Source organism: Mytilus edulis, chromosome 14 (genome assembly GCF_963676685.1).
Source record: "Mytilus edulis chromosome 14, xbMytEdul2.2, whole genome shotgun sequence".
Taxonomy (NCBI): domain Eukaryota; kingdom Metazoa; phylum Mollusca; class Bivalvia; order Mytilida; family Mytilidae; genus Mytilus; species Mytilus edulis.
Genome location: NC_092357.1, coordinates 48,839,257 through 48,969,544, shown reverse-complemented (window position 1 = coordinate 48,969,544; position 130,288 = coordinate 48,839,257). Strand labels below are relative to the sequence as shown.

At 32.2% G+C, this 130,288-nt stretch overlaps 8 protein-coding genes across 11 annotated transcripts; 7 read left to right on the top strand and 1 right to left on the bottom strand.

The window, feature by feature from the left end:
* Nucleotides 1-13,873: 13,873 nt before the first annotated feature.
* On the top strand, nt 13,874-57,506 carry LOC139504283 (uncharacterized). Its single transcript, XM_071294348.1, has 6 exons — nt 13,874-14,070; nt 24,779-25,724; nt 26,252-26,281; nt 26,505-28,919; nt 43,488-43,728; nt 57,050-57,506. The coding sequence occupies exons 2-6, from the start codon at nt 24,797-24,799 to the stop codon at nt 57,504-57,506; spliced, it is 4,071 nt and encodes a 1,356-aa protein (XP_071150449.1). The 5' UTR covers nt 13,874-14,070; nt 24,779-24,796.
* Nucleotides 17,619-24,399, top strand: LOC139502706 (uncharacterized). 2 transcript variants are annotated; one of them, XM_071292270.1, is made up of 4 exons: nt 17,619-18,066; nt 18,804-21,194; nt 21,590-21,749; nt 22,141-24,399. In XM_071292270.1, the coding sequence occupies exons 2-4, from the start codon at nt 20,186-20,188 to the stop codon at nt 22,469-22,471; spliced, it is 1,500 nt and encodes a 499-aa protein (XP_071148371.1). In that variant the 5' UTR covers nt 17,619-18,066; nt 18,804-20,185; the 3' UTR covers nt 22,472-24,399. The 2 variants fall into 2 exon arrangements, with proteins under 2 accessions (XP_071148371.1, XP_071148369.1); XM_071292268.1 differs by having other exon boundaries at nt 17,619-21,194.
* Nucleotides 57,507-59,491: 1,985 nt separating the features above from the next.
* Nucleotides 59,492-60,085, top strand: LOC139504282 (uncharacterized). Its single transcript, XM_071294347.1, has one exon. It carries the CDS (start codon nt 59,492-59,494, stop codon nt 60,083-60,085), a length of 594 nt encoding a protein of 197 aa, XP_071150448.1.
* A 15,038-nt stretch (nt 60,086-75,123) lies between these two features.
* On the top strand, nt 75,124-75,834 carry LOC139504281 (putative ankyrin repeat protein RF_0580). The gene has a single exon (XM_071294346.1). It carries the CDS (start codon nt 75,124-75,126, stop codon nt 75,832-75,834), a length of 711 nt encoding a protein of 236 aa, XP_071150447.1.
* A 79-nt stretch (nt 75,835-75,913) lies between these two features.
* On the top strand, nt 75,914-77,761 carry LOC139504278 (uncharacterized). The gene has a single exon (XM_071294345.1). It carries the CDS (start codon nt 75,914-75,916, stop codon nt 77,759-77,761), a length of 1,848 nt encoding a protein of 615 aa, XP_071150446.1.
* Nucleotides 77,762-89,959: 12,198 nt separating this feature from the next.
* On the top strand, nt 89,960-95,258 carry LOC139503138 (uncharacterized). 2 transcript variants are annotated; one of them, XM_071292868.1, is made up of 3 exons: nt 89,960-90,022; nt 90,907-90,982; nt 91,831-95,258. In XM_071292868.1, exon 3 carries the CDS (start codon nt 92,005-92,007, stop codon nt 94,732-94,734), a length of 2,730 nt encoding a protein of 909 aa, XP_071148969.1. In that variant the 5' UTR covers nt 89,960-90,022; nt 90,907-90,982; nt 91,831-92,004; the 3' UTR covers nt 94,735-95,258. The 2 variants fall into 2 exon arrangements, with proteins under 2 accessions (XP_071148969.1, XP_071148970.1); XM_071292869.1 differs by having other exon boundaries at nt 89,966-90,022; nt 90,907-90,972.
* A 7,313-nt stretch (nt 95,259-102,571) lies between these two features.
* On the top strand, nt 102,572-108,506 carry LOC139503137 (uncharacterized). 2 transcript variants are annotated; one of them, XM_071292867.1, is made up of 2 exons: nt 102,572-102,847; nt 105,531-108,506. In XM_071292867.1, exon 2 carries the CDS (start codon nt 105,691-105,693, stop codon nt 108,379-108,381), a length of 2,691 nt encoding a protein of 896 aa, XP_071148968.1. In that variant the 5' UTR covers nt 102,572-102,847; nt 105,531-105,690; the 3' UTR covers nt 108,382-108,506. The 2 variants fall into 2 exon arrangements, with proteins under 2 accessions (XP_071148968.1, XP_071148967.1); XM_071292866.1 differs by lacking the exon at nt 102,572-102,847 and adding an exon at nt 102,971-103,087.
* Nucleotides 108,507-109,780: 1,274 nt separating this feature from the next.
* LOC139503136 (uncharacterized) lies at nt 109,781-122,465 on the bottom strand. Its single transcript, XM_071292864.1, has 5 exons — nt 121,986-122,465; nt 116,955-117,089; nt 115,771-115,906; nt 114,201-114,404; nt 109,781-110,588 (listed from the first exon to the last, which is right to left on the bottom strand). Exons 1-5 carry the CDS (start codon nt 122,426-122,428, stop codon nt 110,367-110,369), a joined length of 1,140 nt encoding a protein of 379 aa, XP_071148965.1. The 5' UTR covers nt 122,429-122,465; the 3' UTR covers nt 109,781-110,366.
* Between the last annotated feature and the right edge of the window lie 7,823 nt (nt 122,466-130,288).

Sequence of the window (130,288 nt, the reverse complement as noted above, 5' to 3'; positions counted from 1 at the left end):
AACGTTTAATACAAATATACGATGCAATGGGCCACTATACCTTACTCGCCATTTCAGAATTGAATGCATTCTAGGATATAGTATATTTTCAAGAGCTTGCACAAAGACGTTGTAGAAATAACCCATACGAATTATAACTAAATGGTTCACATCTTAAAAATGCATGACATATATGCGACTGACAGCAAACTAACAGCAATCAGTCAATTAACAACAAACTTCTTTTTCTCTGCTTCATAGGTTTCATATTACTGTTTTGAATCTAAAGTTTACTAAAAATTTGTTTGTAAATTTTGAAAATTTTGTTCTATTGACAGAACAATTTGTCCTTCTGCCATTTTGACATAATAATCAGAAATTTACTACTAGAATAAAAAATACAGACTTAGTACATATTTGACATAGTTTCACTAAAAAGAACACACCATACATGACATACAAACCTTCCCAGCAGGTTTTTGGAAAATAAATTAATTCTTACGATCATTAGTTATTTTCTTTGCAAGATATTGTGTTTTTGAGTTTTGTCATATGCATCACCATGATATCCTTCTTCAAATTGCATGAAACTGAATAGGCAATTTGTTGAATTTTGTTTCATAATTTCAGTCATATTAAAAATTGACTAGGTATTTTAAGTCATTTTGTATAATGCCTGTCAAGATTAGGCATTTTATTAATTGCCTGAAAATTCAGTCATTTTACAAAATGCCTGTAACATACATATAACATATTTCTGTATGTATCTGATCCAACTTAAGAGTCTGTAATTCAGTTATTGTCGTCGGTAGCTCTCTGTCAAAATTGAGTTTCGTTTTGTTTTTACATACACCATGACGTTGATTTACTCGTTTGAATAGTTTGCCATTTATATGTATGATGTATGAAATCTATAAATATCTTCGATAATTTTACAGACGCCAACATACTCGTGGTAATCGTTATTGAATATCCATTTCCCAGATGACATCGGGAATGTTCCAATTTGTAGTAATTTCACCCCCACCCAAACTAAAAATCTTCATATTTTACAGGTATTCCAAGATTACTAATCATCCAGTTATTCCTGCAATGTAAATCGCAGTCTGATAAATATTATAAAACCTGTAAATTAATTGCATCCTGTTCAAATTTGTAATCGTTTAACAATTAAGTTGATGTGTTTGTTGAAAACGATTTGTCAGAAATTTAAATTTTCTTTCGTGTCTCAAGGCATATACGATGAAATTTGATGGATTCAATAAACTAAGTACGTTACACTAAAAATACAGTATTCTGCATAAAATGAAAATTATAAGTCAGGATTATTCATGTTATTGTTTCACAAAAAAACAAAAAAAAAAACAAAAAAAAACCACATGAAAAAGTGTGATTGATGATCATGATGCTAGCTATTTAAAGTCAGTATTGCTATATTTAACTCGTTTGCACTTTTCATCTCATATGTTGTATAGCATAGATAGAGAGGAGACGTCTGATTGTGTATATCAAATAATTTGTTAACAACGGGATATGTATTCAATACTAAAAAGAGTATTTTACAGCTACGTACTACAATTTTGTAACATAACCGTAACACATGGTATGTAATATCCATCACTTCTTTGTAGTCAAATTCATTACAATGTTAAGTATGACGACCATGATGCCGATTTTGTTTAGTACGACGAACTTGTTGCCGGCTTTGTTTAGTAGGACGACCATGATACCGGCTTTGCAGATTACTGATAACATGTCATCAAACACCCTTTCAAATAGCATGGAACTTTTATCGAGTCTAGGTCATCGAAAACAAAGGATGAATCACAAAAGGACCAATTTAATATTACCATTGACAGTCATAACTATGACAAAACAATCAATAGACTCGCTAGGCGAAATGATAGAATTCGGAAAAGAACCAAAAAGGAACGGAAACCCAAACGAAAGCAAATGAGACGTAAAAAAACATAACGTTTTAATAAGGTATGACTGTTCCCTATACATTGGGTTACCTATGTTATGATTGTTTTGGCATTAGAGATTATATGTGTTAATAGTTTTATAGTGTATGTGTTCTTACAAAAGCAAAATATATCTCTGGTAACTGTGTTGCTTATATTTTTAGCAGTTTCCGATGCCATTACTGCTGTTATCATGTCAGTGCTTAACTTGTACGTTTTTATAAATGCGAAAAGTAATTTTGATTTTAAAGAAGATAATTATCAAAAATACCAGGATTATAATTTTATACGCCAGACGCGCGTTTCGTCTACATAAGACTCATCACTGACGCTCAGATCAAAATAGTTAAAAAGCCAAACAAATACAAAGTTGAAGAGCATTGAGGACCCAAAATTCCAAAAAGTTGTGCCAAATACGGCTAAGGTAATCTACTTCTGGGGAAAGAAAATCCTTAGTTTTTCGAAAAATTCAAAGTTTTGTAAACAGAAAATTTATAAAAATGACCATATAATTGATATTCATGTCAACACCGAAGTGCTGACTACTGGTCTGGTGATACCCTCGGGGACGAAACGTCCACCAGCAGTGGCATCGACCCAGTGGTGTAAATAGTTATCAAAAGTACCAGGATTATAATTGTATACGCCAGACGCGCGTTTCGTCTACATAAGACTCATCAGTGACGCTCAGATCAAAATAGTTAAAAAGCCAAACAAATACAAAGTTGAAGAGCATTGAGGACCCAAAATTCCAAAAAGTTGTGCCAAATACGGCTAAGGTAATCTACTTCTGGGGTAAGAACATCCTTAGTTTTTCGAAAAATTCAAAGTTTTGTAAACAGAAAATTTATAAAATGACCATATAGTGTTACTAACTGCTACATTGTGCCTGCAAAAAACCATCGTGTTCATGTGTCCATTTACAAACAGATTTAATACACGGAAGTCAATGAGCATATCATGTTTAATTATTGTGGTATCTATCATTTTATATATTCCGGAAGCCATTTTTAGATATGGAATATTTGGCAAAAAAAGAAACGGATATTGTATTAATACAGATAAAAACTTAGAACGGTTTACCTCAAAGTTGAATGAATGGTCCTGGTGGATAATTTTTGTTATACATGTATATGTACTAATGCTTACTTCGGTATTGATATCTACAATTTACATTTGCTTCAAGCTTACATGTCTCAGGCGTAATTTGCCATGGAAAGATACAACAGTTACCCAACGAAAACATCGAAGGTCTGCCTTATTAGTGATTTTAATATGTGCCGTGTTTATTCTTTCGGAAATAATGAATGTAGTTGTCATCATACATGATGTGTCGATTAGTTTCTTACTGACTAAAGACGTAAGAAATTTCTTCAGACGATGTACAGCTTTTAGCCTTGGAATTGGTTTTACTATGAACTTCATTGTTTATCTTCTGATCAGTGAGCAAATACGAAATCAAGTTTCTAAAAGTTTTCGGATACCTTTAAATCGATGTACATTGAAAAGTGACTAGACAATCTGCTGTTGAGCACGAAAATGCGATTTAATGTGTCCTCGAAATAAAGCATTAAAGTGTTCATATGAAAGATTTTGTGAAGTGACCTGTTGATATTATTTGATAGCGATGTATTTTCATCAAGTATTTCTGTTCGTTGTAAGAGTCCTTCTTTCAAATATTTTTCAACATTGAAATGATCATATGATATTCTTGACAAAGATAGAAAACATAAGACCGGCAATGTTTCTGTGAATCCTCTTCTGAAATCGTAGTAGTGTAAAGTTTTTTTCCTCAAGAATTAAAAACATGCAAACTAATGTCTGCTATAAATTCAAAAGTGCTTTGCTGACTAAATGTATGTTAACAGTGTATATGTACATGTTTATAGTGTGTTGTATGTTGTGATGTTACAATATTGTTTCAGATAAGGGTGAAGGTTGGTACCTATTAAAACGCTTAAATCCGCTGCAATTGTTTGCATCTGTTCTAAGTCAGAAATTGGATGTTTTGTAGTGTCGTTTGTTATATCTTTTTATATCTATGTTAGATGCTTCATCTACTGTTAAGGATGGGTGAACATTTCCAAGAGAAATCATCGATGGACAAGATTTTTTAAAACATGAGTAACAATACAAACACTCAATGATTCGTGGTTCTCGAAAATAACACCAAATCATAGGTTGAAAAGTTGGCACATAGAATCTACAACATGTGCCGAATCTAGATTCCCTTATATGTGATGCTGCTTAACAAAACTATACTTCTGATCGTGTTTAAACACGTTTACAGGTAATTAACGCATCAGAGTTGTTTACACCGTCACGTGAATTATGTTTACTTGACTTCTGATACTATGGAAATCAGCTTAAACAAGAGGGGCGATTGTTATCAGAGGGGCATTCAAACTCAAAAATAAAAATGACAACGTCATGGTTACAAAAGAAAACAGACAAACAGACAAATAGTACACAAACACAAGATAGAAAAACAAAGACTTAGCAATACGAACCTCATCAAAATGACAAAATGACATTAAAATGACGTATGTCCAAGACAAATATATAAAACCCTTCATTTACCCTTCTTTATACCCATGTGTTTTGTATTCAGTATATGACTTTAGTGTCTAGACAGTCACACAATTAAAATGGTTTCGTTATGTAATATGTGTGGTACAAAAGTCCACAGGTATGTCTAACTCTTTACAAAATTTCTGATTGTTTTGTTCAGACATCGTTTTCAATATAATTGTATTTGATGCGACTGGCATACAAGTAAGAGGTTTAGCTAGGTATAAAACCAGGTTAAATCTTCCATTTTCTACATAGTAAAATGCCTGTACCAACTCATGAATATGACATTTGCTGTCCATTCGTTTGATGTATTTTATCATTTGATTTTGCCATTTGATTTGGGACTTTTCGTTTTGAATTTTCCTCGGAGTTCAGATTTTTTTGTGATTATAGTTTATACTTACCAATATTGAAGAGCATGTTATTTATTTTGTATTCCTATGTTTGTGTGATTATATTTTTATGGCCCTTCAACAAAGTTGTCGGGGTCATATAGTTTTACGCTTGTCCGTCATTCCGTCATTTTGTCATTCCGACATTCTGTCATTTCGTCATTCTGCAAAAAAAACTTTATCTGGACTTTTTTCTTAATGCCCTCAAATATTGAGTTGTTTTCGAGTTAACCATGATGACATACAGATCAGGATTAAGTTTCGTCCAGCTCCGCTGATTTAAATTAAAGGTTTTAGACTTTTGTTTTTTTTTTGAAAATCACGGTTATACAGACTTTTTTTTATACGCCTTTAGATTTTGCGCTGATTTGTTTATATGTGAGACTACAATGGTGAGTTACAGATCAAGTTTATGGTTTGTCCGCTATGCTGATTTTCGTGTCGTTTCAACGTGTCTTTTTAGATCTGCAGTACATCCACTTGCTGTTTGTTGATAGTTTGAAATTTAATTACTCATTGCTCAAGGAAATTTTTCCTCAAACTGGTATTGGTCCTGAGAGCTGGATATTATCCATGCATGTTTGTGTTCACATGACTGTGTTGTTTAAATTGCAGGTTTTTCAACTTTTTGAGACGGAACCATTCCTGTCGTTCCGACACATCTAGTTTTTACATTTTTCTTTATTCTTTTGTTTATACTGTAAGTTACAGCCCTTGGATGGTGTAAACTTCCCAAAAAACATATATGGTGTAATGGTGTATGGCATATGGTACAATGATGCAATGGTGTAAGGTTTATGGTGCTATGGTGATTGTGTAACGTGCGATCGGGAATGGTGTTAATGATGGTGTACGACATTTCATTGGTTGAAAACGAAGTTCTTTTTTTCGAATTGTAAACATAAACAATAATGATAATCTTAATATTTGAAATTTAATTGCATTATGGGTAATTTCGGATTATGTAGATATAATGGGAAATGGTGTATGGTGTAATGTGTAAGGTGTATGGGGCAAAGGTATAACGTTTAAGGTGTAATGGTACAAGATGCATGGTGTAATGGTGTATGGTGTATGGTGTAATGGTGTAATGGTGTATGGTGTATGGTGTTGGTGGCAAGTTTACACCATCCAAGGACTGTATCAACAGTTTATAGAGCATCAGGGGAGGGGAAACCTTTAATTCGAATTATCTGATTGTCATATAAGGATTAACGAGTCTTCGGTGAGTATATTGTTACTATTTGAATAGGAAAGATAGTTTATATCAACTGATTTCGAGTTTCAACAATTGTGGTACATTTATTTCACTTAAATATGGTCACACTCTCAATGTGTTAAATAAAAAAAATTTTGATCTAGTCTTTTTCACATGCTAGTAAAACGCCATATGTCCTTTTCTGGTGTCAAACTTCAACATCAGTCATTACTGTAGACTTTATTTACATGTACTCTTCAGAATGTCATAATCCTGACTTGGTACAGGCTTTTTCTTAAGTATTAAATGTTGGATTAAACCTGGTTTTATATCTATCCGAACTTCTCACTTGTATGATAGTCGAATAATATTCAATCAGTAAGTCTGTTCTTAACGTTAAAGGTTAGCAGCACTAAGTTTGCATATGGGTGTGATGGAAACTATGACTATTTTAATTCCCTAAGTAGTCGAATGATAAACAGAATCTTGTCGGAATTATTCAAGAATGCAGCATGCCTCAATTGATGATGGCATTATACAATTAATCAATTAATAATCCACGAAGACTGAATTGCTTCTGGAAACCGAACAAATGTTATCAAGAAATAGTTACTTTTTCAATTATTTCAAATTTCCAAATGGATTAACCATACTTGATGTACTATAAGACGCATGTCTTTTGGCACAATACCAGGCTTATAATTTAATACGTCAGACGTGCATTTCGTCTACATTAGACTCATCAGTGACGCTCAGATAAAAATAGTTTAAACGTTAAACAAGTATAAAGTTGAAGAGCATGCGCATTGAGAACCCAAAATTCCAAAAAGTATTTATTCTCCTTATCGAACAGGAATATTTTGATATCTATTGTTCAAGCAAACTACATATTTGTCATTCTAAAATTACTTATAAGCAAACATGTTATGTCACGATAAGAATAATACACATAAGGAAAACGGTTCATTTTGAATGTACATGTAAGTCGTATTTAAAACAGTTGCTGAAATTAAAAGCAGATTATAGAATATCACATTTTGAAAATGATTTAGAAATAGAATGAAATTCAAAACAGTGTGGCTGTGGCCATTGATTGACACATTAAATTCATCCATTGACTGGGACAATTTACGTGAACGTTTGTCTGTAACGACCACTGTTCATGACGTACGTACGATAGACATTTAAACTGTGGGGTTACCAAAGGTTTCTTAACGCCTTTAATTATAAAATAATTCGAAAAAATAATCAGAAATAACCTTTATGTTTTGATTTATATAATTGATATAAATCAAAACATCGTGTTATTTCTGATTTATTTTTCGAATTACTTTATTAAGGTGTTGAGAACCTTTGGTGACCCCATAGTTTAAGTGTCTTTAAAAAGTACATAGTGAGCAGTGGTCGTTACATACAAACGTTCACCTAAATTGTCCCAGTCAATGGATGAATTTAATGTGTCAATCAATGGCCACAGCCACACTGTTTTGAATTTCATTCTAATGAAAAATCTTGATTCTTATTCAAATAAATGTATAAATGTTGTAGAATATTGAATACTACATTTTTGGTAATAGTTTAGAGATAAGTATTAGAGTACATAAGACGCCTATTTCCAGTATAAGAATTAAATTCCAAGAACTTTCAAAGCGGATGTAATTGTAACGGCTGACAAAGCTGCCAACAACGTGGTTGTGGTCTGCCGTAAATGCTACACCGACATTCTTAAAATTGAAATTTTAAATTCACCTAGCATTCAAGTACGTGCGCTGAACAGAGAGCATTATAGTAAACAAACATATAACCACATCACAGCTTAAGGCTTCTTCTGAACATTTGAAAGTCCCTTCAATGTATTGGTTACCTAAACTACACAAAGAAACCAGTAAGATATCGTTTCATCTCAGCCTTCAGTAAGTGTTCAACAACTAATATCTCAGTGCATGCTTTTGACAAATTCCTTAACTAATAACAAAGAGCTTATCATAAACTATTATAATAAAATATATGAAAATAGTGGAATTAACTATTTCTGGAGTGTACAATTTATTTTGGATGTTCTAGATAAATTACGTATTTATGATGGTACTTTTGATACGGTTGACAGTTTTGAATTTTCTACTCTTTACACTACACGTCCACACACTCTTATCAATCATAAGTTTTCGTATTTAATCAAATGGTCGTTTGGTTATTTATTTGAGGTGTAATGAGACGATTGAAGATGTTAATTTTCTTCTTGATAGTATTGATGTACTTTTCAGCAACACAGTCTTTCGACAGGTTAAAGGTATTCCAATGGGCACTTATTGTACCCCTTTAATAGCAGACTTGTTTTTTTACGGTAATGAATCACGGTTTATGACCAAACTCAGTAAAGACCCGTCTTAATTGCATTTGATTGAAAAATTCAACAACCCTTACCGTTAACTTTATGATATTTTTCGTAAAATAATCAAGAACTTTATCAATATACTGCCGAAATTTACCCAAATCAACTTACTTTAAATAAATCAAATTTAAACGGTTACAACTGTCCTTTCCTAGATTTAGATATTTTGGTTTTACACGGAAAACTCCACACTAAAATTTACGACAAAAGGGAGGATTTTTCGTTTCCTATGGTTAATTTCCCCTTTTTGGATGGTGATTTTCCTTTGGTACGGGATTTATAATTCACAACTCGTTCGCTATGCTCGTGTCTGTGGGGACGTTTTAGATTCTGGTAAATTATTAAGCCAGTGATTTCTTTATCCCAAATTACTTAAACCTTCACTAAATTCTTCCATAAATATAAAGATTTGGTTTTGAAGTTTTGTTGTATCTGTAGAAAACTAATTTCAAACGGGATAGCACATCCTCATTTTACGGAAATGTTGTTGACTGTGTCCAGAAATTTACAAACGATCCTGGATACTTATAATCGTTTAAATAAACTTATTCTAAAAGATTATCAAGTCAACACTGTAATTAGATCATTGAATAGTGTTTTTATTAAAGGGGATATTTTACCACAAGGAGCCGCATCACAAAAGGATGTTCGGGGTATGCTAATTTACGGTAAAGATAATCCCTCTTCGTACCCTGAAAATTTAACCACATATGTGAAAGTTTCATAGTTTCGAAACGAGCTAGCATACATATCCAAGTTTATCATATGGAGTATGCAACAGGATAAAACGTTACCATTACCGCCTATGTAAAACCAATTAAAGATGTCATTTTCCGTGACGTTCATCGCATGCAAGCAACTTCGTGCATTTCCGGAAACTTGTTTGTAAACGGCTGCGTTTATCGAGTCTTTTAAAAACGACAACAAAAGGTTGAACACCGGAAGTGATTTAAGACTTTCACATAATGGTTGAGGAGCATCTGAATTAACATTTAACATGTTTTAAAATATATATCAAATTTTAAGTCCAACTCTAGACAGGTTCCGGCCCCAAGAGCTTCAAGTATAAATACAATTATAAAGAAAAATTATGCACTTTTTTCGGAAGAAAGTTGATAATTATCTTAGCCGTATTTGGCACAACCTTTTGGAATTTTGGGCCATCAAAACTCTTCAACTTTGTATTTGTTTGGCTTTATAACTATTTTGATCTGAGCGTCATTGATGAGTCTTATGTTCACGAAACGCGCGTCTGGCGTATTGAATTATAATCCTGGTACCTTTGATGACTATTAACTTGATAATTGGTGCAACACAGCAAAAGATAAATAAAATGCTTTTAATATCAAGAAAAACAATAAATAATAGTTAAGGAATTTGAATTTTGTTGTCTGTCAACTATTTTCTAAAAGTTTAAAGAAAAACAAATTATAATAGTTCTTGTTTGATATCTTCTGCTGAAGCCTGTGTCACTTAGGCTGATATCATGACCTAGGGCCGATAACGGGTGTGATATGAAAGAAAAAAAAACCCATGTATAATCATTATACGTCATTTATCGTTTTTTTCATGTTTTCAGAAATAGATTATTATGTTAAATTATTATGTATAGGGGGTGTTAGATGTGTACTGATTGATAATTTAGTTAGATGCATGTTTTTTTTGTTTGTTTATTAGTTGTTAGTGGCTTTGAACTAGGTATCAGTAACTGCAAGTACTCTCAGATTAGTACTTAGTGTTTTTGTTGTTGTGGGGATATACAAGTACACGGCCACGACCACTCTGTGTTTTTGTAAGATGTATATTCTATTTGTATTTTTCTGATGAGTTAAGTCTCTTTCTACTGATTTTTATAGTTCGTTCGTATGTTGTACTGTTACATCACTGTCCCGAGTTAGGAGGATCCCGATAACATGTTTAAATCCGCCACATTCTGTAAAATATATGAAAATAGTGGAATTAACTATTTCTGGAGTGTACAATTTATTTTGGATGTTCTAGATAAATTACGTATTTATGATGGTACTTTTGATACGGTTGACAGTTTTGACTCTTCTACTCTTTACACTACACGTCCACACACTCTTATCAATCATAAGTTTTCGTATTTAATCAAATGGTCGTTTGGTTATTTATTTGAGGTGTAATGAGACGATTGAAGATGTTAATTTTCTTCTTGATAGTATTGATGTACTTTTCAGCAACACAGTCTTTCGACAGGTTGAAGGTATTCCAATGGGCACTTATTGTACCCCTTTAATAGCAGACTTGTTTTTGTACGGTAATGAATCACGGTTTATGACCAAACTCAGTAAAGACCCGTCTTAATTGCATTTGATTGAAAAATTCAACAACCCTTACCGTTAACTTTATGATATTTTTCGTAAAATAATCAAGAACTTTATCAATATACTGCCGAAATTTACCCAAATCAACTTACTTTAAATAAATCAAATTTAAACGATTACAACTGTCCTTTCCTAGATTTAGATATTTTCGTTTTACACGGAAAACTCCACACTAAAATTTACGACAAAAGGGAGGATTTTTCGTTTCCTATGGTTAATTTCCCCTTTTTGGATGGTGATTTTCCTTTGGTACGGGATTTATAATTCACAACTCGTTCGCTATGCTCGTGTCTGTGGGGACGTTTTAGATTCTGGTAAATTATTAAGCCAGTGATTTCTTTATCCCAAATTACTTAAACCTTCACTAAATTCTTCCATAAATATAAAGATTTGGTTTTGAAGTTTTGTTGTATCTGTAGAAAACTAATTTCAAACGGGATAGCACATCCTCATTTTACGGAAATGTTGTTGACTGTGTCCAGAAATTTACAAACGATCCTGGATACTTATAATCGTTTAAATAAACTTATTCTAAAAGATTATCAAGTCAACACTGTAATTAGATCATTGAATAGTGTTTTTATTAAAGGGGATATTTTACCACAAGGAGCCGCATCACAAAAGGATGTTCGGGGTATGCTAATTTACGGTAAAGATAATCCCTCTTCGTACCCCGAAAATTTAACCACATATGTGAAAGTTTCATAGTTTCGAAACGAGCTAGCATACATATCCAAGTTTATCATATGGAGTATGCAACAGGATAAAACGTTACCATTACCGCCTATGTAAAACCAATTAAAGATGTCATTTTCCGTGACGTTCATCGCATGCAAGCAACTTCGTGCATTTCTGGAAACTTGTTTGTAAACGGCTGCGTTTATCGAGTCTTTTAAAAACGACAACAAAAGGTTGAACACCGGAAGTGATTTAAGACTTTCACATAATGGTTGAGGAGCATCTGAATTAACATTTAACATGTTTTAAAATATATATCAAATTTTAAGTCCAACTCTAGACAGGTTCCGGCCCCAAGAGCTTCAAGTATAAATACAATTATAAAGAAAAATTATGCACCTTTTTCGGAAGAAAGTTGATAATTATCTTAGCCGTATTTGGCACAACCTTTTTGAATTTTGGGCCCTCAAAACTCTTCAACTTTGTATTTGTTTGGCTTTATAACTATTTTGATCTGAGCGTCATTGATGAGTCTTATGTTCACGAAACGCGCGTCTGGCGTATTGAATTATAATCCTGGTACCTTTGATGACTATTAACTTGATAATTGGTGCAACACAGCAAAAGATAAATAAAATGCTTTTAATATCAAGAAAAACAATAAATAATAGTTAAGGAATTTGAATTTTGTTGTCTGTGAACTATTTTCTAAAAGTTTAAAGAAAAACAAATTGTAATAGTTCTTGTTTGATATCTTCTGCTGAAGCCTGTGTCACTTAGGCTGATATCATGACCTAGGACCGATAACGGGTGTGATATGAAAGAAAAAAAAAACCCATGTATAATCATTATACGTCATTTATCGTTTTTTTCATGTTTTCAGAAATAGATTATTATGTTAAATTATTATGTATAGGGGGTGTTAGATGTGTATTGATTGATAATTTAGTTAGATGCATGTTTTTGTTTGTTTGTTTATTAGTTGTTAGTGGCTTTGAACTAGATATCAGTAACTGCAAGTACTCTCAGATAAGTACTTAGTGTTTTTGTTGTTGTGGGGATATGCAAGTACACGGCCACGACCACTCTGTGTTTTTGTAAGATGTATATTCTATTTGTATTTTTCTGATGAGTTAAGTCTCTTTCTACTGATTTTTATAGTTCGTTCGTATGTTGTACTGTTACATCACTGTCCCGAGTTAGGAGGATCCCGATAACATGTTTAAATCCGCCACATTCTGTATGTATTTGTCCCAAATCAGGAGTCTGTTATTCAGTGGTTGTTGTTTTTTGGTGTGTAGCACATTTGTTTTTTCGTTTATTTTTTGTACATAGATAAGACCGTTAGCTTTTTCGTATGAATTGTTTTACATTTGTCATTTCGGGGCCTTTAAAAGCTGAATATGCGATAAGGGCTTTGTTCATTGTTGAAGAGCGTACGGTGAAATATAGTTGTTAATTTCTGTGTCATTTGTGCCGTTGTGGATAGTTGTCTCATTGGCAATCATACCACATTTACTTTTTTTATATACCAATTGAATAGTTTATAGATTTCTTTTATATTTTCCAAAATATTTGTCATTTGATCCAAAATGATTAGGCTTGAACTCAATGATTATGTTTTATTGGCAATGTATGCAAATGTGCAATAAAGAGGTTTAGGTAGTTGTTAAATTGTAGCAATGGCTATTATATCTCTGTGCATACCAAGTCATGAATAATACAGTTGTTATTCATTCGTTTGATGTGTTTGCGTTTTTAATTTAGCTTTTTGATTACGGACTTTTACGGTTTAGTATTTTCCTAGCATTTCGGTATTTTTGTTATTTTACTTTTTTGTGGTTTTGAGCTTTTGAGTTTGCCATTTGAAAATGAATCTTTAAATTTGAAATTTCCTTGGAGTTTGGTATTTTTGTCAATTTAATTTGTTCGTCAAAATTTGACCTAGTGTAGGGATACATATACATTTGTAATTAGATGTAGGCAATAAGTGTAGCGACAGAGTAATCGATCCTTATTCACGGTGCCGAACCCGGAGAAAGTGTTGACATGCTGAAAGCATAGTATAATTTTATTTAAAAATAACTTGTTCAATAATTTAGTCCATTTTAAAAAATGATATGAAAAATATCTCTAGTAGGAAAATAAAGGATATGGGGTATCCATCCATGACACAAAACTAATTTTAGTTCTAACCCCGGACCCTCGCCCCCCTTTTCACCCCTTGGTTTTCAACTGAAACTTTATATAGCAGATATTGTATAATGAGATTGTCAACATGATTGAATAAGTAATTTAAACCTAAAATTTAAGAACGTCGTAATTACATCTTGTGTTGAATTGAAACTATGAAACTACCGGGAAGTAACGTTCCGCTTCATTGACACCCATTGTTAGTAGCTAGTTAGAGCATATTTACAGTGGGATTTAAGCCAAATTTCAATTTTTTTTTAATTTACATTGACAAAGATCGTAACTAACTTGAAGCTAGTATTCATTTGAAATAGATTTAAAAAGCGTAAGGAGTAACTAGCGCCTCAGTTTAGTAAGTATAGTTATTTAGATATGAACAAAAATAACAGATTTTTGTCGATATAAATAACATGAATAATGACCTTACTTAAAAATGAAGACTTTATTTTCTGTTTGTAAAATTTATACATGTTATAACTTCATAAAAAAAAAGATTAATTCTGAAATGAATGCAAATCATTTTGGAATTTTTTTTATATTATTTCATGTAATTTTTTTTTAGTAGGGGCAATAAGGCCCTTATTTGGCCCAAAAATTACTGCAAATTTAAAAGTTATCATACATATTCTTAAATTACTGAAAACTTGACTCAGGTATAAGGTACAAAGAAAAACAAAACAAATTTGGCATCGAACAAGTTACCATGGTAACAAATCATGACTTAATTTGCATATTATGTAAAATTTCTTGATTTGCCTTGTTTTTTCATCAAATTTAAAGTATATTTTAGATTGAAAAAGTATGTGCGCACCCAAGAAACAACTTTATATTTGGTGAGATTATGCCAATAGTTATAATAAAACTTCTGTTAAATTATTTTATTGTTTCTTGGCTGCGCAGGATGTTTCCTCAACGGAAATAAAGATAGAAGACTGCATAAATTCTGTATTTTTTCATCGTTTTTGTGAAAACAGTACATATTATGACGTAATTGTGATGTCATCAGATAAAAATATTTATGTTTGTCATTTATATTTCTTGAACCGATGGATTTTTAAACAGTATGTGCCAATTTAAAATGGTTATCAAACATTTTATATTCTTGGGCCAAAACTAGGCCTTAATGCCCCTACTCCTTTGACCTAGTAGAGAATCAACGTCCAAATAATCCAATAACTATATGTAAGAACGTATCAACCCTTTACTGTTCGAAATGTAGCGACAGAGTTATTATTCTTTAAAGCTAGTGGGCGGAACCCGTACTATTGGCAGACATATTTTACAGCAAAGTAGAATTTCATTAAAAATAAGATGGACAGTTATTTGGTCCTTGTAAAAAATCAAATGATATAGAAAATATCTCTACTCTATAACTTTTAACACCAGTTCGACTATAAGAGAACATTTCTAAATGCAAAAGTCAATTCATTAGAAATGGCAACCAGGCAAATATTTAGATATAAAAGGTGAAATGGTATGATGAGATTGTTAACGTGATTGCATAAGTAATTTAAACAGAAAATTCAAAAAAGTTTTGGGACTTAAAATAAACTACAAGGAAGTATAGATCCGCTTCAGTGACACCCATTGTTAGTAACTACAACATACTCTATCTATAGGGATATTCAGCAAATCACATCGCCAGGTGACTGTGTTAACTGAATCAATGCAAGTATTAAAATAGATTTCTGAAAACGAAATGAGTAATAAGATCCCTATTTAGTATGTATAGTTATATAGAATTAAAAAAAAAGATGTCTTAAAAATAAAAGTCAAGATGTAGATTTTATTTTCTGTTTGTAAAATTTGCAATTTGTTTTAAAAAAGATCAATCCTAAACCGACACATTTAAAACGTCGTAAATAAATTTTAACGGACTTCTTCAGCGACACCCATTGTTAGTATTGACGTTATAGACAATGCATATTTTAATGTCTTTCTTGAAGTATGACGCAACGAGAGTGTCATGATTGGACAAATGAAAAACCGACCGTAGTGAGGTCTTTCTGTTGGCAATCCTGACACCCCAATGGGTTATACGACAAGAAAACCTTAAAATATGCATTTTCTTACTTATATACCGTCAATTAATATTATTTTCTGTAAATATTTGCAGTATTTCAATCATATTTTACCGTGTTCAGGTTTTAATACATCATTCGGCTCATTTATAATGTGTAATACTCACTAACTAATTTAGATATATACACTTTAGTCCAGTAATGATAGCATATTTACTGTTACATATAACTGCACAAAACAAGACACAAACGAACTGTTACGTTGCAATTACAATACAAGTTACTGTGAAAGTACTTAAGGTATTTCATCAACGTTGTTTATGAAAGAGAGATCCTGCGTTTTTTGTTCATCTCAAGACATTTTCATCGCATAAAAGCGGATTGTTTTACAGGTGTCAGACAACCAATTCAAAAACCCTATCAATTCATTTTTCCAATTTTCACACTTCTACATATAGAATTCAAAGTTGTGTAAACAGGAAATTTATAAAAATTACCATAAAAAAATAGGGGAATACTTTATGCATCCATAGAGATTTTTCTATCTTTTAAACGGGTCACACTGACTAAATGGACCATAATGTTAATTTTCTTTGTTTGTACATTAGTAAAAGGTATTTGTGTGGTATGGTGTATTGTTCAATATTCAAGTTAATTCTTGTTATCCTTTTTATGCGCTCTATCACCTTTATAAATTGACGATGCGTACAATACTTGTTCTTCACTAGCAAAATGCAACGAAATATATCAATGTTCTTTCAGTTTTAAAATGAATGAGTTAGGTTGCCGTATATTAAAATGATCATTTTTCATAAACTTTACAATTGTGAGGGTCTAGGTTGAGATTACAGAAACTAGAAAAATGGATCTGACTAATATAGAAATTAATACCCCCATGTCTATACCCTCAGTAATCGTAATACAAATGCATTGTTAGAAAATTTAAATGTGTTATGTTACCAGGTAATTGAACTTTACGATCGCAAATTCCTTTATGGTCTAAATATGATCAACGTAATTCATTCTCGATATGCACACGGCTCACAGTTCTTTACCTATTTGTTAAGTAACATATGTGTCTTATTTGTCATTTTCATATGGTTTTGAACGTTATATTTGATAATTATATCCCTCGCACACACAGGAAACAGATGGATCTGTTTACAGATGTTTGTTCCTGTGTTTCAAAATAACAAGCTTTTTAAAAGACAGTGTTAAATTGATAGTATGAAAAGTAAGATAACAAAAATACTGAACTCTGAGGAAAATTCAAAACGGAAAGTCCCAAATCAAAAAGCAAAATCAAATGATAAAACACATCAAACGAATGGACAACAACTTTCATATTCCTGACTTGGTAGAGGCATTCTCAAATGTAGAAAATGGTGGATTGACCAACCTGGTTTTATAGCGCAAAACCTCTCACTAGCATGACGGAAAATAAAAAAAAAAACAGAAAAAAGTTATACGTCTGACTGTGTTCTTGGTTGGTTTGTAAAAAAAAATATGTTTTTCCTAAATTTAAATCACAGTTCGTTAGATTTTTTTGTAATTAACATTGACGAACTCATATATGTATACATTCAAGGGGTTAGGATATATTTAGTGTATAGATCAAGGCCATAGAAACCCATATTTTCAATATGATAAATTAACTCCTTGTTCTTGTGTTTGCTCCGGAAACACAACTTTCGGAGACAAGTAATGGAAGTAGAACCAAGTGCGTCTGATAGAATGCATAACTTAAATTCAAATTCCGGAGCTCTACAATTAGTATTTATATGTTTGTCAATGTCGAATGTATAAAATCCTTTTTGTTTTACAAGTACTCTGTAGCAATTATTTTTCGTCAATAAGTTCTGTTTATTTATGTTAGTGAGGCCCATCCACGAAAAATCTAAATATTTACCTGGAATTTGGGAGCGGTATTTTTAAAGTGAACTTCTACTCATTGTATTTTTTTCAAACTTTTATCGATTTTTAAAAAAAAATACATTTGTCTTATACATTATTTATTCTTTTTGTCTGCAAAATTTCATAAATATTGATAAAAAAGTAAAAAAGTTATGAGGTGATGAAGTTGCAGATGCAGAGCATCCCGGTTATCGATCGATTAGCGTCTCGTCGATTACGGTTTAATTATAGATTAATCTATATTAATCCTAAGTGGGTGTTTACGCTTTTGTTTTAAAACGATAATTTTCATTGGTGTTGTGCAGCGAGGCTTTTGCATTTCGACCAATGAAAACGGGTTTAACGGGAAGAACGCGGTATCAGGATTGTTTGGGATGTCGCACCAGAAAATTCTATTATGGGGTTCAGAGCTGGTAAGTTTTTTGTGATTTGCCCTTTTACAACAGACAGCACATCTTAGTGCGTTCACAGATAAAAGTAATTATTATTCCCGAAGAAAATGATATATAACATTACAAGATTGGACAAAAATTGAAGTTGCACGAATCAATTTAGTCGCGAGGTTGTCAGTGAATTTTCCGAAAATGGAAACCGGAAGTTGACAATCGCATTGAAAATTTATAATCGACTTTGCATATTTCGCTCTATTTTGACACACAAGGTTACATAGTTCAGCCACAAGTACCCCCATGAGCTACGATTTCAATCAATAAATGTTTGTTCTTTGAAAATCATTAAAGTTTGAAATCATGGAGGAAAAGGGGGAGGTTCAGGTTTACTTGAAAGTGACAGTGGCTGAATAAAAAAAACAATGAACTATCTTAACCTAGTAAACAATTAACTAGTGCATACAAATGATCAATCTTCAGCCATCCAGTTCAGAAAATATATTAAAATGTTTAATCTACCTACCCTACAAATTTTTTTCAAGTGAAATACATGTAGGAAACAATATTTATTTTTGCCAGACTGTACATGTCGAAGCGTACATGAACGGTACTGACATGTTCATTCCATTACATCACATCCGACATGTGTATTTTCAATGAAAGATTATGATTTATTTATCCCAGAATATCAATCTCTCCTGAAAAATAATATAGCATGCAGTTTTTATGACTATTCTTTATTTTTATCTATTTTCTTTCAGTTTACTCTCATCTGGTTTTCACCGTAACAAGCCTTTCACTTGAAGACTCTGAGGATCCGATTCCCAACTGGCCAATTAAGCTTCCAGAAAATTTATATGACCTCAGTAACACTGCATCAGACGGCTCATTCCATTACTTCTCAAATCTAACTACTGGACAATTCATATGTTTAATACATACAGCAAAGAATTTTGAAATTTATAATTTAAAAGTTAAGAAAGGAAGTTCCTCATTTGACAAATGGATTGACATTGCAACCGTTTGGCTATCTCACTTTACGAAAACATCATTGAATGCAAAAGCTATATGGGCGCTCTTTAACAGAAGACAAAAAAAATTTAAGGAATTGCAAAAGTGCTTCAATGCCAGAAATGATTCAAAAGTTAAAGAAAAACTTATACGTTTTCTTAATGACAAACTTATTCTGCCGGGAGAAAAGAAAGAATCATTTCAAAATGAAATAACTAATGCCACAACAGATCTAGACACATCTTCTACCTGTGCAAACATTAATGTGACGTACAATGATAGTGTTGATTATGCAAGAATTGTTAAAAGAAACAAACAGTTAGCAAAGAATTTATCAAAACAGTCAACAATTTTAAAGTCGAATAGTGCCAAATTAAATTCAATTAAGATGGAAAACAATAATTTGAAAACTGAACTTAGCAAAAAGAAAAAAAGGTTAAGTGGAGTTGGCAAGGATGTAATTTCTCAAATTAATAGATTAAAAAAAAAAGAGCCAAGATCTTTCAAAAAAATCAAAAGAGCTGAAGTCATTGAAATTGAGATCTACCCATCAACAGAAGCAGTTAATGACAATGAAAAAAGAGATTGGCCATTTATCAAATGTTGTGAGCGAATCACTTGATCTTGCGGATGAAAAGGAAAATAAAACATCAGAAGTTGAGCAAAAATTGTATTCGGTTAATAAACTTTTAAAAAGTACTAAAAAGAAAGTCCAAAGGAGAAATCGTAATATATCGGGACTGAAGTCTAAACTGCACGAAGCATATGGAAAATTTGAAACAGACACAGAATCAATGCAACTGTACTACAATGGTATAGTTGAAAACCTCAAAAATCAAAATCAGCTTAATAGTGAAATGCAAAAAATGAAAATTGAAGAAATGAAAAATTCAGAAACACAATCTGGTGGGAAATATAAAGGAGAGGTCAGGTTATTATATTATGATCTTCTAACCAAAGGTGTTTCTGCAAATACAATCCAGTCGGTTGTGCGTACTGTATTGGAAAATATGACGGAATATGACACTACAAAGCTTAAATTACCTAGTCGATCAACTGCGCAACGTATGGTTTCCGAGGCAGGGGAGTTGGTAAAAATCAGAACTGCTTATGAACTGTCTAAAGAAAAACCATGCTGTGTCATCAGTCTGACGGAACAACAAAAAATCTTATACACTGGGGTGCACATGCAGTAAAGCTCTTACCAAATGACGATCCAAATAATCCTAAATTTTTTACTTTAACTGTAAGTCCAGTAAGTTCAGGAAAAGCTGATGATACTGTTAAGCAACTACAAGATCAGTTAGAGGAATTAAGTGAATTAGCAAATAAATTAGGGTTAGACAATGATGAGAATAGTTTTTCAATATCCCGTATTGGTGCCAGAATGTCTGATCGGGCTGCAAACGAAAAACGTGTTTCCAAACTGATTATGGAAAAAAAGGACAATGGAAATCTGTATACATTTACCTGTGCTGCTCACAAAATTAACAACATGGCATCAGCTATGACCGATGCAAGTGCAAATGTTCTTTATGTGATAGACAAAAAGATGAGAGGGATGCATGGTGCTAAAAAACACATCTATGAATGTAATAAACTCCTTTGTGAACATGCAAGAAAAGAGTACGGTCTAGGTGTAGATTTTAAGGCCTATACTTTGTGTAATGACCAGAACTCGGGTTCCGATTTGTTTCGACCAATTGTAGGAAGTAGATATTTAATATTTTTACAAAATGCAATACCAACACTTTCTGCTCGAGAAATTGTTTTAATGTACTTGGAAGACATAAAAGATGCTAAAGAAACCCCTGGACTTAACCGTTTAGAGTACTCAGTACAGCAAGGTTATTTAAATACAACTACAGTGACCGAGGAAATAGCCTTTGCCCTAATGTACTTCTATGTTTGTTCACCTTTAATGCAGAAAGCAAAATCTACAAAGTCTCCTTTAGAGATGAATGGTTTTTATGAAATGACAATAGCGAAATTACAGGAATGGAGTGTTGATCCAAGCGGACTTATAAATGGAGATGACTTGTTGTGGGAAAACGCAAAAGGACCACAAGTTTACATCCCGTATATGACAGAAATTCACAAGATGACATCAGAAAATAGCATCCTTATTGATACATTGAAAGGTATGTAAACCAAAATAAAAGTTAAAATATTCATGTAATAACAGTTTGTAGCTTACTGGTCCTTGGGGTAAATATTGCAAAAAGAGCTTTCAATTTGTACAATATTATTAATGAGTGTACCACATTATATATGTATGTATGTACATGTATTAATTAGGCCATTAGTTTTCTCATATAGCTTTTATAGCTAACTATTCAGGATAATAAGGTATGGACTTTGCTCATTGTTGAAGCCCGTCAGTGACCTATAATTGACAATTACACCATACAATGTATCTTAATTTTTAGATTTAACTGTGTACATATGCACATGACACAGCCACATAATGAATATTAAATGTACTTTTTGAATTTTTAATAAACTACCACAAAATTATTTAAAATGTCTATTACAGTGATGGCAAAAGCTGGGAAAGATAAACTTCATGATCATGCAGTTGAACACCTACCTGGTGGAGAGTATGCACAGCCAACCCAAGATATGATTATGGCAGCACGAACTGTTGGTGAAGCAACAAATGACCGAATCGAGAGTATGTTTGGAATGTTGGACAGGTATATACATGTATATGGTTTTTGAATTTTGAGTTAAACATATGCATGATATAAATATTTGAAAAGTGAGAAAAAAAAGAGAAAAAAAACAAGAAACACAAACAATGTAAATGAACATATACAATATCTAAATCTAGTGATTATATATATGTTAGTCCTAAAATTATAACACACATAAAACTAAACCAAAATAATAAATGAGCAACCTGGACACCACTTGAACCAGGAGTATGGACTGGTGAACTGGTATTTTAAAACATCGGCTAAGTCGTTTTATTACGTGTCAAGTAGTAAACAAAATTCAACCATTCATATCTTAACTGGTTTTATATGATAATATGTGAAATTTGATTGTCAAGAACACACTGTTTAAAAATGTTTATTTTTTCAGGCAAATGAAACTAGCTCCATCTTCAAACCCAGTGAATGTTAACAGTCTTATATCTGCAAAGCAAGATAAACCTGTACAGTGGTTAAAGACTTCAAAGCTCTCTATTCAGAATGTTTGTGAAATAGCAATGACGAAAGCCTCACAAAAACGTAAAAACGAAGGAACACGAATAGAACAAATCAAAAAGCGATTTCTTAAAAATAGAGAGGAAAGAGCACAAAAAATAGCTAAACGAAGGAAGATAAGACAGGAACGAAAACGTAGACTTGATGAAAGTCTGAAAGAAGCTAAGCTTCACCTGTGCCGTAAAAAAAAGCTGTTAAAAACATGAACAAGACACAACTGTTAAAGCAGGTTAAATTATGGAGAGCTTTAGCCGAGGTTCAGCATGTGAATTCTAATGATGTTTTGAAATATTTCAATAAACTAAGTCCTACGGAACAGGTTCTTCACCTCAAAACAATCATTGGAGCTAACAAACAATTAGTAATACAGGAATGGGAATCCTCTGATGAAGAAACTTTGTCAAATGTAAAAGGAGCTCAAAAAGGACTCTTTCAAGAAAATGATGAGTGGAGTTCTTCAGATGAAGAAACATTGGATATGGCATGTGCTCTAGTTCATTTGTAACTGTTTTATTGTAATAGCTTAACTTTTTCATACTCCCACTTAAAGTTTGTTATATTTTATGTGTGCCAAAGAACCAATTGCAAATACTTGAGTTTTTATTGTTTATTTATTCCAGTGCCAATCTATTTTATGTGTAAATCAGTGTTTAGTATGCTCCGTCCAAGCACTTTTATTTTTACATACATGTATTGTCATATATATGCAGATGTATTGAATTTTATTTTTTGATTCATGAAATTGAACGTTCAACATTAGATTTTGATGAATAGCTTTGCAATGTTTATTTTTTAGCAAAGTTATCATTTAATCATTGATTTTTTAAATGTAAAATCTAGTCCAAATGTAAAATCTAGTCTACTGTACATGTATGTGTAGTAGTGGTTATATTTTGATGTCAATGACACCGTGCATTTTATTTTTTAATATTTATATTCATGATGTTTTTTATTTGTGCTTTTATTATTCCCCGCCACATAGTGGGGTTATATTTTGTGATACCCTCCGAAAAAAAAATTGCAGTTTTGTGTCCATCTGTCTGTTCATGCATCCGTCCCCCAGTGGTTTTCAGAGAAAATAACTTTACAAAAGATGAATGATTTATTTTGAAACTCTGTATAAATGTTAAGTACAATAAATAGCAATCAAAGTTAAATTTTAAGCTTAATCAAGTTATGTCATATTTTTACTTTTTGCCACCCCCCCTTTTTTCAACCAATACATCATGTACATGGCAGGGTATCACTAAATGTTTTATTTATGCAATATTTCTTTACATTTAATTAGAAATTATTATTCATATGTAACTCAGGTTTAAAAGAAATATATATTTATATAATTTGTATTGTGAAAAGAAAACTTTAACATATTTTTGAAATTTGAAGAATTCCGAGAGAATAAATGATCTCCCCTTTTTAAGAAATTTTCATTCATTTATTTATTGAAAAGGAATTGATGAGCTATAGAGTAATACAAACTATCATATCAATGCTTTCATTTAAAAAAGTGATTAATAAAATTGCAATCGAATCAAGATATAAAATATTTTTTTGAAATTTTTTGTTCAGTCCGTAGTTAATTCAAGGTAAAGATATTTCAAACTCTTTGCAAATTTTTTCTGAACTTTATGTTTTATTGTAGCTTCTATTTCAAATAATAAGTAGAAGTAATTATCATTAATATTTAATATTGCTTCTCTGAATTTAGAGGTGTAGAATTTCAGAAAAAAATAAAATGCAAAAGTTGCTATTGTTTTCATACAAATTTTGTAATATTTATTACCTCCCTTTGATATTATCAAAATTTTATTTTTGCTAATTTAGATAAGATACAGTTACTGAAATGATTTTTATAGTAAGATTCTGTCATTTGGTGTTAAATATGACATTATTTTAACAATAATGTCTTATATTTCATTGAAATAAAAAAAATTGATATGGACACATGAACTTAGTTTTTTTTAATACTTTGATATTTGTTTTTCTCACATATATAGAACCATGTATCTTCCTTCTTTTAATACTCACTTGCATAATGTATTTTGTTTAATCACTTTGCTTATATTTGTATATAAAACTGTTATTTGGTGTATGATTGCTGTTTTACTTTTTTGTTGAATAAAGTTTTAAAATGGACATTTTTCACTTTTTGGCTAATTGAAAATAGACGAAAATCGCCTCCGAAGCTAATTTAAAACATTCATATCTTTAAAAGTATTAAAGATATCACCAGGAAATTTTGCAGAGTTGTTCTGTGCATGCTTGCCTCTCAGATATTCAATTTGAGCTGCAAGTTATAATAAATAAAAATGTGGTATGGTTATGAAGTATGACATCAAGCGGCTTTCAACAAATGCGCATGGGCCTCACTATTTATGTAAATTAAAACCTGAATTTGTCAACAATAAACATGTCTTTGTGACAACATTCAAGATTTTTATTCAGACAAAACACTTATTTCTAAGATTCAATTGTGCACTCATTTACATATATATGTACTTTTGGTATTGCAGATAGATTCAAAATTGGAAATGGAAAGAGAAGAAAGGAACAATTTTTACCGATTTATTACATGTTCAACAGAAATATCAACAGAATCTGTAGGTTATGTTTTCCTTGACTATCTAACTAGGACAAGCCAAACTTTCGAGGATTTCATTAATAATAACTTCCATACACTTTACCATCTATGCTATCAACGGAGGTGTTGTCAATGTTCGAAGGTCTATCTACCTATACGTAGAGGTATTCTTCATGAATCACAACTCGACATATTGCTTGATTCTTACTCTGCAAAATGTCTTTGCCACAAATTTGGAACAAGATTACCAAAGTTCTGCTGCAGCAAGGCACGTTCAGGAGTTACAGTTCAAAGTTTGGATTTGACACTTATGAATTGTTTGATTGTCAACTGTTGTAGTGGTTTATTCTGGGAAAGTTGTTTCAATGGTGGGACACTTGAGAACTTCTTGAATCAGAATAAACATGATATTTACCATCTTTGGAAGAACAATACCCCTTGCTGTCAATGTTTTACCGGTTATATTTATCCTTGTGACAGAGAAATGATTTCATTATCAAACTGGAATTTCTTATTTTCCGCAAAGGGAAATCCTTGTTCGTCACATAACATCATCCCTTCTTCCAGCCTTTGTTGTTGTGTTTCAGCAACACCTGGGATAACAATATTCCAAATTGATCAGCAAGTAGAAATCGTACTATTAAGACATCTATCATTTCTGAAAAAATGCCTTGAACAACTTGTAGAATTTAGAAACAAGTATTTACACATCCATAATTGTTGCATACCAAACTCTGATTTCAATCAAAATTGGTTAAAAATGAAGACTGCTATCTACGACTGCATCTGCTATGGAATTAAAGATAAAACAAAAGCAGAGATTTTGAGGAAGAATCAAACTGAAAAAATAGAGAAAATATTTACCCTGGAATTTGATGGTATGTTTTTTATATTCTTCTACTCCTACTAAAACTTCCACTATATTACTACTACTGCAACAACAACACATACAACTGTCACTTCTATTAAGAAAATGCTATAGAAAAAAAGAGAAAAGTTGTGAGGGAAAGATTTATACTGAATGTCATATTTAAATGTTTAAGATGTTACATGATATGTTGTTTCTAGGTGCTTTCACTTGTTATAAAACGTATACAATCACATAATACAAAATTATGATTTCTGAATAGAATTATAAACATTATTTGCAAAGTGAATAATCATGACATCACAATGACATAATTACAAAATAAAATACTAAATTTTGGTATTTGTATAGACTGCATATTTTTTGTGCATCAAATGGTTATGATAATTACTTAGTTAATAATTTAGGTGCAAATATCGACCTTCTATTGCCCTACTCTTATATTGGTATATCTAATAAAACAATTTTACAACAAAAACATCAATAATTCTTACTTTTCGTGCTCATTTATTTATCAAAGACACTTTAATTTTATAGATGTGGGTATGAGAAGAAACAAGAACAAAGGTATTTTATTTTTTGTTTTGTATTTGCTCGTCAAATCTTTAAAAATACTGTCCGTTGTAACAATGTTTGTTTTGGTGTTTTTTTTTTTTTATTTTGGCAGCCAGTTATTGACTCATGTAGCTTTCAATGTTAATAAACAATAATTAGAATTAGTTAAAATTTAAATCTTTTGTTATCTTAATAACTGTTTTCCTGTTATATCATTACAGTTTTATATTTACAGAAAAGTTGAAAAATGAAATATCACTTCAAACCAATACGTTTGTTGAAACTAAAGGTGCCAAAGAAGCAAAGAAAATTTTAGAAACCCACAATATTGTGTTCTTGACTGGTCACGCTGGATCGGGAAAATCAAGAATTGCCTTAGAGTTACTGAGATATTTTCATGAAATGAGGCAGACGTTTCCTATAAAACTAACGAATTTTGAAGAATTTTCCTCTTTAGTTTCAACTGATTTTAAGTGTTGTGTACTATTAGAGGACATTTTTGGGAGAACAAACTACGTATTCAACGATAACACCGACGCAAGTATATTAAATGATATTAAGGTGTGTACACGCGGTGGTAATGTTAAAGTCATAATAACCATTCGAAGTTTCATACTATCTTCTTGTGGACAAATTCTGCAAAGTAATGGACTCTGGTTTCCTATGTTCACTGTTGATCTGTCAACAAAATTTATGTTAAATAAAGTTGAACGAAAAGCTATACTAACTTCGTATCAGTGCATAAGTGAAGGACTATCAGGTGAGAACATTTTTCTTGATAAAAGAGACACAGATGAAATAGTTGAATTTGATAGCGTTCAAGGCTTCCCAGAGAATTGTAGATTGTTTTTTACTAATGAGAATTATAGTTCTCTTGGTGTAAATTTCTTCAAGCATCCTACCGAGTCACTTTTGCAAGAAATTGAAACCCTTAGAACATGTAGAAAATACAGATCGGAATATTTGCATATTGATAATAAATCAACCTGCAAAATAAGGTATGTTACCATGGTGTATTGCCTTTTAAATGACGACAAGTTGGAAACATTCAAAGTTGATATGGACAAAGTAAACGCAATAATGAAGTCTGTATATGGAGAAAGCGAGACTTCCATTTCCACACATGATGTCATTGACGCGGCAAATGAATTAATTTCATTGTATTTACTATATAATGATGATACCTACACGTTTCAGCACAGAATTATATCGGAATCTGTACTGATATCATACAGTGGCTGTGATATGTTGGGCGTAATGAAGTCTTTTAGTGCCTCATTCATCGCAGAAATAGTAAAACCTGAAACTTACTTTAAAAAACCCGGAGAAGTGGTATTGAAGATACCAGTAAAATATTACAAAAACTTGATAAATCTTTTTGCAAATTTAATGATACAAAAAACTGATTTCGTTTTCATTCAATGTACTCTAGCCAAAAGTGAAATGGTAAAAGATTTACAATTTCTTGAAATGTTCAAAGCAGAGATGCTAGATAATAGTTTGGAAATTAGTTCCAGAACGGCATGCTATGATTTTCTAGGATTTGTTGTTCTTAATCTGTCAAAATATGGCAGTACGCAAGTTATTGAACTGCTTTGGGACTTTCTCATATCCGAGTGTAGTACAAATGCTTCTCTTATGTCATCCATGGTAGCTGTGTTTAATCAATTGGATATTGACAGATACATAAATACGTTATACTTCATGTTTAAACATAGCAATATGCAATTTAAGAAAAAATGGTTATGTTTAGCTATTAGACGAGCACGAGAATCATTTTTCCTTTTCAATTATATGAATAAATTGTTTTCACTTGAGACAACGGAAATCGATTTTGATGAAGTTGAATGTTTCAACATTTTGTTAAGTATTGCTTGTCGGGCAAATAATATAGAACTTGTTACATGGCTTTTTCGACGTATACTCAGTGAGAAAAAATTTGAAATAATTTTCAATAACGGAGATAAACACGGGAGTAACATTCCAAATGGTTGTAAATTATTCAACGTTGAACAGGTGTTATGTGAAGCTTGTAGTAATGAGGACGATGATATAAAATTACCACAATATTTAATGGAAGTGTTGCCTTCAAATGACTTTCTGCTGCAAAACGTTTTTGATGCCGCACTTAGATCTGAAAATATAAATATAATGAAATATTTGATATCCAATGATATATCTTTGTCACTAGACTTGAAGAACGCTTTGGACTTTTCGTTTCAAATCGGCTCCATTTGTCTGGCAGAAATGTTGATGTGTTCAAGAAGATTTGAACCTATAGACTTCGAAAGAGCCGTTCTTCAGGCTTGTTTATATGATAACATTTATATTATTGATTGGTTTGGAAAAACTATTTTGAAAGACATTAAACATTTCGATAAAGATTATGATACTCCGTTATTGAAAATATTAGGATGGTCATACAATCTTTTTAAGACTGATTTTGAGGTGCTTCTTGAGAAAGCCTGCAATATTGGTGTTCATGGACTGAAGATTTTGCAACTAGCACCGCTACAAAAGCATATTAATGTGAAATCGTTTTCGATTGTGTCCACATATGAAGACACTTTACTTAAAAGTCAGTTTATGGCGATGTGTAAATCACAAAATATTGACTTTCAATATATATTCAGTAGTTCTTTAGAAAACGGTAAAGTGTTTCGTATGCTTAAAGAATTGCTTAATATCCGTTCATTTGAAAACATATTGAATGTAAGCTTTACTACGCAGATGTTTAAGACAGCGATTATAAATGAAAATTTGGATTTAATCAAAGCCATAATTGAGGTGATTAATGAATCAAAATATCTTAGTGTATTACCGGAATGTCTTCAACTTGCAGTCGAACACAGCCCATTTTATACACATATTATTGATTTCTTTCTTACTACATTTAAACACGAACAACTGAACTGTTCAAAAGCATTTAAAACTGCCTGCGAATTAGGACGACAGTGCAAAGTCGCAATTTTCCTTAAAAAAGTTAGAATCATTGACCTAGATTGCTCATTCGAGTTTTTATTGTCTCTAGCAAAATGTCAAAAAGATTTGAAAGCAGATTTGCCGAGAGATATGCGTGGATTAAGTTACATATTTGAAGATATTGTGCAGCATTGCTTTTGTGGAGAAACCGTGGGAAGAGAAAATTATGATGATTTTTTGGATTTCAGAAAATGTAACAAAAGTATTATTGCTTTTCCAATTAAAGATAAACAAATAATTCCAGGCAAGGAAAATATCAAATTGGTTTTTTTAAAACAGAAAGGATCATTAGTAGATATGTTGAAAGTAGAAACAAGCCGAGATGAATCAGAGTTCATAGAAATATTGCATGACACTCGTTATTTAGTGCACATTCTCACAGAACGTAGTAGTTTACAGGAATTAAAAATACATTATATTCAGACGGCTTTTGAAAAATATGAAAATAACCCTTGTCTCCAAAACGCCAGGAACAAATTCAAATCGTTTTAATATAACAAGGTGACAAAAGGATGATACTTAAAAAGGATTATCTGACATGACTTGTTTTGTCACGTTTTAAAACAAATTATGCCGCAAAATATTTGTACCTTTATTTATGTTGCATGGTAGCTTTTATACTATTCATTTACATAACATTGAGAACATACTTATTTGCAGAATTTTTTTAAGCATCGTTTAAGTTTCTAAGTTAACATATCGATATTAAAAATTTCAATAACCAAAATATGCAAAAATTTAATGGATAGTGTAATTGTGATAGCAAAAATGGAGGCTTCATTGTGTCCGTGGAGCTTGGAATAACAGTTGAAAGATGTTCAAACGCATGATTAATATTCATAAAAACGAGGCACCTTATTCACCATTTAAAAGAGAAAAGCTATAAATCAGTGTATAATAATTGAATTAAGCACTATTTGTTTTAAAAATACGAGTAAAAGAAAATCCATTTAGTCATTTATGTTAGAAATCTTGGTGTACGATCTATAATGCAGAGTGCATCGAGATGTTCCAGTGTTTAAAAGTAAATATATGAATGTTTGTCTTTAAACAAAAAAATATACCGAATATATCGATTAGGAAGAAGATACATATAGGCAACAGTAGTTTGTCTATTTTCAAATGTAACAAATCGATTACAGGCAAATCATGATATAAAACAAACAAATGAGGAAGTTGCACAATCTTAAAGAAGCAAGGCCGGATGCGCCGACAGATATGCACCACCCGCCATGTAATCCACTATTAGCTTAAAACGTCACAATTGAGAACAATACAAAAGGGGTAAAAATTACAGATTACACGAGTAATTTGGTATTTATATGCCAATGATAGTGCAATCATGTCGCGAACGAGTAGAGACACACATATGTATCATATCCATTAAGACACAGCACATATCCTAGTTTACAAGCGACTTTCTATTTAATAATTAAGGTATGACAATAGATATAGGAAGATGTGGTATGAGTGCCAATGAGACAACTCTCCATCAAAATAACAATTTATAAAAGTAAACCATGACAAGCTTGAGAGAGTTATTACTATTATGTATATGCACAGGCAAATTTTACATTGCCTGCACTAATATATTGATATTAATACAGATACTTCAAAGTGCCCAACGAACTATCACCTGAAAAAAATCAAGCTATCACTTAAGAATGATTTCAAAGTTATATTTACGGATTTTATCGCTAATGTTTTTAAACTCTAGTAATGAAAAACATCGACAGTAATTCAATCTATCATGTACAGTATAATACTAATAAAAGTATACCGATTAGTCATTGTAACCTTAAAGAATTTGAACGTTATACACAAGTCATCTTATATCTAAACTGCTTAAAGTTCATTATTCAGGCTTTTTACTTATCATTTACAAACATTTAACAATTATTTTACTTATATCATACATATCAGAACGTACCGTTTTCTGCATAATATGCTTATCCATATTTTTTTTTGTATTTTATGTAATTAAAAATAATTGATTTTTTTAAGCGTTTACTGTCAATATTATTTAAAATTGTATTAATGGGATACAGATCCCGGTGCCGAAGGATATTTGTATTTGTGCAAAGAAAGGAAACAGTAGTATCCCGCTGTTCGAAATTCCTAAATTGATTGAGAAAAAACAAATCCGGGTTACACACTAAAGAAAACTAAAACACATCAAACATAAGAGGAGAACAACGACACAACATAAACACTGAAATGCAACACACAAAGAAACGAACTATAAGATAACAATGGTCGTTTGCCTGACTTGGTACAGGACATTTTAAGGACAAAAAGGCTGGTTGAACCTAGTTTTGTGGTTAGCCAAACTTTCTGCTGTTAGGGCAATGTTAAATTAAACATCAAAATGACAATATTACATGACATGACTACAATACAAATAAATGAAAGAACATACAAGACAGAGAAACATACGAAAAAACAATACAATAGATCATATAACTTTACAAGCCAGACACGCGCCTCGTCCATACAAGACCTATTAGCGACACCCAGGGGTCAAACCAGCAAATAAAGCCTAACAGAGATAAACGCATTGGTGACCGAAACCCTCAAAAATTGTGCCAAACATGGACAAGGTTATCTGCCTGGGATAAGAAATTCTTTACTATTTAGAATAATACATACTTTTGCAAACAGTATATTTATAAAAACGACTATATATATTAAGAGCGAAATGGTGACTAACTACATAATAAAAATGTATAGGTATAACAACTTAAATCAGCGCATAAAAGCAAGTGCAAAAAGTTGGAACCGTTTAATAAAGATTTGTTAGATAGGATATTTGTGGCCGACACGGACATTGAAAATTTGTACCAGTTTCTCCTTTTTGTAGTGTTTTCTATAGTTCCAACCTTTATGACTCTATGCAGAGTTATATACATACAAAACCATCAAATTCTTTTCTTGGTTTGGAAACAGGATGAATCCTACTCTAATCCCGAGAGTGAGAGGCACAAAAATGATTGACCTTCCCTCCTTTATTTATGGTTACCATTCGGTAATTAAATAATAGCTCTCTTAAATTATGTTACATCAAAACAGTCAGATTTTCATATTACGCAAACAGTTAAATAGTGGTATTAACAGGGATATATATTTCAGATACATATGTAAATAAATTTGTTGGCGTGAGATTTGCAATGAATATTATTGAGATGAGAAAGGTTTATTTGTCATTAAAAAGTATTCCCTATCCACAAAACATTGAAGAGAATCTGCAAAGTCGTTGTCGATGAACGCGCATACCATGTTACTGGCTTTCACAGTAAGCAAACTCCCCCGAAGATCAAAGGATAAATCAATAGGCATATTACAAACTTTAGTTTACGTTCGACCACATAAGGAAGTTAATTCCAATGCGGCTTGTGAGTAAAATTTGATGAGACTGTCGTACAAGTGAGAGGTTTAGCACTATAAAACCAGGTTCAATCTACCATTTTCTACATTTGAAAATGCCTTTACCAAGTCAGGAATATAACAGTTGTTGTACATTCGTTTGATGTGTTCTGTCACTTCATTTTTCCATGTGATTAGGGACTTTCCGATTAAAATTTCCTCGGAGTTCAGTATTTTTCCGATTTTACTTTATACTTCCTACGCGTTAAAGATTCATTACATGAACTTTTTTGATGAGTCTTGTTGTCACGCATTTTCAAATAAATAATGATGGATTCTTCAGCAGTTGTTAAAATAAAGATGGACCAACTTTGCAGATGTTACTTATAGAATTAAGAAATAATTAACGGAAGTAATATATTTGTTTGACATTTACACACGGCACAGGCCATGTGTTAATGTCCAACAAATCTATTACTTCCATGAATTATTTCGATTTTAATACGACAAAACTGTAATTTAAAAACTGAATCGAAATTTAGATTGCAGTGGGTATTGCTGTTCTAATTTAGATCCTGTAAAACAAATGCTACAAATTTCAAATAAATCTGAGTCTTGCTTGAATTATTTCTTAAATAACCAGTAGAAAAAAAATGTATTCAATCCTTATAATTTTTAACCAAACATTTTTTTCGTCGGCTATTTTTTACTGTCAAACCCACAGCTGACATGTCTTAACTAATGAGTGCGCCACCATGCTGACTTGCTAAAATCCACAAATGTGCAAATAATGCAATAAAAACTTAATTTTAATACAATATTATCCGAATTAAGGGCGTATACTTAACGGAAAACCTTCGATTCGAGAGTCTTTATTCGTATGACGTCATGTAACTGTAGCATTTAATTTTGTTATTTTATTTGATACATTTTTAAAGCTCTTGTACATTAATTCTTTTAATTATGCATAAGAATAGGAATACTAGGTTCTGTTGTTTCTTTTTTTTTAACACAACGAAATCGACATAGTGTTTGCACATAGGTTACGACACATGTGAATTAACATGGCAGTTAAAAGTAACAGCCATCAATATGTAATCTCTTGATATATCGAGAATTTCATCGCGCTGTTGTTTACAAAGCAGAAGAAGCAGGTCATGTTAGAAGTTCGTATTAAACACATAATGTGCACGTGGCTGCCAAACAATAAACCAAAATCCTGTTAATCCAACAAAATCTCTTCTGCTCTCTATTCTATAGTGTATTTTGTTGATGCTCTTGCTTAATTTTTTTTCTTCAATAGTTTATTTATTGAAAAATATGAACATTTGATGTGTACTTGTTTTCAATTTTAGCTTTCTAATAGTTTAAACAGGAGTGCTTAGCTTTTGTTTGAAGTTTAAAATTCTGGTCTTATACAATATACAAATAAGAAGGTCTTTTGATGAATTGCATGATTCTGTTATGTTGATGTCTGTTTGGCAGGGTTCATCTGACTATGACCTCATATTCATGGTTCATCAGTCAGCATTTTGATGCTTCTAGTAACTGCAATAATTCAAATATATTATGTGTATTGAATGGTTGTAAGATGTTAATTTCTATCTGGTAGGGTAAAAGTGACCGTAACCTTTGTTTGGCTCATTGGTCGTGTTAATTGTTCGTGTAAATGTTGTTTCCAATATATTCTTGGCACTTGGTCAATTATATTTGGTGTATGATATGATTGTTAGGTGATCAATCTGGGCAGGATTTATCTGATTTTTACATTATTGTCATGGTTCATTGGTCAACATGAAATGCATGAATTAACTACAATAAGCTGTCAGTCAATTATATTGATACATGATGGGATAGTTGTTAGGTGTCCGTTTTGCAGGATTCCTTGATATGAATATACAGTGTGTTTCTCTTTTGGTGCTTATCGGTGAGAACTTCACTTGAAATGTAGATGCAATTGGTTTTCCTGCTATTACAAAAGCAGGTCCTATAACGTTTTGCAACACCATTTTGCACTAAATAACATTGTTTATATATTCAGAAAAAAATCAAATTATGACGTCATTTATGTTGTTAATAATATTCAGTTAGGAGCTTTGATGTGGTTGATAATGTTCCAACTGTCAATCAAAACCAAACCAATGGATGCCAAAAACCACAAACTACCGTTCGACCTTCAACAATGATAACAAAACATAGATACCGTATTCCAAAATAATAAATAAATCATCTTTGATAGGAACAAAAAGTCAATCCATTCAAGTAACAGTTTATAAAAGTAAACAGTTATAGGTCAAGGTACGGCATTCAACACGGAGCCTTGGCTCACACCGAACAGCAAGCTATAAAGGACGCCAAAAATTAATAGTGTAAAACCATTCAAACGGGAAAACAAACGATTTAATCTATATAAAAACGAAAAACGAGAAACACTTATGAACATCATAAACAGACTACAACCACTGGACATCAGATTCCTGACCTAAGATAGGTGCAAACATTTGCAGCATGATTAAACGTTTCAATGGTTCCAAACCTTCTCCCTTTTCTGAAACAGTAGTATAACATCACAACATAGAAAGACACACTATAACATATCAATTGGCAGGCTTAACTCAATACATGTTTGTGAGTACATATATATAGTCTCTCTGACAAGTCTGATTGACAAAGGTTTTGAAGGTAAAGTCTACCCCCAAATTCCAAAAAAAACATTTTGTCAATAAGAAATTTCAGCTTGCTGATTACTTGGTCCTCTATGAAGCATGATTTAGGGTTGTGTTCACTATAAACAAAATAGTTGATTTTATGGGGAATATAGTGGTATACAAGGTAGAAAAAAAACCTGTTGCTGATTATGATAAGATGCTTTCTATAAAAATCTTACTCGATTACATATATAGATTTGGATGTCCTTCTTTTAACAGATACCTAAATGATAGTGAAATATTCAACATTAGCGGTCAATGATACACCTCTCGACCTCAGTATGTCTTTAGCGTCAAACACAACTTCTTTGGAACCAATAAACAATATTCAGAAAATTGTGCTAAAAGCATGATATAATTTATTAGTACTGGTCCATTATATATCAAACACTACAATATATTGAAATTAAAGGTTATGATATTGTATAAATGATACATGAAGCAAATTCAATGAACATTGTGTTACTGTGTTATAATTAAATCACCTTTTGCATAGACGTTGTCAGATACATATAAAATAAATTGATTATTGTCATTGTATGTATATGCGACGTCCCAATTTTTCAGCGACACAAAATATGAGAGGAAATATTGTCAATCTTACTTTCGTTAGGAAAATCTAGCATAAAACTTTCTAAGAAGGAAAAAAAACAAAAAAGGTACGATAATCAGTTTATCTGGTATTCTGGATGTAGATATAGCAAAATATCAGCCGTTCGATACAATTGGAAGTTTTTCGTTTGTTCTCTGCTTTTACCGAAGAATTTTTTTTATTGTGGAATGCGGATGATAATAAACAGTATCAATGCAGAAAACTCGATATATATATATTCGTCTTTGGTATAACATTTACCGATATAAATATATATTTTGTGTGTCTACAAATCCTTTATTATAAGATTTTCCTCTGGTGTACATATATAGTACATTTACCATTGTTACTCATCACAATTATGAAAGCTTTGAACAATGAAATGTAATCCTGATAATAACAAACGTCAAAATTTACAGTCCTAATTGACATCTTTACAACAACAAAAACTCTGCGGCGATGTATAAAGATTAACACAAAGACGGAAGCATAAAACAGACGACAGGGACCAAAAGATATAGCAAACGCTCTCAGAAGTCGTATGGGTTAAAAAAAACCAGAACGCCATTTCCGAGTTAATGTATGCAATGCACGAAAGGCACATTTGCAGTGCATTTATCTATGTAAATGGGTATGGCTAGGCAATATATGATTTGCAACATTTATAGCAAATTACACTTTTAAAAGGCTGAATATTGACTAATAAAACTGTTGGCTTCATGACAAAAATACAATAATTAAATAATGATGTTTATAAGTTTACTTATAATACAGATTTAATAAAAGTTTAAATTCCGTATTTGTTCTCGAGACCCTCTGCTTCCGTATTCTTAATCTTGTACGTGTTTGTGACCTTTTCACTGTGTAACGTCACTATCATACTTCACGTTTAAAAAGATTTAACGTTCGATAAGGAAACTTACTCAAACCCTACCACATACCCCTACATTCGCCTTTTTCTTTTTTGGATGATTGTTCTGCTGTTGCTTTTTAATTTTTTTCATGCTTATGGTAAGCGGTGATCGAGCAGACGTGGGAAACAGATTCAGCAAGAGGATTAATTTGATTTTTTGATTTTTGGGTTATTTCTTTTTATTGCCTAATTAGACCAAATAACAACAGCCAAGTAAATGTTTACACCTTTCGGAAGGTTATCATACGTTTTGTGTAGTACATAATCGACCTTAGTCTGTATCAATTCAGATGAGAGATGTTTCCGGTTTGGAATTAAACTTTTGGATTTTTATTTTCTATAAAGTTCTTAAATATAAAAAAGAAGATGTGGTATGATTGCCATTGAGACAACTATCCACAAAAGACCAAAATGACACAGAAATTAACAACTATAGGTCACCGTTAAAGTTTAGATTTTCAACTGCTAAAAATTAGAGTAAATCACATCTAGAAATATACTTGAAAAGCAAATCTGTAGCTTTGACCATGGTTCATTTAATTGATAATTCTGAATACCAGATGGTTTTTCAAAATCAGGATTTTCTTATTTCGAAGTATATATCTCTATGTTTTCTCAAAAAAAGAAATAACAAAACTTTTGTAAAGAATTTAGTCTACCATAATGCTTTTTTTTTATAGTTTTAATAAGTTTATCACAATGCTATCTATAATCACTTTAAATCACATTTCACCTCTCAAAAGCAATGAATTGATTTGGAAGGTGTCAAATATAAAAAAAACACACTTGTATGTTTCATCTTTGAATATTTTTGCATTGGTTTTCAATTACTATAATGGTATATGAAAATAAATGCAAATAAAAAACAATATTATTTTTTGTATGTTTCCAAAATAGATCTGTAATAGTTATTGGAGTAGATGTTTCGGGTTAAGGTAAGATGAAGAAAATCATTGGTTTTAACAAGGGTTTTTATAATATATGCTATACAATCCTAGGTTTTACAACAGTTCAAATCTTTATTTTTTTTTATCATTTTACTTGACATTGATTTGTTTTTAATTTTCCTATTTTCTATAAGGAATGAATAAAACAGTATGTAGGTACCTATTATTCCTGAAATTTGTAGTAGTATAAAGCACTATCGGATGATAGCAGAAGGTCACCAACAGGTCTTCAGTGCAACGATAAATTCCCGCACCCGGATGCGTCCTTCAGCTGGCCCCTAAACAAATATATACTAGTTCAGTGAAAATGAACGCCATACTAAACTCCAAATTGTACACAAGAAACTAAAAGTTAACATAATACAAGACTAACAAAGGCCAGAGGCTCCTGACTCGGGAGAAGGCGCAAAAATGCGGCGGGGTTAAACATGTTTATGAGATCTCAACCCTCCCCTATACCTCTAGCCAATGCAGAAAAGTAAACTCATAACAATACGCACATTAAAATTCAGTTCAAGAGAAGTCCGAGTCTGATGTCAGAAGATGTAACCAAAAAAAATAAACAGAATGACAATAATACATAAATAACATCAGACTACTAGCAGTTAACTGACATGCCAGCTCCAGACTTCAATTAAACTGATTGAAAAATTATGTCTTCATCATATGAATATCAGGCACAATCCTCCCCGTGAGGGGTTTAATATCATACCATCATAACATATATGAGAAGAACATAACCCGTGTCATGCCAACAACTGGTTTATTAATAATAAATGTGTTTAGTTCCGATGCAAAGATTCTATAAGTGAATCAATATTAACGCCAAAATATGCAATCTTTAATGACCTGACAACGGTATCGTAACTATATCCCTTCTTAATAAGTCTATTTAAAGGTTTTGTTAGCTTCTGAGGTGAATATTGACATTTTTGTGCTTTATAAAGAATATTTCCATAAAATATTGGATGTGAAATACCTGAACATATTAGAAGTCTGCATGTTGAGCTATATTTACGAATGATGTCCTTATACCGATGATAAAATTTAGTAAATGTTTTGACTAGTTTGTGATATCGAAAACCCTGAAGTAATAATTTTTCAGTAATACATAAATTTCTCTCGGTAAAATCTAAACCATTGTTACATACACGAGCGAATCGTACAAGTTAAGATATATAAACACCGTAAAATGGTGACAAGGGAACGTCTCCATCTAAAAAAGGATAATTAACGATAGGAAATGAGAAATCATCTCTTTTATCATAAATTTTAGTATTCAGCTTTCCGTTAATGATATATATATCAAGATCGAGGAAAGGACAGTGGCCATTGTTAGTATTAGACTGAATTTTTCTTTCAAGATGTCGTCATGTTGCTGTCTCATTGACAAATGTCCGACATCAAAACTAATTAATTTAATTAACTATCTGCTCATTACCATTGGGAGATTCTTCTGGATATAGTTTTAGGTGTTGATATATACTTAAACAATTGAAAGGGTCAATAATCTAAAAATAGAATCATATTCAAAACAGTGTAGCTGTGGCCATTGATTGACGACCTCAATTTATCCCATTGACTGGGGCAGATTAGGTGAACGTTGGTCTGTAACAACCGCTGCTCACTATGTACTTGTGAAAGGCACTTAAACTGTGGGGTCACAAAAGGTTCTCAACACCTAAATATAGAAATTAGAAAAACTAATCAGGAATAATACGATGTTTTGATTTATATCAATAATATAAATCAAAACATAAAGTTATTCCTGATTAATTTTTCGAATTATTTTAATATTAAAGGCGTTAAAAACCTTTGGTGACCCCACAGTTTAAAATCTATAATAAGTAAGTAGTGAGCAGTTGTCGTTACGGACACACGTTCACCTAATCTGCCCCAGTCAATGGGATAATTTAAGGTTGTCAATCAATGGCCACAGCTACACTGTTTTGAATATGATTCTAAATGTAAGCGATAGTTTGCTTGAAGAACAGCAGTTTGGATATCGGTAAAATTAGGATTTATTTTTAAGGAAAAAAAATTCAAGGTGCGACCTTTCCAATATATGGTTTGTTATCCTTTATCTGAAGTACTCGCATTCGTATAACAAAAGTGTTTTTTCCAATTAGAAGCTCTTCAAACAGTTGGAGTTTACAAGCAATTGAGATATTAGGAGTACGCCCCATGCTTATTTTCATCATACTGCTACATTTATTTTTCTGTAGGTGTAAATTGATCGTTATAGAATTTCTGTTTATGGAAAAATATATACGTAAAGAAAGATTACTATTTTATAATTTGTAATTAATATAGAACTAGTATACATAATTGTTTAGAGGCCAGCTAAAGCCCGCCTACAGAGGCGGGATTTTCTCGCTGTGTCGGGGAAAGTGGACTATCTCGTCTAATTCTCTGTTTTAACGCTGTAGGTTATGCAAAACATTTGATTACTGTGCCTTATATAAAAAATTAAACAGCCTTAAATGCAAACGAATGACAAATAAATTAATATAAAATAAATGACAGAACTTTATCATCAAACACAAGAATATAGTTTCTTTTCTTAAATCTTATCATGCATTTTTAAATAATTGCTTTCAGAAAAAAATGTTAACACTGAAATATTTTTCGTACCACAATTGTTGATTGCTTGTTCTTGCTTGACTTAAAGGCTATATTTATGTTTATCAAATGTTATGTCAATTAATTATTTGGTAATGAAAATCAATCACCATGCAAAACTTTGTTTTATAACTTATTTAGTGAATTAATAAAAAGTTTAGTCCCCTTTGTAAATATTATTGTCATACTTAATATCTTCATATGTTGTGATACATATATTTATTAAAGTTACAGGTCACATGATGTTGTAACGGTCAAGTGATTGTTTAATTAAAACACGTGTGTGTGTTTATATCAAACACATAGTGTGTGTTTACGTTCCATTTCATTGGATGGCATATACCCGTAGTGCCGGTTTTACGGGTATATGCCCTAATGATTTTCGTGAAAAGCGTGATTAAGTATTACTTAAGGTGTTAGTTTGAGAAAATAAAGTTATTCGAAGTTTGCCTATAGTTCAAAGTAGCAGCATTCGTTATTATGGTATCTCTGACTCCGAGAAACTTCATTTATCGCCTGATGGTAGTTCTGCACATCTTACTGGTAATAAAGACCTGATGGATACATTATCGCTGTTTAAAACATATCTTGACGGGAAGTTCGATACTCTTTATAAAGACTTGACCGTTGGCAATGAGAACTTTAAACTTGCAACCAAACTCAAGCCGGAAGTTTCAGTTAAGCGCATTCGTTCTGCAGAATGCCGTGCCATTATGAGTATCAAGGAAAAGAAAAGACCTCATCCTTATTGAACCGCTGCTGTTACTGTTTCTGCTCCTCCTGCTCCAAAGCCAAATCAACATAATGTTCGACAAAACAACAGCCGCCCCTTTGGACCAGCAGACGGAGGGAATCCTCATCTCATGACATCTGTTTCAACTGCAACAAGCTTGGTCACTGGCGAATTCAATGCCCCCTTTTCAGTTCAAAATCAGATGAAATCAATCTTTACAGACAGTTTGAACTGTTTCTGTCACATGCAAAATATTTTGACAATATTGATATTTCATCTGTTGCAAAAGGGGTAAAATATAGCTTACGCAAGCATATGAGACAATATCTGAAAAAGTCTAATTTCCATGTCCCTCACTTCACCAGCAATTATTTTTTTATTCAACCATCTTTTTTGAAAATTTTAAGTTTCAGTATAAACTAAATTATATAATGCACCAACTCCTGTCAATTAAAAACTCATTCTTATATTTCTTCCAATAAAATATTGTAATTTAAATGTTCACCCCCCCCCCCTAAAATCATGTTGTCCCCTGTGTTTTTTTGAAAACTAAATCATTCAAATAATATCCAAATTAATTAAGCAGGCGTCCGATTCTCACATATATTATATATTATTTAATAAACTTGCCCCTAATTTGTCTTTTTATATTATAACTATAGCATGTAATAAAATTTTGCAAATTTTAAGAGAAAACAAATTTGTCCCCAGGGGTGATTACCACTAGTTTTTTTTTATCTGTGGAAACGTTTACAAGACCAAGAGTTATTTTACCATTATGTATTGTGAAGAGCATCATTCCCTGCATGTTTTAGTACAAAGAAATAGTTGGAAAGGCGGCCAGGTTTGAAAATTCAAGCCCATCCAAGGTAAGAATTTATAGAAAAATACTTATTGGTGTTCTATCCTGTTATAGCCTTTTTTTTACACTTTCTGAGAATATTTTTAAGTGTGCACCACAACATTAAGTGTGTTTTTATATCATCTTTTTAAAAGTTATATGTCACAGGAAATACACTTACATTTAATGTGATAAAAAGGACAAAAACTATCGCGTAATTCCTTTCTGTTACGTTCTGTCATGTTACCTGATCGAAAGTAACAGCATAACCATCATCAGTAACAGGAAGGATGTTCAAGACAATTTCACTGAAGAATCGAACAGTTAATCTACTATATGCCAACCATTTCATTTAATATAAGTTATCACCACCATATCAAATAAATTTCAAAATAATATACAGTATATTGAATAAAAAAATAGGTTTTTTGCTTTTGATAACAGCAGAAAACATTGTGCAATTCTAGTATAGTAGATAGTAACAGAAAGGAATTTATTTTAGAATTTTTCATTACCTAGGCAGATTTTTCATCTTGCAAATACAGTTTCAAAGGATAAATGACATTGTTTGCTGTTATCTTCCAATTGTGACCAATCTAAAATGATTTATTTTTCTTAAACTTTAAAATAAAGCAAAAAAATCCTTTCTGTTACCAACCCTGTCCTGTTACCGTTGTCCTGTTACTCAAGATTCTTTCATGTTACCGACATATCTGACTATATTTAATTATATTTCTAAACCTTTTGTATTGCAAATGCTAAAATCAATAATTGGCATTTGATAAACTATTGCAGGATATACTAGTAAACCACAAATAGTGTCTTAAACTTATTCCTTATTCCCATTAGAAACTTTTTAAAATTGATTCACTTTGGTAACAGGAAAGAACTGGATTTTTTTTTGTATCATTTTTTAAATTGCCATTGTTTCCTTATTAAACAATTATTTGAATTACAGACAACAGTTCCTAGATCCCCAATGTGTGTTCTTCGATTTGTGCTATTAAAATACCGGTATAAAGAATTCTTTTTGGTTTTTTCTTATTGCCAAAACTAGACTTTTTCAGATATTGTCTTATATACAATTTTGGAAAAATATGAATTTGTTATAAATACTATCAAACATGGTTACGTTATTCCTTTTTTTGCAGACTCCTACATCTATGTCATTTAAGAATAAAATATCTGCTAATGTACATTCTAAATTTGTAAATGAAGCAATTTCAGAATTACTTGATATCAAATGTGTAATTGAAACTCCATTTCAACCATTTGTTGTAAATCCGCTTAGTGGTGCGGTTCAAAGTTCGGACAAAAAACGTCTGATTTTGGATCTAAGTGAACTGAATGTTTTTATTAAAAAGAAAGAATAAAATTTGAAGACTGGAAGGTGGCAAAAGATTGCTATCAATTTAAGTTTGATTTTAAGTCTGGTTATTTTCATTATGACGTATGTACTAAACAACAAACAACATATTTAGGATTTTGCTGGAACAATACATTTTACTATTTTACAGTGTTAACCTTTGGTTTATTATCTGCTCCATATCTATTCACTAAATCTTTACGTCCAATCGTAAAATATTGGCGAGAAAATGGCGTAGATATTGTACTTTACTCAGATGATGGACTTGGAATGGGTAGAAATAAACAAGAAGCTTCCGAATGTTCATCTTTTGTGAAAACGTCTTTGTTAGAAGCAGGTTTTTTAATTAACATGGACAATTCTATTTTTGAACCAGTCCAATGTTTAGAGTGGTAAGGTTTAGTTTGGAATTCGTCTGATTTTTCAATTAGATAGACGGATTGAAAATACCATAACATCAGTGGTTGATGTTTTAAATAACTTTCCTAATTTCACAGCACGTAAGTTGGCTCAGGTAACGGGAAAGATAATTTCTATGTGTCCAGTCATGGGTAACATAACTAGTTTAATGACCCGTTATTTACACTGGGCTATTGAAAACAGAGTAAAGTGGGATTTAAAGTTAATATTGGAATGTCCTGATTGTGTATTCAATGAGCTCACATGTTGGCTGAATAACATTCAAAGATTGAATAGAAAACATTTAGCAGGTTATTCTTTTCCTCACGTGGTTGTATATTCTGATGCCAGTAATGTAGCTGCTGGTGCTTACTCGAAAGATATCGACTCTAATATTTTAAATCAGATGTGGACTTTACAAGAGTCCTTACAAAGTTCTACATGGAGAGAACTTCAAGCTATTTTGTTGGCATTAATGTCGTTTAAAAATCGTTTAAAAAATAAATGTGTTACATGGCATACTAATAATAACAAATTACTATGTTTTCATTGTTCAGAAAGGAAGTGCAAAAGTACATTTACAAGAGATAGCTATTAATATTTTCAAGTTGTGTTCTGAATTCAATATAACGTTCGATGTTGTTTGGATCCCGAGATCTGAAAATACTAAAGCTGATTAAAAAATGATTGATATAGAAGACTGGGGAACAAACATAGAATTTTTTTAATTTGTAGATGATATGTGGGGTCCACATACTGTGGACAGGTTTGCGAGTAATCTAAATAAAAAAATACCAAGGTTTAATTCTAAATTCTGGAATCCAGATGTTGAAGCAGTTGATGCGTTCACGTAAAATTGGAATAATGAAGTTAATTGAATTGTTCCTCCAATTTCTGTTGTTTGTAGAGCAATTAGACATTTGATTTTATGTAAAGCTAGAGGCACTTTGATAGTTCCAAAGTGGCCTTCCTCGTCATTTTGGACAATGATTTTTTCAAAGAGGTTCACATTTGCAACCATATGTAATTGATGTTATAGAGTTTCAACCAAATCGTAACATTTTTATTCATGGTATGCATATTAAGTCCTTGTTGAGATCTTCTGAATTCGTTTCTAGTGTGTTAGCTATAAGATTGAACGCTGAGTTCACTTAAGAATTTACGACAAGGCTGTTGAGCAAGGTCGCAAAGTAAAGACAAGGCCAATATATTGGCAAGGTCGTATGTTGATGACAAGGCCAAATTTAATAGGCAAGGTCTCACTTACATGGCCAGTGAGGAAAATAGTAGTATAGTAGATTATATTTCTATTTCATATGCACGTTTTTCAGATATTTTTCATGTGGATTATGGAAATCCTTGCCTAAGCCAGTCGAACAAGATTTGTTATCTTTATCTAATTGCCTACTTGAGTTCTGTCTGCGTTCGAAGGCCGAGAATACCAAAAGAAAAAATTCATATGCATTTAACAATTTCTGTTAGTGGTGTAATAACTATTCTTATGTTAAACCTTTACCAGCTTCAGATTTTTATGTTTCATTGTAGTTAATACACCTATCAAAGAAATTTAATTCGTATGCTAAGGTTGAAGAGGCATATTATTCCATAAGCTGGGCTCATAAACTAGCTGGCTATCCAAATCCGTGTTATTCACAGTTGTGTATATCGGTTAAGGAAGGAGCTCATAGAAAGATTGGACATTATTATTGTAAATAAAAAAGAACCAATTACGCCAGATATTTTAAAGAAAATTGTTATTAAATATGGTCAAGAATGTAACAATCTTATAGAAATTAGAATTTGTTGTATGTATCTTATTAGTTATGCAGGGTTTCTAAGATTTTCTGAAATGGTAAAATTAAAAAGATCTGATTTAAAATTTTCTGACACACATGTATCATTGCTTATTCAGAAAAGCAAAACTGATCATTATAGAGAAGGCACACAGGTTTTAATTGCTAGAACAGTTACACAAACATGTCCTGTTAGTATGTTGGAGAAATATTTATTATTATCAAATATTGTCGCATCATCTTCAAATTATATATTTAGATCCATGTATTTATGTAAAAAAATCTAAGTCTTATAAACTGAGAGGTCTTAAACCTTTATCATATACTAGAGTAAGAGAAATTATATTATCAGCTCTTACAGTGTCTAAAAGTTTTGGAATATAATTTTCATAAATATACTATATATACATGTATATGTATTATTCTCTTTTCAGATCTACTTGGCTTTTTTTGTCTTTCGAAAGGCTGCTACAGCTGTAGGCACACTATCCTATTTATGTGTTGTTTTATTTATTTAATAATGTATATTCGTTTGAGCTGGCGAATTAGAATATAAATATATTTATTGAAGTTATAGGTCACATGACGTTGTAACGGTCAAGTGATTGTTTACTATAAACACGTGTGTGTGTTTATATCAAGCACATGGTGTGTGTTAACGTTCAATTTGATTGGATGGCATATACCCGTAGTGCCGGTTTTACGGGTATATACCCTAATGATTTTCATGAAAAGCATGATTAAGAATTACTTAAGGGGTTAGTTTGAGAAAATAAAGTTATTCGAATAAAATTGAGAAAGGAAATGGTGAATATGTCAAAGCGACAACCACCCGACCATAGAGCAAACAACAGCCGAAGGCAACCAATGGGTCTTCAATGTAGCGAGAATTCCCGCACCCGTAGGTGTCCTTCAGCTGGCCCCTAAAATATGCATAATAGTACAGTGATAATGGACGTCATACTAAACTCCGAATTATACACAAGAAACTAAAATTTAAAATCATACAAGACTAACAAAGGCCAGAGGCTCCTGACTTGGGACAGGCGCAAAATTGCGGCGGGGTTAAACATGTTTATGAGATCTCAACCCTCCCCCTATACCTCTAGCCAATGTAGAAAAGTAAAAGAATAACAATACGCACATTAAAATTCAGTTCAAGAGAAGTCCGAGTCTGATATCAAAAGATGTAACAAAAGAAAATAAATAAAATGACAATAATACATAAATAACAACAGACTACTAGCAGTTAACTGACATGCCAGCTCCAGACCTCAATTAAACTGATTGAAAGATTATGTCTTCATCATATGAATATCAGGTACAATCCCTCCCGTTAGGGGTTTAGTATCATACTATCATAAAATATATGAGAAGAACATAACCCGTGTCATGCCAACAACTGTTTTTTTAGAAATAAATGTGTTTAGTTCCGATGCAAAGACCCTATCAGTGAATCAATGTTAAAGCCAAAATATGCAATCTTTAATGACCTGACAACAGTATCGTAACTATATCCCCTTTTGATAAGTCTATTTAAAGGTTTTGTTAGTTTCTGAGGAGAATACTGACATTTTTGTGCTTTATAAAGAATATTTCCATAAAATTTTGGATGTGAAATACCTGAACGTATAAGATGTCTGCATGTTGAGTTATATTTACGAATTATTTCCTTATACCGGTGATAAAATTTAGTAAATGTTTTGACCAGTTTGTGATATCGAAAACCCTGGTGTAATAATTTTTCAGTAATACATAAATTTCTCTCGCTAAAATCTAATACATTGTTACATACACGAGCGAATCGTACAAGTTGAGATATATAAACACCATAAGATGGTGACAAGGGAACGTCACCATCTAAAAATGGATAATTAACAATAGGAAATGAAAAATCATCTCTTTTATCATAAATTTTTGTATTAAGCTTCCCGTTTATGATATAGATATCAAGATCGAGGAAAGGGCAGTGGTCATTGTTATCATTAGCTTTATTTAAAGTAAGTTCTACAGGATAAATTTCTTTAGTATACATACTGAAGTCGTCATTATTTAGAGCCAATATATCATCCAAATATCTAAAAGTATTGTTAAATTTTTGTATCAAATGTTGTTTTGATGGGTCTTTGCTAATTTTAGTCATAAATTGTAACTCATAACAATACAAAAACAGGTCCGCAATAAGTGGTGCACAGTTAGTCCCCATTGGAATTCCAATAACTTGACGATATACGGAATCTCCAAAGCGAACAAAAATGTTATCAAGTAAAAATTCAAGTGCATAAATAGTATCAAAGCATGTCCAATTGACATAGTTCTTTTGTTTATTGCTACTAAAAAATGATCTAAAAGAGTTTGAACATATGTACTCGCATTCCGACTTTTTAAATGCCCAGTTAATTAGGGATGTGAATTTTTTCTTAATAAGAATATGAGGCAAAGTGGTATATAGGGTAGAAAAATCAAAACTTTGAACAGATTCAAAATCACCAATATATGCATGCAATTTATCAAGTACTTCCAACGAGTTTTTGACACTCCAAAAGTAATTAATTCCACTATTTTCAAAGGCCTTATTTGAACAATTTATTATCAGGTTTTTTATTGTACCAAGTGTACTAGTAAGTAAAACAGACAATTTAGTAGTTGAACAATGGCTGGAAGATGAAATAAATCTATATTTGTAAGGTTTTTTGTGCAGCTTCGGAAGCCAGTACATACTTGGGACTTTCATTGTGTTTGGTTCTGCTTGTAAAGAAGTAGCTAAAAGTTTATGTTTGTTACAGATGTCGTTTTCTGAAAATGAAGTCAGTTGGAATGTTGGTGAATTCGTGATTTCCTTTTGCAGAACCTCTATATAAAATTTACGTCAAACAATAATGATATTATTCGCAGCTTTATCAGCCGGGACAAAAACAAATTCCTTGGCTAGTTCTGTTAGTTTATTTTTGATACGCGAAATAGGGTTTTTATAGTTTTTGTTGAGGGTAAAATGTTCTTTAAAATGTTGTATTCGAATATCAACTATCTTCATTACTGAATTAAAAAAAGAGTCCAAAGATTTTTTGTCAGCTTTTTCCCGTTTTACCCATTTCAAACAGTAGGCGCGGAGTGAGTTGTTAATGATATTACGACACTCATTCCAGTTAATAGTTGACGGGGGACGATATTTAGGTCCTTTACTGAGGAATGATTTTAACTCTCGGTCGCGAACGATGTTAAGGTCTCCTGTTATAACATGGGAAATTGGTCCATAGGTGTATTCTGAATTACTGCAATTACACGACATAGGTGTATTTTCAGTGATATTTACATCTTTACACAATTGGCTATAATTAAACACATATTTTCGGGTAGATTTCTTGTAAATATAACAAATGAGAGGGAGTTCAGTATTATCAAAATATCCAGGAATTTGGTCTTTAACAGAATGGTCGTTAAAAATACCGGCAATATTTACAAAATCAAAACCTTTATTGACATACTTTATTTTAATAAAATGTTTTTTATGATCTTCAGGGCGATCAATTTTTGGAAACAGTTTAGAATAACAATATGCCATTATAATTTGGACAATTTCATACTTAGGACTGTAATATGAAATTGTGTTGCAATCCTCTAAAATTTTATTTAATTTATTTATAGGTAAAGAACAAAGCTTGGTTAACAGATAATGTCTGCCGTTGTTTTTTGAAATGGAAATTAGGTCCGAAATATTTGTATGGTTGGTCCGAAATTTTCTTTGATTGCGATTTTTTCTGCGTCCATGAGAACGATTTTTACGAACAGTTTTAGAAACTATATCCAAAATGTTAACAGAATCGGTTCTTGATATATTGCCAATTCCCATGATATTATCATTAAGACCGAGAGGGTAGACTGTCTGTAATTTTTTAATCCAATTTAATTCATTTATTTTTCGTGATCGTACAAACTTGGAATGAGATTCACCAGGCTGCTTATTTACTACTTCTAAAGGTTGAACTGTTAAATATTTAATAGGATGAAGTTTGCCTATAGTTCAAAGTAGCAGCATTCGTTATTATGTTTAAACACCCACCCACCCACCCACCCTTTTATGACATGGTTATCGTTAATGGGAGTATATGCATATAGTACATTATATTAATATGAATTTTTCCTCTTTTGTAGATAGTTTTTGATTGTGTTACTGTATATTGCTGTGCTATTGTATGATTGGATTGGTGCCTGAATTTATAGTGAAGGACTTTAGTTTGAGAATCCTATTGAATGTAAAGTTAATATTGAAGGCTGCTACAGCTGTAGGCACACTAATCATATTTATGTGTTGTTTTATTTATCGAATAATTTATATTCGTTTGAGCTGGCGAATTAGAATATAAAGTTTATTATACATGTATATATATCAATATTTCATATTTCATTGTACATAAGACCATTGCATTCGTTTACTACCACATTACTGCATTCGTTCATGTGAAAGAAGTCAACCGAGATGAAGGATGAACAAAATGGACTGCTACAAGAAAAAGTTATGCTGAATAGGAACAGAAATTTTATCTTGCATTTACCTACCTTTGGACCATTTAAAGGGTTGTCAGAAGTGTCCTGTAATGGTCTCAGAGCGTGATATTCTCTTAACATATAAGCATTGGATTTACCATTCCAATTCTGACCCGACGTTGCTGTGAATTTATATACCCCGCACATACAAACGGATGGCTCGCTTGTGCATACATTTTACAGCCGGTTGCAAAAAAAACCCCAACAAAAAACACTTTTTTTCACCCTAGTCAATATTATATGATGTGAAATTTATCAATTTGAAATAAATCATATTGTAATATTAAGGTGTACATTAATAAATATAACCTTATAAGTTGGGATCCTGCTAATATGTTTAACCCCGCAACATTCTATATGTATATTCCTGTCCAAAGTCAGGAGCTTGTAATTCCATGGTTGTCGTTTGTTTATCTGTTTTTCGTTTTTTTTTTTATTGACCGTTAGTTTCTTGTTTGAATTGTGAGTGAGATGTGGTATAATAACAAATGGAACAATTATCCACCAGAGATCAACTGAATTGGATGTAAGCAATTATAGGCACCGTTCAGCCTTCGACAATGAGAAAACCCCATACCGTATAGTCGGCTATAAATAACACCATCATAAAAAAGGTGAAACCACTCAAATTAGAAAACTAATTAATAACAAAACAATTTACGAAAAACAAAAAAACCAACGACAACCTTAAATACAGGTTTCTCAATTTGAACAGGCATATACAGAATTCAACCCTCTCCTATCTGAGGACAGTAGTGAAACTGGACAACATAAGAACAAACTGTAAAATCCACCAGCAATTGCAAAACTTAACCCAAAAGATTAGTATGAGACACAAGACAAATAACATAAAGATAATACACACGTGTACGATGCATCGAGTTTTCGATGTTACTGAAAACTAGTTCAAAGCCTTTTCAACTATTGCATAAATCATGATCTCACAGACTAGGGTATCAATCAGTACACGTTCAACGAACTTGGTTTAAAAACGTCATAAACAGTCTAAAACAAACGAATAATGTTGTGCAATGCCGAAATATAGGTAAACAGTATCGAGTTCACATAACGGTATATATACTCTGTAAAACACAGAAACGCAGGTACTTTGAATGGAAATGTTGCAATGTGTTTCATTGATTTTCTCAATGAATTTATTGTAGATGTTGTGATTAACTGAAGCTGTGTGTTGGATACATTTCTTGATGTAGGGACTGGGATACCTATCTGAGCTTGTTGGATTTTGTGGTCTCTGAAATGTAATTGAAAAGAATTGTCGGATACCTTAATTTGGCTAAATTCTTGAACTTCTGCTAACAGTTTTGTGATTTGACTGTTGAGATCTACTCTCAATTCATAATCTTTACAAGTATCTATGACATCCTTGATGGATTTAGTCTCGATAACGAGCGACTTATTACCCTGATAAGTTCCAAGAAACACCTGAATATCAGAAGAAAATTGTTTGATGTGCAATGTTTGTTCCCTAAGTTTGATAATCTTTCCCTCTGCTGATATTAATCTCCGAAGGATTTTTGCATATTTTGATTTACAAGAACGAGAAATTGATCCTAGTTCAAGGAGCAATTTTTCTTCTATCTTGTCTAAGTGGGAGTTAACTTTTTTCCGCATTTGAACTATCGAAAATAGAGTATTTTTTATATCGTGCAACTCGCTTGTGATAAAAGAAAAATCGCTAGAAACAAAGGACACACGTGCTCTTGACATTGTTAACATCAACAACGTAATCAATGGTCTTTTTACATTTGACATTTGACATTTTATACATTTTAACATTAGTTAAACACATTGTAAACTTGTATTTTATTTTGTATTTTCAGCTTTTTGCCATTTGTTAGGATTGGCTGTTGATTAAAGTATCAGCACTTGTTAAGTCTGTTCTTTTTGAGCCCACTTCGGTTATACTTAATGGTCAGGCCATTACAACATAATTCACCCGCATATCTCGTATCATTCCTTTGTGAGCAGTATTTATCAGCTATGCTTCAATATGAGAGGAGAAGTTATCAGCAACATAGCAATGTGATATAATTTCTCTTACCAATCTTACTGTTGTAAGGACAGCCTAACGTAAAATTGGATAAAGGGTAGAACAAAGCAAAAATATGAAGATAAACACATTATGAGTTTTTTTCCGAATAAATAGTAAAATATCAGTCGCTCGACATAATTTGCTGTTTTCATTTCGTGCAGTGCGCTCTTATCTATTTGGGCAGCACATTCAAATTTGTTTCAATATAACAGAACTATAAACAACTGTCATATAAGGTAAGGGAGCTTTAAAATAAGGTTTAGCCTTCCATTGTCTTCGGAACATTGTCTGTACATACTGTGGAATACGCCAGCTGTTTTCAATTGTCTTTTGGTTAATTGCGTTTGATTTTGTTAGTTTTTATGGATTTCCACTTTTAGTTTTACCTTCTGCCTTGGATTTCGTAATTTTCTTTACCTTTTTCACACACCAAAGATTGACATTGTGATTTGTGACTATTTTTAAGAAGTTTTCGTATTATCAAATATAACAAAAGTATGTCGTTATTAATAATTGATTTTTCAAGGAAACAAAACAAGTTTCCGAATTATCAAATATAACCAAAGTATGTCTTGATTAATGATTGATTTTTCAAGGAAAAAACAAGTTTCCGTGTAATCAAATATAATAAAAGTATGTAGTTATTGATAATTGATTTTTCAAGGAAAGAACAAGGAAATGTTTCTTTTTTTCCATTTTTTTCTAGGTATTGCTATGACTATATGTATTCATCATTTTGATATAGGCATTAATTTGTATTCTATGCTATGCTGTTACTGTAGACGTCTCTATATATCTAATCGACCGCTTTATTCATTTCAATTACAGGAAAGTCATTTTGTATGCCACATGCACCTTTCAATAAAACGACCAATATAGGCAAATATGTATGACTGCACGTGCTACTCAATGATAACGTTACAATAATGCATATGCAAACAATGATAAGGCTTGAATTAAGCGTTGGTCGTACACACATTTTTAGCATTAAAAAGTAAAATTAAAAAAATACCGAACTCAAAGGAAAACTTAAAACGGAAACGTCCGCATCAAATGGCAAAGCCAAATGTTCCAACACATCAAACAAATGGAAAACAAAACTATCATATTCCTGAATTGGCACAGACAGTGCCGTATATAGACAATGGTGAACTTAACCTGGTATCAAAGCTAGCTCAACCTCTTTTGAGCTTCCTACAAGCTATACTTCGGATAACACTTTCATATCCAAATGAAATTACCAGAATATATTCAATTTTCGAGAAAATCATATTCGTGGAATACGTGATTACAAAACAAAACACAAACAATTTTCTTCCATTTTTCATTAAATTATGAACTCACAGTGTTTAAAGTAAACTTTAATTGACGATAAAATTATAGAATTTAAGAAAACAACCGTAACGATGTAAGAAAGCTTACCTGATAATTGTTAAACTATTTGTCCCGACACATAGCTATAGTCTAAACGATGTTCATTGTAATAAGTAGTTTGAAGTCATTTGTACATAGACTCGCCTCCGTCTACTTGATCAGAATAAGATCCAAAAGCACGCTATGATACAAGTTTATCAATTTCCGTCCTTGTATATATTTTAGTCAAGTACTGTTGACAGCTAAAATACACTGAATTCAACCCATAAAAAGATGAGGAGTTTATCCTTGATGATGACACACATTGAATTTCACAATTTTGATAACCTTTTTGATTAAATTAGATATAAAATATTTTGCCACCACTTGTATCTGAATTTACGTGTTTTAATATCGTAATAGACAAACTTATACAGTTTCAATAACTCGACTAAATTAGTAAAGATAAAATTCTATGCATAACTTATAAAGTCTTCGCAAAAGCGGTTTATACAGAATCATAATAGATGATAATATGCATTTTATTTACTTAACTACTATGGGAGTTTTTTTTAAACGAAAGCTTATGACTATTGTATTTACTATTATAACTATTGTTTGTCATGAGAGATTGTAAATCTACACACGTTTTCAGAATACATTTTGGGTAAATTTATTGATTAAAATATCTCTATTTACATAACATTGATATAAATATTATTTCCTGCTTTCGGAGATTTTATGATCAAAATCTTACTTTTCGACCAAGAATATTATTTTGGTCATGAAATTTTGTCAGTTTTCTTTCAAAATGACGATTGTGGTGTTTTAAATAAAGTTAACCTTGAAAAAACTTCCGATTTTCCTTTTTTAGTTGTTTCTATTAAAATCTTAAGTTGCCTCAAGAACCTAATTTCCGATCATGAAATTTAGTCAGTTTCCTTATATCATCATGTCTGTGATGTTCCAAACTTAGTTGAATTGCAATGCAATATAATGCTTCATTAAGAACATAAAAACTTCTATTTCCCAATTTTGATAGATTAAAGTTGGGATGATACCTTTTATTAATAGTCGTGTCCATTACCAATCCCAGCAAAACATATTAATACCTTTGTCAATAAGTGAATTATATATTGCTTCCTGTACTGACTTTTTTTTGAAAAAATGTATTGCGTAAACTATACATTTATTTTGTAGTTATTTTCATCGTAGCCTGATTTGACCTTTCTTATGTAAAATAATTACTGTTAGATAGGTGTGTGTCTGTTATAAGCTGAGGTTATAAGATTATAATGATGTGTGGTAATCAAGTAGACGTCTTCGATTTCCAGTGATGTAAAAATGATTAAGCTGCACCTGGTGTTTCGGATATCATTTAGGTCATTTTTGACCAAGGCCGTAAATCCTCATCAGGTATTCTAGCCTTGTATCATTATAAATACTATGTAATTACTTGCTCTGGTAACATATCAAATGTAATGTTATTTTTAGGGCACGACACCTGGTGAATCTGCAATATCATTATTATTCTTATGTCCTTTCTTATCTAATTACTATTTAATTGTTTACAGTGATTATAATTTTGCCGAGGTCAAATACTCCTTCACGTTCTTATGTTTACGATAAGCAATCATAGGTGGTCTGGGAAATAAATTCTTAGCAGTTATATCATTTTCTATTAACTGCCAATAATTTTTTATTCGTTTCCCAATTGTTTTAAGAGTGGATTAAATTAAGTTGCTAGAACTAGTGGTGGACAGTTTTGTTTATTTCTTTTTTTATAACATAATGTATTCAGTCTGTTTTTTCTCAATGCTTTATCTATTAGTGGATTAATTTCATGTTCCGAGTATCCTCTTAGTGTAAGTTTTTGTTTGAATACTTTTATCTGTATGTCGAGGTCATCTCTGTTACAACACGATCTAATGAACCTTGTAATTTCCACAATTATAAATCCTTTGAATACAGATGCTGGGTGAGCAGACGATTTTTCTAAGTATTGGTAATTATCTGTAGGTTTGCGATATAATTTGATATCTAATATCTTGATATGATTCGTTCAGATTCAAATTGAAATAAGTGAGCTTATAATCTCTAATTGCGAGATATAACCTGTAGTGAATTTCTATGGTGTAATATAGTAAATAATCAATCTCCTTTTTTTAGAATTTTTTTCCTGATTGCGAAAAAATCTTCTCAGAGATGATATCTATAAGTATATATATTTTGTATCTTTAAATTAAACATTGATCTCGTTTTTTAGAAGTTTTTTTCTATTTCGAAAAAAAATCCTCTCAGAGATGATGTCTATAAAAGATAATCTTGTTTCTTTAAAATTTTCCACATCGATCTGTTTTTTTAGAAGTGTTTTTCTCTTTTGAAAAACCTCCTCTCAGAGATGATGTCTATAAGAAATAATCGTGTTTCTCTGAAATTTGCTAAGAACTAAAAAGTACGCTAACATCGCGCGGGAAAGAAAGTGTATATACGTGTTGGTTTGTGATTGGTTCGTGAAATATCTTCATGAATTGTTGAAGACCCAAGGAGAAAGTTGATTGGTTAATGAAAATCATCATATGTTGAACCAAACTACTCACACAGTGTATGACCTAACCTCTCAAGTACTTGTATTACATCAAAGGTTTCCGCTGTATTGTTTTATCACAAAGGACATTTCCAAGATGGTTTCTCAGATTCCCAATAATGTTGTACCCATCAATAAATCTACATCTGATACGTTTTTGCGGTAGGTATACAGAACTTTGCAAGTCAGTATCTATTTATGGCTCAAAATATAAATTGATCATTAATAATGTGTAATTTCAATTCAATAATTACTTGTATTCTTATAGTCTCCGACGTCTGCATTAAATATGCGAATTGACGTTATATTTAAAGAAAACAACCTTACTTATAGATTGTTTTTTGAAAAAAAGTAAAAATCCAACTTCCATCTGTAATGTAGTGTGTTATGATATTATTTCAATACTTATCACATCCCATTGTTCAATAATTCTGATTATTAGTATAATAGAGACAGTGCATCAATATGTCTACTAGGAGATTACCAAGACTAATAAAATCAAGGCAATACGAAGGTTGAACAACGTATGAAGCAGAGGCTTCGAACATACAATTTATTAATAGTTGTGTCCATTACCAATCCCAGCAAAACATAGTAATACCTTTGTCAATAAGTGAATTATATATTGCTTCCTGTACTGACTTTTTTTTGAAAAAATGTATTGCGTAAACTATACATTTATTTTGTAGTTATTTTCATCGTAGCCTGATTTGACCTTTCTTATGTAAAATAATTACTGTTAGATAGGTGTGTGTCTGTTATAAGCTGAGGTTATAAGATTATAATGATGTGTGGTAATCAGGTAGACGTCTTCGATTTCCAGTGATGTAAAAATGATTAAGCTGCACCTGGTGTTTCGGATATCATTTAGGTCATTTTTTACCAAGGTCGTAAATCCTCATCAGGTACCCTAGCCTTGTATCATTATAAATACTATGTAATTACTTGCTCTGGTAACATATCAAATGTAATGTTATTTTTAGGGCACTTTATTTTCGAAGCAAAATTCAAGAATTTAATAAAACCATCAGAACCAACTTCCGTGAAACTGTGTTACAAGCAGCCACGGAGCATTCCGAAAAGATGCAAACTAATAGTGAGCAAATATTGAGGGAAGCATGCACAAAGATTAAAAACGGGAAAAACATTACTAAGCTAAATAATCAAGTACAAGAAATCAAAGAAAAGTGGGCTGAAAAATATAGAGAGGCAGCGCTGAAAGCAATCACTAAAGAAGAATTGAAAAACGATAAAGGAGATGTACAGAAGTTAAAACATGAAATAGAGCAGATAAAAAGGAAACACCAGAGGGAAGAAGAAACTGAACTAGTAAAACTCCGAAGGGAAATGGACGAATTAAAGAACAGTATGAGAGACAATAGAAACAGCAGAAACAATAGAGGATCATTCAGAGGAAGACGTCGCCACTATGAATACTGATTACACTGTACGTAACAATGCTCAATACTCAAAGTGCTCAATGTTAACATTCAGGGACCATTATAACAGGAATTATACATAAGTTATGATAGCGATATATTTACAAAAACTGGATTAATTTACGGACACAGCTAGTGATAACATAATTTGTTTAACTCAGCAGGTAATAAAACTAGTGTTACATTCTATTTTATTTTTATGAAGACTATAAATTTTCAAGATTAAATCCGTCTCGGAAAATTTGTTAATTTTTACCAACTAGTACAAATGCTGATGTGAGATTCTATAACAGCTGATAAATTTATATTCACATGTAATATTACTGTTACTAATTCATATTATTGCATTAAATTATATAAAATACTACTATGCTTGTATCTTTATTAGATATTATTTAAGATGTTTGGAAATTACATTATATGACGTATAATTTCAGTATTTGAGAGGTTGATCATACACTGTGTGACGTAGTTCAGTTCAACATATGATGCTTTTCATTAACCAATCAACTTTCTCCTTGGGTCTTCAACAATTCATGAAGATATTTCACGAACCAATCACAAACCAACACGTATATACACTTTCTTTCCCGCGCGATGTTAGCGTACTCTTTAGTGCTTTGCAAATTTCAGAGAAACACGATTATTTCTTATAGACATCATCTCTGAGAGAAGGTTTTTCAAAAGAGAAAAACACTTCTAAAAAACCAGATCGATGTGTAAAATTTTAAAGAAACAAGATTATCTTTTATAGACATCCTCTCTGAGAAGATTTTTTTCGAAATAGAAAAAAACTTATAAAAAACGAGATCAATGTATACAATTTAAAGATACAAAATATATACACTTATAGATATCATCTCTGAGAAGATTTTTTCGCAATCAGGGAAAAAAAATTCCAAAAAAGGAGATTGATTATTTACTATATTTCACCAGAGAAATTCACTACAGCTTATATCTCGCAATTAGAGATTATAAGCTAACCTATCTCAATTCAAACTCATAGACGTAAATGATTATATATATATAAGAATAAGCACATAAGGAAAACTTATCATCCAATCATGTTGAATAGAAAGAATCGTTCAAAGCTAGGGATAAGAAACGCAAATTTGCTCAAAATAAAGAAAAAAGAAAAATATACAATATAAACCGACAGCACAAGAGAAGACAATATAAACACACGGAAAAAGTACAGAGAGCTGCAAAATATGTTGATATATTCACAAAAGAAAAGCTATGTAATGCTGAAGTTCTAGTTTTAGCGAAAGGACTAAAATTCATTCCTAGTCCAAATCTTCGACACGCTAAGAAAACTCTCATAAATGACTTCAATGAACTAGCCCGTAAAATGAGATGCAAATATCATTTTGATAATGGATCTCACCAATACAACCGTCATCCATTTCTTTTCAAAAGTGGTTATTAGCCAAACTTGGCTAATAATGCAATTGAAAATTACTTATTTTCAACTAAAATTGAAAATATAAATTAAATCATTTAAGGACAACCTGCCTAAAAATTAAAGGAAAGCGTCACAATCACTACGTTCAAACGATCGTATAATTATCAAAAAGGCAGATAAAAACTCCTCAACAGTTGTTCTTGATAAAGAGCTATATATTAAAATGGCAAATGACCAATTAAATGACAATGTACACTATGAAAGAATTAACGAATCTCATACAACAGAAGTACTAGACAGTATCAACACTATTATTCATCGTCTACACAATGAATCCTACATTGATGAAGTTACATTTAAGTTTCTAATAAATGACCAGGGAAAAAGATTAGGGAGACTATACTTCCTACCAAAACTTCATAAAATAAATCAATCGGATAGAGAAAAGATTAAAACTGATATCAATCATTTACAGAATGTAAACGTCCCAGGTAATGAGCTCATTTGATATTTCAAGCATGTACACCAATCTACATCATACCGAAATTATTAATGCATTCGACAGAGCGTGGCCACTAATAATGCAGTATAAATTTGACATCCCAGTGCCACCAAAAAAGGCTTTACTGGAATTACTAAGAATTTCCCTTGCAAATAATGAATTTGAATTTAATGGGCAAATTTTCAAACAGAAAGTTGGGGTTCCAATGGGATCCCCAATGTCGCCAAGTTTAACAGATATAAGAATATATGAAATCGTTTCTGAAATATTGAAACAGTTCCCATACTCGTCTGACATTTCTCTTCTTTCTGTCTACAGAGATGATGGATTTTTATTATTCAAAGGAAGCGAACAGTCTCTTAAGGAATTTTACCAAATTGCAAATAGTATTTACCCACTATTAAAATTTACACATGAAATCTCTAATAATCAAATACAATTTTTGGATGTAACAATATTTAAAGGAACCAGATTTGAAACAGAAAAGATATTAGATGTCAAATTATATCGCAAACCTACAGATAATTACCAATATTTAGAAAACTCGTCTGCTCACCCAGCATCTGTATTCAAAGGATTTATAATTGGGGACTTTACAAGGTTCATTAGGTCGTGTTGTAACAGAGATGACCTCGACAAACAGATAGACATATTCAAACAAAACTTACACTAAGAGGATACTTGGGAAATGAAATTAATCCACTAATAGATAAAGCATTGAGAAAAAACAGATTGAATACATTATGTTATAAAAAAAGAAATAAACTAAACTGTCCACCACTAGTTCTAGCAACTAAATGTAATCCACTCTTTAAACAATTGGGAAGACGAATAAGAAAACATTGGCAGTTAATAGAAAATGATATAACTGCTAAGAATTTATTTCCCAGACCACCTATGATTGCTTATCGTAAACATAAAAACGTGAAGGAGTATTTGACCTCGGCAAATTATAATCACTGTAAACAATTAAATAATAATTAGGTAAGAAAGGACATAAGAATAATAATGATATTGCAGATTCACCAGGTGTCGTGCCCTAAAAATAACACTACATTTGATATGTAACCAGAGCAAGAACTAATCAAATTGTAATTAAATAGTATTTATAATGATACAAGGCTAGGGTACCTGATGAGGATTTACGACCTTGGTAAAAAATGACCTAAATGATATCCGAAACACCAGGTGCAGCTTAATCATTTTTACATCACTGGACATCGAATACTTCTACTTGATTACCACACATCATTATAATCTTATAACCTCAACTTATAACAGACATACACCTTTCTAACAGTTATTATTTTACATAAGAAAGGTCAAATCATGTGACGATGAAAATAACTACAAAATAAATGTATAATTTACGCAATATATTTGTTTTAAAAAAAAGTCTGTACCGGAAGCAATATATAAGTCACTTAATGACAAAGGTATCAATATGTTTTGCTGGGATTGGTAATGAACACGACTATTAATAAATACCTGATGAGGATAGTATTTATAATGATACAAGGCTAGGGTACCTGATGAGGATTTACGGCCTTGGTAAAAAATGACCGAAATGATACCCGAAACACTAGGTGCAGCTTACATCACTGGATATCGAAGACGTCTACTTGATTACCACACATCATTATAATCTTATAACCTCAGCTTATAATAGACACACACCTTTCTTACAGTAATTATTTTACATAAGAAAGGTCAAATCAGGCTACGATGAAAATAACTACAAAATAAATGTATAGTTTACGCAATACATTTAAAAAAAGTCTGTACAGGAAGCAATATATAATTCACTTATTGACAAAGGTATTAATATGTTTTGCTGGGATTGGTAATGGACACGACTATTAATAAAATGTGGTGTTTTAAATAAAGTTAACCTTGAAAAAACTTCCGATTTCCCTTTTTTAGTTGTTTTTATTAAAATCTTAAGTTGCCTCAAGAACCTAATTTCCGATCATGAAATTTAGTCAGTTTCCTTATATCATCATGTTTGTGATGTTCCAAACTTAGTTGAATTGCAATGCAATATATGGCTTCATTAAGAACATAAAAACTTCTATTTTCCAATTTTGATAGATTTAAGTTGGGATGATACCTCTTATTTCAAAAAGATGCAAACACCCGAAAAGGGAACATCCAATTTTACAGGTGTTTGTGTTATCGTTTGGAAATTATTACTTTAAAAAAAGTTTTTTTCCTGTAAATGGGGTGGTTGTTGGGGTGGGGAATTTATCAATCCAGAGAAAAAACCACCATGCTTCAATTTATGCAGAGAATGGTGCAATGTGCATCACAATATATTAAGTGTATTTACACAAGGGTTATTATTTTTATTACGTGCCATGATACATGTACCAGAATAAAAGGCGAACAGGTGTTTTAGGTTATGCAGTGAATACTGACATCGTTTGCATTACTTAAAAGGGAAAGTTAAAACTTGAATAATAATCACATTATTTATGGAAAATTCGCAAATGGTGTAGAAAATTAATATCACAACTCGATTCACAATTCTGGTTGGGTCCAAATAGCAAAACAATATTATACTTTAACACGTCTTTCACCATCAGATTCATTGATTGTTTACTCAACAAACTGTTGTAAATTATTTCAAGCACATTCAGTAGATATCATATTCACAATAAATCTCATTTTATTGATAGTAAACTTTCCTTTTTATGTCTTGAATGATATCCGTAAGGTGTTGAAGAATAAGTATAAATCGCATTCTTTTTTTCAATAGTACTTATACGAGGGGGTTAATCTTCTACAAATCTTCACCTATAATATATCTTGAATAAAATATAAATGTAAGACGTGTTTCATTGTTTTCTCATGGTAGAATGGTTTTATAAAACAAAAAGAGGAAGATACAAATGGGGCATTCAAAACTTATAAATCGCAAATGAGGTGTACATGATACTACTATCTCAATCAACTAAAAGAGGGACGAACGATACCAGAGGGACAATCAAACTCGTAGATTGAAAACAAAATATCAACGACATGACTAAAGATAAAATACGAACAGACAAATAATAGTAGATAAGACACAACATAGACTAAGCAACATGAACCCCATAAAAAACTGGGGTGCTCTCAGGTGTTCTGAAAGGGTAAACATATCCTGTTCCACATGTGGCACCCGTCATGTTGCTTTTGTTATTACAAATCCGGTAAATAGTATAATTCAGTAGGTCACATTCTTGAAAGGGGAAGGGCATTGTAGTTACGACATAAGGAACATATCCGATATCATATGTAAAACGGTTATTCAAAAACGGTCAACCAACTCGTGATGGATTCCGTAAAATTTACGAAGGAATGAGTTTAACGTCACCATTTGGAACTCCTAGTTTAAAAGCTTACTTGTGAGCAGCAATCCTCTATCAAGAAAATCATGATAGGAAATACAAGCCCGGTAATATCGTATCAATCAAATTATATGTTCGGAATATAGCATATGAATAACTGATTTTATAACGTTAAACCTATAAAAGCATCTACGACATAAGAACTAAATACTTAAAAGCCGACCGTGCAAGGGCTGTATAGCCAGTCAAGGTCGTTAAAAACTTCCATTTGTAACTAAATACCACACATGAACGTGATATTTTCATTTTCTGAATCACTAAATAACAAATTAAAGAGCTTCGTTGAATGATTATTTAAGGTTGCTATGAGTAAGTAAATAACCATTTGATGTCCTAGTAGTAATTCTAGTCTGATTTGACAATAGTTTTAGAGTGTTTTCTCACTAACGTATACTCCTCATAATTCCTTAATCATCAAGCCTTATTTTGATACATTATTTATCCATTGCACATGACACACCCAGTATGCAATTGGGTTATGGTATGCAAATGTTAATCGAATATTTGTATACACGAGAGCGTTGTCGTTATTTCGAAATCTTTTTATGACTTTTCTTATTTTTCTGGATCAGTTTTACATACAAACAAACGTTAAAATGAGTAACGAGGAATGAACCACCGTTAAATGTATTAATAAACTATCACAAACATATTCAGGCTATGTTTTTCATACAGTTAATTTGTGTTGATTTGAACTACAGTATTTAAATTTAAATCATTTCGGCATAACAATACGTCAAATATGCATTCATTTTATTGACCATTAGTAGCACAATTTTTGTGCAGTAAAGTGTATTATTTTATTTTTATTATTATAGTGTTATTAACTGGCTGTTTCTGTATTGGCACTGGTATAGATTCAAGGTTTGCTGTATTGGCCCCGAGACCCGTAGGGTCGAGGGCCAATACAGATGACCGAGAATCTATACCAGTGCCAATACAGAAACAGCCAGTTCATAACACTTTTATTAAATGATTATAAGAAAATTAAAAACCGTAATCAATACAGGGCCAATACGGCTTTTTTCTCGATTTTTTCTGTATTGGCCCTGTTTTTCTTTAAAAAAAAAATCGTGATAATTACAGGGCCAATACGGCTTTTCCCCCGACTATTTCTGAATTGGCTCTGTTTTTTTCCGTATTGGCCCTGTTCGAAGAGCAATATTAAATCTTGATTTATATTGATAGTGAGACGTTTTCAGTATTGCACATGCTGATTTATCCGTATTAGGGCTTATTTGCTCATATCATTTAATAATTTAACGCATAACATTATTCTGGAGATCTTAAAAGTCAAATAAAGATATTATTTTAAAAGAGTTATGAAAGACGTCCATTTCTTTGATTTCTAAGCTGCAGCGATTTCATAGTGTGTGTTTCCAAAATTAAAGTGTTCTGATTATAGTTGTTTTGTTGAATTAAGGTCAAACTTTGTTGCACTCGTCTAGCTGTTTTTGATAGAAATATGCTTTATACTTTACTCATAAATACTACATTTGCGTCTGAGGCCAAGAATTCGAAATAATACGTCTGTAGTGGATATATTGGATCGTCTTTTTAACATCGTTTTGGCAATATTACCCAATTATCTATACTATTAAACGAGAAGACCTCATTTTGTGTGTCGCTTCTCTTCCTTCCACAATAAATCAATCATCATGCCTCTGTGTCCTATAGGTACCATGTATAGTCGCATTTGTCATCCATTCTTATGATTTTTCAGATTGGGTTATTTTGGGAGAAAAACGAAAAAAATGCGTCCGGATATTTTTCCGTCAATGGATGAAATTTTAAGTCAGACTAGACTTCCGGTTTTCGTTTTTCTGTACTTTGAACATACAAAGACTATGAATAAAGTGTATTTGCTATCTGCTATCATTTTTCAAGTTTACTAACCACGGCGGTCACAGAGTTTATTAAATAGAGAGGGTCTATATAATATGTCAAAGACCGCCGTGGATCGATTAGTAAACTGAGAATTGATAGTAAAAAGCACTTTATTCATAGTAATGAATGGTCATGATATTATACAGATAAACGCTAACATTATTGAAATTAACAAGGAAAAAGAAAAAAAAATTTGGAGTAAAAAAAATGAGGAGCCGGGCTAGAATGACAATTGTCATGTCCCAAAGTACCTATAACTTTAAATACATTTCCTGAAATCCTCTAGTCATTAAATCTTGTACAAAAATTCATCCAACAACACCGTTTACATATTTTGAGAAATATATATGTATTTTCATAGTATACAAAAAAACAGAAGGAATAAAAATAGGTATTTGGCATACATGTTTTCTGGCTAAGGTGCACGTTTACAACGAAATCCATCAATACATTATTGTCAATGAGAGATACAAGACAAAGATACGAGAGGAATGTTTAAACTCAGTAGACGACAAAAAATGATAATGCCATGGAAAAGTATTGAAATCGATATAGTTTACGTTGTTTATAGTGCAAACAAAGATTTTTTTTTCAAAGTCGATTTTGGTTAATTTGCTCTGTAAGACTGAAAAACCTAGAATTAAAAATCAAAATTGTTATATCAAAATATTTTACAAATGTTTTACTCATCATGTTGGATAGTAGTTGTTAACGTTAACGTCAGCTTTGAATACTATTATTCCTCACCACATGCAATATACAAAATGGAAATAACATTACAAATGGTTCTCATTTATTTCATTTTTATCAAAATATACAATATAAATTTACATCGTTTCATACACTTTAAAATTTATCTTTGCGATGACCTGTACGTATTACCGTTTAAAGTTAAAATATAGGGCATTGTCCACATGATGTTCATCATGCCTTTTTTGCAACTTTGGCCGTATTTACGACACTCGTTTCTCTCTGGGCACAGACAAACCTGTGCACCTTTAAAAGTTTTGAAGCATGGTTGGACCTAGATAAATAATTAAAGTTTCTGAATATTAAAAACTGGAGTATTGTTCTTCCTTTCCCGCAGAAGGTGCAAAAATAAAGTAAGTTCATTAAAAGAAAAATCACAAAGTTACTGAACTCCGAGGAAAATTCAAAACGTATAGTAGCTAATCAAAAGCTCAAACACATAACGTAGTTTGAGAAGCTCCCCTTATAGAATAAATGAAGTAAACTGAATTGATTTTACATAGATAATAGAGTGACTATAGGTGATTTAAATAGCTGTGTATTTTCGGTCGAATTGAGGTTTTCAGAAAATGAATATCAAAGTCCAGGTTAGATTTTAATTTTCTGAAAATTAAAATGAAAATAACATTTTTATATGTCCTAGATTCATGGTATTTAAGTAACATGTAGTTTTTGAGGTACAAATATGGACATTAATTTTTATATCAGTGCAGTGTTTGTTTACATATTGTTACTAAATTCAGTGAGGATACGTCATGTAAAATCCAATACGGATACTAGGCGATATACACAAAAGTAAGTTAGAGCAACAAACTTTCTTTACATACCGCTTTACTATTGCTAAATTAATGGAAACTTAGTCTTTAAAATGTTATTTGAAATTGTGAATTATTATTCAGTTAGTAAACGCTTTCATAATAGCTTGCTGACGTCATGGAAAAAATGGTTAAAACTAAACAGTCATTGCATTAATAACAAAAAAGGCATATCTGCTTTGCTCTTCGTGTTTTCATCGTATGAACTACACTCGCAGCTAAAGCTAGCTCTTTTGTTTTATCTTTTTAAAATTACATGGAAAAAATCGTGCTGTTCCAGCATGAAACAGCTTTATATACAAATAGTAGATTCTTCAGATTGATATGATCTGATGCGTTCCGCAAATTAACATATATATTAGCTGTTAAAAACTATCCTCTACGCAACTTGCACGAAAAACGTTTTGGTATCTCATTTTGGTATTAAAATCTATTTGTCATAAGTTTTTGGACCATATGAAGTGAAACTCAGCTGTTTGTTAATTTCATCTTTTTTTTTTGGAATGAAAAAAGTTTACCGCAAATTCCTGTTAATTATTTATGAGCCTTAATATATACATGTACATGTATTCCTACAAATAAATAGATCACGAAGCTATTAAAATCAATGACATTTTACACACGACGTTCGGGAAAAAGTAGTATCTATAACTTAACATATTATGTAAACAAACACTGCACTGATAACATTGTTGTTAACTAAATTAAGTTACGTTACGTCATTTAAAAATCCAATATGGAAGACCAACACAAGACGACCTCCTACCTAGTTGTAAGTGAACCACGACTTTTTTGCAATAATGAGAATAATAAAATCCTTTAGTCATATGTTTTACTTTTGCTAACTTTAACGGAAGTATAATCATAAAAATGTGCTGCATGTTATGTAAAATTATTTAAAGCTTGTCTGACGTTGTCAGTTGATTTATCAATAACGGTGAATATCTTTTTTTAAGTGACGCGTTGACTTTAATTCAAAACGTTTTGCAATTATCTTATAAACTATTCTGGCAACACAAGCTAGTTTTACATCTTGAATACTAATTCACAGGTTATATCGTACACCTGCAAGAAACAACTTGTCTTCCTCAGACTTGTGCGATTTAAAAATAATATTCAAAAATACTCTCTTTACAACTAGGCCCTACTTAGCTTTCGTGAGATATAAAAAAAAAGTTGATGTTATATTAAAATATAAAAAAAAAAGAAGATATGGTATGATTGCCAACGAGACAACTCTCCACAAGAGATCAAAATGACACAGAAATTAACAACTATAGGTCATATGGATGTTTTCATATGTTACTTGTTTATACCTTTATGAATAAAATTATCATATATCAGAATTACAATTGTGTACCCCAGACTCCTCATTTTGACGTTCGAATCCACAGTAACATGTTAACAACAATATTTTGACATACAAACACAACTTTTACTCAAAGAAACTCAAATAGTAAGACAATTCCGTTTACCTCTAATATAAGCGATAAAGGCGTGAACTTTTGAAGCCCCTTGTCCGATTACACAATCTATTGTTCTTAATACGACTTGATATAATCTAAAAATAATATGAAGATTCTCGATTTTTAATAATCAAGTGAAAATCAGAGGTTCAGCTAGCCACAAAACCAGGTTTAATCCACTATTTTCTAGATAACAAAAGCTTGTACTAGTCAGGAATATGACAGTTGTTTTTCATTTATTTGATACGTTTCGACTTTTGATTTTCACATTTGATATTTATGGACTTTTGATTTTAAATTTCCTGGGAGTTCTGTAATTTCGACATGCAATGATTGTAATTTTATTTGAAAGTAAGAAATAAGAATACTTTAAATTTCTGATTCTAATATGACGTGTGTCATTCGCTTTGTGAACAAACCATGCTCTAAATCCAATAAAATTTGTTTGCACATGCGTATATTGACTACTGCAGCATAATGAATTTTATCAAATTGACAGGCATTTGATATGCTTCATTAACTATAAATACTTCGATTTTCCAAACTCTTAAAATGATGCACATATTGCTACTAATTCATTTAGTATGTCTGATATTAATGTGCAGGTGGAAGAAAGGTCCGCTGGTGTAGGCCCTGATGTAATCAGGTGCCCTCAGGTATCTGTGGAATTTGTTATTGATTAATTCGAAAAAAATATAATTCCCTATTTGGAACAATCTTAATGTGACTTAATACCAAAGAGCAAAATAGATACAATTGGGTATATAATTATGCGCAATATACTAATGTCTTAATTCCAAATGTAGATCTTCATTAACGTTGTATTGTTATATTATAATTCGTTTCTGTGTGTGTTTCATTTTAAAGTTGTGTTTCTGTTGTGTCGTTTTTCTCTTATATTTGATGCGTTTCCCTCGGTTTTAGTTTGTAACTCGGATTTGTTTTTTCTCTATCGATTTATGAATTTCGAACAGCGGTTTACTACTGCTCCCTTTATGTATTGCTTATGTTATGTATTTGTTAAGGTTAACTGATTTAATTGGAGATCAATTGGTTTTATTCTGTGTGGTTTTTTTTTGTCTGACCTTAGGTAAACCCCGTAATTAAAGAATAGTAAAAACTATGCTAAGGTATATAATTATGTTGCAATAAACTATTTTTTTCTTTCTGAATATAACACCTCATGGACATGATGGACATTGCATAGTTTATGTCAAATATTTTCTATGATAATTTGAGTTAAATGGGTGTTATTTATTGTTTTAGGTGAGTTACATCAGGTACCCTTGTAATGAAATAATAACAGATACAATGTTAGGGTATATAATTATTCTGTAATAAATTAATTTCTGCATTTTAAAATGTAGGATTTAATGAAGGTTGTATTGTTTGTGAAATGTACTTTTTAAGTTGAACTGAGTCAATTTGAGTCAAATGGGTTGTTTTTGGGGGTGATCTGAGGAACCCCTGTAGTGAAAGCATAAAAGAAACACTGCTAGGTATATAATTATGCTGTAATGAACTAATTTCTTCATTCTAAATGTAGGACTTCATTGACGCTGAATTGTTTATGTTATGTATTTGATTGTATCATTAATTCTGTCATTACAGGGGCACAGGGGTACCTGAGGTCACCTAAAAAAGAAATACAAATATAAACCTTTTAACTCAAGATAACTCAGGTCACAATAAAATGTACTATAGGTTGCACTTTGTAAATACAGCTGTTTCTCAAACCACGTCTCTTTAAGGGAGATCTAGAATATTCATAGAAAATTAATTTTGTTTATATACTGGTTCCCAGTTATGCTCTCTGTGTTGAATCTCACAGAGACATAACTTGGGAATGTTATCAGTAAATATACATGTGCATATTGTTTGTAATGAAATCTGTGGTAACCCTTCATTCGAGGTAGGGGTAGTTAAGAAAATAAGTATTAGTTTAAACTTTGAGAATATTTACAGAAATGCAACCTATATTGGGTAAAAAAAAAGAGAACATTCAGAATTTAACCAAATTTGCTTTATCTCGCAGATTTTAATGAAATTAACTCAAAGATGAAGTTTTATAAATATTTTATGAAAATTGATAGAATTCTGGGCCTTACAAATGATAACTTAGCATAAATTCACAGTTTACAGTATGCATAGTTTACTTAAAGTCCTGAATATAAAATTAATTCATAATATTTTCATATATGTAATTAAATTGTTAAGAAGTGCTTATATATATATATATACTCTTCACAGTCATTGAAACTCATACATCTTTCCTGAATATTATTTATGGGGTGTTTGTGTCCTGTCGATAACCCAAAAGTAAGCCGTAACACCTAAATCTGATTTTTTGTCACCACGGCATAAAAAATACATGCTAGAAATACAATAATATCTCAACAAAACTTACAAAAGTGTGTTCTATCCTGAATATGTACTAAATATTCTTAATTGCTAGAAACAGCAGAATAGTTTAGGAAATGTGAGGTCCCAGGGGCAAAAACCATAGAAAATTGCCTACCCTCTGGGTCATAAAACAAATGATTTAACTTGTACATGTTGTAAATGCTATGATTTCATGATTTTAAAGTTCTTGATATAGAAAACAATAACTATGCTTGGAAGTTATGCAAACATCAGATGTTAGCAGTCATCTCTATATCATTTTAAGTGAATTCATATCACAGACTGGTTTCTGCATACATACAACTATTGCAAATATGGCTTTGTTTGAACACTTCTAGTATATATATTATCTAAACTGTGTCAGAAATATGGTTACAGATGATACTGTTGTGACAAGAATTCTAAATTGACAATTTAAGGCAGAAAATGTAAACTTTAATTGGCAAATAGGCATACGATGTGGACTAGAGACAGAGGCAGGATTGGATACTTATTTAATCTTGAATGTTGTAATGATTGACTGCTAAACATTACACTAACAGTATTCTAATATGCTTTAAATATGTTATAAAAAATCTATAAATAGGTTCTAGGCATGTTATATCAGAAAATATGCAAATAGGATAAGCTGGCAATAATTAAAGTCTTGTTTTTAAATTCTTTGAAAAAATTGAAACAGGGAAAGGGGTATTAAATGTCAAGAAAAACTTAGAGTATACGCAGTGATTTCTTTAAGGCTATAATTTTGATAAATGAGTATAAATGTTACAAAAACTGATTTTAGAGAGTTTTGTATTTGAATAAATGTTTGTATAGGTTGCACTTTGTAAATACAGCTGTTTCTCAAACCACTTTAGGGAGATCTAGAATATTCATAGAAAATTAATTTTGTTTACATACTGGTTCACAGTTATGCTCTCTGTGTTCCATATCACAGAGACATAACTTGGGAATGTTACCAGTAAATATACATGTGCATCTTGTTTATATTGAAATCTGTGGTAACCCTTCATTCGAGGTAGGGGTAGTTAAGAAAATTAGTGTCCGTTTCAACTCTAAGAAGTTCAGGGCATATACATGTTGAAAATATGCCGCACAGCCCTATATTTTGACCTTTGGAAAAAATTGAAATGCATATGAACCTTCAATTTTAGGATTTTTTTTTCTTCAAAACTTCACGGTATAAGTGGTACACTTTAAGCCGCGGAAGGAGTTCCTTTGGGAAATGGCATTGTCAATATTTACAGAAATGCAACCTATGCATAAACAATACAATGTCCAGGCAGTCTTACATTTGAAATGTAGCCATACGAATATTACAACATAATTTTATACCCTTTGATTATATATATTTCATTCTTTCATTGAAGGGGTACCTGAGGTCGCCCTACCAAAAACCAGCGAATATAAACCATTAAACTCAAACTTACTTATGTCACATTACCAATTACATTACATAAACAATACAACGTCCTGGCGACATACATTTGGAATTAAGAAATAGTTTACTACAGCATAATTATATACATTAGCATTGCATCTATTTTTATTTCATTACAAGGGTACCTGAGGTCAACCTCCAAAAAGCGAATATAACCCAATATGACCTCATTGAAAATGAATAATGTTAAAGGTAAATACAAAACCTGCGTGTTTAAGTAGAATTTAATAAAACCATTAACAGCGTATGTGAGGTATATTTTACATAACAATATTCAATACAACCACCTCGTTAATAATAAATCATCAGGAGGAATTCCTTGCATTCTTTAATAGGATTTAATATTGTAGGTTAATTCAGTTGTTAAAATTCATTATCTATAATACCTTTCTTGTCTTTTGCTGCAATTCGGCAAAAATCATCATTCAAATATATGAGAAATTTTACCAAAAGTTAAAAGCACGAAAAAAAGGATCAAATAAAAGAAACACTAATATAAAGTTCATTGAACACAATTGTCAGTACAATAATATTTTAAAGTCATATGAAACGAGTGACTGTAGAAAAATAATGTTTATCCAATTCTTGAACCAGTTTACTTTTATAAATTGTTATTTGGATGGAGCGTTGTCTCATTGGCACTCAAACCACATCTTCCAATATCTATATATCAAAAACTTAGGCTTCTCTGCACGATTTTATAATTTTTTACGCAAAAATATCGTAAAATCGTCAATTTTGTTTTCTCTTTGTCTGTTTTGATGTGAAAATATGGCCGCACATTTATCGTCGTGTGTTGATTCAGTAGTTTACCGATTGTCACCTTAGAGTAAACAATCAACACAGAAGCATGGATATTGAGCACGTGTATAACACGTATAATCAGATAATAGTTTATTTTGGTGATAGATCTATGCATATTACGATCACTGGATTTTTACTCTTAGGTCACTTTGCATTATTTATAAAAATATGTCGGCGAATTCCTTCCTGGAAGCGAACAATTAAAAATAGTAAACTTTTTCTAAATGTTGACAAATTAAAGAATTTTCTTCAGCAAAAAGTATATGTACATAAGTTTAATAATGAAATCGACCCATTTTCAATTATCTGACAATTATTCTAGTAAATTAAATTGAATAATTAAAAAAACGTAGTGTTTTTTTTTCATTGTCAACCGAAACGTTAATAGTGATTTTTCAACATTTTTTCAATTTTCTTTCTAGATTTCTAGAAACAAATTTATCGAAGAATTCCCTTTAATTACTCAATGTGAAAACTCAGTTCCCTCATCATCACAACAGCAAAAAAAAGGTACTGCAATGATCGAAATACATTACTTGAATAATAAAAACTAATTTCAAAATCATGCAAGAACTAAATATAGTACGACAACTTCGCAATTTTGACCCAGTATCTTGTGTTTAAGAAAGTTGTTTATTAGGTCTTTCCACTTTTCTGTAGAAAGACCTATTGTATTTGTTCTGAATATTTTTTTTTCTCCGCCTTATTTTGTTCTCGCGTAATTTTTTGGTTTCACAAAATGTCGCTAAGATATTTCTAATATAGTAGCATACAGTTTATGCGCTTTTTATTTTCACCCATTCTAAGCCGAACAATTTTCTTGGTAGGAGTTATCTCCCCAAACACTGTTTAACTTGTGACTGCATCTCCTCCGTTACCATAAAAAAGCGACAAATTTATTTTATAAAATTGCCCCAAACACTGTTTAACTTAGATATTTCTTATATAGTAGCATACAGTTTATGCGCTTTTTATTTTCACCCATTCTAAGCCGAACAATTTTCTTGGTAGGAGTTATCTCCCCAAACACTGTTTAACTTGTGACTGCATCTCTTCCGTTACCATAAAAAGCGACAAATTTATTTTATAAAATTGCTCGTTACATCCTTCGCATGGTTTGTCCTATTTTGACCGAAGTGATATAAGTGATATGCATTTTTATCTTGTAAACCATAAATGGTAGAAACCTAGGGTCTTTTGATTTAAGGTCCTTGGTCCAAAAAAAAATTAAATTAGGTAGAGTCAAAGGTCAAGGTCATATTCTAAATTTTGAATTTCTCCTATTTTCACTTATTTCTAAAAACCTTATAAGATATCGCTAAATTGATTTTACTAAATTGTTAGTTGTGACAGCTTGTATTATTTAATTTTGGTTGAGAGGGTGCGTAAACAAAAAATTGGAGTTTTCGCCCATCTTATAACTAGAATTATGTGTAAAGTGATATAACTCATTAAGCAAACACATTAAAGACCAAAGATCTTTTGATTAGAGGTCCTTGGTTTATGACCTTGAAATTTTGGTCAATGTCATTGGTTGATTCGACGTTCTAGATTTTGACCTTTGCTTTAAATTCATATTCAAACATCATAAAGCAGTAGGAGCTGACGTCTTAAACTGAATTTTGATGTTTTCCTATCAACATTTATTTTTAGTAGTGGAAAGACCTTCAATTGTTCTCTGAACAATTGGTTTTTAATTGTTATTATTTGGATTATTCAAAAGTATGTATGAAAACAATTTCTTTTCTTTAAATAAAAAAACGAAGCAAAACTTATACCTACAGCATAAAGTTTACAGACACGCACATCTGTATTAAGAGTCTACAGGCTGTGTCAATTCATTTCGTTTAAGATCTGTTTGATTCATGCACGTGTGCGTAACTAAGTTATCCCATAAACAAGAATGTGTCCCAAGTACACGGATGTCCCATCCGCACTATATTTATTTATGTTCAGTGGACCGTGAAAATGGGATAAAATCTCTACTTTGGCATTAAAATTAGAAAGATCATATCATAGGGAACATGTTTATAAAGTTTCAAGTTAATTGGACTTCACCTTCATCAAAAACTACCTCGACCAAAAACTTTAACCTGGAACGAACGGACAAACGGACGGATGGACGAACGGACGTGCAACCCAGAAAACATAATGCCTATAAATGGGCCATAAAAAGTCATAAACGAAGTATCTAGAAACGTTGAAAGCGTTATCAAATAAATCGTTAAGCTATTTTTTGGTGATACGCATCTCAATTCTTTTAATTTCATCATGATGAATACAATAATTTGTTGCATTGAATGATACCTCCAAAACAGCACCAACGGTTGCGTTACGTTGCAACATTTACTGTACATGTTACGTAGAAAATCGGGAAACCTCTAATAGAGTGCATTCATATATACGACTAGACGACTCAAATATTAATAGTAGATCCGATTGGTCACTATTTCCCTTATTTAGTTTATCAAAAAGCCATGTATATATATGGTATAATATAAGTATATATACAAGATAAGATGACATAAAATGTTCAAATGTACTACTATCTCTATGATCTATTTATATTGCAGATATTGTGAGTAAGACATACAGACTGAAAAATGACGGACAGGTGGATGCCCCTATCGTACTTAAGTGGCATGCACATCGCGTAGAAAGCTACTACAATGTCATAGAGGAAACCGAATTCAAAGTAAAATTATACAACTCTGACAGAATAAATCGATAACGACTTCACTCACATAAAAGGTACAATGTGGAAAGACAACCGAGTGAACACAAAAGGCGAAACATCACTACATTTAGCAGCCAAAAATAAAAACCCTGACGGTAAGGTTTCCATTGAAAACTTATTAACAAATGGAATAGACATCAACGCTCGTAATAAGTGGGGTCAAACACCACTTCATTATGCTGCCATAGCTGGTTGTTTACAAAATATTGAGACCTTGACAAAGTCACCTGGTATTGATATTAATAGCAGAGATATAAACGGATACAATGCCCTTCAAAGTCTCATTGCTTCAAATGATGGTGAAAGTCCCAGTTTTACTGACAATGACAGACTCGTTTTTAGAAAGTCTTTGCAAGCTCTCGTCAACGCTGGAATTGATGTGAACAACCAGACTGTGTTTGGAGATAGTATCCTACATCTCATTGCATTGAGGCAGGATAACCCGTCGTTATTAAAGTTTTTTATTTCAAATTTTCCAGACATTAATTTAGATTTAATAAACAAAAAGAATGAGAACTTTTTTCATGTATATGTTGCTGAGGAACGCTTGAAATTTATTGTGGAATTTTTTGAATGGATTGCAGAAAAGTACTCAGGATCTAGGTTGAAGGCTTTGGTATGCAGTAGAGACATCCGTGGGAAAACTCCATGGACTTTAATGATCGGCAATACAGGTGTATCTTCAAATTTTCAAAAAAATTCTTCATTATGCCGTTTCGCCATATATTAATGATAACCTTGGGAACACAGTTTTGCATCAAACTGGTGGTATTTTATATGGACGATCGCACTCAGAGTTTCTGGAATATATGCTCAAAGGTGGTGCTGACTTAAACGCACAAAATATGTATGGGGAACCTGTTTTATCAATGACGTTAGATGAGGAGGTTTTTGAGATTTTCGAACAGTTCAATCCAGATTTTAAAGTTAAAGATAAATGGGGTAGAAGTACGTTGAGTTCTATCATGAAATATAGACCTGATCCTGATTTCCTTAAAGCTTTGATGGAAACAGGGAATGTAAATGTTAACACTAGAGATATATACGACTCTACACCCCTGCACTTTGCAGCGTATAACAATTTTAAGGAACAAATAGAGCTATTGTTGAAATATGGTGCAGATATAAATGCTTGCGATAATCTCCAAGAAAGACCTCTGGACACAGCGAAAAGACACAAAAGTTTCAGTTGCATTGCCTTATTAAAAGCGGCCGACATAATAGAACAAAAACATACCATTATATACACTCGAATAACAAAGCTGGGAGATAGTACATTCGAAGAGATTATTTGTGGACTTCCAGAGGCGATAATATCGTCATGTATCAAATCACGACAAGATATTCAGTCACTGCTACAATTACCTTTGAATTTAAAAGACTTCATGAACTATCTTCATGAATCATATCATACAACAAGTCCGAACTACTGCTCTGAAGTAGATTCTGTTACATCTGATGTTAACAATCTTGTCACGTCGCTTTGCAAGCAAATTCAAAAATACGATTCTAGATTTAAAACGTCAGTTTTTCCATCTGGAAGCATGGCTGAAGGAACAAAAATTGGCCGTCCAGATGAATTTGACTTTATTTTATGTCTTGATAAGTTAAATGATATCACTGACATTGTTATGGCAGACAATTCTATAAAGAAAGGATTCGCGTCCCTGAAATTTAAAGATATACCAGCTGTTGACGATTACTTGCCGTTTACTGATGCTGATGGTTTTTTCTTGCCAATTCTATTTTTGAGGTTATTCTTTGAATATTTGAAAAGAGCACTGAATGAACCTCATTTGTGGAGAGAAGGAAATTTATACTTTTATGTTGAAAATAAAGTAGGGACAATATTCGCCAAACCAGTGTTTACTTTTGATGTATATTGGTTCGGTTCTGTGTACAAACAATTAAAAATAAGTATAGATCTTGTTCCGGCAGTTTACAAAACAGGATGGTGGCCAGTAAATATTGATGCTGATAAAATACCTCTCATCAATTCAGATATCAAAACAGCTGGTTGTTTTCTAACTCTGCAAACCAAAGTACTCCAAATTTCTGTAAACAACTCTCACTGTATAAGCCGAACATGTAACACTGAAGACAATGACGAAGAGCGTACAAAGAAGAGAATGTTACGTATTTCAGCTGCTCCTGCAGAGATTTGCCTTATGAAGTCATTGCCAAATAAATTTCGACAAGCTTATGTCCTTGCAAAAGTTTTGAAAAACGTATGTCCTGAAATTGATGTTGAAACCAAACAATACGGTCTGGAGAAAATCGACATGGAATATGTAAGACCACGTCGCACAAAACCATCTGAACTGCTTAAAAGCTATATGTTAAAAAATAGCGTGTTTTATGTACTGGACGAACTAAAAATGGAAAACCAATTAGAAGATGAACTTGACGTATCTCAGATAACTATAAAGATGTACAATTTTCTCCTTCGATTTGTTGATGGTGGGAAAATGCACATGCGTCCGTACTTTCTGTCAAGTGATATCAATGTCTTTGAGAAATCAAAGGAGTTTTCCTTAAACAAAACATTCATTTTTCATTTACAAAGAGAATTTAGTTTGAAGCTCGTGCTCGGCATACTAAATTCTAAATTTCCGAAAGAATGTTTAGCTGCTAAAATATTTAAATTGAGCAATTAAATCACTAGCATTTTTGATTAGTTATGTTTTAAAAAAAGAAAGCAATCAAGGGACTTCTTTTGATAATATGTCCTCACAATGCCATCCACGCACGCCAAGTCAACAAATTAAACCTGTTTATACATATATTGGTAGTGGAAAAGTTATCAAGACATTCATAAAGAACTGGACATTTATATTATATTATATTGTATATTGGTTGATTGAAATAAACTTCCTGGGCGGAATCTTCACGGGTGTCATTCGGTTTAACGAGAGACATGATCGTGAAAGAATATCTAACGGCGGTCAAGTATTGAGAGACGATCGTGAAAGTTCTAGTAACGGATCGTGAAAGACATTTAATCGAGAAAACATATGAAAGGTCAAAACATATTCTAATTTAATTAATTACACAGACAAATTTACGTCAAAATAAAACTGTCTGTCAAAATGGTTCAACATTATGATCAGTATGTGAGAATATCCAGTTTGAAAAGTACCTAGTTATTACAAAACAACAAAAGGCAGATTGCTTCTCGACATTTCAATGACATAAAAAATGTAAACAAACATCATTTTTTCACAAATTCGACTAGAAAAACTACTTTAATACGAATAAGGACATTCTATTTGAATTAATCAAATGGTTCTCATAGTTATTTTGTATAAACATAATCTGATACTTGGTAAATAAAGAACTATTTACACAAAAATAGATTTTTCGGATCGTGATAGATCACGTACCGCATTTTTGAAGATCGTGAAAAGGATCGTGAAAGATCTGATGCTACGAAGACGTTCAAATTATTCTTCAATTATATCATAATTAATATTTGTTATTGGTATTGAGAAAAGCTATATAGGTCAACATCCTCAATAGGTTTAAGCTTTTCAAAGTATTAATATTTTCAGAAAATGAAATGTAAAATAGTTGGATGATTGTAGGATGAAGCTTTGTATTGTCATGTGAAGTACTCACTTATCACGAGTTATAGGATACCCACATTTTGTATATTGGATCCTATAAACTACATGTCCGTCAGACAGGATTCACCTGACCCCGAATTTGCCTTATTTCGTGGATGAAGATTCATTTTTGTGGTCAAGTCCGTATCGCGGATTCGTTAAGCTTTAGGATAACTGTCTGTTGTTATGATTGTGAGGTGTACATTTTCGACTTCTGCAAGGTTTCAAATAACATCGAACTCATTATTATACATCATTCGGCAATGCTCCTTTTATGTTGTCTAGCCTTTTGAATATGCTATAGCGCCATGGTATTTCGTGTATGGTGTACATGTCTTTCTGCATGTTTCATATATGACCATGATGACGTCAATTGTATTTTATATATTGAATGATAGTAAGATGTCTATGTCTGGATGTCGGTCAGGGTTCATATACTTTTGACCTTATGTTTCGAATTAATTGGCCAAGCATAACTTTTACATTTGTCAGTTTCTAAGGCACTGTAAGGATCGGAACACATTTATTTGGTCTACGGGATATTTGTAGAGATCTGTATGTCAGGGTTCATCTGACCTTGCACTCTTTTTATGAACCATTGACAATCATGATTTAAAAAAATGAAGATGTGGTATGATTGCCAAAGAGACAACTATCCACAAGAGACCAACATGACACAGACATTAACAACTATAGATCACCGTACGGCCTTCAACAATGAGCAAAGCCCATACCGCATAGTCAGCTATAAAAGGCCCCGATATGATAATTTATACTGCACACGTTCTATTTGAGCAGTCAAAATGCGTTGAACGTATATTTCTATGTCATATACAGTCACTGACCTGATATCACGTTTCCTCATGAATATTTAAATAGAAATTGTCGAAATTATATTTATTTATTCATACGACCTCTACAACCTGTTCTTGCTTCCAATGTAAACAACGATGCGTTTAACGACTCAAACTTGTTTCTTTTACAATTTTTGGAAAAAACATATTCCACGTATTAATATTTTTTGTTTGCAACCTATAAAAAAAAAAGTAAAAACACAAAAATACTGAACTCCGAGGAAAATTCAAAAAATCATTATGTTTTATGTTTATTGTTGATATTTTAGTCTATAAACAAACGAATTCGTTCACCATTGATTGCGGTTTTCAACAGGTAATGATGTACATTTCATCATGTTGCATATTTCTCCGGCTGTGTGATATGAGGCCTTTTTAAAGGGGGATTTCCCCCAATATCTAAATAAAATAAATAACATTAACACACTAAACAACAATTGAAAATGGTTTTCTTAGATTGCAGTATAAAGACAATAATAGTCTCGCATTTCCCCGTTTCTAAGCCTCATCCTTATATCGTTGATATGTCAAGTCAATGCACTATTATTGTCTATGTAAAACAATTCAAACGAGAAAACTAACGGCCCTATTTGTATAAAAAAATGAACGAAAAACAAATATGTAACACATAAACAAACGACAACCACTGAATTACAGGCTCCTGACTTTGGACAGGCACATACATAAATAATGTGGCGGGGTTAGACATGTTAGCGGGATCCCAACCCTTCCCCTAACCTGAGACAGTGGTATAACAGTACAACATAAGAACGAACTATAAAAATCAATTGAAAAGGCTTAACTCATCAGATGGACAAAAATACATTAAGTGCATTTAGCGCATTTGACACTTCTAGTAAAACCCTTGATATTATAGACGTTTCAAAAATTAAGTAAAGCAGACGAGACATTACAGCATATGCGCTCTGGTATTATATAGTTAAATCAATCCACATCTGCGTTGTATATACAGAACTTAAGAAAGTACTGTTGCACAAAATGTTGGTTATCGTTCAATCTCAAATTACTCAGGAAAGATGCTGTTTTGCTGTAATTTTTTGTTTGATGGATATCATTTTGCTTTAAACGTTGCATATCCATATTATTGGCTAAATAGTGTCGGTCTGTCTGAATTGCACTTGACCGATTCTCAGAGCTGAATCTTTCAAACTTATTTAGAGACGTTTTTAGTTGTTGTTTTTTAACTTTCGAGGTAAAGTGTTGAATAAAAAAAAATAGCTTTAATGTTCATCCTTATCAAAGTAGTTACAGGCTTCAACCAGTTGCAGGTTTATCAAATGGTAAAAGAAATACTGATTTCTGATTACTATTAATAAGTCGGGTCACGCATTATCTTTCACGATCAAAATAATGTGTTGCCTGATCTTTCACGATCAAGTTTGATGGATATTCAACAAATTCAAGGTTTTCATATACAAATTAATACTTTTAAGAGAAGAACATACCTTAATTTTACTGTACTATCAGATACACCAAAGATTAAATTTCAAATATATCACGATAAACTGAAATATGACCATAGGTACAAAAAGCGTGTTATTTGTAATTAATTTCATAGACATGCATTGCGCCTTTTGTGTTTTTTCATAAAGTACTGTATATTTTCTCTATCTTATTTCATAGTTATTTTGAGGAAGTTAAACCATTTTGACAGACATATTTTTTTGTAAGGATTTGTTCCGCGTTCTGAAAATAAAGCGATTTTTTCAAAGATTCTGACATAGAAATTTCATTAAATATCTTTCACGATCCGTTACCAGAGCTTTCACGATCGTCTCTCAATACTTGACCGCCGTTAGATATTCTTTCACGACCATTCCTCTCGTTAAACCGAATGATACCCGTGATCGTAGTTATCAGAGGTAGAGATTAATCATAGGAAGATGTATCAACGTTTGATACACATAAACGATGCAATGAGCTATATGTTATTCGCCATTCCAGAGTCTACTGCATTCAAGGATACAGTATATTTTCAAAAGCGTACACAAACACGTTGGGATAAGCTTCCAACGTCCATAAACATTTATCTAACCCTTGATGTGATCTCTATAGTTTAAGTTTACTGTTGAGTTTAAATTTGCGAAAAGAATAAAAATAATATATTTTAACTGCGACTGTCATTTTTTTGTATATAAAATCAAGTTAGTTATTTGTATTATTTTAATTCTATTGTTGATCAAAATTGCTCTTATGTTAAACTTGTACAGGAAAAACCGGGATATTTGTACTAGATGATCATGATGATCAGATTTCTCTTTTTCTACTAATTTATTTTTGCTTTCACTAAAATTGTGGGAATATGTTTTTTGGCTCTTAATTATTCGATTTTTTTTATTATGTGAAAGTTTCCTTTTTCTGTTTTTTAGGTCTTTCCACTTTTCCGTGGAAAGACCTATTGGATTTCTTCTGATTATTATTATTATTAGGTCTTTCCACTTTTCTGTGGAAAGACCTATTGTTTTTCTGCTGATTATTTTTTTTTTTTTTTTTTTTTTCCGCCTAATTTTGTTCTTGCGATAAACATTTGTTTCGCAATATGTCGCTTTGATATTTGGTATATGATATCGAACAGTTTATGCGCTTTTGAAATTTACCCTGCGTAACCGAATACTTTTCTTTGTAGGAGTTATCTCCCCAAACACTGTTTTCCTTGTGCTCACAACTCCTTTGCAACCGTAAAAGATAACGACAAATTTATTTTACAAAATTGCTCGTTACATCCTTTGCATGATTTGTCCTATTTTGACCGAAGCAATATGACCGCTCCATATGAGAGTTATTTCCCCTTATGCATCTGATATAAGTGATATGCATTTCTATCTTATAAACCATAAGTGATAGAGACCTATGATCTTTTGATTTGAGGTCCTTGGTCCAAAAAAATGAAAATTAGGTCAAGGTCAAAGGTCAAGGTCATATTCTAATATTTGAATTTGGCTTATTTTCACTTATATCCAAAGACCGTATAAGATATCAACAAATTATTTTTACTAAATTGTTCGTTGCGACATGTCGTAACACATAAATTTTTATTGCAAGGGCACGTTGAACGTAAAAGGGAGTTTTCTCCCCTCTTGTATTTAAAAATACGCGTTTGGTGATATAAGTCATTAACCAAATATAATTAAGACCTATGGTCTTTTGATTTGAGGTCCTTAGTTCATGACCTTGAAATTGATCTCAAGGTCATAGCTTAATTTGACGTTCTAGATTTTGACCTTTGCTTTTATTTTATATGTATACATGATAAAGCTATGAAACTTTTGGAAAAAGGTATCAAACCATTTAACCTTGAAAGAAACAACCGGAAGTGACCTTTTGTAAACCGGAAGTAGCTATTTTTTGTACTTTTTTAATATAAAAGTATATAGAACCAGATATTTTTGGAATCAGTGTCAAGTAAATATTCAAATATAATCGTAAGTAACATTTTTCAAACCGGAAGTAACAAATTATCTCCCTTATTTAAAAAAAATGTATGGAAACCAAATATTTTTGGAATCAGCGTACTAGAAGCTATCATTTGACGATTGAAATGACATTTTAAACTTAGTTTCACAACTTTCATATCAAAATACATTGTTTTGATGGAAAGACCTTCAATTGTTCTCTGAACAATTGGTTTTTAATTATTATTTTTTTTCTTCCGCCAACTTTTTTTTTCTTCGCAGTTTTTTTGTTTCGCAAGATGTCGCTTAGACATATGGTTCATGATATCAAACAGTTATTACGCTTTTGTAACTGACACCGCGTTACCAAAATCTTTTCAATGTAAGAGTTATCTCCCCGAACACTGATTTTCTTGTGATCGCTTAATATTCGCAACCGTATAGGAAACAGACAAATTTATTTTACCAAATTGCTCGATATATCCTCCTCAGGATGATTTGATTTGTTTTGACCAAAGCTATCCGAAGACTCCATATGAGAGTTATTTCCCCTTTTATATTTGATATAAGTGATATGCATTTTTAACTGGAAAACCATAAGTGTTAGAGGCCTAGGGTCTTTTGTTTTGAGGTCCTTGGTCCAAAAAAATGAAAATGAGGTCAAGGTCAAAGGTCAAGGTCATGATTAAAATTTTGATTTTGGCTTGTGATCTCTTATTTTCAGAAATCATATAAGATATTGACAAAATATTTTCATAAAATTGTTAGTTACGACATGTAGTAACACATAAATTTTAGTCGAAAGGGTACGTAGACATTTGACGCGAGTTTTTCTCCTTTTTATATCTAATATCATACGTATGGTAATATAACTCATGAACAATATAAAGTAGAGGACTAGAGTCTTTTGATTTGTGGTCCTTGGTTTATGACCTTGAAATTGAGCTCAAGGTCATATGCTAATTAAACGTTCTAGATTTTGACCTTTGCTTTTACCTCATATGTACACATGAGAAAGCCATGGGACTGTTTGCATTAAGTTGTAAGCAATGTGACCTTAAAATACACAACCGGAAGTGACCTTTTGTAAACCGGAAGTAGCTATTTTTTGCACTAAATCAATGTAAAAGTATATAGAACCATATATTTTTGGAATCAGTGTCAAGTAAACTGTCAAACAATACCGGAAGTAAACTTTTTAAACCGGAAGTAAAATATTATCTCCCTTTTCTATTTTTTTTTATAGAAACCATATTTTTTTGGAATAAGCGTTCAATAAGCTGTCATTTGACGCTAAAATTGTAAAAAGGTCTTAACTGGTGGAAAGACCATCAATGGTTCTCTGAACGATTGGTTTTTAATTTTATTTTGTTTTTTTATTGGCGGAGTATCAGGATTAATCGATCTATTGAAAGCTAGGACTAAAGGAAAGTATAGGGGGACTTTTCAATGTCATTGTAAATTAAATGTAATTATTTTGTTGGGTTTCTGTCTCATTATTTAACATTATACTCATAACAATTCATTATCTACCAAACTTCTATAAATAAAGGACGTTCTCGCGATACTCGGATACAATTTGTAATTTATAACTGAACATATGTTATCAGTAAAGTGTTTGTTTACATATTGTTACTAAATTTAGTTTTGACACGTCAGGTAAAATTCAATATGAAGATGCTCAAAGTCACAGGCGACACACACACACAGTAGTAAGTGATACAAGGCTTTTATTCAATAATTAAAAACATCCTTTTTCATAATACTTCCCCTAACGGAATTGAGTCATAAATTCTGCATGTGAAATGAGTATATGTATTTTTATTCAACAAGTTTAAGCTTTTTAAAAAAGCTTGCCTGACGTTGTGAATAAATCATTATTAAATCATTTATATCTTTAAAAGCTTGTCGCAATTGCTTTTCAAAAAAATATTTTCAAATCAGATCAAGACCTATACTGTGGTGTCAAAGACGCCATTTTTATTCCTCCAAGAATCATCTATTATTTACGGGAATCATCGTGTTGTTTACTTCAAGAAATAGCTATAAGATTCATCAGGTTATTGTGATTTGATGAGTACATATATTGGCTTTTTACACTTATCTCCTGTGCAGATTCCGCGAGATAAACATGTTTGAATTTTCTCCTATGTATTTAAATTTGTTTTTCCTCTCTAATAGGTCATTGTAGAATCAATTTTAATGACGATTTTGAATAAGGAAAAACATGTTTATAACAGAACTTGGATGATTTTGTCTATTCCTGGTATCAGGAGTTTCTGATTTTGTATTTCCAACCTTTCTGTAACCAGAGCACTTTTATACACAAATTGAGTTATAATGTTAATTTTTCCAGCGCATGTGTCAACAAGAGCTATGTAATATAGAAAGAAAAGTCGTCTTGAATTAGTTTTTTTTCTATACATTTATTTAGCGTTCGTGGGCTGAATATGGTGGGAGGTATTAAAAGAAACGAAAACATAGTCTGAATGAAATTTCGCAAAAAAAAAGATTCTAGTAATACCAATAGTTCCGACCCACACAATCAGTGTAATTCATTAAACTTTAGGCTACCGTGACTATTATAACTGCTGAGATGTCCTTTTTAAATTTTAATAAACAAAAGTTACTGAACTTATCTTAAACATTATTAAAGAAGAAAACTAAATCTTTTGACCTATTTATTGTAGAGATATGACATATTATTTTTGGGGGCCTCGGTGGCCGAGTGGTCTAAGTAGTTACTACTGTAATCACTAGCCAGTCAAGACTGAGGTTGTGAGTTCGAACCCCGCTCGTGCACTCGACTCCAATCTTAATTGACTAGGTTTGTCAGTTTTCCTATCGAAGGTCGGTGGTTTTCTCCGGGCACTCCGGCTTCCTCCACCAATAAAAAAAACTGGCCGCCACGAAATAGCCTAAATGTGTTGCTTAAAAGTGCCGTTAAAACACCAAAAATCAAAATTATATTATTTTAAAGAGCTGTCATGTCGTATTGTACTAGTATTTTAGGACTATATATCGTGGCCAAAGGCATACGTATGTTGGAAACTGTAAACAAATTCCCCTCGTTCTAATGTCACAGTGAATATTTGTCAGCTTTGATCCGTCCCTGAAATATAGCTGATATTAAGACAGATATTTTCAAATTTTGATAAGAACACAGCTTGCAAATTTTAATAACGAGTGCAGACTGTTAAACCATATCAGAATTTTTTCTTGTACTCTATAAAATGGAATCGCCACTGTGGTATCTAGGTCCTATGCATTAACATCTTTGTCAGCTGTCCCTGAAATAATGCGAATAACAAAACAGACCTATTCAAACCTTGATAAAAACACAGTGTCTGTTTGACTTGCAGCAGGTTTTCAGCAACCAAATTGTAATTATGAGTGCAGACTATAAAACCATATCAGAATAATTAAACCCTTTCGTGTACTTATAAAATGTAATCGCTACGTTGGTCTCGTGGTAGTGTGCTCGTATTTTATGAGGGAGTTTGTTGGTTTAATCCCCATGCAGTCCTATCAAACTATGCAACAAATGAAAACAAATAGTGTTTGCTGCTTCTCAACTAATCACGCATTACAGAGTAATATTAAGGATGTACTAAAGTGAGGTTTTGGAATAAGTGGCAAATGTTCGGACTTCGTGTTTTTCCATACGATACAAGGTAAAATATTTTGCCCCATAACACCTATTTATCTCTTAACATAACAGCTGATAAAAGGTCATTTGACAAGATTTAAGCAGATGCTTGATTTTCTTTCTTTTGATTTGAGACCCAAATAATAAATGTAATACCGATGCAAATATAAGGTAAAAGTCCGATTCAGCCTTTCCCGCCATATATTATAAATCAAATATCTCGAAAAGGAGCTCCATGACCTATCAATATTTGTAGCTTATCTGACCCTTAACTACTACTCTTCCAGCTTAAATTATCAACTTTGAATTCTTGATTTAATTAATTTTACCTTAGATCACCTAAGTACATTCTTAAGGACTTGGTATCGGCATAATGGTGTAGGATATGAGTCATGGTCTCTTGTTTGTTTTTTATTCATTTGGTAAAAACTTCGACCAAACGTTTAGAATTTGTGACATAGAAATTAGGCGATAACTGTATTGTATTTTTAGCTCCAACGGAAACAATTGGTGATTTGATGGTCGCAAATTAAGCTTACTGGCGATGCGTTAGACAGTAAACGGGTAATGGCGACCACCAAATCACCAACTGAACATCGAAGCCTGAAATACAATATTGCTATCTCCATTCTAATGAAACTGACAGAAAACAACGTCAAATCATACATTTGAAATATGTCATACGTCGTCTGCGCTTGCGCGCATATTTCATAGCATCATTTGTGAATTGATGACATGAAAATTGATCACGCTATCTAATCAAAATGAACGTTACAAACGATGTTGCATTAAAATGCAAATTTGAATCTAAAATAAACCCACTCTCAACACTGAATTCAAGACGACCTAATTATATATATACTGACTCAGACTTCTGTGACTGTATCTTACATTAATTTGTCAGATCCTTTACTATAGATAATTGAGCTGATCTGTAACAATAACATCTCCATGCTTTATATATCATGTACTGTAGTGCGACGCTAGATTAAAACTGACGAGGAAAGGTAACACACGGCCACCGAAAGCTTGATTATTGTGAAGCCCAGGTGGTCGTGTGTTCTAGCGGGACAGCTACAGTGCAGGCAATTTGGTGTCACGATATCTCAGTAGCATGGGTTCGATTCCCGGTGAGGGAAGAACAAAAAATTTGCGAAAGCAAATTTGCAAATATAACATTGTTGGGTTGATGTTTAGACGAGTTGTATATACATAATGTACACAGAAATGTATCCCCATCATTGCTGGTGATCCGATGGATAAATTTGTTAATTGTAGAGTTGTCACTGACTCAGACGTACTTATAAATATAATTATTTTCTGTGACTGTATCTTATATTAATTTGTCGTATCCTTTACTATAGATAATTGAGCTGATCTGTAACAATAACATCTCCATGCCTTATATTTCATGTACTGTAGTTCGACGCTAGATTAAAACTGACGAGGAAAGGTAACACACGGCCACCAAAAACTTTATATTGTGAAGCCCAGGTGGTCGTGTGGTCTAGCGGGACGGCTACAGTGCAGGCGATTTGGTGTCACGATATATCAATAGCATGGGTTCGAATCCCGGTGAGGGAAGAACGAAAATTTTGCGAAAGCAAATTTACAGATCTAACATTGTTGGGTTGATGTTTAGACGAATTGTATATATATATTGTTGGGTTGATGTTTAGACGAATTGTATATATATATATATGTCCTGATATTGATGTTGAAACAAAACAATACAAGCTGGAGCAAATGGACATGGAATATACAAGACCACGTCGCACAAAACCAACAAAACTGCTTAAAAGCTATATGTTAAAAAATAGCATATTTTATATGCTGGACGAACTGAAAATAAAGAACCAATTAGAAGATGAATTTGACATTTTTGGGATAATTATAAAGATGTACCGTTTTCTTCTCCGATATGTTGATGGTCGAGAAATGCGTATGCGTCCGTACTTTCTTTCAAGTGACATCAATGTCTTTGAGAAATCAAAGGAGTTCTCCTATGAAAAAACATTTATTTTTCATTTGCAAAGAGAGTTCAGTATAAAGCTTGTTTTAGGTATTCTGAATGCTCAATTTCCGAGGGAATGTTTGGCTGCTAAAAATTTTAAATGAAGCAAATAAAATCCCTTACAGTCTTTGTTATTTTTTTTATCAAACACAACATCATGCTCATTGCATTCCAATCACTTCTTCCTTACAATGACACCCAAGTACGCCTAAGTCAACATTTAAACCTGTTGATATTGTTAGCAAAAAAACTATAAAGACACTCCATAAAGCACCGGACATCTGCACATATTAGTTGATTGAAAATAAACTTTCTGCACGGACACCTAGTTATCAGATAGAATTATCAACTAACGGTATATACACATATATGATTCAATGAGCTTTATGTTATTCGCCATTTCAGAATAAATCCATCCTAGGATAAAGTATATTTTTTAAAGCGTACTAAAAATCATCGTGATTTGCTAACATTGCCCATAAACATCTATCTAACCCTTGATGTGATCTCATATTTCATTTTTGCAGATACTACATCGACAATTTATGCGCTTAGGAACGTAAACGGTACGGATTTTGTTTTGCACTAGATGTACATTTAGACAATTAATGTCACCAATGATGCTAGCGATCAAAATATTTGAAAATCTTTAACTTATTATAAGTATTTGTTGGGGTGCTGATCAAACCAAAGGACATAAAATATGACAACATCAGAAAAATATAAACAATGTATCTTTGTTTCCATTGTGTATTATTGATCAATTTGGTAAATAATCGGAATGAAAGGCATGCAAGTTCAAAATCTTACACCATAAGGATAAATCAAATTAAAAATCTTACATGATCCAAAGATTAAACATTATACAGTTCAACCTGTCAATTCCGACAAAATACGGGGCCAGAGAATTGGGTCGGATTGTACAAGGTGTCGAAAAACTCAGGTTCACTTTGAACAAGACAAGTATGCACAACAATATCAGTGATAAATAACTTTGTGGGTTTTTTTTTGCTCTAGTACAATTCTACTGTTGAGTTTTAATTTGCGAAATGAATGTAAGAATACATTTCACCTGCTACTGTCATTTTTTTTTTAATGAAATTAAGTTATTTGTATTATTTTAAATTCTTTTGTTGATCAAAATTGCTCTAATGTTAAACTTGTAAAGGAAAAAACAGGATATTTGTACTAGTTTATCAGATGTCTCTTTTTCTTGTAATTAATTTTTGCTTTCATAAAATTTTGGGAATATGTTCTTTTGCTCTGAATTGATTTTTTTTATTATGTGAAAGTTTCGTTTTTCTATTTTTCAACTTTGTTTTTTTTTTTTTGGCGGAGGATGACGATTAATCATGCTAACTGATCTATTGAAAACAAGGACTGGTATGTATATTCCTGTTATACCCCAGATACAAGTCTGCATAATACTGTAAAGGAACTTCTGCAGACTGAATTATGATTTTTAAGGTTCATCTAGACACTTTGAAAAAATTGGCTGTGTTTACACCATAAAGTAAAGACAAAACTGCGTAACTTGAACAGTTTAAAGCCTGGCAGGCCCTAGATAGATACAAGTTATATTAATTTTGTGTTTTTAAAGGATAAAACTTTTGTGGATTTAGCTAAACATTTTCTTCCCTTGCCTCAGGTGGTGTAAAAATAAACAAAGACTGGGTAAATCTTTGAGATTGTCTCTCTCAGCATGCTCATGTAATGATTGTATTGTAACATATTGATTTAAATGGACAATAGAGGGACAATATAAATCTACTCACAACAAAGGTGATTCAAATAGTGTAAATGAGTGGACTGTATCAAAGAAAACTCAGGGATTTGTTTCTTTCACCATCTTCTCAATCTGTGGCAAGGAAAGAAAATTTTCAAATCCGAAAAGTGTTTTTACTTTAGGGCATAAATTGGATGTAACATTAATTTATCTAGGTGTTGCCAGGCTTTAAAATTTTTCAAATTAAACAGTTGTGTCTGTACTCAGAGAAAATTTCATGGTGTAAACACAGCCAATTCTGTTAAAGTGTATCGATGAACCTTAACAAATAGAGTTTACTTCTCCAATGTTCTCAATGTTATTGTAAATTGGATGTAATTATTTTGTTGGGTTTCTGTCTCACTATTAAAAATAATGCTTTTAACAATTCATTATATACCAATCTTTTATAAATAAAGGACAATCTCACGATACAATTTGTAATTTATAACTGAACATGTTATCAGTGAAGTGTTTGTTTACATATTGTTACTATATTTAGTTATATGACACGTCAGGTTAACTCCAATATGGGAGATGCTCAAAGACACAGGCGACACACACAGTAGTAAGTACTTGTAAGTGAAACACGGCTTTATTAAATAATTAAAAACATTCTTTTCATAATGCTTATTAACTGTTGCTTCTTCAAACGGAATTGATTCATTAATTCGGCATGTGATGTGAGTATATGACTTTTTAATCAAATAGTAGCTTTCAAAAAAGCTTGCCTGACGGAGTAAATAAACCATCGTTAAATCATTTATATTTTCAAAACAATTGTCGCGATTGCTTTACACAATTTGTTCCTACCAAATCGTGACCTATACTGTAGGGTAAAGCCATCAGAGTCATCTATAAGTTATTTACATCGTGTTGTTTACCTCAGGCTATAAATTTGTCAGATTTGATGAGTACTCATATTGGTTTTTTTACTTATCTCCTGTGTAAATTTCGAGAGATAAACATGTTTTGATGTTTCTTATATGTGTTTCAATTTGTTTTTCATCTCTTATGGGTCATAATATGACCATTCTTTATAATGGTTTTGAATACAAAAAGAATGTTTATAATATAATTCGAATGATTATGTGTACTTCTGATATCAGAAGTTGCTGTTTTATAGCACAATTGTTAATTGTTGACATCAAAATTGACCACGCTATCAATCAAACTGAACGTTACAAACGATGTTGCATTAGAATGCAAATTTAAATCTAAAAACACACAAATATCTGAATGCAAGACGACCAAAATAGTTATCATGGATCAACTTCATTACATATCTGCTAATTTATTGACCAAACACATATATGTTAGAATACGTTCACATTTTATATATATATGGTACGATATAATTTGAAAAATAACAGACATTAAAAAACATTTTTTGTATTATTATCTTCAAGCACGTTTTGTTTTGCAGATATTGTGATAAAGACATTCTGCCTGTCAAAGACTTTTCAATCGATTTCAAGTTATGAAGCCAGTTACTAGCATGCAATATGGGGGACAGATAAATGAGAAGGAAGTTAATCATTACTGTTGGCTTTTAATCTACAGAAAATAATACACTTTTGTGTAGTTTCTTAACTGAGAAATGGCAACAAGCAGAAAATTGATCAAATACAACGTAGTTAACACAAAAGGTGAAACACCTCTACATTTAGCAGCCAAAAATAAAAACCACGACGGGAAAGTTAACATTTCGAATTTATTGACAAAGGGTGAAGACATCAACGCCCGTAATAAGTGGGGCCAAACGCCACTCCAATATGCTGCAATATCTGGTTGTTTACAAAATATTGAGATATTGACAAAGTGTTCTGGTATTGAAATCAATAGCAGAGATATAAACGGATACAACGCCCTACAGAGTCTCATTGCTTCGAATGATGGGGAAAGTAGCAATTCAGATGACAATTTGGCAGCAATGAATTTACTCTCATCCGATAACGCTGACATATCCGAATTGCCACTTCGTACTAAACGAACATTTAGTATTCAACTAAGAAAGTCTTTGCAAGCTCTCATCAATGCCGGAATCGATGTTAACAATCAGACTACATTCGGAAACGGTATCCTACATCTCATTGCTACGAGGGAAGAAAACACGCCGTTATTGAAGTTTTTTATTGCGAATTTTCCTGACACAAATTTAAATTTGATTAACAAAAAGAATGAAAACTTTTTGCATGTTTATGTTACCCATGAACTTGTAGAAGAGGTTATGGAATTGTTTGAATTCATTGCAAAATCTGATCACTCTAGTTTAAGGGCATTGTTATCCAGTGGAGATGTTTTGGGAAGAACGCCATGGAAGTTAATGATTGGCGCAGGAGACTATACAACTGCTGAAAATCTGAAAACAATCCTTAGCTATGGTGTGTCTCTTGAAGTCAATGATACACTTGGAAATACAGTATTGCATCAAATTTGTGGTGTTTCACATGGAGAGGCGTATGGAGATGTATTAGAATATCTCCTGGAAATTGGTGCCAACATAAACGCACAAAACATGTACGGAGAATCAGTTTTATCCTTGACGTTAAGTGAGCACATTTTTAATATTTTTTGTAAGTTCAATGCAGATTTAGAAATTAATGATAGATGGGGTCGAAGTGCTTTGATGTCTATCATGAAATATAGACCTCTACCAGATTTATTCAGAACCTTCCTGATAAAGGGGACAGTAAATGTAAATTCCAGTGACATATATGGATCTACACCTTTACATTTTGCAGCGTACCACAATTATGAGGAACAAATAGAGATGTTGTTAAAATATGGTGCAGATATAAATGCTCGCGATAATCTCCAAGAAAGACCTCTGGACACAGCACAGAGACATAATAGTTTTCGATGCATTGCGCTATTAAAAGCAGCAGACAGAACGGCAATAGAACACATCATGACATTCATTCGAAAAACAATGCTTAGAGACAAGACGTTTGAAGAAATTCTTCATGGACTACCGGAGACGATAATATCGTCTTGTATGAAATCAACACAAGATATTCAGACACTGTTACAACTACCATTGAATTTAAAAGACTTCATGAACTACCTTCTTGAGTCGTTTTATACCAGAAGTCCCAAATATTTCCTTGAAGTAGAATCTGTTACATTCGATGTTAACAATCTTGTCACGTTGCTTTGTAAGCAAATTCAAAAATACGATTCCAGATTTGAAATGTCAGTTTTTCCATCTGGAAGCATGGCTGAAGGAACAAAAATTGGCCGTCCAGATGAATTTGATTTTATTTTATGTCTAGATAAGTTAAATGATATAACTGACATTGTAATGACAGACAATCTTTTGAAATCTGGATTTGCTTCTCTGAAATTTAAATCTACACAAGTTCTTGAAGAGTATCTACCATTTACTGATGCTGATGGCTATTTCTTGCCTATTTTATTTCTGAGATTATTCTACGATTATTTGCAAAGAGCACTGAATGAATCTAATCTATGGAAGGAGGGAAATTTGTACTATAATGTTGAAAATAAGATGGGGAAAATTTTCGCTAAACCCGTGTTTACTTTTGATGTATATTGGCTGGGTTCTGTTTATAAGCAACTGAGAATCAGTATAGATCTTGTTCCTGCAGTTTACAAAAGAGGATGGTGGCCAATCAATACTGATGTTGACAAAATACCTCTTGTTAGTCCATGCATTAAAGCAGCCGGATGTTTCCTGACGCTGCAAACAAAAGCCCGCCAAAATTATATTCACGAAAGCGGCTGTATCAGCCGAACATGTAATACTGAAGACAATGACGTAGATTTAGCAAAGAAGAGAATGTTGCGGATTTCAGCCGCTCCTGCAGAGATTTGCCTTATGAAGTCAATTCCAAATAATTTTCGACAAGCTTATGTCCTTGCAAAAATTTTGAAAAGCGTATGTCCTGAAATTGATGTTGAAACAAAACAATACAAGCTGGAGGAAGTAAGCCTAGAATATGAAAAACCACGTCGCACATGCCCATCTAATTTAATTAAAAGCTATATGTTAAAAAATAGCGTGTTTTATGTACTGGACAAACTGAAAATGATAAACCAATCAGTAGACGAACTTGACGTATCTGAGATAACTATAAAGATGTACAATTTTCTCCTTCGATGTCTTGATGGTGGAAAAATGCAGTTGCGTCCGTACTTCCTGTCAAGTGACATCAATGTCTTCGAGAAATCTAAGGAGTTATCCTTAAACAAAACATTTATTTTTCATTTGCAAAGAGAATTTAGCATAAAGCTTGTTTTAGGAATTCTGAATGAAAAATTTACAAGGGAATGTTTAGCTGCTAAAATGTTTAAACACAACAAATAAAATCACTAGAAATCTTTATTATCCATGGTATCCAAACTTGCTGCTAGTGTTCAAATGTGTTCTTGTGATAAATTGTTTTACGAAGACATCCGCGTACACACATGTTAAAACTTTTCCCTTTTGTTAGCGGAAACGTTACCAAGACACTCCATAAAGCACATAACATCTACAGCTACTATGGATTGAATGTAAATTGTCTGCGACGACACTTTTATATCAGTTTGAAAGGTTCGGAATGGTAAATTATGCAGATGTTTTAAAACATATACAAACGTTTGATACAATTATACAATGCTATAAGTTATGATTGTATTCATTTTTTCAGAAACTCATGTCTTCTAGAAACATTGTAATTGGCAAAAGATTCCTAGAAAATTTATTTCAACTAACGATATTACTTCATTTCTTAATTTAGACGTAGAAGGAAGCTAAGTGAATTACATATTTTAGTTCTTAAGAAAATTAACACTGTCAATTTTGCTGCACCATATGTGCATTTTAAAAATAAATGTATTTTCAGTGATTCTTAAGGTCAAAATATTTTACAATCCTTTATTAATTATTCGCTTAAGTGCTGATCAAACCAAAAAGAGTCAAAATGATGATTCTCTGTCGAGTAGAAAAAAAATACAATTACAACCATTGGGGTTTTTTTCACGCTGTTAACTTAGTGTATATTGATGAAGTCAGTAAATAATCGGACTGAATCGACTTTCAGTAGGGAATTGAGAAAGCAAAACGTACATATATGTCTTTAAAATTTAAAATGCCAACTTTCAATGAACAATGTACATGGTAAAAAATCTCGCCTGCGTTACTGACCATTGATTTAATGTTGAAAGTTTTAAAGACAATGATTTAATTGCAAGTATCACATAGACTTGATATCTCGAAAGATCAATAAGTTTGAGGTCAAGGTCCACTCATCCTGTCAGACAGACATGTGCACGTTTCAACTATTCCACAAAACAAACTTGACCTATTGATTATGGTATTTGAAAAAAAATGACTGAAACACAAAAAACTTAAAATCAAACAATAAAACATGAAAACATGAAAATGAGGTCAAATTATACATGTTAAACAGAGATGTATACACAAAAAGCATTCCATACACCAAATGGGATGTTTAGAGTAGAAGAGCATAATTTCTCTGTTTGTATTGGCTTTAGAATAGCTTAATAACTGTAAGAACTGTAAGATGTTTGTAATGAGATATATTACATTACAATTACATGTAATGCCAAAATTGGGACATTAAAAATCATGTCTTACTTGCGGGAATATAATGCATTACATTATAAGTTAGCATTATCCATGCCTGATTTTAACCCCGACTCCCTACTAACCTAATATGGAAGATACACGGTCTCGACGAGGTTGCTTAAAACCACTCATATTCCTAAACATGTATAGGAGGTACATGTAAGATAAAGGCCATAACAGACTTTTCTGGTTTGTAGAAAATCTAACAGCAACCTGTATTTAAACCGCACATGCTTCAACTACTTCAATTACTGTAAACCAACTTATTTTCGCGTATACTTTATTTCGCGTATACTTTATTTCGCGTTTAGCCCTTTCTAATCCACTTCGCGGCGATTAAATTTCGCGATTATCTAATTGACCTGAGGTAGTTAGATAAGAAAAGGTTCAAGTTATACATATTCGCGACTATTTAAATTCGCGGTATTTGTCTCCTCGCGAAAGTCGCGAAATTAAATCGCTCGCGAAAATTAGTTGGTTTTCAGTAATCGACCGATCAGAGGAGAATGTAATAACTGGAAAAATGAAACAAAAACATGAACCATACCTAGATGTAGCCAAATAGTTGATGGTTGTTGCTTGTGAAACTATGATATATTCAGCAGTTCGGAAAAAGACAATTTCCACTTTTTACATTATTAAGAAACAACAGTATATGATACTGTTCTGAGAAATCGAGCTGAGAACTGAAAACACTGGTTACATTAATAAATTAAATTTGAAAACGAAGGGGCCTTTTATCGCAATGATAGCGGAATTGTTAGTACAAATCACATTACATTTTGATAAACCTACCTCTTAAAGGGGTGGTTTAACGGAGTGTTAGTCCCTTATTAATATATACCTGGCTTGGGTTTAACAATTTTGTATTTGATGCCCAATTAAAGGTAAATCTATACAGTGTTTTATTAGCATGGACTAGTCATTGGTGGTAAAATTTCACAATGTTCTTCTAGAGATGTTAAAAAAAGTCAAAAATAAGAAAGTATTTAAAAACAAAGTACTAGACAGAACTCTTGTTCTTCAATTCTCTTTGAAGATATGTTTTTAAACCATGTAAGCGGCTGCATTTTAAAAATGTGTGATTTGGGAACAGTTGTTTTGTTAGTTTAAAGTAAAACTCGTCTAGGCAGGAGTCACATGGTGTTTTTCCATAGATATATGCTTTATATCTTGTTCAAGTTTGAGCAACTTTATACAATTACAATACAGTAGATTTAACACTATTGGCACGCAGTACATAAAGTTTGGTATTCTTTATATGCTTATCTAATTAAGATTAACTTTTACAACGAGGTCAATAAATACGTTATTGTGAAAAAAAGAGAGGAAAAATACCAAAGGAGTATAAAACTCAGCAGTAAAAAAACCTAATAATGCCATGGCAAAAAAAATTAAAAAATCGATATAGTTGTTAACATTGTTATTATACAGAAGTAAACTAAGGTGTCGATTAATTCACTCAAAACAAGAATTGAAAAGGTAAGTAGCTATGAATTTCCGTTTAAAAACATTAAACATTTGATAGTCAGTGCAAACAATAAAAACAATGAAGACTAATAAAATTGAAAATGAAAATGGGGAATGTGTCAAAGAGACAACAACCCGACCATAGAAAAAACAACAGCAGAAGGTCACCAATAGGTCTTCAATGTAGCGAGAAATTCCCGCACCCGGAGGCGTCCTTCAGCTGGCCCCTAAACAAATATATACTAGTTCAGTGATAATGAACGCCGTACTAATTTCCAAATTGTACACAAGAAACTAAAATTAAAATAATACAAGATTAACAAAGGCCAGAGGTTCCTGACTTGGGACAGGCGCAAAAATGCGGCGGGAATAAACATGTTTATGAGATCTCAACCCTCCCCCTATACCTCTTGCCAATGTAGAAAAGTAAATGCATAACAACACGCACATTTAAAATACACTTCAAGAGAAGTCCGAGTCTGATGTCAGAAGATGTAACCAAAGAAAATAAACAAAATGACAATAATACATAAATAACAACAGACTACTAGCAGTTAACTGACATGCCAGCTCCAGACTTCAATTAAACTGATTGGAAGATTATGATTTCATCATATGAATATCAGGCACAATCCTTCCCGTTAGGGGTTTAGTAGCATACCATCATAACATATATAAGAAGAACATAACCCGTGTCATGCCAACAATAGGTTTTTGAATAAATCTGTTTAGTTCCGATACAAAGACCCTATAAGTGAATCAATATTAACGCCAAATTATGCAATCTTTAATGACCTGACAACAGTATCGTAACTATATCCCTTCTTCATAAGTCTATTTAAAGGTTTTGTTAGTTTCTGAGGTGAATACTGACATTTTTGTGCTTTATAAAGAATATTTCCATAAAAAATTGGATGTGAAATACCTGAACGTATCAGATGTCTGCATGTTGAGCTATATTTACGAATGATGTCATTGTTAGTATTAGCTTTATTTAAAGTAAGTTCAACAGGATAAATTTCTTTAGTATACACACTGAGGTCGTCATTATTGAGAGCCAAAATATCATCCAAATATCTAAAAGTATTATTAAATTTGTTTATGAGATGTTGTTACGATGGGTCTTTGCTGATTTTTGTCATAAATTGTAACTCATAGCCATACAAAAACAGGTCCGCAATAAGTGGTGCACAGTTAGTCCTCATTGGAATTCCGACAACCTGGCGATATACGGAATCTCCAAAGCGAACAAAAATGTTATCTAGTAAAAATTAGGGCATGTATAGTATCAAAGCACGTCCAATTGACATAGTTTTTTTGTTTATTGCTACTAAAAAATGACCTAAAAGAGTTTGAACATATATATTCACATTCTGACTTTTTAAATGCCCATTTAATTAGGTGGGTGAATTTTTTCTTAATGAGAATGTGAGGCAATGTGGTATACAGGGTAGAAAAATCAAAACTTCGAACAGATTCAAAATCACCAATATAAGCATGCAATTTATCAAGTACTTCCAACGAGTTCTTGACACTCCAAAAGTAATTAATTCCACTATTTTCGAAGGCCTTATTTGAACAATTTTGTATCAGGTTTTTGATTGTACCCAGTGTACTGGTAAGAAGAATAGACAATTTAGTAGTGGAACAATGGCTTGAAGACGAAATAAATCTATATGTGTATGGTGTTTTGTGTAGCTTCGGAAGCCGATACATAGTAGGGACTTTCATTGTATTTGGTTCTGCTTGTAAAGCGGTGGCTAAAAGTTTATGTTTGTTACAGATGTCGTTTTCTGAAAATGGAGTCAGTTGGAATGTTTGTGAATTGGTAATTTCTTTTTTCAGAACCTCAATGTAAAATTTACGTCAAACAATAATAATATTATTAGCAGCTTTATCGGCCGGGACAAAAACAAATTCCTTGGCTAGTTCTTTTAGTTTATGTTTAATACGAGAAATAGGTTTATTGTGGTTATTGTTTATAATAAAATGTTCTTTAAAATGTTGAATACGTATATCAACTATGTTCATTACTGAATTAAAAAAGAGTCCAAAGATTTTTTGTCAGCTTTTTCCCGTTTTATCCATTTCAAACAGTAAGTACGGAACGAGTAGTGGATGATATTACGACACTCGTTCCAACTAATAACTGACGGGGGACGATATTTAGGTCCTTTACTGAGGAATGATTTTAACTCTCGGTCTTGAACGATGTTAAGATCTCCTGTTATAACATGGGAAATGGGTCCATAAATGTATGCGGAATTACTACAATTACATGAAGTAGGTGTATTTTCACTGATATTAACATCTTTACGCAATTGGTTATATTGAAACACAAATTTCCGGGTAGATTTCTTATAAATATAACAAATAAGAGGGAGCTCAGTATTGTCAAAATATCCAGGAATTTGTTCTTTAACAGAATGGTCGTTAAATATACCGGCAATATTTACAAAATCAAAACCTTTATTGACATACTTTATTTTAATAAAATGTTTTTTATGATCTTCAGGGCGATCAATTTTTGGAAATAGTTTAGAATAACAATATGCAATAATAATTTGAACTATTTCATACTTAGGACTGTTATATGAAATTGTATTGCAATTCTCCAAAATTTTATTTAACCTATTAACCGGTAATGAACAGAGCTTTGTTAACAGATAATGTCTGCCGTTGTTTTTTGAAATAGAAATTAAGTCCGAAATATTGGTATGATTGGTACGACATTTTCTTTGATTGCGATTTTTTCTATTACCGTGAGAACGGTTTTTACGAACAGGTTTAGAAACTATATCCAAAATGTTAACGGAATCGGTTCTTGATATATTACCAATTCCCATGATATTATCATTAAGACCGAGAGGGTAGACTGTCTGTAATTTCTTAATCCAATTTAATTCAATTATTTTCCGTGATCGTACAAACTTTGAATGAGATTCACCAGGCTGCTTATCTACTACTTCTAAAGGTTGAACTGCTAAACATTTAATAGGATGATTGTGCTTGAGGTGTTGATAAATGATACTTTTGAATGTATTGGGTCTTTTAAAACGATACAGATGTTCTTGAGTGCGTTTAGATAAATATCGTCCAGTTTCACCTACGTACTGAATACCACATCCCGGTTTGTTTCATGTGAGTAAATAAATAATACTGTTTGTTTTTCAAGTTATATCAGTTTCAAAATTTAAAGAAAATGCACGACCATTAAACGTGGACCTTCCCGTATTTTTGGTGGAAAAACGGGGACATGTAAGTCATTTTTTTGGCATGACACTTATCGATAGAAGGGTAACCACGATTTTTATTGTTAAAAATGTTAGCGATGGTAGTATTTTTAGATAACCGATTTTGAAGATTGAGACGTGTAGATACCCTTTGAACGAGTTTAGTATTTAATATTTTTCCATTTCGAAGCTTCACATTTGTTTATTGTTTGTGAACTATATTATAGAGGAGCAAAGACTGGCGTCCAGAATATGAACCAGCATACAATAAATTAAGTTATGCAAAAATGATAAATCTGTTCGGCTGCATTTCTTTCTAACCAAAATTTTGTAAACGTTGTGTGGCATTTGTTGTTGTTTGCTAAACGCTACGAAAGTAGAAACAAATACAACGTTACGAAAGTAGAGACAAATACAAATACAACGTTTAATAAGTCTTTACTGACCCTGTTTGAACTTTCAATTATGCATGCACATGTTGTTGGTAAACAGATATTTTACAAACGTAGAAAAAATATATCGTTTGATCAAGTTCAAGTTAGAAACAAACATAGCGTTTGTACTAACAAACGACGGACGACAAACTGTAGACGCATCTTTACCGATTGCATAGTTTGTCAAAGTTTGTGTAAACTTTGCAAGTGTATGTTAGAAACAAATTATCAAAACATGTGCGCGCTTAGTCGTTTGCATCGTTTGTGTTAGAAAGAAATGCACCCTGTACTTCAAGTCGTGTACCTAACTGCCTTTAATTAATTTTCTTTGTAAGACCGCAAAACGTCAATTCAAACTAGAAATTGTTACATCAAACTATTTTACAAATATTATACTAATCAGAAATCATGTTGGATAGTAGTTGTTTATGTTCAGGACCATACAAGTATCTGGACCATACGTGTATGGTCATGACTATATGCGTATACTCATATGGTCTGATCATACGCGTATGGTCCGACCGTAGGCGTATGAGCGAACCCTATGCATATATATTATCGTTTGGTTATCAACGGACCAGAGCATATGAGTTTTTGGACCATAAAGATATGTTTTCAACTATGCATTAGAACAATTTCAATAATACAATAAACTTTATTATTCAAAGGCTCCATAATCATTTAATATTGATGGCATAGTTAGTTTTCATCGCTTATTGTATTCTTATATTTATGTGTAAGGTATTTTTTTTCAACACTGTACTACCATAGCTTTTCTGCATTTGAACGTCTTGGTTGTGCACGATCCTTCGCAGTTACACTAGAGTGGAAATTTAACCTTCTTATCAGCTTCGTACAGTAATATCTAGGTCTTGGGCATCCATAACAGTTCTTTCAGAACTTTCGGAAAATATCTTCACAATTAAGTCACCATGTTGCCATTCTAGCGTAAGTACAAAACGATTTTAGGTATAAAATGTATTTATTAATAGTTGTGACTTGTGAGTAAAATCAAATGCGTGAAACTGCTTATTTTTATTTAGTTTATTTTTTAATCATTATAACACAATAAAATGATCTTTGAAACCGTCTTTTTAATGACGTGACAGCAAGACGGGTCATAACTTATAAAGAGTTAAATATTAATTGTAAACGTGTTAATTACCTCGACCAATCTTTTAATCATGGTCGGACCATATGGGTATATACCCACACGGTCATGACCATACGCGTATGGTCCAAATACTAATATGGTCAGGAACATTTACATTAACGTCAGCTTTAAATACAATTATTACTTACTGAATGAATGAAATATATAAATATATATCTACACCACAAGTTCCTCTCCAAACACAGACGAACCAGTGTATCTTTAAAAGTTTTAAAACATGACTGGACCTTGATAAATAACATATTAATGCGTTTGAAATTTTAATATATTACAAACTGGAATTCCCGCAAAATAAACTATGTTTATAAGTCAAATCACATAAATACTGAAAATTCAAAAGAGAAAGCCACTCATCAATTGGACAAATCAAAAGCTCAAAATAATAAAGTACTTTGAGAAAGATCCCTTATTAAATAAATTCAGTGAACGGTATTGATTTTACAAGAATAAACGAGTGAAAGTAAGTGATTTAAAAAGTGGTGGGTTTTTTTTTTTGGTCTAATGTCAGTTGTCAGAAAATTATCATCAAAATCCAGGTAAGTTTTTAATTTTCTGAAACTTAAAATGAAAATAACATGTGTATATGTTCTACACGCTTCGGTTTGTAAGTTACATAATAGCTGTTGAAGTATAACCACGCCCGCTTTTATAAACTCCTGTTGGTGAACCTTATCAGTGAAATGTTTGTGTACATATTGTTACTAAATGTAGTCAGGATACGTCATATAATATCCAATATGGACACTAGGTGATATACATAGTAGTCCTTTCTAGTAGTAAGTTAAACAAGGCTTTTATTAGATAATTAGAATGACAACCTTTTCTTTTCATATTTCTTCATCTTGCTTTATTAATAGAAATTTGGTTTTGACAATTGCATTGGTCATGTAAGTGTATGAATTATTGTTCAACAAGTAAAAGCTGTCATAAAAGCTTGCCTGGCGTCATGGAAAAATTATTGAATAAGATCAAACACAATATGTTAAAAAATGTGTTGCTACGGTTTTGCTACAAGTGTAAGCATCGTATGACCTATACTCGAGGCCTTTTTATTTTATTTGATCTCACATGAGAACCATCGTGTTCTTTATAGCAAGGAACAACTAGAAGATTTTTCAGATTTATGTGATCTGATGAGTAACACAAATGTTAATATTGGCTCTTGACATCTACAAGATAGGCATATCTTGATATCTCATTTTTTGTATCTGAATATATTTTTAGATACCCCGTAACGGCGTTTATACAAAATCAGCACTTTATTACAAAAAAAAAAAGGTGTACCTAATTCCAAGGTAAATATAAAAAGGGAATGGTCATAAAAACTGACGAAATCAAACGTTAGACATTATCAAGCAACGGAATGAATAGACACCAAACTGTCATGTTCTTATTTTGTGCATCGACGGATATGTAGTTTAAAACAGGTTTTATATGACATTTGTCTTAACATGTCAAAAAGTTTCTTTAAAATTCGATCTACATTATTTTTGGCAAAAAATGGTGAGTAATCTGATGTTTACAAAATTTGATAAAAAGACTGTGTTGATAATTTTTAACATTCACTCAAATTATGAAGATAACATTTATAATGTATATCACGGTTAATGCGTTAGCCTAACTATTTTATTCCTTCATCTGACTGCACGCTGCGTTTTGATACATTTGGTCCCAAAAATGAAGATTATCGATTTAGTCTTTCCCATAGAGATACAATTTTTATCTGGTTTAAAGAATGACCAGATGTAAGCCCAATCTGTGAACGTTCTGAAAAGTAGAAAAAAATTTACATCAAAATAATTAAAAGGAGTAGGTCCAGTAAGACCCCTTTATGGCCCCAAAATATAGCAGTTTTATTAAATTGTTAAAATGTAAACTTTTAGTTATTTATTGGACAGTAGAATGCTTCTGCTACATAAATATGGGCTGTTTTTGACAATACAATGTACATATATCCGGATACTGGCACCATTAAGTCATGCTGAATTACTGAAATCTTCACAATTCTATCATTTTAATTAAATTCTAGACGATTTTCGTGTAAAACGAAAGTGACCGCATTCGTGTTCATCCATTATATTGAAAGTTGTATTTTATGATAATACATAACATATATAAAGGTTGTGGGTGAACACGGATGCGGCCACTTTCATTTTTGACAAAAACCACCCGAAAAGTGACATTTTTCGGCATATTTGGTGGATTGTTCATATTTGAGCTTGAATTGGATCATTTTTAATGACTAAATCAGTTAAAATCTTTCACATAAACTAATTGATTCAAATGAAATAGACACTTAAGTGTTTAAAAAGTGGTCAAAATCTTTCGTCAGATGACCCTGAACTTTGAGGCCAAATTCGGTCCTTACCAGACCTACTTCTTTGTAACTGTTTCTTCTGAAATGTGTAAGGATTGGGAAAACCTTTTTTTTAATGTTGATTTCAAATTATAAAAAAAACCGAATTATATTACACTCGGATAGGATATTTTAGTGTTCACGTCTCGAGTAAGGGAGTTTGTTTGTTTTATTGCCATGGTTCTTTTGCAGGATAAGTTTTATAACTATTTATAACGATGACCTTTGATCGAATGTGAAGAAGAGCATTACCTCTAAACAGCTTGCTAAAATTTATACTCAACACTGATGTCGAACGGACTCAGACGGAGCATACTAAAAAAGGAAACACTTTGAATTGTTTCGTTTAAAACACATCTTTTAACCTCTCTTTGCTCTCCGAAATATGCTGAGACATTGCCAAATTTGATTGATTAATCTGCCTCTTGAGATAATTTCATTGAGGTTGAGAGTAGGTTATTGTAGAGCAAAACACGTAATCACGAGAAATACACTAAATACTAAGCAAATGGAGTAGCAAGGAAAAGGATGTCCTCTGCCAATCTCTATGGTGGGATTTTGTTTCTTCTGTTTTGTAAAAATAAGACAAAAAGTTTTGATTTTGTGACATAGAAATAAGAAATAAATTTTAAACAAAAACCCTTAGCGGGATGAATTATATTTCAGCTATAGATGGAAATTTAAACGTAAAGACGTCCAGATGTTTAGGCAAGATCAAATTCGTCGCAAATTTGTTATTTATTTTATCAAACTTAGTTTTTGCATATGGTGTCATATAATTTGATATATACGATATAAGATAATACATAGCATAACTCCCAAATTTACTTCATGTAATCTATTCAGATCTATTTATATTGTAGATGGTGTGAATAAGGAAATTTGCCTGCTAAATGTTATATACATATTAATCCGAACCATATTGAAGTGGCGTGTAAATCGTGTAGCAAATTTGTAGTGTTTTAGCGGGAAAACAGAAATTAAAGAGAAGCGAGGAGTTCTTGTAAGATATACAACAGAAAAATGTCTACAAAAAGAACACAATGTAAATACAACAAAGTAAACGCAAAAGGCGAAACACCTCTACATTTTGCAGCAAAAGATATAAACCTTAAAAGTCAAAATTCCATTAAAAACTTATTGACAAAGGGAGAAAACATCAACGCTCGTAATAAGTGGGGTCAAACGCCACTCCACTATGCTGCAACAGCTGGTTGTTTACATAATATTGAGACTTTGACTAAGTCTTCTGGTATTGATATTAATAGCAGAGATGTAAATGGATACAATGCCCTTCAGAGTCTGATTGCTGGAGATAATGGTGAAAGTGACTATGTACTTAAATTTGAAGGTTATTGTCTTCGTGTACTGTCAGCAGATCGCATACTAGATGATGTCGAAATGTCCGAAAAAAGTGTCGATCTGCGAAAGTCGTTGCAAACTCTCGTCAACGCCGGAATCGATGTAAACAGCCAGACTGTATTTGGAGATGGTGTCCTACATCTCATTGCATTGAGGAAGGATAACCCGTCGTTATTAAAGTTTTTTATTTCAAATTTTCCTGAAATTAGATTGAATCTGATAAACAAAAAAAATGAAAACTTTTTGCATGTGTATGTTCCCCGTGAACGTTTGGAAGATATTGTGAAATTGTTTGAATGGATTGCAGACAAGTACTCAGGATCTATTATGAAGGAATTGTCATCCAGGAAAGATATCCGTGGTCAAACGCCATGGACTTTAATGATTGGCAATACAGGTGAATATGCTGATTTTCGAAACATTCTTGACTATTCCGTTTCACCTGATGTAATTGATAACCTTGGGAACACAGTTTTGCAACAAACTTGTGGTAATTCGTACAGCCATTCGCACTTAGAGTTTTTGGAATATATGCTCAAAATTGGTGCTGATATAAACGCACAAAATATATATGGAGAAACTATATTATCGATGACGGTAGATGAGAAAATTTTAAAGATTTTCTTAGAGTTCAATCCAGATTTCAATGTTAAAGATAGATGGGGTAGATGCGCGTTGCTTAATTTGGTGAAATATCCTATATCTGATCTACTCGTAACATTATTAGTTGAGGTAAAAGTAGATGTGAATACCAGTGATATGTATGGATCTACGCCTCTGCATTTTGCTGCGTTTCACAATCATGAGGAACAAATAGAAATATTGTTGAAATATGATGCAGATGTAAATGCACGCGATAATCTCCAAGAAAGACCTCTAGACACAGCAAAGAGACACAAAAGTTTTCGTTGCATTGCGTCATTGAAAGCGGCCGACAGAACAAAACAAGGATATACCTTAATATACACTCGAATACCAACGTTCGAAGAGATTCTTTGTAAATTTCGAGAGATCATTGTAATATCGTCGAGTATCCAATCACCACAAGATATTCAGACACTACTACAATTACCTTTGAATTTAAAAGACTTCATGAACTATCTTCTAGAATCGTATCACATAAGAAGTCAGAAGAACAACTCTGAAGTAGATTCAGTGACATTCGAGGTTAACAATCTGGTCACGTCGCTTTGCACGCAAATTGGGAAATACGATTCTAGATTTGAAATGTCAGTTTTCCCATCTGGAAGCATGGCTGAAGGGACAAAAATAGACCGTCCAAATGAATTTGATTTTATGTTATGTCTTGATAAGTTAAATGATATCACTGACATTGTTATGGCAGACAATTATATGAAGAATGGATTCGCTTCCCTGAAATTTAAAGATATACCAGATGTTGACGAATATTTGTCCTTTACCGATGCTGACGGCTATTTCTTGCCTGTTTTGTTTTTAAGGTTATTTTCTGAATATTTGAAAAGAGCACTGAATGAACCTCATTTGTGGAAGGAGGGAAACTTATACTTTAATGTTAAAAATGAATTCACGATAAGACATGATAAACCAGTGATTACTTTTGGTGTTTATTGGTTCGGTTCTGTTTACAAACAATTAGAAATCAGTATAGACCTTGTTCCGGCAGTTTACAAAAGAGGATGGTGGCCAACAAATATTGATGTTGATAAAATACCTCTCGTTAGTCCAGACATCAAAGCAGCCGGCTGTTTCCTAATTCTGCAAACCAAAGTACTCAAAATTTCTTTAGACAACTCTCACTGTATTAGCCAAACATGTAACACTGAAGACAATGACGAAGAACGAGCAAAGAAGAGAATGTTGCGGATTTCAGCTGCTCCTGCAGAGATTTGCCTTATGAAGTCAATTCCAAATAAATTTCGACAAGCTTATGTCCTTGCAAAAATTTTGAAAAACGTGTGTCCTGAAATTGATGTTGAAACCAAACAATACGGTCTTGAGGAATTGGACATGGAATATGCAAAACCACGACGCACAAAACCATCTGAATTGCTCAAAAGCTATATGTTGAAAAATAGCGTGTTTTATGTACTGGACGAACTGAAAATGAATAACCAATTAGAAGATGAACTGGACGTATTTAAGATAACTATAAAAATCTACAATTTTCTTCTGCGATTTGTTGATGGTGTACAAATGCACATGCGTCCATTCTTTCTTTCAAGTGATATCAATGTCTTTGAGAAATCGAAGGAGTTATCCTTCAACAAAACATTTATTTTTCATTTGCAAAGAGAATTTAGCATAAAGCTTGTTTTAGGTATTCTGAATGGAAAATTTCCAAGGGAATGTTTAGCTGCTGAAATGTTTTAATACAGCAAATAAAATCACTAGAAATCTTTATTATCCATGGTATCCAATCTTGCTGCTGGTGTTTAAATGTGTTCTTGTGATAAATTGTAATTACAATGACATCTGCGCATGCACATGTTAAAACTGTTCTTTTTTGTTAGCGGAAACGTTACCAAGACACTTCATAAAGCACATACCAGCTACAGTTACAATGGATTGAATGTAAACTTACTGCTTCGACACTTTTGCATCAGTTTGAAATGTCCAGTATGGTAAATAATGCAAATGTTTGGAACACATAAACCAAAGCTTGATGCAATTATACAATGCAATTAGATATAATTGTATTCATGTTTTAGAAATGCATGCATTCTAGAAACGTTGCGATTGGCAAAAGCTTCCTAAAAAATTATATTCACCAACGATGTGACTTTATTTCTTATTTTAGACGTAAAGGCAAGTAAATTACACATGCGCTTTAAGTTTTTAAAGAAAATTAACAGTCAAGTGTACTGCACCATATGTGCATTTTAAAAATTAATGTATCTTCAGTAATGCTTGAGGTCAAAATATTTTACAATCCTTTATCTATTATTCGCTGAAGTGCTGATCAAACCAAAAAGGACCGAAAGTATGACAAAATGATGATTCTCTGCCGAGTAGAAAAAATACAACCATTGTGTTTTTTTTTTTCACGCTGCTTACTTGGTGTATATTGATGAAGTTAGTAAATTATCGGAATTAATCGACTTTCTGTAGTGAATTGAGAAAGCAAAAACATACATGTATGTCTTTAAAATCAAAATGCCAACATTCAATCAACAGTGTACATGGTAAAAAATCTCGCCTGCATTATTGACCATTGATTTAATGTTGAAAGTTTCACTTAACATCTTGAAAGATCAATGAACTTGAGGTGAAGGTCAAATCGTCCTGTCAGACAGATATGTGCACGTTTCAATTAAACTAGAACATATACTTGACCTATTGATTATGGTATTTGGAAAAAAACACCAAAACACAAAAACTGAGGAATTTTTTTAATTTTGATAAATATACAGCAAAAAAATACGATTTTTTCTTAATTCATGACCATTTGATAAATACGAGTTATTTCTGAATAAAAAATGCATAATTTTTTAGGATACTTATAAAATTCAAAAATTACAAACTATCTAACAAAAAACAATTTGTGTTTATCTTTTAAAACAAAATTGTTATGGCTTTCTTGCGAAAGCGAAAATACGGCCACAAATCCGAATTTTGAGCAAATATACAAAATTTTGACCTCATTTAACTCAAAAAGTAGCACATGAAGGTATATTTTTTATTAGATATTTGGTTTAAGCAGGCAAAAACTAGCCTATATGGAAATTTTCATCAAACTGTAAATACAGGATCAAAACTGTATCGTATGCCCTTAACTCTTGTATATACCTACAATGGTATTAGTTTATATTTTAACTTCATTTGCGAGTCATTTTACTCCATAGCTGACACCATGATCAATGCTACGATCCAGTGAGTTTTCCTATTCATTGTAGTTGAAACAAATGCTTCAGAGGTTATCATTCAACATTCTTTATTTGTTTGCCAACTTTAATTTCTGATGCTGATCAGTTTTGGATGGAAATCACTGGTCTTATTTATCTCAAAGGGAATGTTCAAAAAGTGCACATGTACCAATTTCTGTATTGTACTTTTATGTCTGTACAAGTCTTTTTTCCATAGAAGTCAAACTCTTAACCAGGATGAGCTTTGTTCATCCAGAATTTACCCACTTTTTTTTAACTGATATTGACATTTTTTCTTTGTTTAATTGACATCGACAAGTCACACCTGTTCTTTGTTTAATCAGATTTTACTGTCTGATAGAAAATTAAAGTTACAAATTCCCAGTCTCATAATAAGGCTCCTTCCTACTGATACAACATGGAGAATGCTGGATGAACCCCAATGTTAACAACGGTCTGATGGAAAATCAAAACGACATCATCCTTCCCTGATTAATCAATAGTCTCAATATATGGATCCTTCCTACTGGTACAACAAGGAGAATGCTGGATGAACCCTAAAGTTAACAAAGGTCTTATTATTTCCTCTCGATCTGCTGCCTTCAAGTAATTGTATGGTCTGCTATAGTAAATAACTGGTTTGTTAATGTGACGGTCTCTTGATTTCACTTCCTCAAACTGTATCTTGTTGCATTGGAAATAGGAAAATGTTATCTGAAAAATAATATCATGTATTATACTTAACACTTTGATGCTCCTTTGTCATATAATACATGTAGAACAAATAATTAATTCCACTTTTGGCTAATTGGCAGATTAAATTTCCTTTCAGTTAAAATACTTACTGGGAGATTACCAGCCCCTAAAATCATAAGCTACCATATCGCCCTGAGAGCTGTGCATGATATTTTTTTAATTGGTTTTAGTTCAATGTTTTTTACAAGAATTTCAAATACTGATCTTTATTTCAATCAGTTTTGTTAGTTTATTTGTGAATCTCATTTTGTGACATTTTTGTTGGTCTTGTACACATTATCATATTTATCTATTTACATTTTACACACCCACTGAATAAAAGTTATCACTGGGTTTTTACTAAAATGTGCAACAAGACAGACACAACATGTGGAACAGGACCTGCTTGTCCTTTTGGAACACATGATATCCCCAGCTATCGAAAGGGTTCATGTTGCTTAGTATTTAAGGTTTTTAAGTGGTGTTTTGTGTTATAAATGTCTGTCTGTTTGTCTTTTTCTTTTATAGCTATGAAGTTTTTGAAAACAAAGGCAATAAAATCGCAATAAATCCTAATTAGGATGATAATTTGGCCATGTTGACATGAACTGATTGGGCACAATATCTTTGCTTATTTCCCTCTTTCTTTAATCGGTTCTGAAAAAATGTTTTAAAACCATCTTTCAAGAGATTTAATAAGTGGCCAATTGATTATTTGTAAATCTTATTTTGCTGAACACTTATGTTTCCTATATATAAGACTTAAACTGCATGCTTACCCAATGTTTTATATGTAGATATGTCTGCAAAGTTTCTTGATGAACATTAATAAAAACCACATACAACAAATTTGGTTGAATTAAGTAGAGAAGATTTTTTCATCTGAATATGGACAGTTTGACAATAGAAAATGAAATCTTTGAATACCAAAGAATGTTTAGTGAAAGGGCCTTTTAACTGCTTTTAAAAATGAAGTACAATTATTGTATTACAAATCAATGGGATTTAAATTAGGCTCCTAATAAAGGAAAACAAAATTACCATTGTAAATAATATTGTTGGAACTTGCATGAACTCTGTATTGGTGCCGGATCTTTAAACTATGATATGTCTCATAAGCCAAACAACACTCATTGAATAAACATTAATAGAATTAAAAACCACCAAAAACAATGTATTTCAATATGAAAGTTGAAAAATTAAGTTTAAAATGTCATTTCAATCGCCAAATGATAGCTTATTGTACGCTGATTCCAAAAATATATGGTTGTACGTTGATTCCTAAAATATATGGTTTCTATACAATATTTTTTTAATAAGAGAGATAATTTGTTACTTCCGGTTTGAAAAATGTTACATCCGATAATATTTGAATATTTACTTAACACTGATTCCAAAAATATCTGGTTCTATATACTTTTATATTAATAAAGTACAAAAAATAGCTACTTCCGGTTTACACAAGGTAACTTATTGGTTTTTTTTCAAGGTTAAATGGTTTGATACCTTTTGCCAAAAGTTTCATGGCTTTATCATGTATACATATGAGGTAAAAGCAAAGGTCAAAATCTAGAACGTCAATTTAAGCTATGACCTTGAGATCAATTTCAAGGTCATAAACCAAGGACCTCAAATAAAAAAACCATAGGTCTTAATTATATTTGGTTAATGAGTTATATCACCATACTCATATTTTTAGATACAAGATGGGAGAAAACTCCATTTATGTTCAACGTACCCTTGCAATCAAAATTTACTTGTTACGAAATGTCGCAACTAACAATTTAGTAAAAATAATTTGTTGATATCTTATACGGTTTTTGGGAATAAGTGAAAATAAGCCAAATTAAACAAGAGTGCACACACTGAAATGTCTCGCCTTCTTTACTAATCATTGATATTATGTTGATACTCCTAAATATAAAGCTTTATTACGACTGTCACATAAACTTAATATGAACCATGAAATTGAGGTCAGGGTCAGTTGAACCATATGCCAGGCAGACATGTACAGCTAACAATGCTTCCATACAACAAATATAGTTGACCTATTGCTTATAGTTTAAGAAAATAGACCAAAACACAAAAACTTAACACTGAGCAATGAACCATGAAAACCAGGTCAAGGTCAAATAAAACCTGCACGACTGACATATAGATCATAAAATATTTCCATACATCAAATATAGTTCACCTATGACATATAGTATTAAATAAAAAGACCAAAACTCAAAAACTTAACTTTGACCACTGAACCATGAAAATGAGGTCAAGGTCAGATGACATCTGCCCGCTAGACATGTACACCTTACAATCATTCCATACAACAAATATAGTAAACCTATTGCATAAAGTATGAGAAAAACAGACCAAAACACAAAAACTTAACTATAACCACTGAACCATGAAAATGAGGTCAAGGTCAGATGACACCTGCCAGTTGGACATGTACACCTTACAGTCCTTCCATACACCGAATATACTAAACCTATTGCTTATAGTATCTGAGATATGGACTTGACCACCAAAACTTAACCTTGTTCACTGATCCATGAAATGAAGTCGAGGTCAGGTGAAAACTGTCTGACGGGCATGAGGACCTTGCAAGGTACGCACATACAAAATATAGTTATCCTATTACTTACAGTAAGAGAGAATTTAACATTACAAAAAATCTGAACTTTTTTTTCAAGTGGTCACTGAACCATGAAAATGAGGTCAAGGACAATGGACATGTGACTGATGGAAACTTCGTAACATGAGGCATCTATATACAAAATATGAAGCATCCAGGTCTTCCACCTTCTAAAATATATAGCTTTTAAGAAGTGAGCTAACACCGCCGCCACCGCCGCCGGATCACTATCCCTATGTCGAGCTTTCTGCAACAAAAGTTACAGGCTCGACAAAAATTAGAATATGACCTTGACCTTTGACCTTGACCTATTTTTCATTTTTTTGGACCAAGGACCTCAAATCAAAAGATCCTAGGTCTCTATCACTTATGGTTTACAAGATAGAGATACATATCACTTATATCAAATGCATAAGGGGAAATAACTCTCATATGGAGCGATCATATTGCTTCGGTCAAAATAGGACAAATCATGTAAAGGATATAACGAGCAATTTTAAAAAATAAATTTGTCGTAATCTTTTACGGTTGTGAAGGAGTAGTGGCCACAAGGAAAACAGTGTTTGGGGAGATAACTCCTACAAAGAAAAGTATTTGGTTACGCAGGATTAATTTCAAAAGTGCATAAACTGTTCGATATCACATACCAAATATCTAAGCGACATATTGGGAAACAAATATTTATTGCAAGAACAAAATTAGGCAGAAGAAAAAAAAAAAAAAAATAATCAGAAGAAAAACAATAGGTCTTTCCACAGAAAAATGGAAAGACCTGATAATAAAGCCAAAGGTACTACATCTACTTAATACAGAGTGTATTGTGATATCGAACAGTTTATGCGCTTTTGAAGACACATTGGTTGCCTTGTACTGTTGTCTGCTCTTTGGTCAGATTATTGTCTATTTGACACATTCCATCTTTCCATTCTCAATTGTATAACAATGACAATGCTTACATGTGTCTTCTGAACAATAATTCCAAGAACACCATTATTCTCAGACAATGGGAAATGAACTAAGAGTTCCCCACCGTGCTGTCCTTGTAATGCTTTATCTAGATGCTGTATAACTTTCTCTTTGTCCTCTCTTCTTTTTCTCTTTCTGTTATTATCCTGTTCGACAGGAAATGATTCTTCTCTTCTTGTAAAATATTCTGTAACCTGTAAATACAGTGAAATCTTACCTTAACCAGTAAATACAGAGAAATATGACCTTTACTTGCAAATAAAGTGAAACCTTAGATCAGACCAAACTCTGAATTGATAAAAATTATTATTTCTTTTTCCTGTCTCCTGACATTATGATAAGTACAATAAGATTGGGAGGTCGATATCATGCTTATGGAAAAATATACAATTTAACATTATCAGGGCTTTCCCTTGAAATTGAAGTAGAAGGCTCAATTAAAATAATAGGTGGCTGTAACATGCGGTCTGCGAAGCCGGACAACAACCAAGCTGTAAGCTTGGTGCCTTACGGCAGGGGGTCTGGGGGGCCACTAAAGGCCCCCCGAAGCTCTGGCATAAATAGAGCAAAATCCTGCATTCTCGCAATCTCCTGGCACCTAATTTCATTCTTTAAATGACCGTTTTTTATGTATGAAATTAAAGAAAAAGAAAATAAAATCTCAAAAGAAATTTCATTTTTTTTTGTTATAGTTTTTTATTTTTATTACCTTATGCTTAAAATTCATTTACTTTTGAAGGAGTTTTATTTATATAATAATTAGGTTTGTTAGAAATCTTGATCGATTTATTTTGCATAACTACGTGCATTTGTAAACAAATGACCCCCCTTTTCTCTATAAAGACTGTTACACGTATTTAAATCATACAATTATTTCTCAAGCATTGACAGAAAATTGATATATCCTCTGATTTTCGCTTTTTTTGTATACTGTTCAATAAGTCGGATACATAAATCATTTGGAAATGTTATTTATTTGAGGTCGAGTCGACAATATTCTACTTTCGTTTTTGACCTTGATTCTCTGAACACCATGTGGGTTTTGAAAAATGAACTTCAAAAGATACTGTTTTCCAGATTCTGAACAATATGATCTACTATTTTTCTTTAATTTGACTGCTATTATTCCATATAAACATAAAATTGTCATCCTATCTGATTGTCTTCACGTTTTAAAAGCCAAAAAAAAAGCCCGAGTTAATGACCATCGGAACGTCTCTATTGTTATCGTTCAATGACCACCAGAACGTGTCTCTTGTTATCTTTGAAAAGAAACGATGCATTCTGACTTTAAATAGACAACCAATCAGTGACCTGAATTCATGTGAACTATATTTAGCCCAAGGTAAACACTGACTTTTCATCCTTGTTTATCGTGACCGCGACTTTGCGACAATGCATCTCTCGGCTGCCTGTAAACATTTGAAAAAGATATTTTTGTCTTTTTGAATTTATATTTTTGTCAGTGAAGTAGCCGGCACTTGAAGCCACCGCAAACGGCGGATTTCCGCCGGCTACCAGCTTCAATGGAAATTCATATTTACATTTACAAAAACATACCTTACAAACCGCCAGTAACTTTAACCTATCATCATCTTTATCTGTATGAGTGACATCAGGGAAAATTAAGTCTGGAAGGGAGGTAACTGTATTATTACCAATTTCAATACTTGCTGCTCTTAGTACAGAGGAACTCCTGTAAATAAAGAACTTATTTTATAAATGATAAATAAATTCTTTTTTGCAGTCATTTTAATCAGTCAATTACTAAAAGGGTACTGAAGTTGTGTTTTTACAAGAAAAATACGTCAACTGGGAACTGTACAAAACCATGCTTATTTCCGTGAAGGAACGAGTAAAAAACAATTTCAGAGATCTGCTGTTATTTCTTCCAAATGATTTGGAGTTATCTCTCTTGAACCAGAAAATTTATTTTACAAGGACATTAAGTACTGCTATATATATTTGTGTTTGTGAAATAATTGTGTTTTTTGTTTGCCATTAATTTCTATCTCAAACAACCTGTGAATTGGATATGTATTTTCTTAACAGGTCTGTTAAATTGTTTAAATTGTAAAGGAATAAATATAGTTCTGATTTTTTTTACAATAGAATTAAAACATTGAACTATTCTACACTTTATACAAGTATTCCCCATTCTAAACTACCTGGACAAATTAAAAGAGTTTGTATAGCTTTGTTCCGTAAAAAAACATAGATACAAGTATCTTGTCTTAAGGAGGGATAAATCATATAGCTAATTTGTAAAGAATCACCCTGATTCAAAAAATAAATAAATCTGAAACTGACATTATCAAGATGCTCAGCTGGGGTTCTTGTTTGACAACACATTTGTTAGTTTGGAGGACATGAATTTCAACAAACTATTGGCATTCATATAGGAACCAATTGTGCCCCTCTTGATAACTTTTTCCTTTTTTTTTATCACGGGTGTGTTCTAGTTTATTATTATGATTATAGACCGTTTATATTATTTTTTTTGCAGATTTGTTTCTATCTTATTTAAAATTCTATTGCCTTGGATTGACCAACAGCCAACACCTTTATGACCATCGATCATTTGGAGTACTGTCCATGTGTTTTAATAAGTTCATTTAGCATGAAGACAGTGAGGATGTGAATTCAAACCCTGTTCATGATTTAGTTGCTAACTTTCTTTTAAAGATGGTGTTTGTATATATATATATTTATTTAATTGGGTAACAGGGTACATATGTACTTACAAACTTGTCAATCCAAACATTGCAGCAAATTCTTGAAACAAGGTTTGATACATCTCTTCTGTTATGGCTTGTGTTTTTATTATCATACTTATGTTGATCAGTTGCTGAGCAAATAATTCTCCATGAACTTGAAATCTGAAGAAGATAATATAGAAAATCGCCATTCATGAATTGAATGTACATGCATATTATGTCTCTAACAAGTTCTATGCTATCAGTTCTGCAACTCATTTTATTATTTGTTTATAATTATACTGTATTCAAAATCTTTTTATTAACTCAAATGATTAGCTTATATGAATTGCTGTGATATATATCTAGGGGTTATTTCTAAACGTTTCAATTATTTGTAGGCTCATGTAACTCTACCTACATGTACCCTAATTTTTGTTTGAAATAAAATAATATTGAGGGATTATTGCCCATCTACATTTTTTGTACCTGTCCTTAACATCAATATTAATTTTTAAATAAAAGTAGACAGGTAGAGAATGTACCCAGGGTGAACAGACTCTCTGGGCAAACAGATCATGGGCGAACTTTACAATTATAGTCAGGGGTACTACTTGTACATCTTTTTTTAATTACTTGAAGAAGTAATATTAATATACAGTTTATATAAGTAAATTTGTAGGATACTTATACAAGTAAATCCTATCTTTTTTTATTGAATTCTTATGATTTCTTTGCTCTAATAGAATTTTAAATTATCTGCTCTTTGCAGATGTCTTTACTAATCATTTAAAGGGAAATCACACTATTGTTTATACGCATCGCTATCGGCGCCGCCATAGTGTCGTAACTGTATTATGACGTCGCCGTTTTCGATTCTGCCGTAAAGGTTGCTAATTTATGAAAAAGCGAACGCTCGAAGGGATGTTCCACTAAAGCAGGAGAAATGATAATGGACATATCATATTTTTTACAACTGATATGTTGTACTAGCGAGTTTCTAGATTGTATTGGGGTTTACCTGCGGAATACAAAATAATGGGCAAATACTGCAGAATAAAAGGCAAAAAAAAAAAGATTGAATGACTGAGGTGCTAAAATATAAAAAATAAAAAATATTGGAAACACAAAATAAACATTAACAAATGAATGACCCACTATCCAGACCATTATGATAAAAAGGATCTACCAATACAAAACACATAATCATCATGCATAATCAACACTAAGAACATTGGAATTTCATCCTCTCCGACCATTTTCTCGATAACGAAGTCGGTGACATATAATTTTTTTTTTATTTTCTGATGTATATGTTCAATACCTAATTGAATTCTAAATTTCCAAAAATATTATGGACTCATCTTGACCTTAAGTGCAAAAATGAAAATGCTACTCGAAATGGACAAAATGTATGGCAAAAAAATAGCCGAAAGTGGTCATGAAATGGCACAACTTTGGCAGCGTATCGCCGCGATGCGGTATGTAGGGTTCAGCGTATATTTTCGGGGGGAAGGGGGGGGGGGGTACATATAGACCATGAGTACCAGCATGTAAGCTTATAGCTATCGAAATCTGTAGTTTTCTGTTCAAAAGAGGGTTGTAAATTAAAACAATGAGTTTCAACTTACAGTTTTCTCATATCACATGCATGCAACGTCATAACTATTATAGTCTTCTATACTACATGTATAAGTTATTCATCAAACATCTCATTTTATATAAGTATTTATCCGGCTCAGCCTATCGGGTTTTTACAAAGCAGAGTCAAGTTCATATGTTCTAGTTCTGAATATATGCATTAAACTTGCCACTGGACGTAAATGTGTGAGGTCCTATTTGAAATCGTTATTTATTTCACATGTGACGACAGAAATGATCTAAGTGTCGTCCACCTTTCCCAAATGTTCCTTTGATATCTAACGCCTCTGAACCCTGAACAGTTGGGGCAAGTTTGGATACAATATTAAAGCTTGATACGGTCTAAAATTGGATTGTGATAAAAATTTTGACATAATATAGGTTTCTGACACAAAATAAATGTGGTCAAAGGTATTAAAAATCTATTGTGCAATACTGTGCAATTGGAGATTTCTTTTTGAGATATTTCGAAATGCTTGTTTGTGGTCCCTAATTCCTGAACATTTTGAGCAATTACATGTACCCCTCAAATCAATTTCAGCCTTTCATTTGTGATATGGAACCTTGTGGTACAATTTCAGAAAGATTCATTACTTCTCAATTTCATATTAGAAATTTATGAAAATCAAAAGGGTATTTACATCAACAGATATAAACAATTTATTAAAGTTGTATGAAAATTGATGAAAGCGATATTGAGTTATAATTGTCCGAAAACTGGAAAATCCCCCTTTTTAATGGATAACTCGGAAACGTAAAATCAAAATTTATATAAAAAAGAAAGGGAGCTCACGTCAATAGATATAAACAATTTCTTTAAAGTTTTATGCCAATTGGTTAAAGCGTTTTTGAGTTAATGTCCGACATGTTGACGACGGACAGACGGACAGATGTATACCATAATACGTCCCGTAACCGGACGTATAATAATTCAACACGTACTATACATTTGGCTTTACCAGTCTCCAACAAGATAAATATTTAACACACACACACACACACATGTATTTATGTAGAGATATACACATGTCTCACAGAGTACTGCTAAACTCTTAACAAACACATTAATGGTCCGTCTGGTGAAAGAATATTCCACTCATATAGACAAATGTTTAGTGCTGATGTTCATGTAATATTTGCCACTGAAAGTTTTGCAAAAATCAAGAAAACAATGGTAAAAAAATTAATAAATAGTAATAAAAGTTCAGATGTAGGTTCGAATTTAGATCACTCAATGTGATCACTGTCGACAGTGATAAAGGGATATTGTCGGATACCGTGACTGAAAAGGACATCCAGTTTTTTTACTCTTTATTATTTGGTTCTTTAAACTAAAATAGCCAACATGATATATCAGAGAGTGCTTAAATATTTGCACACAAATTCAATTAATTATTTTCAAATTAACTATCATTAATGAGGGGTTGGTGTGGGGGGGGGGGGGGGTCAGAGGGGTTCTGATCCCGAAATCCCGGGCTTAAAAACATGAAATCCCGAGGTCCAGAATTTAAAAAAAAAATCCTGACATTCCGAACATCGAAAAAAAGAAATCCCGGATCCCGAAAGGGTCAATCCCGAAATCCCGAGCTTAAAAACACTTGATCCCGACGTCCCGAAAAAGGTCCTGCCCCCTCATTAATTAGTATTGGCAAAAATAGGTGCATTTACCACAATGAAAGATAAATGTGATAAAAGAATATACACATGATACATTCAAACAAAAAGAGGTGCACCAACAGAAAATAGAAACCACATTCTTACTCTTAATTTCATCGGATCTCAAAATTTAAACTCTTACCAGAATTTTTACTCAACTAACAGTATAACTCAAGAAGTTTCTAAGTGTAACGCGAGCTTAAACTAGAAATCTTACTGGAAAAAATATTCGAAATAAAAAAAACACTGGAACTCGAACTTAATTTGTGTCGATTATGGAGCGTTGTGTAATAACAGAAATGTTAGCCAATTTTAAAATTCTTCCGAAAACGGTGTCATTGAGGGCTTTTTTTTTTTTTAAAGTGCTGAGTTTGTGGCTTTTTAAACACGGAATTTCGGGTTTTATCTTCCCGGTGCAATGGACAAGTTAGTGAATTTATTCTGTTTGTAGTCTAAATGGAACGTGTTACTTTTCAGCCCAGATATCTGCAAGCCGTAAATTCATTCTTTAATACGGCATGAGGCACACATTAGTTTTTCCTATACAACAAATGCAATTAAAAAATTTAGATGACTCCAACTTTGACAATTACTTTTTAATAAACTGTTACTGTATGTTTAATAATGAATAATCAAAATACCTTAAAAAAAATTATTATATAAAAAAAAAAAAAAATATATAATTTTAACCCAATAGTTCCAAGCATTGCAAGAAATGCTGTTATGCTAGCAACGTCGTTCTATAACGTAAAGAGAAAAAGTTATAATTCCCGCCAAAAATTGATAATAAGATTATTTCCACTGTAGCGGATTTAAAACATCGGTGACCCCCCTTTTTTATTAATGCTTTTAAAATATCCCCTGAAGCTGCAACTAATGCAGTAGTTTGAAGGAAAAAACATTAGTATTTTTTTTTTATTTCAAGAAAAATCTATAATGAACGGCAATTAAAAATGGCGCGAAATGTAAAAAGGCCTTAAAAAATAAGGAAACTGAGAAAAATAAATGTGTATAAGATAAAAGTTACAATTGACTGTTTTAGTTAAACCGGTTAAACATCGTTTTTCAATAATTTTTCCTTCTTTTAGCTATTTTGAGCGCTATTTCTATATTACGGTATAACGCAATTCTTTACTTTTTGATGACGTCATATCTCAAAAACAACATCGGTGACCCCAATTTTTTTTTCGCCTAAAATATTGAAATAAGTATGATCTGTCTAAATGCAAAATTTCAATGAATTATTATTAGTAGTTTAAATAGTGTGATTTCCCTTTAAGTGTAATTTCATGGACAATGAAAATCCCATTTGTCTGTTATCTTCAGAACACTGCTCATTTACAAGCCCCCAATGAGCAATTTTTGAAGGCCTAGCACAAATACTTAAGATCTTTGCACAATCAGTTTCTTTGTTGAATTAATGAGATGAAACATTGAACTCTAATAAAAAAAAAATGAGCAAACCTGGGAAAAATCATTAAAGGCATGATTTTACATCTCAAAACTTGAGGTCTTTTGTGGGATTGTAAGAAAAATTTACTTATAATACAAGTAAATTTTTGAGAAAATTAAGGGGAGATTATTTAAACATTATTTATCTACTTATACATGTATGTGTATATTTTTTTTACTTCTTCAAGTAAATAAAATTAACTTGTACAAGTACAATGTAGTACCCTTGACTGAATTAGCATGTATTATTTTCGTTTGGCCTTACCACTTCTACCATGCTGTTACATGTTTATTGTTGTAATATTGTATGATTAACAAATCTAAAATTACTTATTATACAACTGTATATCTAATTTGTCATCACAATGAGGTGGCTGAATGTTCCATTTACTGATATCATAACAATGACGACTTCTGAAATCATCTACCATCATTCCAAAAGCTGCACAGGGTTCAATATTTTCAACTTCACCAGCATCTAACACATTACAAGGAGTATCAAATCCTATTATACTATGTTTGGCCATTGCCGTTTTACAACGTTCAACGCGACTTAACATTTTTGGATCGTTTACACTAAAAGAAAAGGATATCAAATCCATAGGATCAAATGATTTTGTAAGAATGCTGTCAATGTCCAACGTATTTAGAGTATTTCGGGTCCATTGTGAAGTGCAGTCCTCAATATATGGTTCCATGGGTATGACAATACTTTGTTGGTCCCTGATATTGTGCTGAAATAGTTCAAATAAAGTTGGGATTTTGTCTGCCATAATTTTCTCTGTGGGGATATAAAGGAATAGGAAATGAAACGAGTGTTATTGTACAATGTACAATTGTAATATTCCATGTATCTCTCTCCTTAATACGGAGAACTATAATATCATTCTTGTATGCGTATCAATCTCAGTGGGATAAATACCTACTACAATAAATGGTATATGCATATTATGGGGTATAAATTTATCATCTGTAACTGGGAAGAGACTATTTATAATATTGTCATAAGAATTTGGTTTATACAGAATAAAGAATAATCACGGGTTCAATACAACAGAAAAATAATAAAGAATAGAGCAACATAAGCAAACAAACAAAACAGAATAAAGAATAGAGAATACTGAACAAAATTCATTAAGAATAGAGAAAGAAAGTAAGAATAAAGACTTGAAGGATCCCTGTCATTTTAAACCTTTTTCATTGACTACTTGACACATGATCTGAATTGGGACTCGTTTGTCTTGTAGTGGGTTAAATTGGTGATCTGACACATACACTTGTGAACCCAATTCTTCTCTATTCTTTCATCATTTGGCCCATTTTCTCAAATCTTTATTTTTAAGTCAATTATTCTCTGTTTGTATATAAAAAAAAACCTACACCCGATGGCAGTCTGCACTCGAAGTTTTGGTTGGCATGAAGGGATTTATAACTTTTCAAATCACCTTTCTGCAAGACCTTCATTTTTATACTTTCAGATTAGCATTGATTTTCATCGAAAATCATTTGAAACCAAACAACAGAATCTCAAGAAACTTTCTAGATAAGAAGGACTACTCTGAAGATGTGCATATATATATCATCAAGAAAATAATTATTCATTTTTTCCCCAGGAGTTATGCCCCTTTGAACTGAAGGCCTAAATGTGAGCCTAAATATACTACTGCAACAGTTTGCCGTTGCAACTCTTTTGAGACTACACAAAAGAATTTCATGGAATTTTGTAAATAATAAGGACAAACTGCAGATGTGCAATTCGACAGGAAATACTGATTCAAGTTTTTTACTTAGAGTTATGCCCTTGGAACATAGAATTTTGGCAAAAAATATACTTCTGCAATAGTCTTTCATTGCAACTCCTCTGAAACCACACAACAGAAGTTCATGAATTTTGTATATGGAAATACTACATATATATATATATATATAGATGTAAATAAAATTGAGAATGGAAATTGGAAATGTATCAACTGAAGAGAAAACAACCCGACCAAAACGCAGAAAACAGTATTAGTGGGTCATTTATTAGTTTCCATATTAAAAAAAATATATAAACTGAAGTAAAAACATCTCTTCACATCATCTCTTTTCTAGTGTTTAATGAACAATATCTTCACATATTGCTATGCATCGAAATAATATGACCTCATCCAATATTTACTTGATGACAAACCCATAAAAACTTTATAAAATTTATTCTACATACTCGTATGATGACAGGTCTACATGTTTTATTCCTTTGTAAATAGTCACATTATTATCTCATACCATCACGTGACTCTAATGTTAGAACAAGCTACAGAGAATTTTACCGAGTCGTTGCCGAAGCGGAATAATCGAATTACATACTCCTGTTGATATGTTATTGAAAATATCAGTTTCGTCAGTCGTGTTTTTTGCAGCTGACTTCTGTATGGTAAATTTGCCGTGAAAAATCACCATATTTGCAACGGTAAACGAGTCCTCTATTGCTTTGATTAGTAGCTTATAAAATACATAGTAATTTCTTCAAAGGGTTTCCTTTTTTAAGTTTACAAGCATTCGCTTTCAGCCTATTAGTGTATCCAATTGATATTTCTTTTTCAAATAACACTATTTTATATACAAACAATGACGAAGAATGTGGCTAGAAAATTGTTTAAATGTAATTCTTTTGACATTATTTATAAATTTTGTGGTATGTGGAAATAGCAAATATGTCTTGATATGGTGTGCACAAAAGTTGTTAACCAAATTGTTTTGTTCTTGATGACCTTAGGAAAGGGAAAACTGTAAACATTTCAGCTACAAAGTTTTACAAGAAATTTAATGTACGATGTTTGGTATCTAGCAAACTGTTGTATCAAATATTCTTGTTTATATATATATATATCATGCTAAATAATGTACCAACGTTGGATTTTATTTGTTAAACAGGAACATTATGGGATAGTTAATAATCAATCTGAATAAAGTAAAAACACAAAAATACTGAACTCCGAGGAAATTCAAAAAGGAAAATCCAAAATCAAAAGGCAAAATCAAAAGTCCAAACACATCAAACGAATGGATAACAACTGTCATATTCCTGACTTGGTACAGGCATTCTCTTATGTAGAAAATGGTGGATTGAACCTGTTTTATAGCTAGCTAAACCTCTCACTTTTATGACAGTCGTATCAAATTCCATTACATTGTCAACGATGCATGAACAAAACAAACATACTCAAAGAGTAAAAAATGTCAAAAATAGGGGTACAGCAGTCAATATTGTGTTATCATCTTAATATCACTATAAAAACAACAAATGTAACGAAGAAGCACAAAAAGGCATACATCAAATTTAACATACTAACGAAGAAGCACAAAAAGGCATACATCAAATTTAACATACTCATTTTGTTTTTCTTATACGACTTAATTTATCTGTGTAAAGTCTACCCATAAAATTGAGAATGGAAATAGGAAATGTGTCAAAGAGACAACAACCCGACCATAGAGCAGACAACAGCCGAAGGACACCAATGGGTCTTCAATGCATGCAGCGAGAAACTCCCGCACTGAAGTCTGACAAATTTTTTAAGACTTTTTTTCTAATTTTTTTCAGAGACTTATTACAGATATTAGAATCAAGAAGACTTCAGTATATCAGTAACACCGGTTACCGACTTCAATAATACGATCGAGAACTTTCAGATGAGAAAATGGCACAAAATCAGTTGTAGGAATACAAAGTAAAAGCATACTAAAATGCATTAGATAGACTGTGCGTATACACACGTTTCATAATAACTTTAATACGGAAATCGCTACTCCATATGCTAAAATTGAGAATGGAAATAAAGGAATGTGTCAAAGAGACAACAACCCGACCATAGAACAGACATAGCAGAAGGTCACTAATAGGTCGTCAATGCAGCGAGAAACTCCCGCATCCGAAGGGGTCCTTCAGCTGGTTCCTAAACCAATATACTAGTTCAGTGAAATGGACGCCATACTAAACTCCGAATTATACACAAGCAACTAAAATTAACAATCATATAATTTATATACTGTTATGTAGTCCTCCAATTTCTGAATCGCATTTATGAACATACATGTTGACATATAATACGCACGTTCATAATACGCACGCGCGGACAGGTTCTATAAGTTCCGTGTCCCAATATTTGATATCCACGTGACCAGTAGACTGGCATAGCTTTGCCAAGACATCCGGTTAAATTTTAAATTTATGACTACAACTTATTTTAATATTAATCTTTGTTACAGAAATTGTAATCCATTTGAATGATGCAAGTGCAATAAAATTCTGCTTAAATGCACTTCAAATTATTTTCTATCGTAATTTAGAAAATATATACTGCATGTCAAACCTTACGAAGAAATGAATACGGAATTCAATTGTTCTATATTGAATATAATGAGATATCGGTCACTGTAATTTTCTATTTAATTTTCCTTGTGTTTCAAGTAATAATTATTTCGTTTGATTTCTTATTCGTGAATATATAATAACCAGTAAATTTGTTAGGAAAACAACTTTTGCATATAAAAATATCTCTCTATAAACTAAAGTACGCCATAGACATGATAGAAGGGAGGTGGGTGTGGATATCTCTCTCAGGACACAGTGCGTGTTCATCTGACTTAAATAATATGCAAATGTATTCTAGTAAAAGAGTTATAAATCAGTGTTGCTTTTGCTATATATTATTTGTTTTTAACTATTCTTTTTTTTTCACCTTACTATTTTCAAGACAATTTATATAAAAGACCCCATCCCTTCAAGAAAAAGATATAAAGGGACGGCGTCACGTGTATATATAGTTTTAAAAATAAAATTATTTAGTAGTCATCCACAGGACTCCGAGTGCACTACGATGTCCATGCTGTAAGAAAACAGTTCGATATGTAACATTGGTTTACTTCCCTTGGATCGATATGCCTCTATATATATAGTTATTGATAAGGAGTTTAAATGCATTGCTTGCGTAATGTCCAGTGGCAACTATTTCATGCATATTCAGAACAACAGCAATACAGAATTGAACAAATTGGTAGAAGTGTCACTCGGGATGAAGGGCAGATCCTTTTACGCCACTGCAAACAAAAAGGTTTTTTGAATAGGAGGTGAATTAATTCAAGCAACTGACCACCTACAGTTATTTATTATCTAATCACCAATAATAGAGATGTTACAAGGAATCGCTACAGACATACAGAGAGCGTTAAACTCACCACACACGAGGCATCGGTTTTCACCTATACTATTCCCAAACGGACGTGGCTGCGAAATATACATCACGCAGCCAAAAGGACGTCCCACTTTAGCAATGGTTTTTTTTACAGCTGCCAGAACTGGATTAGTCCAGGAATACCATAGTTCCATACTCTAGCTGACCTCGGTCTGCAAGAGAAAACATAATGAGATATGATGCCAGCGATGATGGCTAGGAGTTTAACGTCCAATGGCAAATATATTACATGCGTAACCGGAAGACAACATCTACGCGATTCGGCCTCTGTTGATCAAATGTATATTTGTTTCATTTAAATCTTTAGTTTTACCACATCAACATACTCTTATTTTCATATTGTTCATTTAGAAGGGGGGGGGGGGGGGGGGTCCTGCAGGTTTTGATACGACTGCAACATTTTCGTTCATGAATTCTATTCTACTTTTATAAAATTTAAACAAGTGTTTGTTCTTAAATAAAACTCAAATTTTAATTTTTATGTGTCCCTCCATTCTTTTATTTTAGAATATATGCCTCTAGCATGTGGACGTCATATAATCATATTAGACGATATTTCGCAATTTCGTCCTTATAAAAAGGAGTCTCGTGTGTTAGTCTATATTGTCTGGCTCTCAGTCACACCGATCGACCCAGGTCCTCCCTCGATTTGTTTCATATTTGTTTCATTTGTCATATTCGTAATTTTATCACAAGATAATCCCATATTAGTTATGATACAAACATACAGCAATATAATATATTAACAAAATCGACGTTATAGGGGTGATAGACCCTCGTGATACCATGTCCTTGCTAAAAACAATATGTTTTGTTTTGTCAAACATAGTAAAGGAATAAATCACCAATTCGATCTATGCATGGTTTTCAATCATAATCTGTATAAACGCTCCTGTTCTTTCCTCAGCATACCACACACACATTGTGATCAAAGACACTTTATGCATTTAATCGCAGGTGCAAAAATATGGACAATGCGAAGAATGAAAACCTCACTGCTAATACTTCAGCCGGTCAGATTCAATTTTTCGCTCGATATGATCTTCATAATATTATACCATATGAAATTTTCCGATAAATGTAAATTTCAAAAGAAATCGACACGGAGTTAAACGTGTGACAGTTTTAATGAATTTAACTACAGAAGATATAATATTTTGCAGGTGTTTATTATATGATTTAAGTAGAAGACCTGTTGAGAATTGAAAATTATAATTTTATGCCTCATATTTCATATGCATACATTTTACATGTAGAAATTTTCAAATCTATTTAAATACGAACTTTTAATGTTTTATACCGTTTGTCAGAATTTTTTTAATGTTTAATGTCATTGCTCCCAAATTGATATGAAAAAATGACGTATTCAATGTGCTTAAAAAGGAAAGCAATTAAAGTTAAAAACGGTTTAATCTTTTTTGTTTCTATATTATATGCATTTGTAAGTGCTTAATTAGTTTGACATTACACAAGGTAATGCTTTTCTCTAAATGTTGATGACGGTTTATCTTGATATGAGCGTCACTGATGAGTCTTATGTAGACGAAACGCGCGTCTGGCGTACTAACTTATAATCCTGGTACCTTTGATAACTATTTACACTAAATTCATTGGATGCTTAGTGTCGTTTTGTTGTGTGGTTGTAAAAGTACCCGTCCACGTCCACGCTTTGTTTTTGTTAAATGTATATTTCTATGTGTATCCATCAAATGAGTTTAGCCTTTATCAACTGATTTTTATAGTTTGTTCTTATATTCTTATATATGGTGCACTTTTACACCACTGTCTAAGGCCAGTTAGGGGAGACCAAGCAAGGAACCTGTAGTTCATGTCTGTTATATTTGTTTTTCGAAAAATATTTTGTTATAATTTACACCGTTGGATTTCTCAATTGAATTGTTTCATATTATTCATGTCAGACACTTTTACAGCCGACCATACGGTATTGGTTTTTCTCATTGTCGAAGACTGTAAGGTGGCCTATAATTGCTTAACTTTGGTGGATAGTTGTCTCACTGGCAATCAAACCACATCTCCTTATTTTTATATTAAATATATACCACTGTCATATCAGAATCTGGTGGACTCTAGTAAGTAGTTGTTCCAATGTCAACTTTGCCTTATTTTTTGGTTAATCATGTATTCAGTACTTATTTTCTAAAATAATACATTATTATCACCTACAAAAAATGATGTTGAATATATGTATATGAACTAGAGGTACTGCAAAATTCACTAATTGATACCGGCCCCTCTTACGGAGTCCATGATTTTCTAATGAAAACCCCGCAAAATTAAACATTTAAAAGACATATGCATAATGATTATTATCATTCTGAGAAAGTTCCAATACATTCTGATTAAGGGTGTACGAGGTTGTTGTGAATTATGTGCGAATACATTGGCGGATCCATGGGAGGGAGGGGGGGGGGGGTTCGGGGGTTTCTTTTTTTGGCCGATCAATGCATTTAAATGAGGACATATAGTTGGGTCCCCCCTTTGTCCTGGGTAGGGACCCCCCCTTTTTTAAGATGACTGGATCCGCCCTTGTAGTATAACAAAGCCTATACTACATTAAAATCAACCCGCAATCGTTGGGATGAAGAGTTGCAAAAACGGAATATAAGTGTTATACAGTTTATCATGTGGCTAAGATTCTGTGATTCTGTGAAAGTTTTACAAAAAAATGACATGCAGTCTAGGAGTTGACGCGGATTTTTTATTATACAGTCTCACTTTGCACCGGCGTTGAGGGCCGTAGGGGTGGCGGTTACCATCACACCAGGCGGTGCTATTCGTTGATTTTTAATAATCCATATAGATGACCCCCCTCATAGATGTTTTGATTCAAAGACGCAAAACGTATCGCATAGAAAACAACCAAGGTTTTCAGGGTATTTTTGTCTGGTAATTTAAATCAAAATTGCAAAAGAAAAACCTTTTCATTCTCCGACGTAGCTTATTAAAATTGTAACCCATTGTTGCTTGAACGCTAAGACATCTAATATTGCAGAAAATTTAATAACATGTCATGTTTCAAATAAGAAATAAATGACCACGCGGTGCAAATGTTGTTTTCAACACCGTACACCATCTGCAGAAATTTGTTTCTCAAGTTCATGGTATATGATTTTGGAGAAAAAAAAACGTCTAAGTAGCCTTGGAAACACGTGACGAAAAGTTGCTCATGTCCACCGCGTGCGCAGAACATCGATTTTACAGTGTAAATAAGGTAGTTTTAAATAAACAAAATGAAAAATAATTAATAAATAATTACAAATAATCAACTTCAAAACCCCTAAATGAAACAAAACTAATAAAGGAAAATATATTTCAAAGCAAAACGATCTCAGAAAACAAACTATTACCAAACCAAAGAGAACATACACACATACC

Coding starts and splice junctions, on each gene's coding strand:
- LOC139502706 (XM_071292270.1), top strand. CDS start 20,186: ATGCTGTGTCATCAGTCTGACGGAACAACAAAAAATCTTATACACTGG. Junction 21,195..21,589: donor CCTTATTGATACATTGAAAG/GTATGTAAACCA, acceptor TGTCTATTACAG/TGATGGCAAAAGCTGGGAAA. Junction 21,750..22,140: donor ATGTTTGGAATGTTGGACAG/GTATATACATGT, acceptor TTATTTTTTCAG/GCAAATGAAACTAGCTCCAT.
- LOC139503138 (XM_071292868.1), top strand. CDS start 92,005: ATGGCAACAAGCAGAAAATTGATCAAATACAACGTAGTTAACACAAAA.
- LOC139504283 (XM_071294348.1), top strand. CDS start 24,797: ATGGAAAGAGAAGAAAGGAACAATTTTTACCGATTTATTACATGTTCA. Junction 25,725..26,251: donor ATTTACCCTGGAATTTGATG/GTATGTTTTTTA, acceptor TTAATTTTATAG/ATGTGGGTATGAGAAGAAAC. Junction 26,282..26,504: donor GAGAAGAAACAAGAACAAAG/GTATTTTATTTT, acceptor TTATATTTACAG/AAAAGTTGAAAAATGAAATA.
- LOC139503136 (XM_071292864.1), bottom strand. CDS start 122,428: ATGGCAGACAAAATCCCAACTTTATTTGAACTATTTCAGCACAATATC. Junction 117,090..121,985: donor GATATACAGTTGTATAATAA/GTAATTTTAGAT, acceptor TATCTTCTTCAG/ATTTCAAGTTCATGGAGAAT. Junction 110,589..114,200: donor TTATTGTTCAGAAGACACAT/GTAAGCATTGTC, acceptor ATTATTTTTCAG/ATAACATTTTCCTATTTCCA.
- LOC139504282 (XM_071294347.1), top strand. CDS start 59,492: ATGCAGTATAAATTTGACATCCCAGTGCCACCAAAAAAGGCTTTACTG.
- LOC139504278 (XM_071294345.1), top strand. CDS start 75,914: ATGCTCAAAGGTGGTGCTGACTTAAACGCACAAAATATGTATGGGGAA.
- LOC139503137 (XM_071292867.1), top strand. CDS start 105,691: ATGTCTACAAAAAGAACACAATGTAAATACAACAAAGTAAACGCAAAA.
- LOC139504281 (XM_071294346.1), top strand. CDS start 75,124: ATGTGGAAAGACAACCGAGTGAACACAAAAGGCGAAACATCACTACAT.